Below are 144,179 nucleotides of genomic sequence, written 5' to 3'. Positions count from 1 at the left end.
TATCACTAAAATCTGTAAGTTTACATACATAACCAAAATCTATCAGTCTACGTATCATCAAAATCTGTAAGTCTACGTATACAACCAAAATCTATAAATTTACATATATAACCAGAATCTGTAAGTCTACGTATCTCCTTTCATAGAAAACAAATTTCATCTTTCACCTTTTAGAGAAAGCAGAAGATCATATTTTTCATTGTTCTGTATAGAATCTTTTTATCATTTATTGTTTGAATATTCACAATAATAAGTCTAGGAAGGTAAAGAGAGATGTTTGGGTCAGGCCCAACGATAGACTGGAGATGCAGGGGATACTTCCCTAGGGCTACGAGGACGGCGAACACAAAATTTGTGCGGAATGTATCACATCACTAACGAACGTGTGAGCAAGTATTAACAGTACCTTCAATTAATTATGCATGTGCACGAAATCATTCCGAAAACCATTCAGGTGAGTGCACATATCAGTTCTTCCCCAGGGCTGAAATATTTCTCAGCAGCCCTGTCTGTGTACCCTCAAAGCAGTTCAATCCCACCATTGATCTATGTGAGGGCATCTTCACGTAAAATGGTGATACTCGTGTTATCAGTTGTTTTGCACTCGATTATTGAGGTTTCGATTTTCTTTTTTAAAAGTGTTCACCATTTCATAGAAAACAAAACACCACAGATATTCTTGTCATAATACATTAGTATTAGGTCTACTACATTTTTAAACCCTAAATTCTTGACCCACTATCTTAAGAACTTTTAGAAGAATCTATCTATCTATATATAAGAGGCTAATGCCCGTCTGTCCACAAAACTTCTGCTGCAGTGTTGCACGAGTTTACACACGATTTTTCAATGCCATAAAGGGAAGTTCCTAACAAAATTTCATTACAATTGAGTATTTCATAAAAAGTTTATTGAATGAATGTGTCAATTCGTTAAAGAAATAAGTAAATAACAGCTTCATATTGCACCGAAATGAAATATTTCATAAAATAGACTCTCGCTAAAATAAAAATAAAACTATATTTCACTTCCTTAATGGAGAAATGGTGCTTCTTTCTTTTTAAATAGGCCTGGCATGGCCTAGCGCGTTAAGGCGTGCATTTCGTAATCTGAGGGTCGCAGGTTCGCGCCCGAGTCGCGCCAAACATGCTCGCCCTCCCAGCCGTGGGGGCGTTATAATGTGACGGTCAATCCCACTATTCGTTGGTAAAAGAGTAGCCCAAGAGTTGCTGGTGGGTGGTGATGACTATCTGCCTTCCCTCTTGTTTTACACTGCTATATTAGGGACGGCTAGCACAGATAGCCCTCGAGTAGCTTTGTGCGAAATTACAAAACAAACAAACAAATTCTTTTTAAATAATGTACATTAATTTTGTACATTTATTATTACCAACGAAATTAACTTCTTTAATAAAACTACTAAAATTGTGGTGAAGTGAATGTTATGCAGTATTTGAAAGTGAGTTCTGTTAGTGGAGAATTATTGTGATACTTCTGAAGAAATTAATTGTTCTGTGACCGAAGGAATCGCAAGTCCTTCGTACAGAGTTCGTTTCGTACCACTTTTCAGGAACTTTGTAGTAACTCCACCTTCGTAAGTTGCACAAGTTTTTTCTTCTTCTCCATCATAAGTATAAATTGATAAAAATATCGAAAATCACGATACCAGATACTGCCAAACAAAAGAGTGACTTATCAGCAAGAAATTGAAACGTAAGGGTGTAAGTTACAGAAAGAGATAGGTTTCTCACGTAGTTATGAGGTAAGATCCAATGAGAAGAAAACAGAAATAAACCCGACATACAGAAGTACATCAAACTGTTCGTCAAGAGAAGCAGACTGTTTAATAAATAAAGATCCTGTACAAACAACCGCAAGCAGACTGTTTAATAAATAAAAATCCTGTACAAACAACCACAAGTAGACTGTTTAATAAATAAAGATCCTGTACAAACAACCGCAAGCAGACTGTTTAATAAATAAAGATCCTGTACAAACAACCACAAGTAGACTGTTTAATAAATAAAGATCCTGTACAAACAACCGCAAGCAGACTGTTTAATAAATAAATATTATTTACAAACGACTGCAAGCAGACTATTTGATAAATAAATATTCTTTAGAAACAACCGCAAACAGACTGTTTGATAAATAAATATTATTTACAAACAACCACAAGCAGACTGTTTAATAAATAAATATCCTGTACAAAGAACCACAAACAGACTGTTTGATAAGTAAATATTATTTACAAACAACCACAAGCAGACTGTTTGATAAGTAAATATTCTTTACAAACAACAGCCAGCAGACTGTTTAATAAATAAAGATCCTGTACAAACAACCACAAGCAGACTGTTTAATAAATAAAGATCCTGTACAAAGAACCACAAGCAGACTGTTTAATAAATAAAGATCCTGTACAAACAACAGCCCACAAGCAGACTGTTTAATAAATAAAGATCCTGTACAAACAACCACAAGCAGACTGTTTAATAAATAAAGATCCTGTACAAACAACAGCCCACAAGATAGTGTTTCTATTTGTATTCCATCCACACTATATTTTTCATACTCGTTTCTTTGAAACTAAAACTCTTCAGCCTGGTTGAGATACGGCAAACTCAAGTCATCTTTTACCTATATTTAATGATACAATGTAAAGCTTTGTTCTTTATCATTTCATTAAAAGAAACGTTTCACACTGTGGTAAATAAATTATGAAACTATCGACTGAAAGAAATACTGTTTATAATAAATAGAAATTATCTTTCATATCAAGCTTACAACCGTCTTTTGAATTTAACGGCTTAAAAAACGGTAGTTGAGAATGTGTTTGATTTACGACAGCAAAGTCGTTGATATGGGTTTGGTTTGTTTTTAAATTTCGCGCAAAGTTACACGAGGGCTATCTGCGCTAGCCGTCCCTAATTTAGTAGTATAAGACTAGAGGGAAGGCAGCTAGTCATTACCACCCACCGCCAACTCTTGGGCTAATTTTGTACCAACGAATAGTGGGATTGACCGTCACTTTATAACGCCCCCACGCCTGAAAGAGCGAGCATGTTTGTTGTGACGGGGATTCGAACCGCGACCGATGGATTACGAGTTGAGTGCCGTAGCCACCTGGCCATATCAGGACTGGAACCAAGGCACATTCTGTTTAATTTATGCCAGTTATACTCGGTTTACTATCAATACTTCAACTTTGATGATAAGACTTTATTTCGTCACTGGTTTTCATAGGGCTCACTTTTAGACATTTTAAGTACATAGCTAAAAAGAGACAAAATGTATTTGATACGATTCTTTTAAAAGTGTTTTGCCAAAATATGTTACAACAAAGAGATAAAAAGAGTCACTAAGGCAAAAAAGAAGAAAAGGGAGAAGTTGGGGGTAAAGGTATATATGAAAGAAAGAGAGAAGTCTGGGGGTAAAGGAACACATGGAAGGAAGAAAGAAGTCTGGGGGTAAAGGAACACATGGAAGGAAGAAAGAAGCCTGAGGGTAAAGGAACATATGGAAGAAAGGAAGAAGTCTGGGGGTAAAGGAACATATAGAAGAAAGAGAGAAGTCTGGGGGTAAAGGAACATATGGAAGGAAGAAAGAAGTCTGGGGGTAAAGGAACATATGGAAGGAAGAAAGAAGTCTGGGGATAAAGGAACATATGGAAGAAAGAGAAAAGTTTGGGGGTAAAGGAACATATGGAAGGAAGAAAGAAGTCTGGGGGTAAAGGAACACATGGAAGGAAGAGAGAAGTCTGGGGGTAAAGGAACATATGGAAGGAAGAAAGAAGTCTGGGGGTAAAGGAACACATGGAAGGAAGAAAGAAGCCTGAGGGTAAAGGAACATATGGAAGAAAGGAAGAAGTCTGGGGGTAAAGGAACATATAGAAGAAAGAGAGAAGTCTGGGGGTAAAGGAACATATGGAAGGAAGAAAGAAGTCTGGGGGTAAAGGAACATATGGAAGGAAGAAAGAAGTCTGGGGATAAAGGAACATATGGAAGAAAGAGAAAAGTTTGGGGGTAAAGGAACATATGGAAGGAAGAAAGAGAAATACCAAATTTTTCTGTAAGCAAAATTTTTTTACTTTATGTATACATAATAATTCTTCAATGGAACAGAGGTAAGTTTACGGGTTAACAACTCTAAAATACAGGGTTTGAAACCCCGAGGTGGACACAGTAAGTATCCTCATGAGGCTTTGCTCTAAACAAATGAACTGTAGGTAGTTTTATTAAATATGAAAGGCCACTAAGGATATTATTCTAATCGCCTAGTTTTATTGACAGATCAAATTAATAACATTTTATTTAAATACTCCCCGTGTTTTTCAAAACATATTTTCTCTGGAATCTCAATCACTTGTTTAGTGACGTTATTGCGCAAAATGTTAACCTTCTTCGCTTCTTTAATTATATTCTAAATTTGTGTTAGACCAAAAAATATTCAGGGTGGCCCGTAAGTCCCTACCCATCCATATGTTGTGTATCCAGTGTATATGTATGCTGTTCCTCATATTATGCGACGCCATGTTCTGGAAGACATTTTCCTCAACATAGCAGAGGTTATTGTTCCAAATACCGCTGTAACAGCTGCCTTCAACTCATCATTAGTATTATAACGTTGTTTATAATAACATATGGATGGGTAGAGACTTACGGACCACCCTGTATATATTTGTGACTACTTTTACCAGACGGTCCCTATTTATTGTCTTAAGCATTTTTCTTTATGATTTACATATTGTTTTGTTTGCAGGATCCATTATATTAATATTATATTATATTAATATCTTAAATTTTAGCACGATACAGTTGCAATGCAGAGAAACTATCTGTATTTTAGTCAAAGTCAAAGAAATGATAATTATAGAATAACGAAAATAATAATGTTTAGGATAAAAGTATAATTGTAATTAACAAACGAGAGCGAGCAGAGAGATAACACTTCTCGTCACGCTGCTCCTATTCGAGATTGTGTGTGTTCATATTGATATTTCACCTTCGAAAACTCAGAAAATACTTCTCGTATCTAGAATGATCAGCGATCCGGGTCACTGTTTTGTAGTGTGATTAGAAATCTGAACCTCAATGCGCCCAGTAAATTTGGTACAGGTCCGATTAATTTTTACAGAGTTATTAACTCAAAATCGCGAAATGCCCATTATAGATCCACACCAAATTTGGAGAGGACTGTCCCACCCTGACTTTCCATATTATGTACAATTTTCGTGTACATTGTTGTATCCTTTCTCGAGATACGCACGAGGTAGAGAACCCGACTGTAATGCCCTCTTCCTGAGGTGACAGTAATGATATTTAAATCATGAAGAATAAAACAAATTATAAACATAAAACTCATAATCATTCATTCTTCACAATTCACCACTGAGAAAGAAATATTTTAATTTTGGAAAACACTCTTGGAATTGTGATTCTGGCTTGAAGTAAAATATAACACTTATTCAAGAATTGGATCTTTTTTTAATACGAAGGAAGCGAGCTATCCCTAAAATAAAACTCAATGTATTGAGTTTGACGATCTTTTTAATACGAAGGGAGCGAGCTATCCCTAAAATAAAACTCAATGTATTGAGTTTGATACGAGATGTCCCTGAGATAGAGCTCAGGATTTTGAATTTGACGATCTGGTTACGAATCCGTACGATAATATAAAATAATCTTTGCTTTTCGAGCTGTGAGTGCTTTATAGAAAGGACAGTGGACTATGGATAGTACAGTACTGGTAACTGACTGCCCTCCCCCTGGTTAGTAATTCAAAATTAGGGACAGTGGCATAGAGTCTTAGTAGCTTCGCCATAGATAAAAATACAAGGTACGTTTTAATAACTGTTTAAGCTTATTTCGAAAAAAATTACATACCAATTTTTCTTGTGTAACATCTTATGATAAATAAAGAGAAAGTCATACTTCTTGACATTAAATTAATTAATTAATTAATTAATTAATTACAGCCAATTCACCTTTCTGTATTATATTACAAATTCGCTAAAGTGTAGGATGAAATACATCAAAGCAGTCAATTAAAGTGGACTGTTATGGAAACTTTATCGGTTTTCATCGCTGATTGAGCAAAAAACTTAATCGCCAAGTATATTGTCAAGTACCTCTTAACATAACTACAGAAGAATTGTTCGTTTACAGATACATTTATATCTAGTAAATATAATATTTAGAATATGAAATATCTAATCAAGGAACAATATAATAGGCTCACTTGCTACTGTTTTGTAATATAAGAAACACTAAAGTACATAGTAGGAATAATTCAGGCACGGCATGGCCAGGTGAGTTATGGCGTTCGACCCGTAACCTGACGGTTGCGGGTTCGAATCCCCGTTGCACCAAACATGATCGTCCTTTCAGCCGTAGGAGCGTTATAATGTAATGGTCAATCTCGCTATTCGTTGGTAAAAGATTAGTCCAAGGGCTGCCTGGTGGTGATGACTAGCTGCCTTCCCTCTAGTCTTACACTGCAAAGTTAGGGACGGCTAGCGCAGATAGCCCTCGTGTAGCTTTGCACGAAATTCAAAACAAACAAACAAACAATAGGAACAATTTCTAATAAATGAAACATTATGTGAGCACGTACGAGCACTTTTAAACGTATGATATTCTAATCAACTTAATACTGACATCATTTAGCAGTGTACAATATTAGAAACATTTAACAACGACACACTAAACAATGGGCGCCCTGCTAGTACAGCAGTATGCCTACCGACTTACAATGCCAAAATCAGGGGTTCGATTCCCCTCGGAGGGCTCAACAGATAGCCCGATGTGGCTTTGCTATTAGAAAACACACTAAACATTGGTTTGTAATCTTAATTTGACACCTTAAAGTGTTTAAAATTCAGATCATTGTAATCGTTATTTGATAAAAATACTTAAAGTACTGAACATTGTAATCGTTATTTGATAAAAATACTTAAAGTGCTGAACATTATAATTTTTATTTGATTAAAATACTTAAACTACTGAACATTGTAATCTTTATTTGATTAAAATGTTTAAAATTCAGAACATTGTAATCGTTATTTGATTAAAATACTGAACATTGTAATCTTTATTTTCCACTATAAAACGTTGAAAACGTTGTGGATGCGTTATAAGATTGACAATCCTGTAGCGTGACTGATATGTTACTGCTAACTGCCTGTCATCTCTTTGGCTAGATGAAAATTAGAAATCGATGTATATAACCTTAGTCGTCTTGCTATAATTACAAAATAGAAATCATCATATTATAAACTCTATTTTAACACCATATAATGTTTGAAATTTAGACAACGTATTATGATCTTTATTTAATAGTGTATAATGTTTTAAACGCTGAATGAATTATACAATGTATTTAATACTGTATAAAATTCGAACTTTTATATATATATGTTATGTGTGCAATGTTTAAATACGAAAACACTTGGTGATAACATTGGAGTAATCGACAGATAATGTTAAACTACACATAGTATTCGACACACAAAAACACTTGTTGGTAACACTTGAACTTTCGACGACAAAAGGTAAAATCATACATATTAATTAGACACAAAATTATGGATGTTAGCATTGAATTTATCGTTTTAATTTCATATGCCTAAAACACTATGATGAAAACGATATTACTTAACGATAAACATACTCGTACAAAATCAAACGATCATCAGAATTAGGTTATCGATTAGGTAGGGTAATCTTTTTTTATATATGAATTATACTCATGAACAAATATAGCAAACATGAAACCGTGATAACTTCGAAGGTTCGACGAATTCTGGTATCCTTTTTCACTCAACACTTGTATACAAAATAAAAGATAAAAACGTACGACTATTATTAAAAATCCACAATTTTTTACCCGAATTTTATCTTGTGTTACAGAATTATCACGAAATAAAACGTAACGATAATAAAAAGAGGGTAACTCATAAACTTGTCAGTCATCTAATGGTAACGTTACTGGATGTGTGGTTCGTGCAACAAACAAGAGATACTTCCCTCACTGTTGCCTGTTGAGGGATATGCCACGACTAGGTGGTAGCCGTGGGAGAGACCTCTAGATCCCTGGACCGACATAACAATTGATTAAATCAGCATGTCGAGGAATTCCGCTAGTAAAATATCTTTATCCATAGGCTCTACGTCGGCTAAAATCAGGTAGAGAGGTTCCCTCAAAGGTTTCTACTTTGTCACTGAGTAACTCTGAACCTTTCATAATACAATACGGTCACGTAGAAGAATTAAACTTGTGGTAATTGTAGTCAAAGATAAGACAACATAGACAAAGAGGTCAAGAATTTGATTTTAAGTAACAACCAGAGATTGAAAAATAATGTGTATATGGATTCTGATCGTTCAGAACTCCAGCCATACGAGTAAGACCTGCCACAGTTACTATTGCTTTGGCAAAGTGTCATTTCTAAAGGCTTATGTGTGTTCACGTGTATATCACTTACAGATGACGAATCACTTGTCTCTGGACGATGGTTTAACTAACGTCTTTCAAGCCCCAAAAGAACCTCTGGGGTCTGGAAGACGACTTGCGATGCTGACCTGCCCCTGAGACGACCTGATCCGCTAGGGCTTTATGAGGGCCACACACTTGAACAGCTCGTGCCTTTTTTTTTTACTGTCTTTTATTCTCACGAAGTCCAACTTTACATCCAAATCATGAGTGGATGGGATAGAACTTTGTTTCTGAACGTCCCCGATGACATTTACCCTAAGCTTCGGTTTAGATCATATTTTTTTACTCGAAATACCTACTAAGGATTTTGCTTTGCAGCTCGCGCCTTGTGTCCACCATGTCATGCCCATGACAACAACTAATACAACTATTCATAATACACCGCGTTCTTTCCACCACTGCGGGAAAAAAAGGAAAACAAAACTGTACGCACATTCCTATCAAACACTTGAAACAGACTAATCTATCAACACGTTTTCTCTTACACAAGGCTTCTTTTAAATATACGTTTATCACAGGCCGGGCTGACCTCAGATGTACAAGTGTTACTAACTGCCTCAGGTCTTACACTCGTAGTCTGTATTACCACAGCTTCCATCTGCACCTTGTATTAAAGCAATAATCAGTAAATATGCACGATTAAAGTATGACTTAATTAAACAAATAGAGGGTATACCGAGTTCATACTTGGTATAACACACAAGCTGCTGTCTGAAGTCCTCTTATTACAGACAATTGTACTAGCACGTGAATACTTCAGTTCAATCGAACCAAAAATATTTCTCATTGTACTGTTATAAAAAATATCACGTAAGATCATGTTTTCCTTTAAAGGTACTGTGAGGTAAGTCATAACTCTTATCATTACAACAAAAATTCCCTACTTGTCGAAACGCAAAACATTTCCTCACTAGCATTAAGAAAAGTAATGGATGTAATTCTAAAATACAATGCAACAACTGTCATGACTTCTATATCGGAGAAACAAGCAGAAAAACGGAAACTAGATTCAAAGAACAAAAAAAAACACTTTCACACGTTTTTGAACACTACAAATAAAATAAACACAACATAACCATAGAAAACACCCAGATATTAAGTAGGAAGTAAATACAAACAAACACAAAATCAAAGAGGCCGTACGTATACAGCAATTAAAACCAAAAATTAAACCAGTATAAAGGAACACCTTTATACCTACACTAATTAATAACCTAACATCCACCTACAACGCCCCCTACAATCCCGTACCCCTTTATACTCTCGGCCCTAAGACATGTGTTCGGCAACGGTCAGTTGCAAACTCTCTCGTTGTTAAACTGAAGATGGTCTAGGAAGGTCAAAACGTTGTTCTCTGCTTATCAGTAAAAGTGTTAATACCCATACCAGCCGTTCTGAGATAATGTGTGTTTGTGTTTTTCTTATAGCAAAGCCACATCGGGCTATCTTCTCAGCTCACCGAGGGAAATCGAACCCCTGATTTTAGCGTTGTAAATCCGGAGACATACTGCTATACTAGCGGAGGGCATTCCTAGATACAAAAGTAATGGATGCATCGACCTTTGATGCATCAGGCGTCTATAATTACATTAATTTCACATCATTAATTCATAGAAATTTTTTTTGTTTTCATTCATATGTTGTGTGACTGTTGTGTTTCCTGGATAATTTATTCATTTCTCTCATATAACACTTATGAACAAAGTTGTGTAACGTACACTTATGTGTGCCAACACATACATATATTGCTATATGCATATATTTAAATTTTACGCACTGTCATGTATATCTGCCATGACCATGGTAACCAAAAACCTCCTCTTGCTATGTCTATATGGGAAATATTATAATGCGCTGCCAGCCACTTATAGAAACCAGTAAACTCAAGTTACATTCTGGGTTCTGCTAGCAGAATTCTACCAATCCAAGAGGTTTTATTCAAAAGACGTTCAAACGCTCAACATTGTATACAACTTAGGAAATAGCTGGCATTTAAAATTATCTCCACTGCTCATGTGGATTTCTTCACTTGAACTAAATTGTGGCATTCATTGCTCAGTTATAGACTGTGCTAATATATCTACCAAATAATAGAATTCGGGCACCCTTAGCGAAGTAATTGGTACAGAAAAGCACATATTAATTACGTAATTTAATCTCTGGGACTATTCTTTGTGATGACGAACCAACAACTCTCTACCAGAGTTTTTCTTGTCTTGTTCATTTTTTCTTTTGGAAACAACGTGGAAACTGCACAACGTTTTACACCATTGCTCGATATATATATATAGCCAATAGAATCAGGATCACACATGAATAGAGATATTTATAACACATTGATGGCCTCTGGTGCCTGCATTATGGAAGATCTTAAGTGTTCCATACTCATACGTTCTGCAGGTCACTAGCTGCGATTAATATAGAATACGAGACCTCGATTGTTTAACACAATGATATAAAACACCTTTCAGTACTTCCAGTTTCTCAAGTGAGTACCACAAATTATCTACACTAAGTTCTGCTATGTGCATTAGCCATGTTTCACCTAGCTGCATGGCAAAGAATGCCCATACTAGATCTTTCCAGAGCTTTCAAAGTGTTAATACTTGTATCCAGCTACTAGTGGAATCTTATCATTTTAACTGTCGCATGGTATACAAGATAAGGACATTCAATAAACAGTTAATCTCTTACTATTTGGTGAGACAATCTGGTAGTATTTCTTGCTGCAAGAACAAGGACTGATATATGTAAAAAATCATATTATTGTATGATTACAATAACCTCAACAACGCATGCACCACTTATATAAAAATATTCGTTATTCTAATGGAAATATTTAATTAACACTATAACTGCAAGCAGTTTGTTCTTCATTGTTCAGTATTTGCATCTATAAGTCGTCATTATATGATTAAATATTGCAATCCATCCTGCATCTGCGACAGTATCTTTTCAATTCCACTTTCACTGGAATCTAACAGACATTTACAATATCTCCATGAATATAGAAACACCAGAGCTTCATCTAAAGTATATTTTAGTGACTGAAATACTTAGCACAAGTTTTAAGTCTGTCTAACATATGAATAAACTTCAGTTATAGAAGACGGCAATCTTGAGGAAGTTGGACACAAAACATCAACAATACACACATTTAGTCCAGTCTCATATCGCTGGGATCTTTTCAAGGCTCATAGTAATTCCGTTTATGCGCAAGGAGCTACGTCTACTCTTCCCAAGCTTCAACCTGTGGTACAGCATTGGGATATATTGGTGGCTGAACAGGAGTGTGGTCTGACTTTACGTGTTTCTTTCTGGCTCACAACCTGTTAAAGGTTGTAACCTTTAAGCCAGTTACCACGGACACTGACTCTATCAGGGTGATAATGCCTCTCACTCCAAGTGGTGTCTCCTCCACATGAGCAGTAGTCCCTCAACAACTTTGTCAATGGCGTTATTCTTGTGATTTGGAAATGTCATAGTGGGATTTGACTTCTTATGTAAGTATTACTGGTCATCCATGTAAGTAATCAATTTCACTGTGAGACCAATCCTTTGATCCTTGAACTTGCCCTGATGGATAGCTCAGCCCTCTACTGGATCAAAATCTTGGCACAACTCAGACGTTGTTTATTAACTTGTTTCTCACTTCCTTACTCATGTGCTAAATTTATTTAAGAATGTGACTCTGAAAATTGTGCATCACATATTGTGTTGTGTGGCCTTGATTCCAGCAGTTTCATCAGATATTGTGTTGTGTGGCCTTTATTCCAGCAATTCCATCAGATATTGTGTTGTGTGGCCTTGATTCCAGCAGTTCCATCAGATATTGTGTTGTGTGGCCTTGATTCCAGCAGTTCCATCAGATATTGTGTTGTGTGGCTTTGATTTCAGCAGTTCCATCAGATATTGTGTTGTGCGGCCTTGATTCCAGCAGTTCCATCAGATATTGTGTTGTGTGGCCTTGATTCCAGCAGTTCCATCAGATATTGTGTTGTGTGGCTTTGATTTCAGCAGTTCCATCAGATATTGTGTTGTGCGGCCTTGATTCCAGCAGTTCCAATATATATTGTGTTGTATAGCCTTGATTCCAGCAGTTCCATCAGATATTGTGTTGTGTGGCCTTGATTCCAGCAGTTCCATCAGATATTGTGTTGTGTGGCCTTGATTTCAGCAGTTCCATCAGATATTGTGTTGTGTGCCCTTGATTCCAGCAGTTCCATCAGATATTGTGTTGTGTGGCCTTGATTCCAGCAGTTCCATCAGATATTGTGTTGTGTGGCCTTGATTTCAGCAGTTCCATCAGATATTGTGTTGTGCGGCCTTGATTCCAGCAGTTCCATCAGATATTGTGTTGTGCGGTATTGATTCCAGCAGTTCCATCAGATATTGTGTTGTGTGGCCTTGATTCCAGCAGTTCCATCAGATATTGTGTTGTGCGGCCTTGATTCAAGCAGTTCCATCAGATATTGTGTTGTGCGGCCTTGATTCAAGCAGTTCCATCAGATATTGTGTTATGTGCCCTTGATTCCAGCAGTTCCTTCAGATATTGTGTTGTGTGGCCTTGATTCCAGCAGTTCTATCAGATATTGTGTTGTGTGGCCTTGATTCCAGCAGTTCCAATATATATTCTGTTGTACAGCCTTGATTCCAGCAATTCCATCAGATATTGTGTTGTGTGGCCTTGATTCCAGCAGTTCTATCAGATATTGTGTTGTGTGGCCTTGATTCCAGCAGTTCCATCAGATATTGTGTTGTGTGGCCTTTATTCCAGCAATTCCATGAGATATTGTGTTGTGTAGCCTTGATTCCAGCAGTTCCATCAGATATTGTGTTGTGTGGCCTTTATTCCAGCAGTTCCATCAGATATTGTGTTGTGTGGCCTTGATTCCAGCAGTTCCATCAGATATTGTGTTGTGCGGCCTTGATTCCAGCAGTTCCAATATATATTGTGTTGTATGGCCTTGATTCCAGCAGTTCCATCAGATATTGTGTTGTGTGGCCTTGATTCCAGCAGTTCCATCAGATATTGTGTTGTGTGGCCTTGATTCCAGCAGTTCCATCAGATATTGTGTTGTGCGGCCTTGATTCCAGCAGTTCCATCAGATATTGTGTTGTGTGGCCTTGATTTCAGCAGTTCCATCAGATATTGTGTTGTGTGACCTTGATTCCAGCAGTTCCATCAGATATTGCGTTGTGTGACCTAGATTCCAGCAGTTCCATCAGATATTGTGTTGTGTGGCCTTGATTCCAGCAGTTCCATCAGATATTGTGTTGTGTGGCCTTGATTCCAGCAGTTCCATCAGATATTGTGTTGTGCGGCCTTGATTCCAGCAGTTCCATCAGATATTGTGTTGTGTAGCCTTGATTCCAGCAGTTCCATCAGATATTGTGTTGTATGGCCTTGATTCCAGCAATTCCATCAGATATTGTGTTGTGTGGCCTTGATTCCAGCAGTTCCATCAGATATTGTGTTGTGTGGCCTTGATTTCAGCAGTTCCATCAGATATTGTGTTGTGTGGCCTTGATTCCAGCAGTTCCATCAGATATTGCGTTGTGCGGCCTTGATTCCAGCAGTTCCATCAGATATTGTGTTGTGTGGCCTGGATTCCAGCAGTTCCATCAGATATTGTGTTGTGCGGTTTTGATTCCAGCAGTTCCATCAGATATTTTGTTGTGTGGCCTTGATTTCAGCAGTTCCATCAGATATTGTGTTGTGTGGCCTTGATTCCAGCAGTTCCATCAGATATTGCGTTGTGTGACCTTGATTCCAGCAGTTCCATCAGATATTGTGTTGTGTGGCCTGGATTCCAGCAGTTCCATCAGATATTGTGTTGTACGGTTTTGATTCCAGCAGTTCCATCAGATATTTTGTTGTGTGGCCTTGATTTCAGCAGTTCCATCAGATATTGTGTTGTGTGGCCTTGATTCCAGCAGTTCCATCAGATATTGCGTTGTGTGACCTAAATTCCTGCAGTTCCATCAGATATTGTGTTGTGTGACCTTGATTCCAGCAGTTCCATCAGATATTGCGTTGTGTGACCAAGATTCCAGCAGTTCCATCAGATATTGTGTTGTGTGGCCTTGATTCCAGCAGTTCCATCAGATATTGTGTTGTGTGTCCTTGATTTCAGCAGTTCCATCAGATATTGTGTTGTGTGGCCTTGATTTCAGCAGTTCCATCAGATATTGTGTTGTGTGGCCTTGATTACAGCAATTCCATCAGATATTGTGTTGTGTGGCCTTGATTCCAGCAGTTCCATCAGATATTGTGTTGTGTGGCCTGGATTCCAGCAGTTCCATCAGATATTGTGTTGTGTGGCCTTGATTCAGGCAGTTCCATCATATATTGTGTTGTGTGGCCTTGATTCCAGCAGTTCCATCAGATATTGTGTTGTGCGGCCTTGATTCCAGCAGTTCCATCAGATATTGTGTTGTGTAGCCTTGATTCCAGCAGTTCCATCAGATATTGTGTTGTGTGGCCTGGATTCCAGCAGTTCCATCAGATATTGTGTTGTGTGGCCTTGATTCCAGCAGTTCCATCAGATATTGTGTTGTGTGGCCTTGATTCCAGCAGTTCCTTCAGATATTGTGTTGTGTGGCCTTGATTCCAGCAGTTCCATCAGATATTGTGTTGTGTAGCCTTGATTCCAGCAGTTCCATCAGATATTGTGTTGTATGGCCTTGATTCCAGCAATTCCATCAGATATTGTGTTGTGTGGCCTTGATTCCAGCAGTTCCATCAGATATTGTGTTGTGTGGCCTTGATTTCAGCAGTTCCATCAGATATTGTGTTGTGTGGCCTTGATTCCAGCAGTTCCATCAGATATTGCGTTGTGCGGCCTTGATTCCAGCAGTTCCATCAGATATTGTGTTGTGTGGCCTTGATTGCAGCAGTTCCTTCAGATATTGTGTTGTGTGGCCTTGATTTCAGCAGTTCCAATATATATTGTGTTGTATAGCCTTGATTCCAGCAGTTCCATCAGATATTGTGTTGTGTGACGTTGATTCCAGCAGTTTCATCAGATATTGTGTTGTGTGGCCTTGATTTCAGCAGTTCCATCAGATATTGTGTTGTGCGGCCTTGATTCTAGCAGTTCCATCAGATATTGTGTTGTGTGACCGTGATTCCAGCAGTTCCATCAGATATTGTGTTGTGTGGCCTTGATTCCAGCAGTTCCATCAGATATTGTGTTGTGCGGCCTTGATTCCAGCAGTTCCATCAGATATTGTGTTGTGTGGCCTTGATTTCAGCAGTTCCATCAGATATTGTGTTGCGTGGCCTTGATTCCAGCAATTCCATCAGATATTGTGTTGTGTGGCCTTGATTCCAGCAGTTCCATCAGATATTGTGTAGTGTGGCCTGGATTCCAGCAGTTCCATCAGATATTGTGTTGTGCGGTTTTGATTCCAGCAGTTCCATCAGATATTTTGTTGTGTGGCCTTGATTTCAGCAGTTCCATCAGATATTGTGTTGTGTGGCCTTGATTCCAGCAGTTCCATCAGATATTGCGTTGTGTGACCTTGATTCCAGCAGTTCCATCAGATATTGTGTTGTGTGGCCTGGATTCCAGCAGTTCCATCAGATATTGTGTTGTACGGTTTTGATTCCAGCAGTTCCATCAGATATTTTGTTGTGTGGCCTTGATTTCAGCAGTTCCATCAGATATTGTGTTGTGTGGCCTTGATTCCAGCAGTTCCATCAGATATTGCGTTGTGTGACCTAAATTCCTGCAGTTCCATCAGATATTGTGTTGTGTGACCTTGATTCCAGCAGTTCCATCAGATATTGCGTTGTGTGACCAAGATTCCAGCAGTTCCATCAGATATTGTGTTGTGTGACCTTGATTCCAGCAGTTCCATCAGATATTGCGTTGTGTGACCAAGATTCCAGCAGTTCCATCAGATATTGTGTTGTGTGGCCTTGATTCCAGCAGTTCCATCAGATATTGTGTTGTGTGTCCTTGATTTCAGCAGTTCCATCAGATATTGTGTTGTGTGGCCTTGATTTCAGCAGTTCCATCAGATATTGTGTTGTGTGGCCTTGATTACAGCAATTCCATCAGATATTGTGTTGTGTGGCCTTGATTCCAGCAGTTCCATCAGATATTGTGTTGTGTGGCCTGGATTCCAGCAGTTCCATCAGATATTGTGTTGTGTGGCCTTGATTCAGGCAGTTCCATCATATATTGTGTTGTGTGGCCTTGATTCCAGCAGTTCCATCAGATATTGTGTTGTGCGGCCTTGATTCCAGCAGTTCCATCAGATATTGTGTTGTGTAGCCTTGATTCCAGCAGTTCCATCAGATATTGTGTTGTGTGGCCTCGATTCCAGCAGTTCCATCAGATATTGTGTTGTGTGGCCTTGATTCCAGCAGTTCCATCAGATATTGTGTTGTGTGGCCTTGATTCCAGCAGTTCCTTCAGATATTGTGTTGTGTGGCCTTGATTCCAGCAGTTCCATCAGATATTGTGTTGTGCGGCCTTGATTCCAGCAGTTCCATCAGATATTGTGTTGTGCGGCCTTGATTTCAGCAGTTCCATCAGATATTGTGTTGTGTGGCCTTTATTCCAGCAATTCCATCAGATATTGTGTTCTGTGGCCTTGATTCCAGCAGTTCCAAGAGCAAAACACCTCAAAAAGTGGTAAACAATCGTTTAAATTTAAAACATACAAGAACCAAGAAATGTTCCCGTAAGTTCAGAAAATATAAAACACAATCACAGCACAAAATTTTCTGCTTACCGTGTTACTCTGTGGTATTCTCAGTTGCATGGCTAACCTTAGAGTTGAAAATAGTACCACAATAGTTTGAGGAATGCCAGGAAATGACTGCTTCATCGAATTTATAAACTCGAATCTTGACTAAGTTTCAAGAAAAAGACCAAACCAAAAGAAAACCTAAAAACAACAACAGTCAAAGACAAATGAGTGCAACTGAAGATAGCGAGCATGTTTTTTTTTGTTTAGAAACCAAGATTGACTGGTTTAATTTTTAATAAACTGGTTTCATATTAAGAAGCCACAGAATTATATATGCATCTATATAACGCCAATCTTTTCATTGCACGTGTGCTATCCACACCATTTTTAATCATCGCATTTAAAAAAAAAAACGAATAATATATTTTCGAGGTAGCGTATGATATGTTAGTGAACCATTATCCTTCTTTGCACAGTACGTTTCACCATAACGAGGTAAACCTAACACCACAAGAATGGTTAATAATAGTCTGACTCCATGTTGAAAGGATTTAAGCCACATTCTACTGATCAATGTTAATTACCTATCAAACGATACACGCAGTTAGGAACGTGATGTGCGAAGAGTTCTGAAATTCTTGGTGAACACGAAACTTTTACCTAACTAACTGAAGCACATGTAAAACACGAAATACGCTCTGAATATTACACACCGTTTCTCCTTTCTTTATCTTAAGGTCGTCCCTAACTACTAGTTATATATTCCAATGAAATAGGAGCTATACTAGTGAAACTTGGTTCAGTTGCTCTCGTCACTGTGAAACATTCTTTGACAAATACTACACATACAGCTAACACTTCTACTCGAAATATGTTTAATATACCACACGTGTTATATTACTTACCTAACATGTATACTATATCAGGTTTAAAACGTTTAATAATATATCATAATCTTTATCTAACACAGTATTAGATTTGAAACACTTAATAATGTATTACAATCTTTATTTAGTATTGTTTAAAGTTTGAAGTACACTAAACACTGTAGTACAATATTTATCTTTCTCTGTATGCGGTTGGAAACGCTGAAGGATGTTAAATGAAGGCTAACTTTGTATAAGGTTTAAAATGCTAAAACACTTCACTTGAATGCCTTTGTTAGAATATATAAATCTCAGTGAACATGACAGTAACTGAGGCACCATTAGTGCAGTTTTATCAAGAGTCTGGCTGATTGGAAAAGCGCTTGTGGTTTTTCCATGTCATTGGCAATTACAACAAATTGACCCACAACTTGCCAGAGCCAATCAAATGGAGTTATTTCTCTGCGTTACAGAAATAGAGGAAAGGGATTTACTAAGCGAGAAAAATCTTCTTATAAATTGGAAGAGACGGCTTTGTTTCTTAGTAATGAATTATGATATACAAGCCTTGAGGCACGCAGTAAAGGGTAATATGTAACATATATTATTCTAGATTCTGTCTGTACTTCTATATATTAAACTTTATCCAGTTTTCATCTGACATCTAAGTTATGTGTGTATTTATGGTTTATCACAGTGTACAAACAGAGTTTATATATTTAATTTCAATATAAAATGTCAAATAAATAAACAAATGTGCTATTTTAATAAAAGAATATAATAGAATGGAGCTTACAGATAACGCACTCAATCCAAACGCCAGCAAATAAAATTATTCTTTTAACTTTCTCTCTTTGTTATTTAAAATCAAAAATAAGAACATCGCTTTTCTGGTGTATAGTAATTCCTATCTAACAGGGAAAAGAAACCAAAGCAAATTTAACTACCTGGACGTGAAATTAACTGTGGATACCTTCACTATAGATAGCTTACCTTCTTCACTTCTTCTTCCTCTAATGGTTCAGAGAAAAGCTTACGAACTTATACTGCTAAAAATCGAAGTTTAATACCTGCGGTTATAAAGCGCAGATAGCCATTTGTGCAGCTCTGCGCTTTGAAAACATACAAAAATACATACCATACAGTCAATGGAAATAGTTTAAATATACTCCAAGTGTTTTTCCAGTTGAACGTAATTATTTTACATACAAATGTTTCTCGGTTACTCTTACTGGTAATCAAGTATGCCCAGGTTATTTTCGTGTTTAAGAGTTGATATCAAACCTTTTCGTCGGTACTTGTAGATATTACTACACTTGAAGTCAACGTTGAAACGTAGCGCCTTAATATGACATAACTAGAGATGATGAATTGTATACCACCGCTTATGGAATATTAATACACGAGAGAACAGTTTTAAATCTCCCAGGTACAATTAATATTAACTTCGGACACGAGCAAGCTACCTACCTAGAACGAAACGAAATACCAAATTGGTGATGAGTGTAGATAATTAGATACACTTTTCTTGTTGTCTTGCTTTTAAATATTAGAAGGCTGGACCTTAGTAAAATTAATGTTGAGTCTCTTATCTATGATACCACATACTTTAGACTTATTTTTTTTCGTCCATCAACATAATGTTCTAAGTATGTGTCTTTGCTCTTCAGATAGATACAATGTGTCCAGAAAACTAAGATACGATTAGTAATACTAATTTGTTGTACATCATTAGCATATCCTGGAGCCTGGTTATGTTACTTTTCTTTCCAGTTGATTCTGTTTGTTATTGCTTATAAGTCGTTGGTGAGTAAAACGCGAAAATATCTTTGTTTAGTCTAAAGACATTTCTTCTAGATTCCATTTTGAAAAGCCAGTGAAAGTTTCGTGTTTTTTTCTCATATTAAGCATTTGGATATGTTTACAATGGTGCTGATAATACCTCATCGGAACTTGACAGTTGTTTTGATAATAAAATTGAACGAATAAATATTTTCACTTCTCGTCTCTCCCTAAGAGATAGGCCTGGCATGATCAGATGCTTAGGGGGCGCTTGATTCATAATCTGAAGGTCGCGGGTTCGAATCCCCGTCACATCAAACATGCTCCCCTTTCAGCCGTAAAAGCGTTATATGTTACGATCAATCCTACTATTCATTGGTAAAAGAGTAGTCCAAAAAATGGCGATGGGTGGTGATGACCAGTTGCCTTCCCTTTAGTCTTACACTGCTAAATTGTTGGAAGGCTAGCACAGATAATCCTCATGTACATTTGCGCGAAATTCAATAAACAAACAAACCATAAGAAATAATAGATAAACTTCTACGTCTCTTTATATTTTCCTTTTATAAACTTTAAGAGTTACGGGGTATATAAGGAAAGACAGAAAGTGCTTTCGTACATGTGAAAGTTGGCGCCATCTATATGTTATCTTTTACGGTATGATTCAATCAGTAATTAAACCTAATAACTCTCTGACATATGTTTGTTTGTTATTTTTAATTTATTTATATACGAACGTCATTCTGGTGTTTTAAATTATATTTTGGGGAGTAGTAAGCCTGACATGTATTATTAACCTCCTTTTTACCTCACTATTGAGATAATCAGCTTAACATGCTATATTAAAAACAAGAAGAAAGTTAGGAACACAATTTCAACGTATCACATTCTGACACGTATACGTTAACTAAGTTTTAATTGGTCACTAAGAATTCTGATTTCATTGCAATCTGTTCTTTACCAACATTCATACTGATAACATACGATACGATATAATATGATTATGCCTGATACTTATGTTAGGTTGTTCAGCTCTGTGTTCTGTGATATCAGTGGTCTGGTCTCTGACTGATGCTGACTTATTCATCACTGTGTTCTGTGATATCACATAATTTTGTATATATACATAACTTATACTACTTTTTTAGCCCTGTATTCTGTGACATCACATAGTTTCGTATTTATACATAACTTATACTACTTTTTTAGTCCTGTGTTATGTGATATCACATAGTTTCGTATATATACATAACTTATGCTACTTTTCTTAGCCCTGTGTTATGTGATATCACATAGTTTTGTACATATACATAACTCATACAACTTTTTTGTAGCCCTGTGTTATGTGATATCACATAGTTTTGTATATATACATAACTTATACTATTTTTTGTAGCCCTGTGTTATGTGACATCACATAGTTTCGTATTTATACATAACTTATACTACTTTTTAGCCCTGTATTCTGTGACATCACATAGTTTCGTATATATACATAACTTATGCTACTTTTCTTAGCCCTGTATTCTGTGACATTACATAGTTTCGTATATATACATTTTTTATACTACTTTCTTTTAGCCCTGTGTTCTGTGACATCACATAGTGTCGTATATATACATAACTTATACTACTTTTTTAGCCCTGTGTTATGTGATATCACATAGTTTTGTACATATACATAACTTATACTACTTTTTAGCCCTGTGTTATGTGATATCACATAGTTTTGTATTTATACATAACTTATACTACTTTTCTTAGCCCTGTATTCTGTGACATCACATAGTTTCGTATATATACGTTTCTTATACTACTTTGTTTTAGCCCTGTGTTCTGTGACATCACATAGTGTCGTATATATACATAACTTATACTACTTTTCTTAGCCCTGTATTCTGTGACATCACATAGTTTCGTATATATACATTTCTTACACTACTTTTTTTTAGCCCTGTGTTCTGTGACATCACATAGTTTCGTATTTATACATAACTTATACTACTTTTCTTAGCCCTGTATTCTGTGATATCACATGATTTAGTTTCTGACTATTGCCAGGTTGATCAGTGCTGGGTCCTGTGGTATTGCATTGTCTTGTCTCTGACTGCTGTTAGGTTGTTCAGTACTGTGTTATGTCAGATCACACAGTTTTGTATATATACATAACTGATGCCACGTTATTCAGTTCTGTGTTCTGAAATATCACGTGGTTTGGTTGCTGTTAGGTTGTTCAGCGCTTTGTTCTATGGTATCACATGGTTTTGTCGTTCATGTTAAAAACGTAAACTGTTTTCTATAAAACTGATAAAACGCTATACTGTCGTGCCATTGTCTGTATACTAAACGATTGGTATTAACTGTACTCATTACCACACTGATTTTTAGTTTCGCAATAAGTAGGGAACTTGCCCTGATTGGAAGTTGTCATTAATTAATAAGACAGAGACACCAAAAAAAAGATACCAAAAGAACACATTTATAAGAAGCGCCCCTGCTTAACATGACAGAAGCGTTATTAATTGACAAACTTGTATAAATACCAAAAACTACAGAACATAATATATAAAAAACCACTAACTGATAGTAATTTGTGTTTTTTAAATTTAACATATAAATAAGCAAACTGTAAATTTAACAACTAATTTTCTAATTTAATTTTTAATGTGTTAAAAATATTACTCCCTGAGTAAACTATTGCGTCGTGACTATATACATATATATAAGTCCTCTTTATATCTAAGGAGTCACGAAGACTAAGAACATTAATCAAGAATGTTTGCCATCATAAATACGAAACTGCCCACTGAATATTAAGTTATATAATAAACTTTCACCACCTTGCTTTTTAATACAGCTGACGCACACAGTCTCGATACTTTAAACCCAAAATTAATCAATTAACCCTTTTTGTTAAAGTAACAAGAAATTCGTGTAATGTTATGTTAACCCTACACGACAACCGTTGAAATGTTTTTAAAACTGGATAAATAAAACTGCAACATATTAAAACTGTTAAACAGGGGTTTGTTTGTTTTATGGCCCGGTATGTCCAGGTGGGTTAAAGCGTTCGACTCGTAATTCGAGGGTCGCGGGTTCGAATCCCGGTCGCACCAAACATGCTCGTCTTTTACACCTTAGGGGCGTTATAATGTGACGGTCAATCCCACTATTCGTTGGTAAAAGAATAGCTCAAGAGTTGGCGGTGGGTGGTGATGACTAGCTGCCTTCCTTCTAGTCTTACACTGCTAAATTAGGGACGGCTAGCACAGATAGCCCTCGAGTAGCTTTGTGCGAAATTCCAAAACAAACAAACAAACAAAGACTAAATAATTCTTGTTAACTATACCTAAACAATTTGTGTAATAGTTCTTTAAAAAAAAATGATTGAGCTATCTTGTTACCTCAGGAAGTTGTTAGCCAGTAATCACACGAGCAAAAAACGCATATCACAAAATAGCTTTTTCAGAAGTTTATTAATTTGTGCGATAAGTCACTAATAACAGATAACTTTATCCAAAGCTTTTGTAAATAGCATTTGTTCAATTTGTTTGTAAAATAATTTGATTAAGAACTAGTTGTTGTTATGCTTTGTGAAAAGTTCGCCTGAAGCTGTCCCTAATTTAGCAGTGATCGACTGAAGAGAAAACGTCTAAGTTAACATGATCCACCATCGACAGATGGGCTACTCTAATTTTATATTTAGATTTGACTTTCACTCTTATAATGCACCCAAGGCCCTAAATTATGGAACGTATTGTTTTATAGGTAAAAACGCGGTATAAACCATGGACCCTCAAAACTACTGGTTGTGCTCGTCCTTAAAGCAATAACAGATCGTAACATTTAGTCAATCTTTTGGAAAATTAGTACGATAAAACACTGTGATAATGGTAACATAATCTCATTGTTTCTTAAAAATAGTGTGATAGAACACTAAAAGAACGTAACATATTCAAAGGTTTCTTAAAGTATTGCTATGATAAAACACTAAAGGAACGTAAAATTTGCTCTTATTTGTAAAATTTGTGTGATAAAACATTAAAACAACGTAACATTAGCTCCTTGTCTTATAAAAGTAGTATTACAAAGTACTAAAACAACGTAACATTAGCTCCTTGTCTTATAAAAGTAGTATTACAAAGTACTAAAACAACGTAACGTTAGCTCCTTCTCTTGTAAAAGTGGTATTACAAAATACTAAAACAACGTATCGTTAGCTCCTTCTCTTGTAAAAGTGGTATTACAAAATACTAAAACAACGTATCGTTAGCTCCTTCTCTTGTAAAAGTGGTATTACAAAATACTAAAACAACGTATCGTTAGCTCCTTCTCTTGTAAAAGTGGTATTACAAAATACTAAAACAACGTATCGTTAGCTCCTTCTCTTGTAAAAGTGGTATTACAAAATACTAAAACAACGTATCGTTATCTCCTTCTCTTGTAAAGGTGGTATTGCAAAATACTAAAAAACATAACATTAGCTCCTTATCTTGTAAAAGTAGTGTTACAAAATACTAAAACAATGTAACATTAGCTCCTTGTCTTCTAAAAGTGGTATTACAAAATACTAAAACAACGTAACGTTAGCTCCTTGTCTTATAAAAGTAGTATTACAAAGTACTAAAACAACGTAACATTAGCTCCTTGTCTTATAAAAGTAGTATTACAAAATACTAAAACAATGTAACATTAGCTCCTTGTCTTCTAAAAGTAGTATTACAAAATACTAAAACAACGTAACGTTAGCTCCTTGTCTTATAAAAGTAGTATTACAAAGTACTAAAACAACGTAACGTTAGCTCCTTGTCTTATAAAAGTAGTATTACAAAGTACTAAAACAACGTAACATTAGCTCCTTGTCTTATAAAAGTAGTATTACAAAATACTAAAACAATGTAACATTAGCTCCTTGTCTTCTAAAAGTGGTATTACAAAATACTAAAACAACGTAACGTTAGCTCCTACTCTTGTAAAAGTGGTATTACAAAATACTAAAACAGCGTAGCATTAGCTCCTTGTCTTCTAAAAGTGGTATTGCAAAATACTAAAACAACGTAACGTTAGCTCCTACTCTTGTAAAAGTGGTATTACAAAATACTAAAACAGCGTAGCATTAGCTCCTTGTCTTCTAAAGTAGTATTACAAAATACTAAAACAACGTAACGTTAGCTCCTTGTCTTCTAAAAGTGGTATTGCAAAATACTAAAACAACGTAACGTTAGCTCCTACTCTTGTAAAAGTGGTATTACAAAATACTAAAACAGCGTAGCATTAGCTCCTTGTCTTCTAAAAGTAGTATTACAAAATACTAAAACAACGTAACGTTAGCTCCTTGTCTTCTAAAAGTGGTATTGCAAAATACTAAAACAACGTAACGTTAGCTCCTACTCTTGTAAAAGTGGTATTACAAAATACTAAAACAGCGTAGCATTAGCTCCTTGTCTTGTAAAAGTATAATAAAACATTCAAAGAACTTCATAAAGTTAAAGTTTTGTTAAAGTGGTGGTAATATGATAAAGCACTCAGAGAGAATAATATTCACTTAAATATTCGTATATTATAATAACGTTAAGTTCCCAGTACAATCCATAATATATTTCTAAAATGAAGTATTTAATTAAAAAGGAAAACACTCGAAATACAAAGTGTTTATTACAATGTTCCACTGTATTTAATTCGGTAAAACTTTTTCTTAAGATAAGAAGTAACGAGGGTTTCCATCAGATGTATTTTTCGAAAATTCCTGTGAAACAGGCGCAAGCGTTGAATCAACTGTAATGTGAAATGTTAGAAACCGTTGCCAAGAGCTCATCGTTCTGACTTCTGTAATGTCTGTGCTCTCAAATCGGTTCTCTCTTCTTATGTATGATTTGTCTTAATTATTTAAGTTTAGCTGCAACGGCCCCATATGATTCAGTGGATGGCGGGTTTGAATGAAAATGTGGATGATTTTCTGATGTGTAACAGACCTTTGTTGTTGTGACTTCTTGCTGTATATCTCTGTCTCTTTCCAGAAATACATCTAGGAGGTTCACCAGTGTGATTATTAATTGCTTTTAAAATACGGCGAAGAAGTTCAAGACTGTCGATGCTGTTAAAACACGCCCAGGAGATACAACAGAGTAACTATTGCTGCTGTTAAAACACGCCCAGGAGATACAACAGAGTAACTATTGCTGCTGTTAAAATACGCCCAGGAGATACAACAGAGTAACTATTGCTGCTGTTAAAATACGCCCAGGAGATACAACAGAGTAACTATTGCTGCTGTTAAAATACACACAGGAGGCTCAAAAGCGTGATTTTTCATTGCTCTTAAAATACACACAAGATGTCCAATACTGTCATTGTCATTGCTGTTACAACAGATATTTTCTGTAATTAGATATCTTTCAAAATAGTTTATATAAACAAAGTTTCAGCTAAAAAATTCTATCTTGTAAACAAGCCGATTTAAAATGTTTCTGTGACCACAAGGAGTAGAAATTCTTCATATATCTTACAGAATTCTCACAGTAAACCTGCAGTGGGCCAGTTTAGATTAAAGTGTTAAAAATAAAATGACACTTAACGCTTACTAAGAAACAATGCGTGAGAAGCAGCTATTTGCCATGACTTAATGTTAAATAAGTCAAAGCGACTTAATAATGTCAATAATTATTTATAAAGTCTGGTTGAGTCAGGGTTTCTTATGGATTTTTTTAGTTCGCTTGTTGTCTACATGTCATGACGTCATGAAACTAAATAAACTCTTGCCTCCTATCAAAGAGTTCATTCTCAGAACTTAGAAAGTAAAGATTAATTTATGACAATATATCCGCCACATTATATGTCATATCCGATGAAGTCTTTCGCATAATAACAGACAAACTGGAATAAGACAAACATAGACATAATGGTTGTGATGTAATTCATATGGTCAGGCTGAGAGTTTGTTTGTTTTGAATTTCGCGCACAGCTACTAGAGGGCTATCTGCGCTAGCCGTCCCTAATTTAGCAGTGTAAGACTAGAGGGAAGGCAGCTAGTCATCACCACCCACCGCCAACTCTTGGGCTACACTTTTACCAACGAATAGTGGGGTTGACCGTTACATTATAAAGTTCCCACGGCTAAAAGGGCGAGCATGTTTTGTGCGACCGGGATTCGAACCCGCGACCCTCGGGTAGAACGAGTCGAACGCCTTAACACGCTTGGCCGTGCCGGGCCCCGGGCTGAGAGAATAACAACTGTTATATGAGGTGTTTACAAACCAATATAAGGATTAACAACACAATAACATTTATTTATTTTAATACTAGTTGTTTGTTACTGTTATCATTGTTTATTTTAACCTCAATTAACTTTACTCACCCTTTAGAAAAAGCGAAGAACAAGCAAGCTAAACGTGCTCTTAAAAAGATTGCATGTTTAGCGAAGGCATATACTTCAAAATTTACAGTTTTCAAACTTTGAATGAAATATATCCCATTGCTAGGACTGGAGTGTATTATGAGTCAATTCTTGCATAGAAATGACGTTCGTTCACATATAATTACAAAATAGAGTGGTTTATTATATCTACGTAGTTAATTACTGATAAGGTATTTCATGAAAAGTTATCTAAACTTCAATAATTACTTCTGCCACCTCTTCCATCCAGTGGCACAGCGGCACGTCTTCAGACTTACAACGCTAAAACCCAGGCTTCGATACTACTGGTGAGCAGAACACATTTTGCTCATTGTGTAACTTTATGCTTAGCCTCAAACAAAACTGTTTTTTCATACTAACAAGGTAAGACATTTGGTGTAGAGAACTCTTCAAGTGGTTTTTATACTAACAAGGTAAGACATTTGGTGTAGAGAACTCTTCAAGTGGTTTTCATACTAACAAGGTAAGACATTTGGTGTAGAGAACGCTTCAAGTGGTTTTCATACTAACAAGGTAAGACATTTGGTGTAGAGAACTCTTCAAGTGGTTTTCATACTAACAAGGTAAGACATTTGGTGTAGAGAACTCTTCAAGTGGTTTTCATACTAACAAGGTAAGACATTTCTTGTGAATAACGTTTCAAGCGGTTTTATAATAACATAGTAAGACATTTGGTGTAGAGAACGCTTCAAGTGGTTTTCATACTAACAAGGTAAGACATTTGGTGTAGAGAACTCTTCAAGTGGTTTTCATACTAACAAGGTAAGACATTTGGTGTAAAGAACGCTTCAAGTGGTTTTCATACTAACAAGGTAAGACATTTGGTGTAGAGAACGCTTCAAGTGGTTTTCATACTAACAAGGTAAGACATTTCTTGTGAAGAACGTTTCAAGCGGTTTTATAATAACATAGTAAGAGATTTAGTGTAGAGAACGCTTCAAGCGGTTTTATAATAGCATAGTAAGAGATTCAGTGAAGAAAACACTTCAAGCGGTTTTATAATAGCATAGTAAGAGATTTAGTGTAGCGGACGCTTCAAGTGGTTTTATAATAACAAAACAAAATTTTAATTTTCAGCTGGTTTCGAGTTGTGTCACTCATTCCATCAGCACTTAAACTAGCTAATTTTAGAAAAATCTCGCAAAGTTATTTTAGACGTCCATGTTTGAACGTGATGGACTAGAGAGAAGGAAGCTATAATGAACAGCACCTACCGCCACCTTGTGAGCTATTCTTGTTTGAAAAATCAGTTATGATTACCCCATGACGATTCTTACAGTTCATTCAGCAATGGGACGCGAACCGTAAACCCTTGGTGTACAGCAAATGCGCTTACTGACTGTCACAAGTTTTTTAGCGTTTGTACACACTAAAACATTTTGTTTTGTTTTGTTCATGTTTCACCAGGGGTAAATCAACTGATGATCGTAGTTAAACCAGGTGCATAAGTTTTGTTATGTACAAACGACACAAAGACTTGTGCCAACAAAAATGGCTTTCTAATGCTCTGTTTTAATGGCGTAAATATGCGTTTTTCAGCTAGTCTTAACTTCGTAACCACAAGTATACGCTGCGTCTTGCCACCAAAGCATTGTCTGTATCCATGGTTGAGCTGTTCTAACTTCTCACATTTGTTGAAGTGAATTTTTAATTCTTTTTAGGAATTTACATATTGTAAAGCTTTTACATGATTGGTTGGACCACTACCTATTAACCAGATCATAACATTCATAGTAGTTTGACCATTTGTTTATCGTACAACTTATGTGAGTTTTTTTCCTAGATAATCGGTTTCTGTTGCCTTCACTCCAGCCAGAGTACACCGCGTTCTTTAAGACGCTTAATGTTTTTGATAGCTACTTTGCCTATTATCATTTTTTTTCTAACAGGAATGTACATTTTTATCATTAGTTACACTCTTGTGGGGCTCAATAAAAAGTCGTTTAGTCTGAAGATAATTCAGGGCTGTTTGCGACTCGTGGAGAGGAGACTTTTTAGGCGTATTAATGATTTGTAGATTGACTGTAGGAGGCTTTTTAGACATTAACGTATTTAGACAATAAGAGATTTTTAGACATTAGCGTATTTAGACAGTAGGATTTTTTTTAGACATTAACGCATTTAGACTGTACATTTCATGAGACGGACAGCTTTTCGGTCATTATATAGCGTGTGGCTACTAAAGGTTACATGAATTGTAGATTAAAACCAAACTTTGGCGGATTATCACATTCGCTATTAGACTGGACTGTTGATTTACAATACATCATTGATCAATATATTTTTACATGTAAACTGGACATGACCTGATCGATGTTCAGTTAAAACAGGTACAACGTAAAGGTTAAATACAATTATATTACACTAAAAAATTAAACAGTATGTTGTTACGAAATACTGTTTTATAACACAGCACGTATACACTCTTTTTTTTAAACCTAACATGCTCTATATGATTGGGAAACAAAACTCATCGAAGTTCAACAAGAGATTGTAGAAGGAAGAACTGTCTCGCTTGCACGGTACAAGATCTTAGCTCGATTATAAGGCTGCGATTTCTGAAAAGTTTGTTTTTGTTTTCAGAATTTCGCTCAAAGCTACACAAGGGTTATCTGCGCTAGCCGTCTCTAATTTAGTAGTGTAAGACTAGAGAGAAGGTAGATAGTCATCACAATCCCACCGCCGACTCTTGGGCTACTCTTTTACCGACGAATAGTGGGATTGACTGTGACATTATCACGCCCCCACGGCTGAAAGGGCGATCATGTTTGGTGCGACGGAGATTCGAACCCGCGACCCTCAGATTACGAGTCGAACGTCTTAACCCACCTGGACATGCCGGGCCTTTCTGAAAAGAATAAGCCGAAATCGTCTACGGCATGCACCGCGAATCCCCGCTCGAAAGTAACGGCTTGACGTGGCGTGGTCACGTTCTGATACTCGGCGTGAAACCGTGCCGATGGAACACGCAAGTCATCAGCAAGAGCGATCCCTCAAGAAACGCCTGGATGAACCCGGTTTGTAGTCCTAATCAGACTGATTTCAGAGAGAATAATACATGTTTGATCTAATAAACCGACGTGGTACACATTTACCTGTTAATAAATAACAACACAAAACGTAAAATATTTTATTGTTTTCAAACGATAATTCAAAAATATTTTTAAGTGTCCTCACCAATATAAAACGTTTCCAATCCCGTGCGGTAGATGCCACCAAACCGCTTTAAGATTAATTTTGAGTATTTTACTACAAGCTGATATTATAATAAAGCAGTATTTAGAGTGACATGGATACATTGAGTAAAAATGTAAGTCAAAGTAACAAAGTTTGTACACAAAATTATAATTCTCTCTATCTCTCCCCTGCTAGCCTAACAAAAGTACGTGAATATGGAGCGTGATGGCACCGAACCGCTAGTATTTTTTTAGAATTTTGGTTTAATTTTTCTAATCAATACCTTTAGACTGCTGCAAAGATGTGTTATAAAAATAAGATGTCAGTTTTTGGCTTTTTATTTTCGGAACTATGCCCGGCATGTTCAGGCGGTTAGGACGCTAGACTCTTAATCTGCGGATTACGGATTCGGATCCCCGTCGTACCAAACATGCTCGCTCTTTGAGCTGTAAGGACGCTATAAAGTGACTGTCAATCCTTCTATTCGTTGATAAAAAAGTAGCCCAAGAGTTGGCGGTGAATAGTGACAACTAGCTGCTTTTCCTCTAGTCTTGCACTGCTAAATTAGGGACGGCTAGCGCGAAAATTCGAAAACAAACAAACAAAAGTATGCCCAATGTCGCCTAGTAGATAGATTGCCGAATTTTGAATCTGAGTTCCATTGTTTGCTTTCCATTGTCGTAACAAAAAAAAAAAATCCAACTTCGCAGAGCGTCCAGTTTCGCACTTCTACACCAGAGAGCGTTATTTGAGTAATGTTCAAACTATACTCGTCAATTTTATTACCCACAAGGTGCCGGTGGGAGCTATTAACAAGGTACTTTCTCTCAGCACATCAGTTCAAAATTAGGTCCGGCTAGCGCAAATAGTTCGTGAGTGGTTTTGCACGAATATCTGAAATAAGCCAAAAAATAGTTCCGAAAGAAGTAGGAGTTACCCGAGCTATTTGGGGTCAGAGTATCGACTTAGTCGAACAAGAGACTCGTGATATACCATGGACACTTAGATGTTCAGATATTCCACATATTGGTTTCACCCATCTTACTTGTTTGTTTGTTGAAATTCGCGCAAAGCTACTAGAGGGCTATCTGCACTAGCGTCCCTAATTTTGAAATAATAGACTAAAGGCAAAACAGCTAGTTTATCACTACCCGTAGCCAACTCTTGGCTCTCTCTTCTATCAACAAACAGTGAACCTGACTGTGTGATTATAACACACCACAGCTGATAGGGCAAGCATATTCGGTGACAGGATTCGAGCCCGCGATCCGTAACTTGTGGGTTGGATGCCCTAACCACCAGCAGAATTGTTCTATATTCGACATTTACTTTAAAACCTCAAAGTAAATCATCAAAACTCTTGCACCAAGTGGCAAAGCTGGTTCAAGATAGGTTCGAAGAGCTCAAAGAATCTCCCGAAATATTTTCGTTGTGACAAAAAAATTGCAAAACATCTAGAACAAATACAAGCAAAGAGGGAAGTGATATTTGTGGTGACAGGTTGTCTCTAGAATACGGAGAAATTCGAATCCAGATAAAATATTATCTTCATATATATATATATACGTGATAGAACAGCCTGCTGTCTGGTGTATGTAAATGCAACTACTTCGCAGGGTGTGGATGGACATTTAATCTTCACCAAAACTAATATGGAGGTTTATTAATTGTATGCGAAGGTGCATTCAGATTTTCTGTTTTGCGTTTTGTGGTTTTTATGGCGTTTTTGAATTTCCTATCGCTATTTCACTCCCCCTTTAATGGACATTTTACCACCTTTGACACGAAGGTTCGCTGTGTCCATGGAGAGATACATTCAAATTTTCAGTTTTTCACTTTTTCTGTCGTGGTTTTTATGGGCGTTGTTATTACTACTTCGCCCCCTTTTGATGGACCATTACCAAATTTGACAAAGGTTTACTGAGTACGTGCAAAAGAACACGCAAATTTGCAGTTTCACACTTTGTGTTTCGCATTTTTTTTATGAGCATTTTTACGTTTTTTAATTATTACATATGATAGAAGCCAACATTTCATGTTCTTAGATAACATTTCATTAATCGTGAATTCACATAACTTTTGTCCAGGGCACGGGTATTCTAGCTAGTTTTGTATATGTGAAAACCAAATGAAGGAAAAATTCCCAAATATATTTCTTTCTTTCATAATTTGATTAATTTTATTCGTTAATGTTGCAAGTGGGAAAACCATTTTCGAGGCTGAAGCTGATTGTTTTTACGTTCTAAAGTGGGACAAGAAAGGTTAAATTTTCTAGTAATAATTTCTATAAAAAATGAATCGATTGTTTGTTTTGTTTTTTTGAATTTCGCACAAAGCTACTCGAGGGCTATCTGTGCTAGCCGTCCCTAATTTAGCAATGTAAGACTAGAGGGAAGGCAGCTAGTCATCACCACCCACCGCCAACTCTTGGGCTACTCTTTTACCAACGAATAGTGGGATTGACCGTCACATAATAACGCCCCCACGGCTGAAAGGGCGAGCATGTTTGGAGCGACGGGGATGCGAACCCGCGACCCTCAGATTACGAAAATGAATCCATCAGAGAATTTAAAATAGACAAATTAAGGAAAAGCTTTGTCATATTAAAAGCTTCTAAAGTTATATTTTTCAAAAGACGAATCTTTATTTTCTTTGTGTATTTTTATGTGCAATTTTTGTACTCTGTATTCTGAATTTAATATATATATATATATATATTTAAAACCGTGTAAAGTAAAAGAAAATAAATAATAAATATAAAAATTTGAAAAAGGGCCTACTTTTGTATTATTTTCGCACCCTTCAGTATTTGAATTTGAGCCAGCACTGATAAGAAGTTGTACAATGCTGTTACGTCAGTAATTTGAAGAAAGCCAAGAAGAATGTTCGAAGCCACTGCAGCATTTTACCAAAGTGGTATAAAGAATAGTTAAGCGTTAAATATAAATTCCCATGGTTCATCCATTTTTTTCTCCCGTTTTGTTAAGTGCATATTCATACAGAATAATACAAATTGTAAGCAACACAACAATACACAGTTACAAGGTCATAGATTGTTGTTGTTGTTTTGAATTAAGCACAAAGCTACACAATGGGCTATCTGTGCTCTGCCCACCACGGGTATCGAAACCCGGTTTTTAGCGTTGTAAGTCCGCAGACATATCGCTGAGCCACTGGGGGGCAAAGGTCATAGAATACTCCATTAAAAACTTCTTTAACTCTTGGTAACACTTTGCGCATGAGCACGATTAACCCTAAACACATAGTTTACTTTACAGTTGCTGTAAATTACATGTTTTTATCGATGTTCTGTTGACACAGATCTTCACTCTGAGTCCTTAGTTAAACGTGACGGAGACGAAAAGAGTTTTTGATTCACTATATAAACGTTTACAACAAACAACAAGAAATTTGGAATTTTTGAGCGGCGAATCGTCACTAAGCGCCTTAAAAAACCACTTTAATTTTAGTAATTTTTTGAGCTTTTGTGTTCTATATACTTAGCCACTTTTATTTTATTTATTTATATTTCTTTTGGAAGAATAAAGAATTACAAATGAATTAATTTAATTAATTAGTTTCTTGTTATCATTATACAGCCGAACGCAGCCAGTGGTAAGCGTGCTAAGCTGTGGACCCGAGGTTCATACCCTGTTACTGTCCCTCCACCAACATATTGGGTCTTTGAGAGCGTTATAAGAGTGAAGGTCAAATCAAATTATGGTAGTCCACAATTTGGCGCTGAATGGCGTTGACTAGCTGTATTCGCTCTAACTCATCACCTCAAAATTAGGGACAACTAGTCCCATATAACCCTCGTATAGCTAAACGCGATATTGAACAAAACAATCAACTATCACACAATATGTATTGTTCACACTACTCCATTTCGTCTAAACAACAATACCGCTAAACAAGTCGATCGTATACTTGTTTGCCCTTACAATCGATGTGTGCTGTTACACATCATTTCTGTAAACGCACACAAAGATTTGAATGTAATCATGCAGTGTATATAATGTTGCAGAAAATCTGCATAACAAGACACAAACGTGCATCAGGTTTTCCCATGCCGCAAAGGGAGTGAAGATTGTAATTTACAAACTCTAATTAACATAAACATATCCGTTAAAGCCCGAATGTATTAAAAGTCTAGTAACGTTCTGTTGGAAAATATGTTTTGGAACATGCACCTGAAACCTCTTCACAGTGAAAGATTGTCTTAAATTTGCAGTGCTAAAGAACAATGAACACCCTTACTTGTTTTAAAATCTCACTTATTAAAGTTTGAAAATGTTACATGTTTCTGTAAGATTAACTTCTTATCATTTCTTCTTAGATCGTTCGTAGATATATATAGGTTAGGCTTCGGACACAACTTCAAGATCACAAACGTAATTATGAGACAAAAAATTTTGCTTCACATTTGATCATTCGACTGACCTGTCACCTATTTTGTTTCAGATTTTGTCGGTTTTTTATAACAGAGGTCCAAATTCTTATTATATGAACAAATTTATGAATAATTACTTTTCTATAAGTACTTCATTGGCTTATAACAGTAAAAGTATTCGCTCTTTTTCTTGAAATGAACGCAGTGCAGAAAGACGATTGCATAGTTTCCAGCTAAAACAAACGAGGAAATAACGTTCTATAGATTAGAATCTGTATCGGATTTGTTCTCGATGCTATGTATTTCTAGTTATTTATTACTTTATGGTATACTTTATTTTCCATTATCTAAGAGATCAGTTTGTTGTGTTATCAAAAATACTAGTAAATAAGAAACAATCTGTTCATCAAACTGCTAACATTGATTTGTTGACTTGCCTCAAACAGATGAACAATAGGTGTTTTAAAAATTATGTATTCATTAAATATAATTAATGAAACAGTTTTGTTAATAATAACTGAATATTTACGTAAACGACTAAAATCGAAACTTTCAAAATTAGGGTCAAACTGAATCAAACTGCCTGGAAATAAACATCACAAAATTGAGCAAAAGAAATAATTAGATGAATAATATGCCATCACTATCCACCAACATTGATAAAGTCTGTATGTCATGGAGTATACTATTGATCAGTAGGTGTACAAGGTTAGGATGACCCTGAACATTTCTCAGTCATTACATATGGTCAATCTCATTTTTTACATTACATGGTAGCTTAAGACGTCCAGGAATATTTCATGGAATTTATATCAGGATTTCTTCCTCGTCAGAGTGTAATATATATTTAATTTTTGTTTAAAGAAGCCCGAGACAAGCCTGAAAATATGACGCTGATAAAATCCAATTATATGTGGAAATGGTTGTGCAACAGGATCAAGGCTGCGTAACACCTTTCAACTATGCTATTCAGTTAAAATTATATTTAAACTACACATGTATATTTATCACTTTTATCTGGTGTAAAACTGCAACCTACACGTCTTGTTTAATTCTTGTTTGTTTGGTGTGTGTATGTTTTCTTGTAGCAAGGCCTGGCATGGCCACGTGGTTAAGGCACTCGTCTCGTAATCCGAGGATCGCGGGCTCAAATCCCCGTCACATCAAACATGCTTGCCCTTTCAACTGTGGGGGCGTTATAATGTTACTGTCAATCCTACTATTCGTTGGTAAAAGAGTAGCCCAAAAGTTGACGGTGAGTGGTGATGACTAGCTGCCTTCCTTCTGGTCTTACACTGCTAAATTAGGGACGGCTCGCGCAAATAGCCGTCATGTAGCCTTGCACGAAATTCAAAACAAACGAAGCCAAATCTTTTAGCAAAGCCACATCGAGCTACCTGCTGAGCCCACCGAGAGGAATCGAACCTCTGACTTTAGCGTTGTAAATCCTTGGACTTATCGCTGTACTAGCGGGGGGCATTTGATTGGTTGGTGCGTTGATTTTTTGTTAAGCATTAGGGTTACAAGCACGCAGATTTAGCGTGGATCGTTTAATGTTTAAAATAAAATGTTTAGCATAAAAATACTTAAGAAAGGGAAACAAATATCCTTCAGCTCTCTGCTAACACATACCCTTTTAATGGACTTTGCTACCACGCTTGCTCAGGCCGGCATTGAATATACAAACCTTTCTTACATCGTGTCCACAGCCAGAACACATCAAAGTGAAGTTCTGTTTGTCTCTACGTTTCCAAAAGTTCGGTTTGGTTCGACTTTGTGTATTTTAAATTAATGGAAGTTTTTGTTGTTTATTTTATGCTACTCCATTTTATCAGACATTGTGACATTAATTTTACCTAACTTAAACACACAACACATTTCAGCTTGTATATCACTTATATAGTTTTGAACAACTATAAAGTAATATCATTCAACGGATGTATTTGTAGTGTTTATCTGTCATCCGGGTAAGTTAAAGGTTTCATTGCATTACCTCACATATAGGGTTAGCTTTTGTATATTTTATTGTGCAATCTTGACACATTACATTCGATACTTAGAATTATTTCAGAACATTTAAATAGACATTTTCTCACGTCGAGGTAACGTATGGTAAATGTAAGACTTACGACCTTAAAGAACTAAATAGTAAAAGTTAGCTCTAAAGTCAACGTGATTCTTGGGTCGACGCATAAGTGAAATTTAAATATGTTTTTGCGAGTTACATTGACAAAGAAGTTCGGAACCGTAGTTTAATAGGAAACAAAGGAAAAATGTACACGTTATTTAAAGTATGTGAAGCACAGCGCTTTAAGTCTCTAACACCTGTCTATTCTAATTAATTTCCTGTAGTTGGGAGATTACATCGGTAACCATAGAAGTTTCGAATTATCTCCCCAGTTTCGTAATTTTGGTTCTCAGCCAATTGTAATTTCAGGACATAAGTTTGGTTCTTGTTTTATTTGTTTCGTCCTTAAAGGATGTATTTAATTTAAAAGAAATTAAGTAAGAAACACGCAGCATATGAGAAATTCTGTATATCTAGGCAGGTTGTCAGCGTTAAAAATGTTTCTACTCATATTTGTTGTTTTTGGAAATATTCTTGAACCTTTGGTCTTATATGTCGTGTCACATCAATATATCACCTTATTTAGATATTATTACTGAACTGAAACTACTGATGTGACATTCAGTATAGAACAATTGCTTCTTTATTTCACCAGTGTCAAACTATTGCTTTGCTAAAGACAATACTTATATATATATATACACATACATTAGCATTCCTTGAGGGATAGGCGTGGCCTATACAGTGGTTGAGCTGCGAATCGCAATGTCCATGCTCTAAGACATAATGTCACTTAACACGTACTTACAGCTGAGAACATGTTCTGATGGTGCACATGACAGTTAATCCTTTTTGACGGCTTGTGTGGCTGACTGGATGCCTTCCTTTTGACCAGTAATTTAAAATTAGGGATTGCTGTACGTTAATCCTAGAATATCTAATCTGGCCGTTTAGCATGCGCATAAGATTCCGTTCAGGTTAGAAATACTTATACCACTTTCTTTCGAAAGTCGCTGTATTTTTAAAACCTGACTCATGATAACAGCGATACTTGCTCTTCAATTCCCAGTATTCATAGAGATGAATTGATCAGGTGGTCAATATATCATTAGAAATGATTTGATCAAAACGGGGATATAATTACGTACAGTGTAACCATTCTAATCGGATCTCTTGGAATATGTTGTGGTTTATACAACAGGGTTTACAATTAAATGAAAACTCTGGTGTAATATTTCATTCGGGTAAGTTTAAATACGCTGTATTTGATATCACCAGATTACGACTAAAAACAATAATAAACGTTGGTGTAATATTATAACCGAGTAATTTGAAATTTGCTGTGTTTGATACAACCGCAGGATTACGACTGGTGTAGGTGTTGCAACCAGATAATGTGTAATCCACTGCAATTGTGATACAACCAGATTACGACTAGAAGAAAACATTGATGTAGGTATTGCAACCAGATAATGTGTAATCTACCGCGATTGTGATACAACCAGATTACGACTAGAAGAAAACATTGATGTAGGTATTGCAACCAGATAATGTGTAATCCACTGCGATTGTGATACAACCAGATTACGACTAGAAGAAAACATTGATGTAGGTATTGCAACCAGATAATGTGTAATCTACCGCGATTGTGATACAACCAGATTACGACTAGAAGAAAACATTGATGTAGGTATTGCAACCAGATTACGACTAGAAGAAAACATTGGTGTAGGTATTGCAACCAGATAATGTGTAATCCACTACGTTTGTGATACAACCAGATTACGACTAGAAGAAAACATTGATGTAGGTATTGCAACCAGATAATGTGTAATCCACTGCGATTGTGATACAACCAGATTACGACTAGAAGGAAACATTAGTGTACGTATTGCAACCAGATAATGTGTAATTCACTGCGATTGTGACACAACCAGATTACGACTAGAAGAAAACATTGGTGTAATATTCCAACTGGATAATTTGGAATACACCATCATGAATAAACTGAATTTGTGAATGGAATAAGACACATATAAAAATGTTCCCACGGTATAATTTGGAGTAACTTTATGACACAACATACTTTGTGACTGGAGAAAAAATTGTGGAAATAATCCAGTTGTAAAGGATATTGTTCCAGTTGACTGGATGCTCCGCAGCTATACGAAACTTTATCGATAATAGCCACTAACTAAAACTTCAGCAAATGAAATACATGCGTTTGAAAAACCAAATAATTTAGCCGAAGAGTATTGAATATTTCTTCAAAGATCATTATCCACGTGACACTAAATGGGAGTGGCCACGATAATAATAAACACAGCCAGTTGTTCTGTTGTAGAATATTATTATAATATGTACATAGTTTAAAAATACGTATACATAATATATATGTATCTACATTAACGCATTTTATAAAGGAAACAGTAATTACTTCTCATATATATATAATTCTTCCTATATTAATGGATCCATAGAAATGTTTACAAAGTTTATTAAGATAAGACGCAGCATACAATGAAAGTAAATAAATATCGTTACTAAACAAACTACATTGCTTTGAAACGGTACTTAGAATAACACAATTACGGGATTTTGAGAGAAAGGCTGATTATATATATATCACTGTAGCTAAAGAAATATTCAAAACTTTATAAACTGCGAATAATGCCTGATTTTCGTTTTTGTTTTACTTCAGCCATGTATACCATGCTATGTTGTATTAAAATAAATATGGTTCTCCAGACGTACACATGTTACAAAACATTTCACTTTCTGAAGGAGTGGTTCCGTTTTCTACACTTAATGGAAGAAAACCAAATAAACCTATAAAACATGGGTTTTACAGTGTGCTTTGATATATCTTACCTTCGTAACTGAATTTAATGTTTGCATTATTTAGGAATAACCAAGTTTATTATATACGTATAGTTACGACTTGAAATCTAGTGTTTTAAGTATAGAAACTAAATGAAAAGATCAACTGTTTCCTGTAAAGTCACACCAATGTCAGACTACAGTTAAGTAGAAAGATATTATTGTAACAAACATGTGTTTGTTAAACCTCCAATATTCGTAACTCATTAGGTTGTCAAACAGCTTTATGCTCAGAAGAGCTAAAGTTACTAATGTAAAAAAACATAAAGTTTGTCATACCTGTTTCCTAGAAATATTCTGTTTTACCTAATTTAGTTTCATTTAGGACAAATAACGAATTATCTCAAATACATTATCTGAACTTTGCACTCGAACACGAACTGGATGAACTGTATTAGGACCAGGAAGCATTGTTTATTCTACATTTCCTGGAAACAATCGAAACGAAAGTAGTTGGTATTACTGTTATTACTTACCGAAAGGATGTTCTTGGAAATTAATTCTAATAGCAGTTTCTTATTTAACTTAATAATAGTTTTTAATTAGGATTGTATGCTAGATCTGTTGTTCGTAACGCATGGAAGTATCGTGATAAAATTTTGTTTGTTGTGCTCGGGAAAATGAACTTGATACAATGAAATCCAAAAATCAAGTATATACCGAAATTAGTTTTAACGTACAACACTTCGAGGTTTTCATCGAGAAGACAGTCAGGTTTAACTAGTTTAGAAAACGCAATTTCTTTTTCCTATTCTCAAAGACAAATGTTTCACAGACCAGATCTGAAAGTGAAAAGTTAAAGCCATTCCAAGTTGTTTTATTAACCTGTCGTGTAATAACAACAGTCGGGATTTATATAATTCATTGGAACATAAATCAAATGTCATGTTTTATATTTCTAATCATGAAAACTTATAATATCGATATAAACTGGTTATTCCAATATGTCTGCCACCCACAGTGACTCAGCCGTAGGTCTGAAGGTTTATAACTCTATGAACCTAGTTTCAATTCACGTGGTGGACACATTTTAGATATCCCATTGTGTAGCTTTGTATTTAACACCAAATAGACAAACATAAAGAACTAATGCGTCTTCATGGAACTTGATGCAAGCAAAAAAATAAACAGACAACTATGTGTTCTAAATATGACTGGTATGGGTATTAAAAATTTTAATTACAATAAAGTGCAAAACGACGTTTCGACCTTCTTAGGTCATCTTCAAGATAACAAAGAGTTTACAATAGATAGACAAATACCTACTTAGACTAGATATAAGAAGATAGACAAGTACTTACTCAGACTTAATATAACTAGACAAATACTTACTCAGACTTGATATAAACAGAAAAACAAATACTTACTCAGACTTGATATAAACAGAAAAACAAATACTTACTCAGACTAGATATAAACAGACAAATACTTACTCAGACTCGATACAAACAGACAAATACTTACTCAGACTTGATATAAACAGACAAATACTTACTCAGACTTGATACAAACAGATAGATAACAATAAAACTATGGATAACTGGTGAACGAGAAACGAATAAACAAGCAAAAGGTAGATAATAAATAACCAGAATACTATTAAACAAAGACAAACAAACACTTCGTTCTACATGTAACACAGACATACAGACACGTCAATGGTAAAATACACAAAAACAATAAGGAGATTGATAGTGTGACATATTTTTATATGGATAGCTAAATATCTCGTGGGTTTTGGCAACTAATTAAATTACATAGTTATAGTACAGACGTACGTTAGAAGAAACACATGAATAATTATGAAGATTACAATAAAAAACGTTAGTGAAATTTCTGTTATACATAAACATGCTTATATATTCGTTAAAGCAACTTTCTAGATAGATAAGAAATAGCTTAATCACCAAGGTTGGAAAACCAGGTAGATTGTTGGGAGTTTTTGTAAGTCTATATTTTAACTCTTTTGATTATTTGACACAATTACCTTCGGTTACTTAAAAACATAAAGCAATATGTTACATGTTTTTGTGGCTTTATTTGACAAGTTTCCATAAATGTTGATTATAACTGTCAGACAATGAATTAAACAACAAATGAATGATGCTATTGGATTTAGGTGAATAAAGTGTATGGATAAATACATCCAACATATGGTTGGATAGATGGATGATTGAGTGAATGACGGAATAATCGATAAAATACACAACAAACATACAAACAGATTATCAGACGTTATACGATGCAAAACAATACTGAAATTTAGACGTTTGTCAGAAAAGAACAAATAAAAATTTATTTATAGTTATACATTTTGGTGAATCAAAACTCGTTTTCTGAAAACAGTGATTTAAAAAGAGATAACAGCACGTGACAATGGTGTAAATTGTTGTTCATTTATAACGTTCTGCTGATTATACTTTGACCAAATTAATACGTTTGAAGATTGAAAATAATGTCCCTTTTCACAGATTAGTAGTGGAAGAAATTGAGAAACTCGTTTCTTTGAATAACTTTAGAACCAAAGTGTTTTTTTTTATACATATAACGATATGCATTAAGTTTCAGAAGCTAACCTTAACGTGTATCAAACTTCTTAAAATATGTGTACAGATAATGAAAAACGCATATACGTAGGTATAAAAAAACATGTAAGCGACAAGAAAAGTATAATATTTACCTTAATATAATTACATTTAGAGCACAATCTAATATTCTGATCTTTCACAGCAGTGAGCTTGAAGACTAGTATGTCATTGTTCTTCTAAACGATTGACAAAGATAATTAAAAAAACATATTTTATAACAGTTTTAAATGTGATATTTTAAAAACTATAAACCAATGAAAGTTCTTTTCGTAGTTTTAAAACAACACATTCAATACAATGTCCTTCTAACAATTTTTAAAACAACCAATCTAACACGATGTTTTTATATTTGTAATTTTGAAACAACAAAGCATAATGTTCTGACAGTTTTAAAACCACAAACCGAGCGCAATGTCCTTCTTAAAGCTTGAGAATAGCAAACAGAACAGTGTTATGCTAAAACATTTTCAACAACAAATCGAAACAGTGTTTTTCTGACAGTTTTAAAAATGAATATTGTACCCTACTAACAGTTTTTAAAACAACAAACTTAAATCGTTCTTCAAACTTACTTTAAACAACAAACTAAACACAATATCATTGTAACGGTTTTAAAATCACAAATTCAAACAATATCATTCTGACGGTTTTAAAGTAACATATTGAAACAATGTTATTGTGACGGTTTTAAAATAACAAATTGAAACAATGTCATTCTGACGGTTTTTAAAACAATGAACTACTTACTATTTCCTTCGCTTCACCTTTCTAACTATACATTTATAAAAAAGAGACAATAGCGGAAAATAGCGAGCATGTTCGGTGCGAGCGGGATACGAACCCAAACCCTGAAGAAAGGGAAAAACATTTTAACTGTTTATGTTCATTGGTACATTATATTCTTAACGGAAGATACAGTGTAATTAAAAATACGAAACTTGATTCGAAAATGAGTTGAGTAAAACTACGACAAGTAAAACTACGCCTACTTTATGATGGATGTCTTTTACCATGAAGAAAACACTGTCCTCCAAAATATTGGGTAAATCACCGAAAAACGAAATGGTGGAATATATTTGTATGTAAACATACAGAATGTACTAACAGAGTTAAGTGTACCCCAGTGATAAGCGTGCTGAACTGTGGACCTGTGAGTCCAATGTTCGAGACTCGTTTCACATTTTGTGTCCTTGAGTGCGTTTAAAAGGTGCCAGTCAAAAGTAGGTACGGCTAGAGTAGGTATACTTTGAGTAACTTTGCCCCAGTGTGAGATTACGAACGGACTGTGGACCTGTGGGTTTAACGTTCGATTCCCGTTACATATTTTGTGTCTTTGGGTGCATTTAAAAAGTGCCAGTCAAAATTGGATACGACTAACTTTGTCCCAGTGTGAGAAGCGAACAAGCAATCAAAAATTAATTTTGTTAAGATAAAATATATTTTTTGAAGTGTGTGTGAGAAAACAACAGCACACACAAGAAACAAGAAATTGCAAACTATATTAATGTTTTTGCAATTAGTGAAGAACTCAAACTCGATGGCCTATTGGTTGAAATGTTAATATCTATAAGGCTATAAGTTGTATAATTATTGGATAAAGATGCCGATCATGCTAGGAATTTGTTGATTTTCGACGTATTTGAAGTTGAACTATAATATGACTGTTTATCCTAGAAATATATTAGTAATGTAATAATAATTACCAAGACGTTTTCTATGTACTTACTATACAGGGTAAGGGTTATTACGTATTATAATTTATCTAGGACGAGTCTTTGAATAATTATATTACGCATATTACGTATTACGATTTCAAATAGCTAGAAATATTAATTTTAATTTAAAAGTTAATTGAATTTCAGAATGTATAAAGCTTATGACATTTGTCAATAAGAGTAATGCACACGATTTTATTTCTTAACATATATATATTTTCAATACAGTTTATATTAACTGTTACTACAAGTTAATAGAAACAATTATTTACATATATATATGAATATTTTACAAACTTTCAAACAATATTTAGTCTTCCATCTGGACTGGAACTGAATATTTTATCAACGATTCAGTTTCACAAGGCCCAAATTACTTTTATATTAATATACGGATACACTTCTCTTGACGGCAATGCCAGCCAGTTCCCATCTTGTTTGGCCTGATGTCGTTTACAAGCTTATTTTTTCAGAAGAACACATCTAATGTCCTCGTAGAAAGAAATACTAATGTCCAAAGTTAATCAGTTAATTATCTGAAGTTGAAGGGTTTTTAATTCGAAATCTATTATTGTTTCTGATCAAATAACTGTAATTTTTCTAATTAATAAGCGTTAATCACAATTATCGCTGTCTGTAGCTGACCAATAACATTCTATTCTGTCTCTTGGCATGTCGGTTCATATAGGTTAAAGCGAGATTCTCGAATGTTCAAAAATGTACTAAGACACGCTAACATTTTCGTAAAATAAATGTAGTTGATTCTTACTCTCGAGAATCTTCTACAAATTTAGAGAACAACACACGTCACATGCGTAAAAAGCTATACTGAAATAATCGTAGATATTAAAATAAATGTATAACAGTAAATCTATTACATGGTAAGTTAATAATTAACATTATCAATGACATGGTGAACAATAAGTTGGACTTCAAACAATCGATAAAGTTTTAATTTTTCATAACTAGATACAGAAATTTGAAAACAATAACAGTTCACAATGTTCCTTGTGAATATCTTCTTATTACTAAACGGTTGATGGCTTATGTTATAAAACTGTAGATATAGTTCGACAATATGTTTTCCAACATAACATTTGGGAAAAACAACTGAAACAGTGATCTAATTCTCTAGTGGAAATATTATTCAAAAAATGTTTAAATGAATACGAACAGATTAAAAGTGGAAGTATTTTGATGAAGAAAAAGAAGAGATATTAAAATAGTACAAACTTATGCATATAAAAATGTCAGTAAGTGACCATTAAATCAGCTGATACCAGACAATTTATAAACTGATCGCTTGTAGATGGGTATACAATGTAAACCATAGAATACTTGTATTAATTGTTAAAAATTCCCAACTTCAAATTGATCAATATGTGCTGTGATTGGTTGAAAGACTGAATGTTCTAGATATGAATGGAAAAGACGTTTCCACGTTTGGCTCGAGATAAGTAATTAAAAATGTGATAAACAGAGCTGTTTCGAATTTGTTCTCCCAAAGATAATAACACTATAAGAAAGACATGAAGAATGGCTGTTTATTCTCGGTTTTTATAAATATTTATCGCGTATTATCCCTAAACGTAAAGAGCCGCTTTAGCAAACTGTAGAACTGGCGATTGTCTATATTGTGTGATAAGAAACTCGGTGGCGTTAATAGGGTTAGACAACCAAATGACATCGTTTCGTTAATAGTAGGTTGTCTGATCCACTGACATAGTGGTACGTCTGCAGACGTACAACACTAAAAACCTGAATTCGATACCTGTGGTGAGCAGAGCACATGTGGCTTATTGTGTACTTTTGTGCTTAACTTCAAACAAACAAAATGGTATGCTTGGTGGATGCTATAAATCTTATCAAATAGACATTTCTGATTGAATTATATTCACTCTTAAAGACAATCTGGAAGTCACAAACTTGAACTTGATATTTATAATAAGTGTATAAAGTAATTACAAAGCTACACAAAAGACTATCTGTGCTCTTTCCACCACGGGTATCTAAACCCAGTTTCTAGTGTTGTAAGTCTGCAGACATACTGATGTGTCGAAAAGTGTTTTGAAACAAACAATTGTATTTCAGTTTTGGTTTTATTAAATAACAGATATTGAAACCAGCCATTCAAAATAAGTTAGATGTTCATTTGTCTTACCGCTTTACCGCTTCTGTTCGGATGACCAAAGTGTAGTTTATTTGTTGAGAGTGCACACATTTCCAAAGTTTAAAACCCGGAATATAATAAACCAACATAAACAAATTATCTACATAATACCTATGAGTTTTTGAGTACATTGAAATCACCATATAAATTAATTTAGATGTATGAATAACGGTAGAACGTTGCACCTAATTCGTGATTCGGTATTAAACTGTGACGTAGAGGTCTAGTGCACTCCTTGACAGGCCGTATCCTCTGCCCTTGGACTGCAGTTTCACTTTTTCAAGGCTCATCAGCACAGGTCAGGCCAGTAAATCAAAGAAATACAGATAGGCCTCTGACAATGGTGATGTATACATAATAGATGACATTGATGTAAAATAAATATGATATAAGTGAAAGCAATACAAGAAGCCAGATACTCAATATATATCTGAAATATTGGGTGATTGTGATAATAAATGCAAAATAACACTGGAAGAAAAGCAAAACGTCTGACACCCAATGAGAAGTATTAGTTATGTTGTAATAAATTATATCGAAGAAACTCAATTAGTTTGATTCAAAGATAATTAAAACGTTGTATGTGTTTCATTTATACAGAGAGTAATTCGTTTCGTTGAAAACATTAATAAACTAAGCTTTACTATTGGATGATTTCTGTGTTAGAGCGGTCATGAAGGTAAGGGGTCTACAGTTTCACAAACTCTGATGAGATGAATTCGACAGCACTATTAGAACGAATCATTTCCCGTCGTTGTCAATCACGTGTTTATAAACGTATGCATTAAAGTTATGTAAAAATTGAACGCGTGAGGATGTGATGATAATTTAGGTTACCATAGTGTCACATGTTGTGAAAATGAACTGATATTGAAATATGAACAAAGAAACCAAAATCATCACCTCTCACTGATTAGTAAGCTTATAAAAGATACAAAAATTAATTGTCCTTTACATAAGGTTTGATAAAAACGACTTGTTTGCATGAGGTAATGCCTGTCAATTACAACTACACCTTATTCAAGTTATCAAATGTAACTACTGGTTGTTTCAAGTTGTCCATCTATTTACATACTTTTCCCAAAACTAACTGTGACCACAACCAATTCTTATAGAATAAAACAATACCAGGGTAAGAATGTACAAAAACTATGTTGACACTTAAACACATTAAAACTGCAGCACACGTTTTATTTTATAACGTTTCAAATGTTTTTTTTTTTTTATAACTCATTAAGTAATATGTAAACTAATATTACACACGGACTTTACAGTAATTAGTTCTTCTGTACTTGTAAGCCTTCGGTCCTTCATCTGGCAGCAGTGTTCTGTATAACATAAATCTTATGTGTGAATGGTTAACAACTTTAATACTAGATGGCAGCTATTGTTAGGATTTTGTCTAAGACACCTGTCTTCAAATTAAGAGTTCAACAGAGAAACAAATTTACGTAATTCAATATACTGTTCACTGGGAGTATTTAACGTAAGGAAAAGTCCGTGTGTATTTCTTGCGTAGATTAGAGACGTTGTTGACGATACTGCTAGCAAAATTTATATAAAGTAAATTGTTTTTAACTGAAAAGTATTTATAGCTTTTCTACATTTAACTTTGACCTATTCCAAATGCTGTGCATGATACTTATTTTCGATAGACTATGTTGTTCTATTGATTCCTTTAACCCCAACCTGAGATGTTGTTAAATATAGTTTTATAATTATTATGTCATGTATGAGAAGCCTAAACTTCTCTGTCTCAGGTTATTCGTGTAAACTAACCAAGAACATAGCCGTACCGAGTTTCAATTGACAGACAACAGAAAAACCTTAGTTAGTTAACAGCATCCGCCCCAGCCATTAGGCTACTCTTGTCTATACAAAAAAGAAGAGAAAATAGAGCATCCACAGCCCCAAAGTGTAGAAAGCGTTTTGGGGCCAACGGACGGCGGACACTGAATCCTTGGTTTCACAGTTTAGGTGCAAGAGTAAGGATACATATAACACTAATATAAAAATAACTTAGTAAACAACGGACATATAAGCATAACGAAGAGATTTATTTTTTTTGCAGACATACTACATCTTTGGATAGAACTTTGGTCTGTTTCCTTTCTTCGTAAGTTATGCATGAGTTTTATGTGTTTACCACACATTTTATGTGTGAATGATCCGAGTTTTACCGCGTGTGTTATGTGTAAATTACCAGAGATTACTGCGTATGTTATGTGTAAATTACCAGAGATTACTGCGTATGTTATGTGTAAATTACCAGAGATTACTGCGTATGTTATGTGTAAATTACCAGAGATTACTGCGTGTGTTATGTGCTTACTGCACATTTTATATGTGAATGAATTGAGTTTTACCGTGTGTGTTATGTATGAATAACATCATTTTTACTGAGCGTGTTATGTGTGAATAACCTCATTTTTACCGAGCGTGTTATGTGTGAATGGTTTGAGATTTTCTTGTCTACCTATCAACAAGCCGACAAATCCAGACAAACATTTGCTTGTCTACAGATTAATCAATAAGTTAATTAGTCCCTTTACTTTCCTACACATGTGAACATACAATACATTGATATTATTACCATTAATAAAAATAACTGTCTTTCATATCACGTTGATTATGTGAATAAAGCACAACAAAAATATTACAAGCTGATAATGCTGATAACCCTTTGTATCTTGGAATTATGGAAAAGCTCCCAACGCTTAAAAAAAGTCTGTAATCTGAAATTACTGATTAGAAAGAAGGCAGCGACTCATCATCACATCACGCTCAGGTATTGACTGTCACACTTTTAAAGCTTTCACAACTTAAAGTGCAGGAAATGTTTTGTGGTATCGAACGGATTCTAGCCTGGATCCCTAGATCTGAAACCCAAAGTTCTATCACATCGTACGTTCATATATTTCGTAACTACTTACTCTGTGCCCCACATATCTGTATCTTCCTTTCAGGAGGTTCAGCTTGGGTGACTTTTTTTACCTGCCGAAGATAAACGTTTTGTAACCTAGTCAAGTCTGAAATCTATACACAAACCTGCGAATGTCTGTCCATATGTATAACTTTATACTACAAGAACTGAGATAATGATAAAAACCAACTTGTAGACGTGAGTTCTTATAGCGTTGCAATGAAAAAACAAACAAACAAACCAGGAAAACTGTGAAAAAAATAAAATAATAAAACCTATTATTGTGTATTTGGTGAAATTTTCCCTTTTTTTACAAAAGATGAAAATATTTTATTTTAGACGGACGAAGTGAAATTCAATGTTAGTAAGATTAGTAATGTATATATGAATATATTAACATTATGTATGCTCCACTGGAATTATACAGAGCGTCAGGTTAAAGAAACGTTTTTTTCTTTGGTCCTATGAGGTACTACTTGTCTCTATTATAATTAATCTGTCAAACTCATCACAAGAGGAAGATATTGTAATATAAAGATACGTAATTCGCTACCTGTGAGACAGCAACAGCCAATCACTTACCTGCTTACGAGCCAATCGATTTCTCAGCAGGCGGCACGAGCTCGAAAGGCTGTAACTTAGTTTAGAGTCCCCATAGCAGCGGAAGCCATGATTCCCTTGAGCGCTTACGAAGATGAAATACAGCCTAAAACCTAAATCTATTTATAAGTTTTATCTATTAGTTTTCATAGAAGAAAATAATATTTGGTAAACACAATTCTCAATAAATTTTCACATGTAAGTTCTGAGTTAGAAATACACACAGTTGCTTACTGTTGTTTGGCAAACTCTGTTGATGTAATGCACAGTATGAGGAGGCTAGAAAAAAGTGAATTCCAAAGTCATTGGACCGCCCATTTCTAGCGCTTGCGTACCAGCACGTCAAGTTCAAGCAAACACACTAAGCTTTACGTCACATATGGGAGGAGTTAAATCTTCGGGCTCTGCCTCTAGGCAAACGTTAAAGGACTAAGATGTGAGACAGACGCACATTTCAAATCGTCCCTCACTTGGTTTAACTCTCTTCGTAATGAACAAATTGGCCTCGTTGTTTGGTAAAGTTTAGCAGTTCCGCTAAGCATAATTTCCAATATGCACGTATCACCTAGCCATTCGTCAATGGATTAGACTTATTGAAGGCTAGCCTACGACGCAATTCTTATTCAAAATCCTTCCGTTAAATAAGAGTTTTTGTAAGAAATATAAAGGTTCTGTGGACTTTTTATTAGACAATATTTTATTTGAGGAGACAAAAAAATGGTTTCTGTTATGAATCTATTACACGGAGATAGACGCACGATTCACGTCTCTGCACCTAACACTTTGAATCCCTATCCCACTCCACTCACGTCAGTAACCCAACATGTTGGTCCAGGCCTTGGAAGTCCCACCGTACAACGGACACCGTTTGCCATTCAAGAGTTACTGGGCCTCGACAACCAAAGAGAAAACTCCCCCTCTTCTCACCGATCTACATCGGCAAGGTTAACAGCACCTACGCCAGTAGCTGGACCTACATGCCCCACGTTTCAACCAAGAGGCCTTGGCACTCAGCCCGGTCCACCCCACTGTTTCCCAGATCCCAGCCGCATGTACTTCGGTCCTGCTGCTTTCATGCCGAGTATGTCCGTCCCGTCTGGAATGACTGGGGTTACGGGTCTTCACGGGGTTACGGGAGTGCCCAGAGTGGCACCAATTTCAAGTTGTATGCCCATGTTGACTCTTGATCAACCGACGACAGGTAATCGTCAACACAGTTCGACAGGTAAGGACGAACCAGTTGTCTTTTTCTATTTTTTCGAAACATCACGTGGTCTTCTATAAATTGTTTTACCCAGCTGTACAGTATATCTCTCATTAAATATGTGCCTATAACAAATCCGTCATGCGAAATAAATTCTTGTTAAAGTTCGATATTTTTTAAGCTTACGAAAACGTGGTATCACTAAACCAGGTAATCATAGTGTTGTTGTTCTACACTTGTGTCTTAGAGAAACAAAAACTAAACACTGAACAGTTTTAAGAAGTTCCACATTTACTGCCTGTTGTAGACGTTGACGCAAGAAATGTCTTATAGACTATTCAGTTAAAACTGTCTTAACATATCACTCACGAATTTGAGGAACACGAGCTCAGAGTTAAGAACGTTAAAAACTTTCAAATTTGTAATACTTACAACTACGTAATAGTATATTATTCGCTCTAATACTATTTTGTGAGGCTTGAAAATATACAATTTTGGCTTCAACGGCTTAGAAGGGCTAGCGTGCGGTTTTAACAACTGGCACGTCGTAGGCTAAGGAGTATATGCTGAAGATAAGAATTGACACGTTTTAGATCAGAACTAAGGAGTGTTTGCTGAAGGTAAAAACTGGTGCACTGTAGGTCTTACGATATGAGAGTACATGTTCAAGATAAGAACTGGTATGTTGTGTTTCCCACTACGGATCATTTTCTAAAACTAGAAATTATTACGTTTCATGTTTGGCGAGAGAGCACGTGAAGTTAGGAGCTGATACGTTGTAGGTCTGACAGGAGGACACATGATGATATTAAGAACAGATTCGTTGTTGGTCTGATTATAGAATAAATTCTGAAGCTGGGAATTGATACGTTGTAGGATTAAGGGAGCACCTGCAGAAACATACCAGATATGTCTTTCATCTAAGAGAAACAATATAGTGGTTAAGAACTGAGATTATCTAACTAGTTAACAGTAAATAGTCAACAGTTTCGTTATAATTTCTTTGAATATGATTCTTATGAAATTAGCTCGTTTTTTAAATTAAAATATACTTTAAAATGTGTATATATTAAGACAAAACGATAATGTAGCGTTCATGATGTTATGTGTTAAATATTAACATAGTAGAAGTATCGTTTTTATTTTTGTTCAACACTCAGGACTTTCTATGATTACTTCTTGTAATTTACATTTATATGTTAATAGTTTGATATTGAGATGCAAGCACAGGTTTCTATTAGTACGTGATTTAAAACTGATTCGATGCAAATATTTACACCCATTTTTTGAAAGCGTTAGAATAGGATATCGAATACAAGATTCTCTGTGTTAAATGATTTATCAACATGATACATAAAACTTATTCTAATAAACTAGGATTCTCTTTTAAGTTTCAACTTGCACACATCGCATCTGTTCGTTGTATGAATTTTCAGTGATTTTTATCCCTCATTTTAGTCTGATAGTAATTGCTATCCTTTGGTTCTAAATTAATTCCATCATTGCTTAGTAATAACAAATTTTGTTAGGTGAAAACTTAGCCTCCCGATAGTATAGCGGTAAGTCTCCGGATTTACAACGCTAAAATCAGAGGTTCGATTCCCCTCGGTGATCTCAGTAGATAGCCCGATGTGGCTTTGCTATAAGAAAACACACACACACACCTGAAAACTTAAAATTCTAGCAAAAAGAATCACATTTAACTGTGTAGAAAATCGTTTTGTGAAAATATTTGGATAAAACCCGAAGATTAAAAGTGACAAAACGTATATTACCAAGTGTATAACTGTTTTGGTTACTTCACCATCGTTTATTGTAGGGCTCAAAATTATCAGATTCGTACAGTATATTTTAAACGTATTTGCTAAGACTTTTTCTTTTATATCATCAAATTTTCGCTTCTGACAACAAAACCTCACATCAATTCTCGCATAATAAAGCCCCCCCGGAGGCATAACGGCATATTTACGGACTTACGACGCTAGAAACCAGATTTTGATACCTGTGGTGGACAGATCAGAGATAGCTTATTTTGTAGCTTTGAATTTAATTACAAATAAACGCATAAACTAATATGAGTAAAGTATTTATGTTCTGTTATGTACAATAATCTTTATTGTTTAATGTGTAGCAGTGTAAGTACTGTAGATTAATTGAACTAACCAGTTTCTGTTATGTTTTAAAGAGAAAGATAACTTCTTTGAATTCGTTTAATATTCAGCTATTTGGGTTGGAATATTGGTTTCTTTCTGTCTTCGAATTACTTTAAGTTGAATATTTCTAGGTATTAGGTTCACCCTTAGAGAAACTTATCCATGAAAGAAGTAAAATGTTATAAAACATATTTAAGACTAATATACTTGCGTGACTCTGTTTGTTATAGAAAAGTGAACAATGCATTCAAGACACTTCTTAGGTCACTTGATATGTTTCAATGTTATGAAAATATTAAACAACACATATATACATGCAAACTTACAATACATGTTCGTAGATGCTGTTTAAATAAAGATATTGTTACGTCTGGCATTTCACAAAGTGTTTGACAGCATCACAAGACAATAGATGGTTACATTTTACAACAACATCACAAGATAATAGTTGGTTACATTTCATAACGTGCTTCTCAACATCATGAGAAAATAGTTGGTTACATACCACAAAATGTGACAGCACCATCAGACAATTATTAGTTACCATAAAGTGTTTGACAGCATCGTGACAAGATGACGTCATAAAGTGTGTTATTAAACTTCCTGGCGTGGCATGGTGGTTAGGGCACTCGACTCGCAACCTGCGTGTCACAGAATCGAAATCCGGCACCAAACATGCTTGTTTGTTGAGACGTTGGGGCGATATAATATGATGGCCAACCCTAATATCAGTTAGTAAAAGCGTAGCCCAAGAGTTGGAGGTTGGTGCTGGCTGTCGGTCAATGTTAGGTCGGCACTTCAAAATTAGAGACGACAGCAAGTAGCCTTAGTAGATTTATCATAGCAAAACACAACTAAACTGACGCAAAATTTCGTGCTTACAATACTTTAATATCAAAATAAAATATAATTATTTACATATGTCTTTTTAATATTATATTAAATCTCTTGTCAACTGTTAAGTCATATTTAGTGAAATGAAGTAAGACTTTTTATAGTGTATGGTGGCATACGATTGGTTAAACGCCTGATAAGTTACTTGACCTAAAAGGTTCTCCCACAATATCAACGTATAGTTTGTAAACATTAATAAAATTAGAGCGACACAAAGTAATCAAAAGATAAGATATATAAAGCCTATTGACACCTGCATAGCATTACATAAACATACACTAATCACTGTCTTTTTCGAACGTTTTCAGCTGATGATTTTGAACTGATAGACTAGAGGTAAGGCATCTCGTCAGCAGCATCCATCGCCAACTCTTGGAGTACTAAAGTAGAATAATAGAATTTTACTGCTACTGTTATAACGCATTCACAGTTCCAGAGTGCTGAGTGCGATTATCATTATTATTTTAACAGTAACGGGACGCAAACCATGAACTATCAGACTCGTAGTCTGGTAAGCTATTTAGTAGGCCACGACCAGCCCGCTGTTATTACTGAAACTCTAACACAATTTTGAAAGTAAATCTCAATGTTTTCAGTAATAAAATGCAAATGAAATCCAAAAGAATTAAGCATATCAGCCTCTTATAGCATATTAAATTACTGTGTCGTGCCTGAAATTTACCTACGGAAATAGGTTTGTGTGGAGCGCCCTCTAGTGATAGGGTTAAAAGAAGTTTCAAACTAAATCTAAACGTTATTAAAAAAAGCAAAATGTCTTCTTTCATTTTTAGTTGCTCTAATACAAAATGGTCCAAATTAACTCGAGGAACTGTGACGTGATTTTGGGTAACTACATCGGTTTATACAGCTGCAGAAACGAAACATAGAATTATTTTCCAAATTTCAGTTCGTGCCCGATGTTTCTTCTCGTGCGCATCGTTAAACTATTTATCTGTGTTGGTGAAACATAGTTCAAAAAGTTTCTAGAGACTTAATTAATAACACTAAATGATGTACGATTATACTGGCTAATAGCTAATGGATGCAACCAAAGTAATAAACAATAGCAAGTATATCAACTATTCGTTGCTTAAAGCCACCTTGTGTATTATTAACTCGTTGTGTGAATTGGATGTTTAACTACCTCTGGTGTTCGATCACAGAACTACTGAAATACAATGAAAGGTAATGCTGTTAAACTTATCACGTTAATACTTACAGGTGTCAGTGCAAATCTGTGACATAATAATATTACAAGTGAATGAACAGTCATGAAAATCAGGTAAAAATTGAATATTGCAGTAATCCAATGAAATATACGGATGCTGCTACATATTTGCCTAATATGGATCGTTTAAACCAGTGGTTCTTAACCTTTTTCAGTGTTTGCACCCCTTTCAAATCAGTAATCATTTCTCGCACCCCCTGGAAACTTAAATATAAAAATATAAAGCATACTCTTATGTAAAAATATAGATTTGCTTTAATTATTCATGTGCATCCTCGCACCCCTTGGGAATCATCTTCGCACCCCTGGTTAAGAACCCCTGGTTTAAACTATGACGTTATCAGGCATGTGCTCAAATGTTAGTTTTCAAGTACAGTATGAACCTTGTAAATATGAAATATTGTGCAAATTCCATTTGTTCATTGAAATTGTTATATTAAAAATATATATTAACATTTTCTCTGATTGCGTTGCCATTATAAGTTAAACTATTTTACACTTGACAACGTATGGTATTAACTTTCTATTTACAGATTATACAGGTCTGCAATGGTTTTACTGTCTCGAACTTTTCACAGTAATTCCTCTAACCTTAATCCGAAAAAGATATCCATTTTTCTTCATCAATTTTTTTACGAAATGTCATATATATACTTTTACATAACTGAATTATTTCCATTAAATCGGGTCACATTTTTTTTTATGCTTCAAATGTTGACAGCCAGTAGCTGTAGATTTCTTTAGACCAATAGCGACGTGATAATTTTATCTATCGTTTTAGAACGAAAACATAACAAATGTAATAATAAAAAGTGTTCATTATAGTAAAAGAAATGATAATTTGATCTAAATGAGAGTTTTTTACCTCCTCGAAAAAAATCCTTACGTCGCAAAATTAAGAAAAATCCGTTATTAAAACTGAAACAACATTTATAAAGTTAAAATTCGCAGTCCTGTGTTATTAATGTTTTTGTTAGTTCTTAATATTCTTTGGTAACAAAACGTGAACTTGAAGCCACATTTTTGTTCTATCGAATGCTCAAAAGTTTATTCAGTCTTAGTGTAGAATTATTCTTATATTACATAAAGAACTACCTACGTGGTAAGTTTTAAACTGTAATCCCACATTATAACAATGTAATCTGAGTTTTAAACTTAAGAAAATATTAAATATTATTATAAAACTGTGGTTCATGTGTAAATACGTATAACTGGGGATAACACTATGTAACAAAATTTTAACTTTTTCTTGTTCCTGGGCAGAAAGTGTTATTTATCAATTGCTTATGCCTAAAGTAAATGGAAAAGACCTATTTTTGTCTTCAAACTTTGCTTTTGTGACCTGGGAGCGTATAACGAAAACATGATGGGAGACTATATTTTAGGGCTGATACGTGAAAATGATTTACATTACAGTCGTAAATCTCGAAAAAACTATTCATTTCTAAACATTTGTGTATAACTTTAGTATAAATACATGTAAATCTTGATTCATATGTTGTTTTATTCAGATCTTATGTAAATGAATTTGTGAAAAATTGCCTGTTTTTACATATAAAATAGGTTAATTTCTAAATTTCATTATCCAGGTCACAAAAGCAAAGTTTGAAGGGAATAATGGCCATTTTCTCTACTTTTACAACATAAACAATTAAGAAATACACATCCTATCCAGGAACAAAATTTGAGTTACATAGTGAAATAGTTACAATAGTGAAATTATTGGCATAATTTCGATGATATATGGAATAGTTTGATTACAGACAAGTTGGCTAAGTGTAAGCCACTCCTTGATAGTTTTAATCAGTGTCAAATACAGCCTATCTGTGGTATATAGGCTCTTGTCTTTCTGGCATAAGGAAAATGAAGTACATAAAAATAATGAAGAGATATTCATGTTTTTAAGGAAGACAGATCTAGTAACTTAGTGTAGGCCAGTAACCGTGTTCCAGCGCGGTACTCTGGGAGCTTCCGCCCATTTCTTTGGCGTAGATTTAATCGACAAGCGAGCACGTGACAAAAGCAGCCGTTCGGTTAATATTATTTTGATATTAAACTTGGTGTAATATAAAACGTATGAACTGACGGAAGTTTTCTGAAGTCTTGAAAACACAGAATATTTGTAGTTGCATGGAATACAGTGCGATAACTGAGGAGCGAAATTTATAAATGATCAACTGGATAAAAACTCCGCTATAACTAGAACGATAAGCTTTACGGCTTACAATACTAGAAATCTAGGTTCGATCCCTACGGTTAGCATATCATTGTGCAGTTTTTCGCTTAACAGAAAAGCAAACTAACTACATATTGGAAGATAAATCTAAGATCACAGTGTAGTTGTATCTTTGCTGTTATATGATAGTACATATTAACCAAAATCTAACCTATGTGTATAAAGCTTTTATGGAAAATTACAATGTTATTGTAGGCTTCCGTTAACGAAGGAGATTTTTGAATATCCTGTAGAAGACATTAATTCAGAGACAATTTGGCTTTCAAAGCACCAATCTGTATTTTATACCAACGAGTTTATAGCAGATGCCATTTTAATTTTTTAAAAAATAACTTTTTAAAAATATGCAATAAAACCTTTTATGTAAGACGTATGAGTGGCCGGCAAACCAACTATGTACTATTACAAATTTGGCTGTGGGTGTTGTCAACTGGCTGCCTTTCTCCTAGTCTATCAGTTCCAAATTAGCGACAGCTAGCGCAGTGAGCCCTTCTGCAGCTTTGGGCATATATCTAAAATTAAAATGAACTAATTTTAGCAATCTATGATTTCATTTGCCTTTAACTTATCATAACCAAAAGTTAAAATGAGATATTATTCTTTTAGGACTTAAAAGTTTGAATTGGTTTTTACACAAACATTTTATCTATCGAAACACACGAGGTAAGTTATTGTAATCTATAAATTATATGATTTTTTTATCATTTTCTAAGCCTAAGCACGGCGTGTTAATTGGGGCTCAGATACAAAACTGTTTTGCAACTAAAGTAACGACATGTCAAACCGTAGTAACGCTGTTAGAAATAATTTGGATTTCAAAACTAGAATAAGTAAATCCGTTTATTGTAAGAAGTCACAGATTACAGTTTCCTGAAATTCTTTTTTGTGTTTGATTAGCATCTTCAGCTTGGTTTATTACGTACAAATGCGGCCGCGTTGTTAATTTGGCTCGAGGAGATTGCACGAGCAACAGTTATGGAGTAAAAAAGTATCCGTCCCAAGACACTTTAAAACGTAATTAAAACCGATTCTTTCTTTTTTTGTTAAAAAATAATACATTTGTTCAATTTTGTCCTCAATGGATTTCGAAACTTAGTTATTTTATTCTGCCCAAATTAAAAGCTTAAATCTGATTTTCTTTTCAGCAGAAAAATATATATTCTCTGTGAAGTAAATAGTGATTTTACGCAACGTTCGAATGCGAGAACAGAAAGAGTTCCTACACCAATTAAACACAACAGAACTGAGTTTGATTTCGTTTCTGCATGTTCGGAATTTCTTTTTGTTATAGCTGTGAAAACTTTAGAAGGAAATTTTCACTGGAACACATAAATAACGTATTAATACACCTGAAAAAAACAGCTTGATACAAAACTATACGAATCTGTCGACGACAATACAGAAATAATCATAATCGTGGTTGACTGTCAGATTAAACTTCTTTTTTAAGTTCATTTTTGCTGAATTTTGTGAATATGCATCAAAAGGTTGACGAATTTTCAGCTTATTGGTTGATCCAACAAGGCGTGCGCTTTAAACAAATGATTTATGGAGTCTTGAATGTCATCACGATGAATTTGTATAGCATACACAAAAAAGCTAGATTTTTTTTACGTTACACAATAAAAATTAACTCTAACGTAATACCGTTTTTAAGTTTGGATCCATTACTTCGATGTGCTTTTCTTTTTTTACGAAACTGTCATTTTTATACGGATGATAACCGACACGAGTTTTGTTTAAACCTGATGTTGCTACTTGCTATCAGTTAAGTCTTTAATACATTGTAACTCATTCTTTTGTTGTTTTCATTGTACTACAATGATCGAAGCTTGTAAAATCAGCTTGTTTTATTTAATTCTGTTATAGTATCTGATTGGTTCTTTTTATTGGTTTTTCTGCGATTCTTTTCTGCTCTTTCCATTATAGATTCGTTTTGGCAGTACGAGTTTTCCACCCCATCTAGTATTTGTCACGAAACGGAAGAACAGAAGTATGGTAAGTATTTGATTGGTCTCATTGTTGAAGCAAGTTTAAGGGATCTTCAACAAATCTCAATGAATCATCCTTATTTTATTTGAAAATAATTAATCGAAATACGTGTGTAAGGAGGTTGATTGAAATTAGAAACTCTCATTTATATGGCTGTTATCCTATTAAACTTACTTGTAAAACTCTGATTTGTAGAAATTATTCAAATGTCGAACGACAGTTCATGTAGTCTAAAGGTCTGCTTGACGTACCGTTGCTTTAATTATGTATGTATGAGAGTACTTAGTGCAAACTTTAAAAATGAACAACTGGTCAAATTTTTTTATAAGACATTATAATTTACACAGACAGCAAGGTATAATACTGGTCTTTATTTTTAGCATTTTCGTGTAAAACCAATTTTACAGCTTATCATATGTTACCGCATAGCTTATTACATGACACTACACAACTTATGAAATGTCACTGTATAACGTATTAATATCACAAGACATTACATAGTTTACTAAATATCACTTTTTAATTTATTAGTATCACTGTATAGATTATCATCCATTACTAAACAATTAATGCAATGACGTTATACAGTTTAGTAAATATATCATTGTATGGTTTATTAAATGTCACTAGACAGTATATTACAGGACATTACACAGCTTATTACTACGTCCAACTTATGAGACGTCTTTAGAAAAGAATGTTTCTACGCTTCATATAGTATTTAAAAGCAAAACTAATACCTTAACCAAATGAAAAATTACGAACTTTTTATGTGAGAAACAAAAAAAATCGTTTCTTTGGTCAGAGTTTAATTTAGTTTTAACCAAACAGCGATTCAGAACGAAAATTACAAAAATGAACCAGCCAGAGCTGAACTACACTCTTCGTCGCTACATTGTCGTTACATATTATTACGCAGCTTTTTACATATTATTATTACACAGTTTGTCACATGTCATCTTAGGCTTATTATACATTATTACAAAGTTTGCTACATGTCACTACATTGTAACAGATTTCTTAGAAAGTGGCCAGCTAATATGTATATACATATAAATATGTAAGAACCATGTATAGTGAACTTAATTTTTGTAAAAACATTCACCTTCTGAGAATTTTAGGAAAGTATGGGAAGTTGTGTTATTTTTTATATCAAATTAAACAAATTACTACTGCGTTAATGAAAACCGAAATTAAAAACAAGGATGCGCATAGGAATAACTTATAAATAAATACGAATCTTTTTTTTTTTTTTGTTGTTATTGCGATCCGTGCAGGAAATGACCTTATGAACGTGTCTGTTCACGTGGCTGTCCAGGATTTGTTTATCAAAATGTCTTTTAAAATTTTACGAAAATTAAATACTTGACTAAATTTTGATTAATATTTAATTATGGATACCGTCTTGTTGCATGCTTAACAAACTGATTGAAGTATATTACCCTGAGATCTAAATATTTGATGAGTACAACATTGTTGAACAAGAGAACCCCCCCCTCGTGACGACTCCTCGTCAACTTGATAAAAGTCACGTTTCTTGACTACTATAATAAAGATATAAAGATTATGTTATGTCTGGTTACTGAACTGTGACTAAACCATGTTTTATAGCTTCATATTGATACTTATGAAATTCTTGAACCGTTTCTGCCCTAGAAGCTCACTAGCGATGCCGGTTCTCCAAAGAAAGAAAGCCCATAACCCACCAGAATAAAATTCACCCTGCTTATCTCTCTGGTTGGCTTTTAGTTTCCAACTCGCAACATCGATATATTATTTAATATTGTCCTATTATTATGTGAAATACTGGAAAGTAACGCCAGTATGAAAAACGTCCAACTTAAATTTAACGTTCAGTTTCTATATACATAAATATATACATACACATAAAATGTTTTGGCTAATCTCTAACGTTTGACTAAAAGAAAAACAATGGGTAGGTTGAAGTGTTTAACCTGTATCAATAACCAGGCAAGAGTTAAAGTTGAAACTTGGGCTACGGTCACTAAATATTTGATTTTTCCGATTTTTGTTCGATTATCTCTTTGTCTGCTAACAAAGAAAACGTTTCAGTTTCTGGATTTTCTGGCTAAACTTCCCGGGTTTCCCGGGTTTCTTGTTCGAGTGATATTCTAAAACTTTTTATTTCACTCATTTTCACTCGTTATTCATATCAATTTTCTCACTCAATAGCAGCTTCACGAATTCTAATTGGAATGAAATTTTTAGGCAGCTTGGTTCACGTAACACCAGCTTGGTCCACGTAACACTTCAGTCTTTTGGTTTTACTTTTGTTATTGTTTTAGTGTCTATTTCTTGAAATCGCCATTTTTTTGAAGGGCTGAAATAGAATGTATTTCAAAGTAGAATAGCTATCAGGAACATTTTTTTTCAGTCAAGAGTTCAAAGCTAAAGAGAAAAATTCCTGGTGGTACATCATTAATTTATTCTAAAAACTGATTCGGTGAATCAGCGATAAGTTTACAGACTTTCAATACAGTGATGCAGGGTTCGATTACTTGTGGTGGAGAGGGTGAGGGTACATCATCGTGTAGCTTTCTACTAAGAAAACAACAACTAATACTCTTTATATTAGCTTCTAGTGGCTCAGTTGTATGGCTACAGACTTACAACGCTAAAATCCGGGTTTCGATACCCGTGGTGGGCAGAGCACAGATAGCGCATTGTGTAGCTTTGTGCTTAATTCAAAACAACAACAATCTTTATAATAATCATTTTAATTTACTTAAGAATCCCAGAAAAAAGTAATAATTTTTTTTTATTGTATTAGTACTTTAAGGTTTGAGTGTGATGACATCAGAGTTAAACAGTTATTTACAAAATCTGTGACACTGAAACATGGATGGCTGTAAACAAACACATTGTCTATACATAATATGAGCGACTGTAATACATTTTGCTGAGTTTATCGATAGTTGTTGTTTTGTTTTGTGGTTTCTTTAAACGTTTTAAGTTTTGCTTTTCGGTAGAAAAGTGTGTGACATTTGACCCATAACAATGTGAAATTACTTTTGAGGATTGTTGTCGTTATTTTGAATTGAACACAAAGCTACACAAAGGGCCATCTGTGCTCTACCCATCACAGGTATCGAAACCCGGTTTTTAGAGTTGTAACTCCGCAGATATACCGCTGAGCCACTGGAGGGCTACTTTTAAGGAAAACAGCAGTTAATGTTTTGCGGTGCGATTTTAAAATGATCAGAGAACTAAATATATCAACCGACCAACTTACGTTTCTTCTCTGTCAAACTCACAGTACCACTGTACACCACCAACTTATATACATATTCTGCACCTTTGGTACGTTTCTTCTCTGTCAAACTCACAGTACCACTGTACACCACCAACTTATATACATATTCTGCACCTTTGGTACGTTTCTTCTCTGTCAAACTCACAGTACCACTGTACACCACCAACTTATATACATATTCTGCACCTTTGGTACGTTTCTTCTCTGTCAAACTCACAGTACCACTGTACACCACCAACTTATATACATATTCTGCACCTTTGGTACGTTTCTTCTCTGTCAAACTCACAGTACCACTGTACACCACCAACTTATATACATATTCTGCACCTTTGGTACGTTTCTTCTCTGTCAAACTCACAGTACCACTGTACACCACCAACTTATATACATATTCTGCACCTTTGGTACGTTTCTTCTCTGTCAAACTCACGGTGCCACTGTACACCACCAACTTAGATACATATTCTGCACCTTTGGTTGCGTTTCTTCTCTGCCAAACTCACAGTACCACTGTACACCACCAACTTATATACATATTTTGCACCTTTGGTTTGTTTTCTTCTCTGTCAAACTCACAGTACCACTGTACACCACCAACTTATATACATATTCTGCACCTTTGGTACGTTTCTTCTCTGTCAAACTCACAGTACCATTGTACACCACCAACTTATATACATATTCTGCACCTTTGGATCAGTTTACTTCCATTACAGTCATATAGCTTATCTTATAACTAGATTTCGCGATACCTGCTCCGAATTAGGCTTTGACGTTAAAAATTCGCCACTGAACTAAGTACTCATGAAATGTAATTTAATAGTTTCAAACTCTAACAATAATAACACTACAGGGTGAAAGCAGTGTTTCTTTGTTTTTCCTAATTCCCTGCCACAACTAAACCAATACAAGTAAAGATTTTGTTGCCAAAATCAAACTTACAAAACAAGAAATTCATTCAATCCATCAATTTTCGATCGTGTTTCTTTGTTTAACCGACAAGAACAAGGACACGTTTTCTAATGTAATTTCTGTTATCTTGAAAGTGCTCCTTCGGATCTTAAAAAAGCTTTCCAGATTTTTCTCAATAAAGATTGAAAAAAAACTAGACACTCACGACTGTTTTAATGTGGCAATGATAACGCCGAGTCGTACGTTGTCTATCGCGTTAGGATTCGCTAAGCCAAGTGAAGACTGCGGTTAATATTGCACGGGACGTTTGGGGTCGTAAAATTTTCAGTTCTGGAACTACCAAGTTGTATCAGAGAAAAAGAATCAACGTCGATAACTTCACAAAGTGCAGAATGATTCACTGATGTTTCAAGAGCTTTTACTTTAATTTCCAGAGGATTGAGGGAGATCGTGAGGGGTGGGGGTGGGTTAGATTCTGTGCAAACTACAGCGAGTTTCAATCACTAGGGACCAGACTTTGATTGACGGAAGCTTCGCGTTAACTCGTTGTATGATCAATGAGTATCCTTGTTGTTCCCGACACAGAAAATACTCACTTTTCCAACTAGATTATGAACAGAACTAAGAAAAATACACTTTGATTATTCAAAAGAATCAAACATTCTAAAACACATATACATTTATTTATTTTAAAACTCGCCGCCGTAAAGTCACATTTCAACCTCATTTGTTCCAAGAAATATCTATTATTTACATATTTTACCCAACATTGCAAATAATTTTGATAAACGAATCTTCTGCGTCTGGGACCCCCGGTGGGAGGCCCGGCATGGCCAAGTGGTTAAGGCACTCGACTCGCAATCCGAGGATAACGGATTCGAATCCCCTTCACACCAAACATGCTCGTCCTTTCAGCCGTGAGGGCGTTATTATGTGACGGTCAATCCCACTATTCGTTGGTAAAAGAGTAGCCCAAGAGTTGGCGGTGGGTGGTGATGACTATCTGCCTTCCCTCTTGTTTTACACTGCTAAATTAGGGACGGCTAGCACAGATAGCCCTCGAGTAACTTTGTGCGAAATTCCAAAACAAACAATTATCTATTACCCCCTGAAGGATATAGAAAATAAAATGGAACAAATAAAACTCTGACTAAACATATTCCACTACATTATTTTATCTCTGAGAGGTAAAATATTTATTCAAGTTTAGTTGTATCAATCTTGATCGGTTTATAAGTTTTCATATGTTTATAATTTTATTTAGTTTTATCTTCTGGCGATACTATGGAGTATTTTTACCAAATTTTAACTATTATCAAGGGTTTGCTCCTTTAAGACAAACCTAAGGTTATAATTATTATATGACAGAAATACTGATTTCGGGGAAACTACGTTAAACTATATAGAAAATGATAACTATACCTGATACCAATCTTATGTTCCACACTACCATCCTTGTATTCCACTTCTATTACAATAATCCACACTGCAACCTTTGTATTCCATTTATATCATAATTACCCACGCTGCCACCTTTGTATTCCATTTCTCTCATAACTACCCACGTTGCAACCTTTGTATTCCATTTCTATCATAACTACCCACACTGCAACCTTTGTATTCCATTTCTATCATAACTACCCACACTGCCATATTTGTATTCTACTTCTTTTACTGTAACTTATACCATCAACTGCGTATTCTACTTTTATTGTAATTACTCATAACTACGTATTCCATTTCTGTGACAGTTACTTATGCCATCATCCACGTATTTCTCTTCTGTCAGTTATTCATACAATTAACTTCGTATTTCTTTTCTGTCATAGTTATTCGTACAATCAACTGTGTTTCCTACCAATTCATATCAAATACAATATTTTCCTTTATTTTCAATATTTTTAAAGGTATTTGACATCTCTTATGTCACGTTAATGTTATTTCACCTAACTCGTTTATTCTTTTCTCAGGTATATTTTTTCTTCAATCCCACCTTGTATTTCCACTTGTCAAAATAGTTATTCGAAATTAACGCGAAACGTATATATATATATACATACACACATAGTTCACGATGACGAGAAACCCACTTGAAGTCAACATCAATCCTATATTCTTTTTACTAAGAGATATTTCTACCACCCTCTATAATCCAACAACCACAAAACTCCTACCTGACATCTATCCTGTATTTTTCTTTTGTAAGAGGTATTCCGAACTGACATCAGCTATAGACACTTCTTTAGCTAGAGGTATTTTTACTTGACATCAAAGATATCCCTACCTTACATCATACAACCTGGGGTAATTCTATAGTCAGAGGCATTCTCACCAAACATCATACTTACGTACATCAGAGGCATTCTCACCAAACATCATACTTACGTACATCAGAGGCATTCTCACCAAACATCATACTTACGTACATCAGAGGCATTCTCACCAAACATCATACTTACGTACATCAGAGGCATTCTCACCAAACATCATACTTACGTACATCAGAGGCATTCTCACCAAGCATCATACTTACGTACATCAGAGGCATTCTCACCAAACATCATACTTACGTACATCAGAGGCATTCTCACCAAACATCATACTTACGTACATCAGAGGCATTCTCACCAAACATCATACTTACGTACATCAGAGGCATTCTCACCAAACATCATACTTACGTACATCAGAGGCATTCTCACCAAACATCATACTTACGTACATCAGAGGCATTCTCACCAAACATCATACTTACGTACATCAGAGGCATTCTCACCAAACATCATACTTACGTACATCAGAGGCATTCTCACCAAGCATCATACTTTACGTACATCAGAGGCATTCTCACCAAACATCATACTTACGTACATCAGAGGCATTCTCACCAAACATCATACTTACGTACATCAGAGGCATTCTCACCAAACATCATACTTACGTACATCAGAGGCATTCTCACCAAACATCATACTTACGTACATCAGAGGCATTCTCACCAAACATCATACTTACGTACATCAGAGGCATTCTCACCAAACATCATACTTACGTACATCAGAGGCATTCTCACCAAACATCATACTTACGTACATCAGAGGCATTCTCACCAAGCATCATACTTACGTACATCAGAGGCATTCTCACCAAACATCATACTTACGTACATCAGAGGCATTCTCACCAAACATCATACTTACGTACATCAGAGGCATTCTCACCAAACATCATACTTACGTACATCAGAGGCATTCTCACCAAACATCATACTTACGTACATCAGAGGCATTCTCACCAAACATCATACTTACGTACATCAGAGGCATTCTCACCAAACATCATACTTACGTACATTTTTACCAGAACTACCCTCTCCTAACACTAAACGTATGTACTTATTTTTTTCAGATGAATTCCGTCCTAACACTAAACGTATGTACTTATTTTTTAATCAGAACTATCCCCTCCTAACACCAAACTTATGCACCTTTTCTCAGAAGTATTCCAACCAAAAACCAAAATGCATTTCAAATGTTCGAAACATATTCAACAAACCCTATATTGTATCTTATTCAGAAGTGGTCCTACCTGGTACCAATCATGAATTTCTCTTGTGTACTTTCAGAACTCGTCTTACTCCGTATTCAGATTTTATGTCAGTTCCTCCTTCAGAATAGCATTAACTATGGACAGACTTAATTTTAACATACTAACTTAAGGGCTATATTCATATAAAAATATAGAGCGAAGAACGTATATATAAGTTTCGTCTTCTTCAGGATTGCACGTTGTTAGTAAGTGTAAAAGCTGTCTTAAATATTTCACTTTGTTATCACGTGAAGAGATTTAACTGACGCTAAAAGTCATGGTTATTTTAACTTTACTTACTGAAAATTATCATAGCGAAATAAAAATTTAATAAAAAAAAGTTTATTTGGTAAACAAAATTGTTATTTCAATTCCTTTACGCATTTTACGTTTATCAAACCTGCTGCTCTTTTGTTATCTATAATTGTAAGTCATCGAGAAGATGACTGGCGTTGTGTTTGAATATGAAATCTATACCGTGTAGGTGTTTCAATAAACATTTTCTCCAGAATTTCAACACGTGACACTGTGGAGATACAATAATTCTAGTGGGGTGTATTTTATTTATACACGAAAGAGTGTTTTCATTGCCATTGAACTTTCCACCTACTTTAATTGCTTTCGGAATTTCTTTGCAGTGTGTTGTTGATACAGATTTATGTGTTCATATCGCAGGACAAATTTTACACAATGACAAATGAGTGTAGATTTAGCTGGTATTAATCTTATCAGCCAAAACGAGCCATTATTTATAGGCCCACCATGGCTAGGCGGTTGGGGAGCTCTACTCGTAATGTTAGGGGCGCGGATTCAAATCAACCTCACACCACCTATTCTTTCTCTTCTATCGGTAGGGACGTTATAACGTGACGATCAGTTTTATTATTGGTTGTTATAAGAGTAGCCCAAAAGTTGGTGTTGGATGGTGATTACTAGCTTCCTTTCCTCTAGTCTTGGGGCCCGGCATGGCCAAGCGTGTTAAGGCGTGCGACTCGTAATCTGAGGTTCGCGGGTTCGCATCCCCTTCACACCAAACATGCTCGCCCTTTCAGCTGTGGGGGCGTTATAATGTGACGGTCAATCCCACTATTTGTTGGTAAAAGAGTAGCCCTAGAGTTGGCGGTGATGACCAGCTGCCTTCCCTCTAGTCTTACACTGCTAAATTAGGGACGGTTAGCACAGATAGCCCTTGAGTAGCTTTGTGCGAAATTCAAAAACAAACAAACAAATCCTCTAGTCTTACACTGCTAAATTAGGGATAGCTAGCGCAGATAACCCTGGTGTATCTTTGCGCGAAATCCGAAAACAACCGAATCTTGGGCCCTCTTGCGGAACTATCAAAATACACGAAACAAGCTTCTTCTTACATTTTACTAGACGTTTTAGTTATGCAATTATATTTCCCAATCTTTATATTCTTCATGACTTAGAGCGCATGATTGTCTATCCAAATAAATTCTCGTCTAGAAAACCCTTAGCACTCTTCAACTTATCGTATAATGATGTACCATTAGTATTAATCAGTGCACACAGGTCCACAGTAATGATTTTCGCTCGTGAAATAAGCTGGTTAAAGGGGTAATTTAATTCTCTCTGTTAGCGTCACCTTTAATTTACTTGATAAACGTTAGATTGCTTGTTTGATTTTTCCTGGTTCCGTCCGGTTTAATTAAAAGTTCTTTATGTACTACTTTCTTACAGCCAGGAGCTAATACAGAATGTCTCAGTCACTTACCGTCTACGAGAAAGTTTATATGTAACATTTGAATTAATAAGTTTTAGTGTGTTTTCTTCTAATATCGTTAAGACGTTGCAATTTCTCCGCCCACTGTATATCAAATTCTTTGCTTCTGACATAATGATTGGTTGAAAGCACAAACTGCCGAAGCATTAAGTACAAGATTTTCGAAATACCCCCCCCAAAAAAAAAAACAAACCCTAAAAAACAAAGACAAGTCCAGTTAAACAAACTTCTAAACTTTTGCCCCTAAGCTTATATAGATAGTTTGCAATGTATGAAACAGAGTTGTTCAAAAATACACGTGTTCATGGGTATGTATTTATATATAGAGGTTTGTTTAAAATTATATATACAGACTTATTCGATGAAGCGAATGATAGAATGTGACTTTTAAAGGGCAATGTACTTGGTTCGATTTGTTTTGAATTTAGCGCAAAGCTACACGAGGGCTATCTGCGCCAGCTGTCTCTTATTTAGCAGCGTAACACTAGAGGGAAGGCAGCTAGTCATCAACGTCTATCGCCAACTCTTAGGCTACTATTTTACCAACGAATAGTGGGGTTGACCGTTACATTATAAAGTTCCCACGGCTAAAAGGGCAAGCGTGTTTGATATGACAGGCATTCGAACCCTCGACTCGTAATCTCGGCTTGTACATTGCAAGCTTAAAACATAAACATCCAGAACAGCAAGTACTTTTGTTTTTGTTGAATTTCTTTCAAATTTGATTTTTTATTTATTTAAACATGGCAAGAATTTAGTTTTAAAGGAAATAAATAAACACTTTCCTCAGCTGAGGTGTTCAGGAACATTGACACCACCCTTTTTTCCTGCTCCTGCTCGTAAGATATTACATTCGGTGACAGTGTTCTTTCATTTCAGGTAAGCTGTAAAAGGATTTTTTAAAAAATAATTTTGAATTTCTGGGATAGAATTGAAGAAGCAGAAAAAAAAACAAAGCACAAAGTCCAGGCTTCCTGAAATCGACAACTTTCGACAAACCATTTAACAACCCTTTCCTAGGGCCATAAAGGTATTAACGGGGATCTGTAAGTTCAATACCTCGAAATTTGCTGCGCGTGGACGGGAGCGATGGCACCCCGAGAAAAACTCACTTTCACAAGGCAGGCGCCGAATAGTCCACGCAAAGCTGTAAGAGTGCCGTCAGCACTAGCCGTCTCTAGTTCAACAGAAATAGACAAGAGAAAATGCAGTTAGTGAACACTACATAAAACTAAACGTGGACTAGTCTTCTTAAACCTGGTAGTTGGATTTCACCGTTACTCTTATAACGCACTCAGGTCTCTAAATACGGATTTTTAAAATCTGTTTTTCTCAGTAACAGAACGCGAACTATAAAGCCTGACATGCAAGGATACGCACGCTCAGCCGGGTTCAGGGCCTGAGAATGATCAACTTCTTCAGTTATATAGTAAGCTTACAATGAAATGATATATACAGTATCTTATCTGGTTACTAGGTTGTGAGAAGTATTATATATGTATAGGTCATATAAAATGAAAAGTGTAATATCATATTACAACCAGAATATTCAAGCTGTAAATACATTTTGCTCGAAGAAACCAGATGTAAAAGGTTCAATTAATTCAGAAAATTGCCGAAAATAGTCTTATTGGAATATGCTCTGGGATTAATTAAGAGTTTTTGATAAATTAGATAATATGAGACGAAATCATCATGACAAATTGCAATAATGAAAACAGTTATGAAATGTTCTTTCATTTACAGAGACTAGAGACCTCACATTTATAAATCTAATTTGCTCTGTAAAAGTACAGAGAGTAAAAAAATAATTCTTTCTATTTTATAAAAAAATCACACATTATAAAAGTTAAACCTAAAGGACAACATGAAGTGATCGATATTCTAAAGTTTACTTTCATAAAGTTACAGACGAGGTACTCGTATTAAAAACGATGGTTGTACTTGAGAACGTGAAATGTGTGTTTCTGTGGTTACAGTTTAATAACAAAGAAAAAGAAAGACGTTACTGGAATGTTATCCCAAAATACGTGTTATCCCAAAATATGTGATCCGTAATTGTTTTTGTTGACAAACAGATAATTCACGCGCTACGTCCTTCAAGGTCTGAAGTTAGAGCATATACATTTTTACATTCCTGTTACATATGAAAAATTGTGAGTTTATAAACAGAAACAGAAAGTCGTGTAACTGGTAAGTAGAAATTAAATACAGACGAAACCATGAGCAAAATAGCTGAAATGAAGGTAGTTTTTGACTACTATAACTTATTTACAGTATATAGCATTAAAGAATATTAAATTATATTAATATCAGTGTTAAACAATCTAAAGTATTATTTGATATTTGAGTTTATTTACAAGTAATCATCTAATTTACCGGTTTTTTCTTTTCTTACCTAGTAAATATGTGGTCTAGTTAGCTCAAATATTTCTATAATTTCAAAACGTGAACTCTAGCGGTCATTATTATAACCTCTTATATCGACGTTCACTTAATAGAATTATATTAAAATAAAACGAAAATGTATGCATGTTTTCGTTTCTTATATCTCGTAGGATGTACCTAACTTACACAGTTTGTTTAATTTCATAGCAATTAGAAAAACACTTTTCTTCTATTGATTTATATATTTTTAAATAACATTACAAATATCCTTCACATTTTTCTTAAGGATTCGAATGAGGTAAAAGAGTACCAAATAAACACAGGATCTTTTCAAATAAAACCAGTTTAACTATATGAAAATACAACCACAAAATCTAAACCTGAGAAGCGCATGCGCATCTGAAAGTAATGGAATACAGTAAAAGACATATAAAGCTTTCACGAAAAGCTATAAATTGATAAAGTTTTGATACTGTATGACTTTTTTATTTGTAATTATTCTTTACGGTAATTTAATTGGTTGAATAATATATTAAGCGTTGCCTAAGTCAAATTAACGCCGTTATTCAGAGCAAGTTAATCTCGACTTACTTTGCAACCAAAAATAGTTTGAATAGGACGCATACATTCATAAATGAACAATTCTGTTTTTAATGTTGTCCTTATTACTGTCATCGGAATTGTTACTCCATAGTAAAATAAGTAATGACCTGTAAAGCGCCCTCCTAAGGAACTTATGGTAAGCGACTAATGATCGTTAAATATTTTTTTATGAATTTGTACTCACCAGACCGCTCGTTGACAACATTACACGTAGGGAGATTTTAATTAACGATAATTTCACACATTTATGGTTAATGTTTTTCTCATATAATCAGACTGGTGAGTGATTTTTATTTTCCTAGCAAATGTGCTAATACAAAAATCGAATTTTTTTTTCATTTCCCACACATCGATGAACTTGACTCCTAGTGATAATACAGACGTGTTACAGAAAACGAAGTTTTCTTGTCAAGAGAAAGATTCAACTGATCTGAATGAGGTACTTAATAGTGTTTAAAGATACGATAGTCAGAAATGTAAAAAGAAAGAAGAATACCCTAATTCGAATATTGTCATTAATAGATTGAGAGCTTCGAATACGAAACAGCTGTTAAGTAATGTTGTTTCTTAAGACTTATTTCTTAATAAGCTTAACGTCACAAAATGGGCTGTCTATGCTATGCTTATCAGGAGCATCGAAACCTGATTTGCAGCCTTTAAGTCCTCGAACTTCTGAGCAATCGGGGAAACCGTTTCGTAATTCCGTTGCTAGATTAAACACAGAAAGAAGTCGCGAATATGTTCATAATACAAGCTAGGCCACTTCCATTTCCTTTAGATATGGCGACTAAGGATAAAAAAGACTTACTTTTGTAACGTTTTCCACGGCTTATGTAACACTTTTTGTATGTATATTTGAAAATCTAATTGGAACTGTATGTAAAATTTGAGCAGACAATACTGCCTGGTTTTCTTTCTCTATTTTGTGTCCGCTAAACATCCGCCCCTAACTACAGTCTATCAGAATAGGCCTAATGCACGCAAACATCCGCCAGAGGGCATATTCGTGATCCACTCTCACCTCTTAGCTGTCACGTGAAGTAGTTATTTGGCTTAAAATGTGTTGACATAAGGTGGGGTTCTGTGACCACATTAATGTAGCTATTTCAACGCAACTGCTTTTTCAACTTTTTATATAGCATGTGTGTGGCCAGCAACTAGGTACAACAAATATAGCATTTTTCTAAGGGGATATCCTCAAATATAACCGGTTAATTATAGATTTATTAATAAATATAGCCGTTTACTTTGACACAGAACTTTAACGCTAATATACCGCGCTTTGCTTGATCTCAATTTTCGCGCAAGACCACTCGAGGAATAATTTACGCTAGCCGTTCTTAATTTAGCAATGTAAGACTGGAGGGAAGGCAGCTAGTCATCACCGCCCACCGCCAACTCTTGGGCTACTCTTTCATCAACAAATAGTGGGATTGACCGTAACTTTACAACGCCATTAAGAGTCAAAGAGCGAACATGTTTGGTGCAAAAGGGATTCGAACCCGCAACCCTCATATTACGAGTAAAGCGCTCTAATCACCTGGCCATGTCAATCTTAAATATTACAATTGTTACAAAATCACTGTCACAAGTATTATTATGTTGACGAAATATTGTCGTTTGGCTCACTGGATTCCGCTGTTTGCAATGTTTTACTTTTAATAATATAAAGCAAGAATGGATCTTCCAAAAAGTTTCCTATTTATGTGTAATGAGCAGATAATATTTTCGATTTATTCGAAGTATATACTTCGTTTATTCAACTACTATTGTTTTGTTAATGATATGTGAAACCTACGAGGTCAACTAACAAAAAATTACAAAAAAATTCATCATAAGCTTATTATTGAAAAAATCAAAACAAAAACAATTACATCATTATTGCGGTTATCGTCTTTCCAACGTTTCATTAACTAAGTGTTATTATACAATTATGTGACATCATTTTTTTTAAATTTAGAAACGTCGAACAGCACAATAAGGACGTTATAAGCAACGCCCAGTGGAAGTATTTTTTTCATTTAATTTCACGATTTTTGCTAAAGAAGGAGGTCTTTCTGAAATACAAAGTTCACGTATTTAACGCCACTCGTTCTTACGTTAATTTATTACTAAACAAGAACAGAAAACACTTTTCAACTTGGTTAAAATCGAATCTTAAGATAGTCCCTTAAAATTCAAGTGGCTAGAGGGGTTCGTTCGTTTCTACGGGTTTTCGACGCGCAGGATTAACCTTTTGACTTTTTACTGACTTAGTTGAATCCTTGTTTGCATTTGACAGTTGCAGTAAAAAAAAGGCGTGTTTAAAAAACAATGAAGATGTGACAGTTGGTATCGTTTCTACTGACAGTTCTGTTTAATTCTTTTTCCCATAAACAATCAGAGATTTGAGAGAGAGACACCTGGGTATTTTTAACGTTCACGGGGCATATTTAAGAAAAAAATTATAATGCGTGAACACATAGATTAATACTTTTCTCAGGAAACTTCTAAGTAAAGCAACTTCGGTAAAGATAATAAAATGCTGTCCAAAATGTTTTGTCCATCAGAAGCGCTGTTCATTTGTTTTTCGGCAAAATTATTTTTCATGGAATAATACATAAAATCGTCAACGCTATAATTGTTATATTGCAATAATGTTTTTAAGTTAAAAGTTAAGCTGGTTTAGATAAAAGACTTTTTGTTTAATTCCGTATACGTTGTTTTGTACGAAATTCGGTTGTTGTTGTTGTTAATAAAATCCAATAGTTTACTTAAGCAAATAAAACAGTTGTTTTTAAGGACATGTTTTATTTTCGTTATTGTATCTCAGTAATTAGATTTAGTGTTTGTTTTTACTTTTTTCTTTAAAGATAAAAAGATGGAATATTTAAATATATGGTTTGACTGATGGATCAGTTTACAGTCTTATGACTTAATGACATAATTTGTCGCTAGGGAAATCCTCAGTTTAAGAATATTACAATATGATACCTTTCTAATTGATAATTCATTGTTAGAATGATGTATGTCTTTTATAAGCAAACACTAATAATGCTTATGTGTCTATTCTCACAATAATTTAAACCTCACTGATGAAATACGAGACAACCCTCTACTCAAAAATGGTTGCTTACTTATACATTTTTGTACTTGTTGTTTGTTAGAAATGACTAAACAGTGTACTTAATTACTATTACAAAAGCTCTTTATTTCTCGTGTTGTTAAAACTACCTTGCTAAATCTGGTCATAATGTAACAATGTATTTAGTTACTGCAGTTACTTGGGTTTTTAAAACTATTAGGTTGAGGAATAATTCGTGAGCGTTTTTAAATAATTTCATTCAAGCATTACATGCAAGACTATACAATACTTCAATGCATGAACACATTACACCCAAAACATTTATTATGATACTTTATTTCATGTAATACCTAGGTATATGGTATGCATTGTTTTAAACGAAATTACAAGAAATTAAATGCGAAAAGCAGATGGTGTCGAAAATGCTCGATTTTGTCCACTTGACATTCCATTTAATGAGCTGAAAATGAAAGCAAAAATTAAAGACATATGAAAATCAAACACACCATCTATTAGAACAAAAAATTATCTACCAAATGACATGAAACATTTTGCGAAAGCGTTTCATTTATGAATATATTTTGTTAACTTGAAAGAACGCTCACGAATTATTCCTCAACCCAATACATTGACAAGTCTGGCAGCAATGGAATAATGTATTTTGTTATAGGAATCGTAGTTCTATTTCTTGTGTTTTAGAACTACGTCAACAAGTCTAACAACAATGGAACAGTGTACTTTGTTACTGTTATAGTACTTCTATTTCTTGTGTTATTAGAACTATATTGACGAGTCTGACAACAATGGAACAGTGTACTTAGTTACTGTTATAGTAGTTCTATTTTTTGTGTTCTTAGAACTGCATTGACGAGTCTGGCAACAATGAAACAGTGTACTTTGTTATAAGTGTCGTAGTTCTATTTCTTGTGTTCTTAGAACTATATTTATAAGTCTGGTAACAATGAAACAATGTACTTAGCTACTGTTATAGTAGTTCTATTTCTTGTGTTCTTAGAACCATATTGATAAGTCTGGTAACAATGGAACAGTGTACTTAGTTACTGTTATAGTAGTTCTATTTCTTGTGTTCTTAGAACTGCATTGACAAGTCTGACAACAATGAAACAGTGCACTTTGTTATTAGTATCGTAGTTCTATTTCTTGTGTTCTTAGAACTATATTGATAAGTCTGACAACAATGGAACAGTGTACTTTGTTACTGTTATAGTAGTTCTATTTCTTGTGTTCTTAGAACTACATTGACGAGTCTGACAACAATGGAACAGTGTACTTAGTTACTGTTATAGTAGTTCTATTTCTTGTGTTCTTAGAACTGCATTGACGAGTCTGACAACAATGGAACAGTGTACTTTGTTATTAGTGTCGTAGTTCTATTTCTTGTGTTCTTAGAACTATATTGATAAGTCTGGTAACTATGGAACAGTGTACTTAGTTACTGTTATAGTAGTTCTATTTCTTGTGTTCTTAGAACTACATTGATGAGTCTGGCAACAATGGAACATTGTACTTAGTTACTGGCACTGCAGGTTTACTCCCTGTGTAATCAAAATTACATTCACAAGTCACAATGGGAGAGTGTACTTAGTTACTGGTATCGTAGCGCAGTTTTTTAGGTTGTCAGAATGGTGTTAATAGTTGTGTTAACAATGGAATCGTGTAGTTATCTACTGGTACTGTGGCTATATTTGTGTTGTAAGAGCTTCATTGAAAAGATTTGTAACAATAGGACAGTGCACTTTGTTACTTGTGTTACTTCTTCTTGTGTTATTAAAACACCAGAGATACATTAGAATATGATTGAAGGGTGTACTTAGTTAAAGATTCAGTATTGTAATTTTATTTGCATCACTAGAAATCTGGCATCACACATAAATGATGAACTGATATAAAAGGTTTACTTGTGTTACAAGGAATACAGTGGCACGTGTTATAATAATGGAAGAGTTCACACTGTAACTGTCACAATCACACGAATTCCTATGATGCAAAACAAAAACCAATACCAATACACTCACTCTATCCTTTTGCGCTATCGGAAACTAACACCGTGTTTGTTAATTATAAAACAAAATTCGTAAAAGCAGGTACCCGCTAGTCCAGCGGTATGTCTACAGGTTTACAACACTAAAATCAGCCGTTCGATTCTCCTCAGTGGGTTTAGCAGGTGGCTCGATGTGGCTTTATTATAAGAAAAAAACACACACATATAAAAGTAGAAAACATTTGAAACTGGGAACGTTAGAGTTCGCCAAAGACACGGTTTTGAGTAATATACAATAAAGAAGAAAAATACCTATATATAAGTTAGTAATATTTAATAACCACGCTTTATGTTGTGTGAAAACTAGCAACATTGCTAATCAGACTGGAAGAGTCTATTTAATTGCGTATAGTATATCGCTACCTTACGTGTTACACACTGTGATTAACTTCATTCTCTGAGTGACATGGTTTCGTGAAAGTTGCGTGCCAATTTCATTTCCCATTTGTAATTCACCGAAACTGTTGCTTTTCACTTTCCAAATACCGGTGTTTATGTGATATTTCTCTACTACTACTGACGTCTTCAGACAGAAGCAAAAGCATTTAGGTGAATGCAATCTTAAAAAGCGGTCATAAAAATAATTAATGTTTCATATTAGTCATGTCTGTTAGTTTCAATTAAATCACGTTTATATAAATTAAATTGTGTACATCTGTAGCTGTCACATAAAGCATTCACAACGAACCAATGCTACTTTCTAAGTGTAAGCAATAATCAGTTTCGACAGCGGAAACCTTTGAAAAAGATTATAATTTTCAAACCAGCATTATTAAACAATAAAGTGAACTAAACATTTGTACATTTTCAACTTTTTAGAAACTTCCATGAAATGCAATAAAAATAAGTTCATTCCAAGAGCTGTTGATGGAGTTCATTACGAACTGTAGCTTAATTGTTTGTTTTTTTTTTTACTAATTAAAAGATGGAATTGTTGAGATGCTAAACGTTTTCTGCTGAACTATTCTTCAGGGTCCGTCATGGTCAGGGCGCTCGACTCATAATCTAAGTGTCGCGGGTTCGAATCCTCGTCGCACCAAACATGTCCGCCCTTTAAGTCGTGTGGAGTTATAATGTGATGGTCAATCCCACTATTCGTTGGTAAAAGCCCAAGAGTTGGCAGTAGGTAGTGATGACTAGCTGCCTTTCCTCTAGTCTTATACTGGAAAATCAGGGACGGCTAGCGCAGATATCCCTGGCGTAGCTTTGCGCGAAATTCAAAAACAAACAAACACTCTATCCTTGAATGTGACAAATTATTTCAAAATAGCAAACATATTCATATGTTTAATCTGGGAAATGGGCCTGGCTTAAGGCGTACTCGTCATCCGAGGGTCGTTAATTTAATTTAATGCCCAAGAGTCAACAACACTGCTAAATTAGGGACGGCTACACAATAACATCCAAAACAAACAAACAAAATAATCTGGGAACTCTTTACGTTAATTTAATTTAATGCAAGTCAACAACAAGAGGACCAATAACATCCAGCCCAACTGCGATTGGTTAAATGTATTCACTTATTTGTTTTCCTTGTGTGTTTGTGCCGAGAAGTGTAATAAGGCGGAATTTTCTTCTCTTTTCTGACATTGTGTAACACAGTGTTCTGTTGTCACTGCGCTCTGTTATTAATTTTCCAAGTCGTGGCTATCGTTACCCGATTCTAACGAGTATGCCTGTAATAAACACTCTTTGTTTTCCAATTTCTAATGACCAAATCTTAAAAACTCACTTTGTTTCTGAACTTCAGCGAACATAACTGTAGTAGTAGCTCACTTAACAACTTCTAATGACCATATATCAAATAGTAGGTGTTGTTCTTGAGTTTTAGTGATCATAACTGTTATAGTAGCTCTTCTTATCAACTTCTAATGATCATATCTGAATCTTTGGTGTTGTTGTTGAGTTTTAGTGGTCATATCTGTTATAGTAGCTCTTCTTATCTAACGAGTATGCCTGTAATAAACACTCTTTGTTTTCCAATTTCTAATGACCAAATCTTAAAAACTCGCTTTGTTTCTGAACTTCAGCGAACATAACTGTAGTAGTAGCTCACTTAACAACTTCTAATGACCATATATCAAATAGTAGGTGTTGTTCTTGAGTTTTAGTGGTCATATCTGTTATAGTAGCTCTTCTTATCAACTTCTAATGATCATATCTGAATCGTTGGGTGTTGTTGTTGAGTTTTAGTGGTCATATCTGTTATAGTAGCTCTTCTTATCTAACGAGTATGCCTGTAATAAACACTCTTTGTTTTCCAATTTCTAATGACCAAATCTTAAAACTCGCTTTGTTTCTGAACTTCAGCGAACATAACTGTAGTAGTAGCTCATTAACAACTTCTAATGACCATATATCAAATAGTAGGTGTTGTTGTTGAGTTTTAGTGGTCATATCTGTTATAGTAGCTCTTCTTATCAACTTCTAATGATCATATCTGAATCGTTGGGTGTTGTTGAGTTTTAGTGGTCATATCTGTTATAGTAGCTCTTCTTATCAACTTCTAATGATCATATCAGAAATAATGGCTGTTGCTGAATTACAATGATCATATCAGAAATAATGGCTGTTGCTGAATTACAATGATCATATCAGAAATAATGGCTGTTGTTGAATTACAATGATCATATCTGTACTAGTTGCTCTTTTTTTCTCTGAATTATAATTATAATGCTAGAAACAGATACTGCTGGTTGTATCTGTTAATGATAATTAACATATCTGTTGTCGAGCCTCCTTCTTTCAATGACTTCTAATGACCATAATTAAATTAATGTACCTTGTTACTTAATTATAAGATTAATTTTTAAACCAGTGGTGGTATTATTGGATTTTATTGGCTGCTATGTCTGGATCTTAAGGATCATATTTGAAAAAAAAAAAAAGTGTTTCTTTGTTTTTGAATTCCGCGCAAAACTGCTCAAGTGCTATCTGCACTAGCCGTCCCTAATTTAGCAATGTAAGACTAAAGGGTAGGGAGCTAGTCATCACTACCCACCCCAACTCTTGGGCTTCTCTTTTACCAACGAATAGTGGAATTGACTGTAACATTATAACGCCCCCACGGCTGAAAGGGCGAGCATGTTTGATGTGACGGAGATTCGAACCTGCGACCCTCAAATTGCGAGTCGAACGCCTTAACCCACCTGGCCAAGTGTTTCTTTACTATAATGTTAATTACTGAAACAGTGGATATTACTAGATGTTAAAGATAATAACTTGTAGAGTGACTGCTGTGATAGATTTTAATGGTAATATCTGAAGTACTTGCCAGGTTCTGTTGATTATATCTGAAATTAATATAAACAATATATCTATATAATTTTGATATTCTCGGACTTAAAACTGAAACTGACACTGTTTGTAACAAAGTAGTTGGATATGGATGTTTAAAGCTATTTACAAGAACAAATATTCGTAATACTTCGTTGATTACATAATATGATCCATATCCATAAAATAACTTAACAATACATAGTAAGAAATACACGGAAAAATGAATTTCTATGTATCTATATTAAAGTTCTATAGAGTATGTGTGTGGCCCGGCATGGCCAGATGGGTTAAGGCGTTCAACTCTCCGTTACACCAAACATACTCGCCTTTTTAGCCGTGGGAGCGTTATAATGTTACGGTCAATCTCACTATTCGTTGGTAAAAGAGTAACCAAAGAGTTGGCGATGGGTGGTGATGACTAATTGCCTTCCCTCTAGTCTTACACTGCTAAATTAGAGACAGCTAGCGCAGATAGCTATCGAGTAGCTTTGCGCGAAATTAAAAAAATAGAGTACGTGTGTGTTAATTATCAATAGATCCATTAAATGAACTGAAAATGGCGCCATATTTAAATATTTGAAAAAAGCGGATGGTTTATGATGTCATACAGGAAACCAACTATACGGACAAGGTGAATTGCAAGCTCGCGTGTCAACCAGCATCGTGTAAAACTATAGAAAAAGGTGTTGGTTATTATCAGCATTTATTCTTCATCTAATGTACTTTATCAATTGAAGTTACCACATTGTATTCGAACGTGGATCCCAAGTTTTGTCTGTTGTGCCCATTATTTGAAGTATGTGCTTCACGCAATAACGACATCGGTGGAAAGGGCTCATTTTCAAATTTTATTTATGGATAATTAATTGCTAAGGTTATTATACTAACACTGTTCATATAGTTACTCAGGTGATTTTGAAAGCTATTTCAATCTAAGTGAAACCTAACATTTTGTACGTCTATTAGAATGTGTTTACATTTGGAGGTATACTTCATATTCTGATTGTAACCAAGTTAAAAATAAGCTTACGTTTTAAAACGGAAAGCCTAATACCTTAATAACAGTCATGGACATAAAGTATTGTTATGCAAGTTACGAGTTAAGTACACTTTGTTTACATAGCCGTACTAAGCCCAAACTAGATTTTAAAGCCTTACTGTCTACAGCTTGTAGTTTTCAACAAACTACAGTTTAAAATCTGTCGTATTGTAAAGCAAGCTAAACTGGATGTTCAGTAGTACAAATAGTGCGTCAAAACTAAATTCATTGGCTTTATGCTATTATATTATAGAATTTTTTTTGTACTCAATACATGTCACTTCGTTTGGTAAACAGTGTGTGAAACAAAGTTCTATTGGCAAATGAAACGAATTGAATCCACCAGAGGAGGTGCTCTCTGTTCGTTTAGTTAAAGAATTGAGTTTGTTTCGCTTGAAAATCTTTAATGTCAACATTGCAAGATCTCGGTTGGTGTTGAAAAAAACACTGAGGTGAACCATGAACACGAATTTTGGTTTATTTCCAAATTAATTCGGCACAAGGCAAGTTTGAACAACAAGCACACTTGTCAAAGAAAACGAACTGAAATTGAGGCCTTTTGAAACGAACCTAGTGTGGTTACTCTCTACAGCTGTAAGACATAAGATGAATTATACTATGGAGTTTTAATACAACTTTCTGTCCTCGTTAAGAATAAGTTTATCATTCATGCTGCTCTATCATAACGTCTAAGTCAGTTACAAAATGTAGCATTTTCGCAAGTGTTTGAATTCGAAATCTTAATAATAAACACTCAAACTTATAAAAGACAAACTTTAAGATGAGGAACGATTATGTCATGTGTTTTTAGGACTAATAACTAAACTGAAAATAAAAAATAATTCTTATTCTGACTCGAAACTTAAATAAACGTATTTACCATAGCAAATTATTTTTTAGCTACTTGTAACTAATAAAAGAGTAAAGTGTTTATGGAATATTCCTGTTTACTGGATATACGTCGCTGTCCAACTCTACAATGTTCGTTCCAATCCCATCTTTAAACCTAAAATTGAAAAGTAGTTGAAATGATACAATATACTAAATATCAGTCTGTAGAAACGCTGGAACTGGAGGGATATCACTTCGCGGTAAAACGCGAAGTCGTTATTTTTAGTTGAAAGTACCACGCTGTTGTTTCAAATACATCCATTGATTTGATCGAGACTTTATGGCTCTATCTATTCCTTTATACCGTTTAATTATTTTACTTTACATGTTTTACCGTAAATGTCATGCTCGTAATCTCATTAAATGTTCCCAAACTGGATAAAATTGTGATAACATTTTTCAAGGGCTTATTTTGTACACATTGAGACAATTTGTTTTCAGTGCATTTAAAAAAAAAAGATCACATTGTAAAGATAAAAAGACAGGTATGTAAATATGGTTCCTAAAATTAAAAAAAATGAAATTTTCTATTGTTAGTATAAATATTTTCTGAATATAATAATTAAAAACACTAGAAATAATATCATTATTTTTTATCAGAAAACCAACCAACATGCAGACAGTTATGTAGTACATTGTAGAGCACATGTGGGCTAATTACGTTTCTCGATATTGTTGTTTTAAGTCTAGGTAATTGAATGAACTATAAGATTCATGGTGTCACGGGAAATTAAATTTCTGTGATGGTCCCTAAGGTTTGAAGATTAGCGATTCCTTATTTTCAGACAGCTCAGGTTTTGAAGGTTCGTGACTGATGGAGAACCGATTTTCTCATAACCAGTGCGATGAAATTATATGGAACCTTTCTTGTATTCTCACCAAATTAATCATTATCCAGTCAACGCCCGTTCCCTTTGGATTTAAATGGTAATTTACCACATTCCTGGCGTCTTTAGTGGCTAAATTAAAGCGTTCGAAGGTGCTAACACGCTGCCGGAGACTTAGGCATATATTGAGGCATATATATATATATATATACACACACACACACACATATTCGAGATCCTGGTATGAGCTGTAATGACGAGATAGTGAAGGTGCCTTAGTCTTTGTCCAAGGTTTGCATGCACGTATCTTGTTTGTTTCGTGCATCTCCCACTTCCACTATCTAGCGTGTCTCGCTCCACGAATTCCACTTCTTGTGAGTGGATCCATTATGAATGGATTGACGTTCAAAACCATAGACCACCTCAAATTAATTAACCACCTTGCAGGAAAGCACGCTCCATCTATGACACTACATAAGGCTTAGTGTGAATGTTTTATGAGTCTTTACTTATAAGGGAACTTTGTACGAACCGATCCCCAAAACCCCTACATTTTTTGGCCGGTAACTAGTCTTTATAATAATCGTTTTTCTTTGTTCAAGCCCGCTCAAGTTTTACTGACATTATCTATGATAGTAAGCACTGTTTTAAACATCGTTATTTATTATCTCATTTGATAAAGTACTTATGCAATACAAATTACTTCGTAATCATATTATGAAATAAGTATAGCATAGTTCGAATGAAGTGTGGCTTAAATATCTCCGTGTCAACTCTGTAGATAAAATATGTAGGGAAGTAAGACATCCTTGGAAAAATAAATTGTGAATCTGTAGAGCGAAGAAATAGAAGGTTATGTTAGACTAAAGGCTATGTTGGACTACAGGTTATGCCAGACTACAAACTATATTGGATTACAGGTTATGTTAGGCAACAGGTTATATTATACTACAGGTTATGTTAGACTACAGGTTAAGTTGGACTACAGGCTATGTTGGACTACAGGTTACGTTAGACTACAGGTTATGTTATACTACAGGTTACGTTAGACTGCAGGTTACGTTAAACTACAGGTTACGCTAGTCTACAGGTTATGTTATACTACAGGTTATGTTAGACTACAGGCTATGTTAGACTGCAGGTTACGTTAGACTACAGGTTATGTTAGACTGCAGGTTATGTTAGACTGCAGGTTACTTTAGACTGCAGGTTATGTTAGACTACAGGTTACGTTAGTCTACAGGTTATGTTATACTACAGGTTACGGTAGACTGCAGGTTACGTTAAACTACAGGTTACGCTAGTCTACAGGTTATGTTAGGCTACAGGTTATGTTAGACTACAGGCTATGTTAGACTGCAGGTTACGTTAGACTACAGGTTACGTTAGTCTACAGGTTATGTTAGGCTACAGGTTACGTTAGACTACAGGTTACGTTAGACTACAGGTTACGTTAGACTACAGGTTACGTTAGACTACAGGTTACGTTAGACTACACTGCATGATTGAAAAAGGAACCAATAAATTATTTCACGACAATGAGGTATGTTTAATTCTTATGGACAAACATGCGAAAAATGTTATTTTAAGCTACAGTAAGGAAGATTTATAACAGGTGTGTTTATTATCATGTACACAAGTGTAAAACGGTAAAAAAACACATTATTATTTAAATCAACAACTGGTGAGCTTTTTTAACACATCGCTCAGAAGAATAAAGTTTGAAATAATCAGTAGAAAATACATAAAGCTACACATTATTCGCAGACATGTGTGCATAGAGAATCATTAGTAGCAAGTACAATAAAGGCAGAACATAAGTTAACATGGAAATAATTAGGATGCGGAATCATTTATAGACTCAGAGTAAATTAATAATTTGATGAACTACAGTAAACTCATACCTTGATGTTCGATGCGCTTTTTAAAGACGTGCAGAAGCTGAACCAATACTGTCAAGATCGGGCTATGATTTTTCAAACCTAAATATTAGTCGCGAACAGATGAAACAAACACAACAAGTAAGGGTAACTAGTAAAGAGTTTGCCAACAAACGTTGTTCGTAAATTCTAAACAAACCTTGTCTGGTTTTGGTTAACAAATCTTCCTGAAAAATAAGTTTCTAACAATAACAAACAAACGTGATTTTAGATTAAAACCTTAAATGACAAGTAAATAAAATATTAACATTACTAGTAAGGAAAAAGGGAACTTTTGTGCCCTGAATCCAATGATAGTTAATGATCTATAATTTGATTACATAGTAAACAATAAGGAGTAGTTATTCGTTCTGAAATCCTACACAAGTTAAAATTAAACATTAGCGTTTCTTTTAAAAGGTTTGTTTGTTTGTTTTGAATTTCGCGCAAAGCTATACGAGGGCTATCTGCGCTAGCCGCCCCTAATTGAGCAGCGTAAGACTAGAGAGAAGGTAGCTAGTCATCACCACCCATCTCCAACTCTTGGGCTACTCTTTTACCAACGAATAGTGGGATTGACCGTCACACTATAACGCCCTCACGGCTGAAAGGGCGAGGATGTTTGGTGCGACAGGGATTCAAACCCGCGACCCTTGGATTATGAGTCGAACGCCTTAACACGCTTGGCCATGCCGGGCCCCTTTAAAAGGAAAACCTTTTTAAGTCACTTCTTTAAAAATGCAACTGTGCGCGCTCACGTTTGTGAATTTACTAACAAATGGTATAATATGAGAAAAGATACAAGTTTACATAAAAGCCTAGTAATTAAGGTAGGTGACTGGAAGATAATTGTCTGTATTGATCAGGAAGACAAATTTTATTTCTCTCACGAAACAGCATTAATAACAAGTAGGAAAGGAACACTCAGGTGGTAAGTGTATGACAAAAGTTATTCGGTTTTGATTCACAAGTCTTCCTAAAAAATAAGTTTCTTAATGTATAAGGGTGCAGCTTTAAGATGAGAAATAATCCTACGAATTTACAATAATTTAAGGCATGTCACTTTTGTAATACATTTTTTCATAAATTGACGAGATTGGAACATGATTTTTTTTTTCTGTTGTGAACAAATTCCGAACTTTAATTTTCCTAAAACGATTCAACATAAGGTAATTACGCATTCGTCATCAGCCAGTGGCTTATCTTTTCTTTTCAGATGCCATTCAGTAGACTTAGATACAGTCGAGTTACAGATATGTTATACAGAAAAACTTCTGAATCGAACATGTTTCACTTCATCTTGTTTATTTTGAAATGGATCAAAGTATAGTCAATGTTTTTTTTTCTTCTAAATTCGAATTAAATGTGAAGATGAAAACGAAAAGTCCGTTACTCACGTGTTTTATTGCTAGTGCAACGTTCTTTGAAACATTTTCCGGGTTTTGTTGCAGTTTTAGTTTGACTTTTAAGTAACAGGTTCTAGTACCTTATAATGTACTGCTCTCCTGGTCTTCTTATAACGGCTTCTCTGTAACTGGAGATTGTAGACTAACAGGCAATCAGAGAATGGCTGAACGAACAGTTTATAGGATATTGAGCCCACATAATCCTCCCTATTCAGCTTCCAGCTGAGAAGCGATTCATACAACTGATTTTACTAGAACTCAATTCAGTGGCTTTATGTTACAAATTAATTTGCTTGAAAAGGAAAGGTTATTTTCGAATTCGCCGAAGAGTTTCCACGATTTCACTGAATCATTCAAGTAAATTGTTGTAATCTATCTGCCTATTATATTAAATTAATATAATTGCTGTTGATTGCTTTCTTTACTTATCATCATTTTTATTTCCTTGTATAAATACCACATTAACAAACTTATGATAATACTGGAAAAGGTTTTTTTTTACGCAAAATTTTTTGCATGGATATTGAAGTGTCAGTTTAAGTAATTTGAAGGTTATAGTATTAGGAATTGTTGTTACTGTAGGCAGAAATACCAAATAGGCTTAACTGACCACAGGTGGAAAATTAGATCTTCGTAGCAAAAACACTATTTTTCCATGCTTTAGTTGAACTATAAATTATTCACCCAGTAAGATATATCTTATTGTTATAAATGTGCAAGAAACAAACGTACAAATGAAATAAATTTAATTTAGAGTTTAATGGCCCATAATATTGAGAAGTTTTATTTGTATGCATTCTTTTATGAGTTTCAATTTGTATTAGTTACAAAACTTGAGTATCAAAACTAAAACTAAAAGGCCTACAATTATAAATATAAGTTTGCGAGTCTATTTACCTTTCAGTTTGTCTGTGTCATTTTTTCACTGTTTATGTGTTTATTTATATGTGAGTGTGTGTGGTATGTTTATTAATACAAATATGAAAATTTTTGTCTGCCCTTTATTTGTTGACTGGCATATCATTAACTGTCTGGTTGTATTTCATTTTCTAGTCATCCATATCTTTGTTGGTTTGTTTAAACATATTTATATAAATGAGTTATTGGAAATCAAAATTATGAAAAGAGTTAATAAAGTGAGTAGAAGTGTTGACACAATGGGATAGCTCCCCTCTCATTGTTGTATTTTAATATAAAAATGATAGTTTACACTGTGATTGATTGGTTTTCATCCAGCCAATCCGAAAGTGACACACCAGCAAAATATCCATAAAAGTATAGGAAGTCAAATTATTTCCAGCATTAGTGTGTTGAATACAACCAGGACAGAAACGTCACGTGACAAATGTGTAGGAACCGATGTTTTGACAGAGAAAGGCTACTCGATTGAAAAACACAGGTGAATGTTTATGTTTCAGTAGGAAATGTATAGAAACTGAAGACTGGCACGTGAAACTAACTGAAGACTGGCACATGAAACTAACTGAAGACTGGCACGTGAAACTGATAATCGTGGCAGAAACGGACGGGTAGAAAACTCAACATTTTAAAAAGCTTTGTTAGATAGCTGGAAATACGCAAAAGTTGTCTGTACGTGTGATTATGTATATTATCTATTTATCTTCTTTTCCGTATGACTATTAAGTCTCACGAAGAGGTTTATATGACGGTATAATATATATACATATATTCGTTTTCAAAGAAGTTTTTGTCCTCTCACATTTAAAATTCCACAGATGATGTATATTACAAAGCAACAACAATGCTGAGTATTGTAATTTTGTGATGGATTGATAAAATAATTTAGAATTACAATAGCTTTTCTATTTCCTGTTTAAATTCTAAATATCTGTTTTAAATAAAGGATTAAGCCCACCTAAGTCTTATATCAACAAGTTCGAATGAACTATCTCTTAAACCAAAACTCAAAGCGTAGCCTTTTAAAATAAAGCCCAATTTGTACAAGGGTTAAATTTTAATCTTTCATATATGTATGTTACAAATCTGTAATGAAAACCTCCTTGTTGCCATGCATAACAGTGTATAACCTCACCCAGTAAAAGCCATCATTATGATCATGTTTTGTTGAGTCAAAACAACAAGTTAACTCACGAACATAAAAAATACATTAATCAAATTTTATAAACGACCACTATTAACATTAACTTTCTATTAACTAATTAAAAATACGCCTATTTTTCCGAGTTCGTTCGTTTATCTGTGCACCTGTCCTTTTTGTTGTTGTTGTTGTTATGTTTCTCTCTCACTTTTCGAAATTGTTTATGCGTAATATTTTAAGCAATTTAAAACTAGGATAAAAATATTTTTTTGTGTTTAAATAGCAATACAGAGAAAGTGTACGCGTGTTCAAGAATATTCGATAAGCTTTAGGGAAAGGAACGAGAAGGCGCGTTTACGAAACGTTATGATTTAACTGAATACCATTTACACTTCCAAAGATAAGTTCCTGTTTTTCGTGTAGTATTAAATCTAGTTTTCGGCTGTGGCCGGTTGTAGCCTTTAATGACTTAAAGCAAAGCTCTAAATTCGAGAGTCCCTGATTCGCGTCTCGATGCTGAAAAATTGCGCCCTGTACTTTGGGGGCGTTGTTGTGTTATAAAAGTGACGGGCAAATTCAACAATTTGATTCGAATTGCTCGATGGTTGTCAATTTGTGCTGTTGGCTAGATGCTTTCCATCCACTTTGTCAGTTCAAAATTAGAGGTAGCTGACGTAGTTAGTTTTGTTAAACTATCGGAAAGAAACGAGTATTCGATAACAATTAAATTTTATGATAGAGTTACCTCTCGTCAAAAAGTTGCAAGTAAATTTATGAAAGTCTGTTTTTTTTGGTTTTTTTTTACGTTCGAAGGAAAGAGGGCAGCACTATCTTAGGCTTTATAAGCGTGCAAACAATACGACAACGCGCGACTATTAGCCTCGCTTGCACGCGTTGCCTCCAGTGCTGAAAGCTGCTATAATTAAATTATGAATCCATTAGTAAGTCATAAAGTCAAAAAAAAAGAAAGAAAAAAAGAGAACGTTGCTAACTGACGTAGTAAGATAGACTGAAGGTAAAATATAATTCTGTGCATAAACAAAGTCAGATACTAGCAAATATCATGATGAGAAGAAAAAAAACACACCGTTGCTTGAAGTTTTTGTTAGTTTCGTTTTTGTACTTGCGCAAAATGAACTCAACTTGTACAAAGGCAAAATAATTAAATTAGCACAAGGCCAGAAATGACATTGAATTTTGCTCATTAAGGTTTTTGTCTGGAAACCGAGAACAGAGTGGAACAAATTAAATCACACATTCATTTAGGTTATTGAAAGTGCAAACTTTCTTCATTTTGCTAACATTGCAAACAATGACTTAGTGTACAAAAAAAGAAAGTTAAATATTAGTTATAGCGTGCGACTATATTTTAATCTGGCCTATCTCAGCATTTAATTTGTCTAATGGGAAATCTTTTTGTGTCCAATGTGTTCTTTTCTATTGTCACGCTTTTCGTTTTGTGAACTTGATATAACCTAACGTTGTCAGGGAAAATGTCTTCTAAAGTTTAGTAAATAGAAATCTTGCTTATAAATATATATATACTCCAGATTTTACTTGAAACCTCAGAGGAAGTAATTCACAATCCAGAAACATTAATCGTATATTACAGGGTTTTTTTCTTTTCAATAAGCAAATATATATTATATTTTGTTTTTATGGTAAAGCTATTTATTACCTGCTGTTTTCTCTGATTTCTGATTTTGAACTACTGACCACAGAGAAGACAGCAACTCGCGAGTACCCCAACACACACCATCCACGCTAAGAGATTGACAGTCTCTCTAAAAATGTTATGTACCCACAGTTTAAAGTTTAGTATATATTTTACAATTGCGCACAAGTTATTAATCCGTCTAGCCAACTCCAAAATACAGTACTCATTCAGAGGGACGAACCCGCGCCCAGAAGTTTGTTTTTATCTTACAAAAGAATATCTCACACTAAAACTAATATAGACGAATTTATGTAATTTTTATCGTTTTCGTGATACTTTCCCAAATACAAAAAAAATAAAATTTTAACACATGTTACTTTCTGTTCCAGGGTTTTCTTCTGATCTTGGTAGTTATGGTAACAATAATGAAGCCCTTATTGGAGTAAAGAAGAAAAAGAAGAAGCGAAGGCACAGGTATGTATATACTCCTGAACAAAGAGGAACATTGTATGTATATACTCCTGAACAAAGAGGAACATTGTATGTATATACTCCTGAACAAAGAGGAACATTGTATGTATATACTTCTGAACAAAGAGGAACATTGTATGTATATACTCCTGAACAAAGAGGAACATTGTATGTATATACTGCTGGACAAAGAGGAACATTATATGTATATACTCCTGAACAAAGAGGAACATTGTATGTATATACTTCTGAACAAAGAGGAACATTGTATGTATATACTGCTGAACAAAGAGGAACATTGTATGTATATACTCCTGAACAAAGAGGAACATTGTATGTATATACTGCTGGACAAAGAGGAACATTATATGTATATACTCCTGAACAAAGAGGAACATTGTATGTATATACTCCTGAACAAAGAGGAACATTGTATGTATATACTCCTGAACAAAGAGGAACATTGTATGTATATACTGCTGGACAAAGAGGAACATTATATGTATATACTCCTGAACAAAGAGGAACATTGTATGTATATACTCCTGAACAAAGAGGAACATTGTATGTATATACTCCTGAACAAAGAGGCACATTGTATGTATATACTCCTGAACAAAGAGGAACATTGTATGTATATACTCCTGAACAAAGAGGAACATTGTATGTATATACTTCTGAACAAAGAGGAACATTGTATGTATATACTGCTGGACAAAGAGGAACATTGTATGTATATACTCCTGAACAAAGAGGAACATTGTATGTATATACTCCTGAACAAAGAGGAACATTATATGTATATACTCCTGAACAAAGAGGAACATTGTATGTATATACTCCTGAACAAAGAGGAACATTGTATGTATATACTCCTGAACAAAGAGGAACATTGTATGTATATACTCCTGAACAAAGAGGAACATTGTATGTATATACTCCTGAACAAAGAGGAACATTGTATGTATATACTGCTGGACAAAGAGGAACATTGTATGTATATACTCCTGAACAAAGAGGAACATTGTATGTATATACTCCTGAACAAAGAGGAACATTGTATGTATATACTCCTGAACAAAGAGGAACATTGTATGTATATACTCCTGAACAAAGAGGAACATTGTATGTATATACTGCTGGACAAAGAGGAACATTGTATGTATATACTGCTGGACAAAGAGGAACATTGTATGTATATACTGCTGGACAAAGAGGAACATTGTATGTATATACTCCTGAACAAAGAGGAACATTGTATGTATATACTGCTGGACAAAGAGGAACATTGTATGTATATACTGCTGGACAAAGAGGAACATTGTATGTATATACTTCTGAACAAAGAGGAACATTGTATGTATATACTCCTGAACAAAGAGGAACATTGCATGTATATACTCCTGAACAAAGAGGAACATTGTATGTATATACTCCTGAACAAAGAGGAACATTATATGTATATACTCCTGAACAAAGAGGAACATTGTATGTATATACTGCTGGACAAAGAGGAACATTGTATGTATATACTCCTGAACAAAGAGGAACATTATATGTATATACTCCTGAACAAAGAGGAACATTGTATGTATATACTGCTGGACAAAGAGGAACATTGTATGTATATACTGCTGAACAAAGAGGAACATTGTATGTATATACTCCTGAACAAAGAGGAACATTGTATGTATATACTGCTGGACAAAGAGGAACATTGTATGTATATACTGCTGAACAAAGAGGAACATTGTATGTATATACTCCTGAACAAAGAGGAACATTGTATGTATATACTCCTGAACAAAGAGGAACATTGTATGTATATACTCCTGAACAAAGAGGAAGGTTCATACGTACATTTAACAAAGACGAATGTCCAAGTATGTATTTACAACTAAATAACGGAGAAAACACGATAGATACGTGTTGTTGAATAGTGGAGATTATGGTTTTTATTTTCACGTATATTCTCATCACGTGAAATTAACTTATGTATTAGACGTGACCCATGACTGTATCACCAAAAGGAAATTGAGTCACTGTTTAGGTATTTTGTTAAATAGTACTCGATTAGATGAAATATATTACTAATCATATATAGACATTTACATCTCTACCAAAATATCCTACTCTTCCTCTTTAGATAAATAATGGCACATAGCATGTTTTATTAAATATTTTTAACAAGTCATGTGGTTGACAAGTTTTTTAAACAGCAAATTTAAAATAGAAACATGTCAGGGACACTTTACGAGGTAACTTTACTTTCTCCACAAACTGGTGGATTGCAAGCTTCATTTCAGACCATAAAATAACTCAGTGTAAAGTAATAAATATGAGTGAAACTTAAAAGGTGGGCAGATATATTCTAAACATTCAACATTGTATTCCAACACCATACCCGTCTCGTCAATTGCATCCGAAATTACATTGTGGTTTTTTAGTGGAAAGATACGGCCCGGCATAGCCAGGTGGATTAAGGCGTTCGACTCGTAATCCGAGGGTCGCGGGTTCGAATCTCCGTTACACTAAACATGCTCGCCCTTTCAGTCGTGGGAGCGTTATAATGTGACGGTCAATCCCACTATTCGTTGGTAAAAGAGTAACCCAAGAGTTGGCGGGGGGTGGTGATCACTAGCTGCCTTTCCTCTAGTCTTGCACTGCTAAATTAGGGACGTCAACCGCAGATAGCCCATGAGTAGCTTTGCGCGAAATAAAAAAAACCCAAGAACAATAAGGGAAAGATAATATATATAAAAACGAGTTTAGGTAGTAAATTAATATATATAGAAATAATTTATTTTAGTGGAAAGGTGTTATACATAAAAATATGTGTTTGTGGAAAGATAACACAAAATACATAAATCGATGTTTTAATCGAAAGATAATATACATAAAAAATATGTTTCTAGCGGGAACGTTATACACTTAGAAAGAAAGTTATTTAGATGGAAAGTAAGTAAACATTGAAAAAGTTTCTTTCAAATTTTTCTTTCTGAATCACGATATTTTTTAATGTTGTGTATATCATTCCTCCTTCAAGAATCACGATATTTTTAATGTTGTGTATATCATTCCTCCTTCAAGAATCACGATATTTTTAATGTTGTGTATATCATTCCTCCTTCAATAATCACGATATTTTTTATGGTGTGTATATCATTCCTCCTTCAAGAATCACGATATTTTTTATGGTGTGTATATCATTCCTCCTTCAAGAATCACGATATTTTTAATGTTGTGTATATCATTCCTCCTTCAAGAATCACGATATTTTTAATGTTGTGTATATCATTCCTCCTTCAAGAATCACGATATTTTTTATGGTGTGTATATCATTCCTCCTTCAAGAATCACGATATTTTTAATGTTGTGTATATCATTCCTCCTTCAAGAATCACGATATTTTTAATGTTGTGTATATCATTCCTCCTTCAAGAATCACGATATTTTTTATGGTGTGTATATCATTCCTCCTTCAAGAATCACGATATTTTTAATGTTGTGTATATCATTCCTCCTTCAAGAATCACGATATTTTTTAATGTTGTGTATATCATTCCTCCTTCAAGAATCACGATATTTTTTTATGGTGTGTATATCATTCCTCCTTCAAGAATCACGATATTTTTTTATGGTGTGTATATCATTCCTCCTTCAAGAATCACGATATTTTTAATGTTGTGTATATCATTCCTCCTTCAAGAATCACGATATTTTTAATGTTGTGTATATCATTCCTCCTTCAAGAATCACGATATTTTTTATGGTGTGTATATCATTCCTCCTTCAAGAATCACGATATTTTTAATGTTGTGTATATCATTCCTCCTTCAAGAATCACGATATTTTTAATGTTGTGTATATCATTCCTCCTTCAAGAGTCACGATATTTTTTATGGTGTGTATATCATTTCTGCTTTCAGGTTTAACTATTTTTGCATGATGCTAATTATTAATGTCCAAGCATTTCCATCTTGGCGAGATCTTATTTTAGCTTTTGTATTCTATTAGATAGATTGTGTGACAACCTTATGTAGGGTTGAACCTTGTTCTAAGTTTTATAGCCCGTTAATTTATCTGTATGATAATGTTTTCACTCTTTTGTGGCTGTTTTAACTTACGTCTCATGTTATTTGGCTGTTTCAAAAATATTTCGCCCCTCGTGTATTTTATGTAATTATGATACTGTGTTAAATATTGTTATTTTTCTTCTTCGTAAAAAAAAAAAAAAACCCAACAGCTACAGAATTAACTGTTCCACTCTTTTCATCACGGGAAATCGAACCCTGGACTTTAGTGTCGTAAGTCAGTAAACTACAGCTTACTACGTAACCAGAGAAACGTTAAATGACAATGTTCTACTACAGCTGTTTCATCAGAGAAACGTTAAATGACAATGTTCTACTACAGCTGTTTCATCAGAGAAACGTTAAATGACAATGTTCTACTACAGCTGTTTCATCAGAGAAACGTTAAATGACAATGTTCTACTACAGCTGTTTCATCAGAGAAACGTTAAATGACAATGTTATACTACAGCTGTTTCATCAGAGAAACGTTAAATGACAATGTTCTACTACAGCTGTTTCATCAGAGAAACGTTAAATGACAATGTTATACTACAGCTGTTTCATCAGAGAAACGTTAAATGACAATGTTCTACTACAGCTGTTTCATCAGAGAAACGTTAAATGACAATGTTCTACTACAGCTGTTTCATCAGAGAAACGTTAAATGACAATGTTCTACTACAGCTGTTTCATCAGAGAAACGTTAAATGACAATGTTCTACTACAGTTGTCTCACCAAAAAAAATTAAATGACAATATTCCAGGGCCCGGCATGGCCAAGCGTGTTAAGGCGTTCGACTCGTAATCGCGGGTTCGAATCCCGGTCGCACCAAACATTCTCTCCCTTTCAGCCGTGGGGGTGTTATAATGTGACGGTCAATTTCGCTATTCGTTGGTAAAAGAGTAGCCCAAGAGTTGGCGGTGGGTGGTGATGACTGGCTGCCTTCCCTTTAGTCTTACACTGCTAAATTAGGGACGGCTAGCGCAGATAGCCCTCGAGTTGCTTTGCGCGAAATTCAAAAATAAACAATAGACAGTATTCTACAAGTTTTCGATTACTGTAGCTTTAAGTCGTACTTTTCAGTACGTTAATTTATTTCAATTTCTAGCTCGTTTCATTTAAGTCGGTGTTAATGTTATCTGTTTCCTATCAACTATTGACGTCACTCATTATGCGACTCACATTCTCAAAACAAATTTGTTGCGCATATATTTCGTTCTAACAGCAAGAATGCCGAATGCATTGCATTTTTTAATTCTTAACTTGATCTCAAGAGAAGTCCAAGTTGAGAGTAACAGGTCCAAATCAACAACTTCTATAGTTGGAACATTCAAGTTGTGTGTATAATATATTGCATTTCACAATAAGTACTAGCGATTTGTTGCGGAGATCATTACTGTCCCCAAAACTTTGCTATACAAGTTTTTTCTATTTGATAGTTAGTATAGAATGCTGTGTATTTTGGTTCTATGCTATTTGAAAGCCTGACTACGAATATACTTCATTTGGAAAAGCTCTTATATTTTGTTGCTTGTTGAATTTCGGTCAAATCCAATTGCTATGTGTCCCTAATTTTGAACTGATAGACCAGAAGAAATACATCTGTTCAACACTATCCACTACCAACTCGTACTATTATCAAATAGTATTATTTGACTGCCACTCTTGTAACTCTCCTTCCTGAAGCGCAAACCACGGGACTTCGGGTCCAGAGTCAGGACCGTTAACAGCTGAGCCGCTCTTGGCCTATGAGAAATTGCTGTGACGTCGACATGGTACCAAAGTTTGCACCTACGTCACTAGAGTATGCAAATAGTTGAATTTAAGTGTGATTACCCTCTATCCAACACATTTATAACAATAATTACTTGCACTTTATGTCATGAAACGATAGGTTTTGACGTAATGTATTCTGGAGATTAGTACATTTTCAATTAGTTCATAATAATTCGCAGTTCACTTCAAGAAAAGATAGGTTCATATATGACATTATCACTAGGTTTTGCTATTGAAACGTTGTAACTTTCTATCAGCAATCAGTAAGCCCATTGCTATGTCTACATTTAAATAAAGTGAAAGGCAAACCCAGGTTCTTACTGGAACATATTTTACCACTGTTCAAATGAATTAAAAGCGAAGCGAAAGTGATACATTTTTGAGACAGTAAATCAAATTTACTGAAATCGCATTTAGAAATCGTATATATTGATACTAATTAAAGGTAAATATAAGAAAGTATCCAAAGAAATTATTATCAGTTTGGAGTTTCAAAGCCTGTTTATACGTCATGTAAGTTAAAACTATAAACTATATATATATGTATTATTTATTTTAGATAAATGTTACTAATAATATTGAAAAATCTAGAAGTGAACAATAAAGATCTGTATATAATTAAAAAACAACAAAATCTTTAAACAAAAGTATATTGTTGTATTAAATTTGTGATGTATTGACAGAAGAATATGAAATTATTTATTGCTAACACAAAGCTCCACAATTTTGTTCTCACCATGGGAATCGAAAACTGGACTTTAGCGTTATAAGCCTTAAGACTTGCCGCTGAGCCACTGGAAGTAGAAAAGTGAGAAATTCTCTATTAAAGCATAATCTCTTAACGTTTCAAAAGTTAGAACTAATTTAATAAAAGTTTAATGTTTTTGTATAAATATTTAGCTACACAACAGAGTATAATAACCACAATTTGTTCATTGGCAATTGTGTAAAATTATGATTTATAAGTTATAGCATAAAGCATTGTCCCTTGTCGTGCTGAACGTTTTCACGCGACATCCGCGTGCAAGCCTTGAGGACAAAACATTGAATTCATTATCGATTACTGGTGGACAGACAAATTTTTCCATTATCGAGCACATCGAGCAAGTTGAATCAGAACTCGACAAATATTTGCCGAGTTTCACTTTGTTCTCCTTCGTGACAAAAATTACCCCTCTTACAAAGACCCACCTGAATGACGTCATGCTCACGAGCCTCGAGAACGAAGGCCGACTTCACTGGTGTGAACGGTAACGAACTCTTAACAATCGAAATACTATTGTGAATTTTGTAGTATACAAAGACAAAATTATTCTACACTTAGTAGAATACTTGTTGGAATTATTAATCCTGTATTTTCACGATGTATTTAGAAATGGCCGTTCTAAGAATTTTTATACGAACAGTAATTCCAAAATAAATTTATGAAAATTCAATCTACCTACAGCAAATAGTGATATGATGAGTTTCACGTTCGAATCTTAATTGATGAGATGTTGAAGCTGCTATTACTATACGCACCTAAGGCAGTTATTCAGCTATATTACATTATCAGCTTTGTTTACGCAATAACGCACGGGCGTAGTCTTTCTTCTCTGCTCGCTGACGGTTTTTCCAATTACCTTGAAAGCTCTTAGCATATGAGTTTATTTCTCGAAAAATGGACTGCTTAAACATTTTTTTTTTACATATTAAATCTCATTAGAAGGTAACGAGGGTAAATCCAAGGCCAGGGATAAATCATTATGTTGTGTTCATTCATTTATTTATTTTAATAGTATATAATAATGGTGGCGCCACTTTCCAAGTAACAAAAATAACTATTCCAGGATATATTCTGTTTCATGAAAAATAAAACAATGTATAAAGTGATTATTATTCTCAGATAAGGTAATTTGTAAAACACATACACGTGTTTTTTGTATCTCTCTGTGTGTGCATACACACATACACAGATACTAACATGCATATAATATTTTTCAATTAATCCTGAGCGGCTGACACGAGAAGATAAAATTGTGAAAGAAACTAAATAAAGACGAGTCAGTTTTTGATAGAATACTTAATGAAATAAGTATCGATAACTGGTGTAAAAGACAAAATCTTTTTCTGTATCAACATGGGCTCTGCGTGGCCCGGTGATTAGGGCGCTCAACTTCGTAAGCTGAGGCTTGAATCTAATCGACGACACACCAAACATGCTTGCCCTTTCAGCAGTGGGGGTGTTATAGTGTGACGATCAATCCCACTATTCGTTGGTAAAAGAGTAGCCCAAGAGTTGGCGGTGGGTGGTGATGACTAGCTGCCTTCCCTCTAGCCTTACACTGCTAAATTAGGGACGGCTAGCGCAGATAGCCCTCGTGTAGCTTTGTGTGAAATTCACAAAACGAAAACAAAGAAGCTGTACCAAACACATGCGTTTGTATGTATTTACGCATCATTAGAACTGAGAGAAACGCAGGATGGCGTTTTAAACTTCTCAGTTGGTTCTCTTTATTACTGTGCCGATTTTAACCTTGGCTCTTTTTATTACTGTGCCGATTTTAACCTTGGGTCTTTTTATTACTGTGCCGATTTTTTACCATGTGTTAAACAATAGTTACCAGATGCTTCACAAAGAAGTGAGGGCCTAAATGTTATTATTTGCTTTGAATCTTTGTCCACTTCCGGGTAATTTTATAAGTAACATATACACCTTTATCACGGAAATGTTGGCACCTTTCCACAGTGCCATACTGAAGTATCTTCAACCCTCTCCATTTAATGTACTATTTTCCCGTGCAGGACTATCTTTACAAGCTACCAATTGGAGGAGCTGGAAAAGGCTTTCAAAGAGGCTCATTATCCGGACGTTTACGCTAGAGAAATGTTATCTTTGAAAACTGACCTACCAGAGGATCGAATACAGGTAAAGTCCTAAATTAACTATGTATTTTACAAACTACAACAGAGAGTGTTGAAGTAAGGTTTTTCTGTGTGGGGACTATGAGTTTCAAACAGTAGAGTCGGGGAGTGGAATTTGAGGGTAAGTGTTTGCTTCCAGTGATACATAACTTCGATGTGACATGGGTGGATCGCCAATTAACTTAATAGATTTTGTAAACTGCAACAAGTGACGTATGATAGAAAAATAGGGACCGTTGATTTATCACGCTATTTTGCAGAAGATGTTAGTGATACACAATTTAAATGTATCGTGAAGGGTGTACCATTGCAGTTTATTCTTTTTGAAAGTTAAATACGAATGGTAATAACATAAATAAGAAAATGAACTTGTAAAATTTATAAACCACCCCTGAATCGAACAGTTGGGTTTGAAAATACATAATATCTTCAGTAGTTCACATGTATATATATGGTAGTATCTTATTTTCCTTATTTTTTATTTTATTTATCTATTTTCATATTTTAATGTTTATCCTTTTCTTATTCTTGTTTCAACTTGGGAGAACAGTCAACTTCTCACAACTGTCTGCAAGCAGTGAAGGATGATATAGATGTGGGACGTTGTGGGCTCGAGCACCCACATCTCGCTCTCCTAATTTTTAAATTTCTAATCTTCTTATGTGAGACTAGCGAAATGGAGTTTAAGACTGATAGACGGTGTATCCCCACCGCAATGTGGGTTCTATTTCATCAGTCACCTCCAAAACTTAGGATACATTTTATAATCCCACGTCGTAGCTTGTACTCTAGGATTTTTTTTTTTAAAAATGCAGCGTATTTTGTTTAATTTCAATGTGTTTTGTTTATGGCTTAAAATTTATGGTTATAATGTATATATTTATAAGTGTGAAACCGCAAACAAAACAACAACAAAACACAACAACTCTCAGGTTGTTGGATGTTTATCAGATGATAAACGGTTTAGTAAGTTTATGTACAAAAAAGAGAAAGAACACTGAAAGACGTGTATCAGTTAACCAGACTCAAACACAGTCATAAAATGAGTGTTATTACCAGTAGTGTCCACAATCAGTCGCAAGTATTACTGCAGGAAGTAAACGAATTTTTTAGTTAAAGTTTCGCACATGAAACTGCTGATCAAGTTTCATTAATGACTGATGTACAGCATGTTTTTATTTCTTTATTTGTTTGCATTATCATAGTGTGAGTACACATGTGATTTTATTCTTACGTATTGTATAACTGAGAATATAAATTTGAGGATCTAAACTTCATTGTTAGAGGGTTAAGCTTTAGTGACATAGTTACGTGTAAAAGGTGTCGTAAAGCAATATAAGTAGTAACTGACAACGCATTCTCTTGATGGAAAAATAACACTAACTATTTAATATATTAACATAACTGATAAAAATTACAATTAATTAATTTCGAGGAGAAAAACAAAAAATAAATATAAAGAGACTAAACTTGATTAGGTAAGTACATTGTAATAAAAAGTGGAAAATATTATATACATCTAATTGTATTGTATGCGATATGTATATATTTTCAAATAACATTTAATTTACTTATCAGTATTATGCTACGTGCCGTTTGCACAAGGCAAGCCTTTGATGGTTTTACTGCCGTGCTTTTCTCTCTTTCATGCCCTGTGCTTTTCTCTCTTTCATGCCTTTGACGGCTCTAGACAGGACTTCAAAAGACTCAGAAGGCTGTTCGAGCAAATATTCTAGTTTTATTGGACTTCCCAGGGCACTCATTTACTAACCACAGAAAGATGAATTGTTATGTTGACCAGGAAAATCCCTAACGGGAATCGAACGATCGAGAAGACGGCCATGTTATATGTTCTGGATAAGATTAAATCCTCAGAAAATGTCTTAATAATATGTTTCCCTGTCATCGTGGTATCAACATCTGTAAAGGCAAACTATCTTATCCGTCTATTTGACTACAAAGTAAATTAGAAATACCTAAAAGGAAGAATTTTAAATGATTGGGCCCGGCATGGCCAGGTGGTTAAAGTACTCGACTCGTAATCCGAGGGTGGCGGGTTCGAATCCCCGTCATACCAAACATGCTCGCCCTTTCAGCCGTGGGGGCGTTATAATGTGATGGTCAATCCCTACTATTCGTTGGTAAAAGAGTAGCCCAAGAGTTGGCGGTGGGTGGTGATGACTAGCTGCCTTCCCTCTAGTCTTACACTGCTAAATTAGGGACGGCTTATGCAGATAGCCCTCGTGTAGCTTTGTGCAAAATTCAAAAATAGACCAAGCCAAATGAGTCACAAGCACTCTTTTACAGGGAAATGTTTTGAGGTTTGAATGGATCAGTTTTGTTCTTGTTACTGACGAATGTGTTTCGTTCAGTATGGACACTAATTACACCAGTCTACTTGGGTTTCTTCAGATCATTCTTTGGAAGGTAAGGCAAAATTTGAAACAGAATTAGTTCTTAAAGTATTGTGTGAATGTGTGTTTCACAGGCGAAACTCTGATTTTATTTTCTGATAGGAACTTGCTTACTGAATATAATTGAACTTGTTATGATTAAACACAGTTATCTCGTTCTTATTTTTAATAAATGTTATTCTGGGATTTTCCTTAATTTCTTTAACACGAATTGTTTAATTCCGGAATGACGCATGGTTTTACTTTTCCTAGTTAAATGTATAATCCCTGTACTGAACCATTATGTTGTCTATCTTTACGTTTATTGAGCTATTTTTTATTTCTGTCTGTCAGGGTTTCTGTTACGTGTGTATATTCAATTATAAATAAAGGAAAGACATGAATTACACGCCTCAGCTCTATATGGAACATTCTGGAATAGGTCAAACACGCTGGCGAGGTGACCCATTTGCTAAGCCAGATTTGTTTAGATTTGGATGGGAAAATGCAATGATTAACGTTTATTAAATATAAAAGCGTTAAATAAAGAGCCTGTTATTCGACATGTTATACATAGAATCAATGTTGCTGTGTTAGGGTCAGGTTTCTTTGTTGTTAAGAGGTGTCCATGCATACTAGAAGGATGTCCTTGCTCGTGCTCGGTGAGCCGATTCTGTTAACAAATATATATATATATATTGATTCTAGTGTGGATCTGAGCAGACTACGACGGCTGGAACGATATAATTTGATTTAAAATGATGAATTCTCATTGCCCGAGGCTACCTCACTGCAAGTGGTTGTTCAGTCATGACAGCTAGCGACGGGTATAGCGATTAGCCGTGTTTAAGCGGTTTCAGTACGTCACATTAGAGAGACGGGAGCGATTTCAAACAAAGTGCACTTCTCCATCACTTTTCAGTAATGAAGTCAGTGGAGAAATCCGCTGAAATGTAGCAAAAGTAAAATGTCATTTCGTTATGAATGAAAAACCATTTCTGTCTGTTACACACGCAGGTGAATTATGTATTGATTTTTGGATAGGTGTGACAAAGAAAATACAACACACAATGTCTGGCGAAGGAAACTCAAAATCTTCTTAAATTGTAACTGGTAGCACACTGGTATAAGCTTGATTATCTATTAAACTAGAATCGGAAAAAAAGTGAAATTATTCTAAGTCTTAGCTGTTAGCCACACTTCACCGCCTGAAAGACAGATACAGACGGGAGTGTTACTAGTGATTGTGCAGTGTTATTGGTGGCTCTGTGGATCACCTCGATGTTAGTTATAAATATTCGTGTGGTATGATTTAAATGCAGCTATTTCTTTTAAGTTTTACTCATTCGTACAGTCAGCCATCATAAAATGAATAATTCTTCCCTGGTAGGAGCCATCTAAATCACAACAAAGGATTTAATGTATAATTGGTTGGTTGGCTTAACCGCAAGCTGCATGATGAACTAGCTCTACTATGTTCATCGCGATAAATCGAACCTTGAAATTTCGAGTTGTAAACCCTCAAGTTTGCCGCTAACACACCGGGCGATCTTTGTAGTTGGAAGTCAATCATTTCTTTTAAAGAAATAACTAAACTTTAAAGACGTGGTAGGTAATATTATCAAGCAATAATTAACAGTGACAAAGATTAAATAACACAGAACAGTATGCAATACCAGAGGGATTAAGAACGACCTAGTTGTTAGATGAGGTTTCCTGGCCATCATCCTGTTATAGCCCTCTTTCTCTGATAAAATCTCGCAATCCTTACTTTGAGTCTGTACGTGCGTTATAAGTGTGGTTGTTAAATCTCACTATTCGGTCTGATAATACTAGTGTGAGAGTTTACAATGGGTGGTTTTGGTTATTACAGTCTTGGCTAAAACGTTTGCGTACTGTTTTATATTGATGTTATTGTGTACGTGCAAGGTAGTGTATAAGTTATAAGTAGACAAACGTGTGCGATCTATATGTGTTGTTCTGATCTATATGTGTTGTTTTGATCGTTTGTTTATCAAAACACACATACACATCTGTTATGTTTAAAAGCTTGTGCCTTTGGTATAACCTATTTCGGAAGAAATCAATGCTTTGCTCAAACAGTTTTTCTGTACTTGATGCAGAGTTATACTTCGTCTCGTGCAAGAAATTACAGGGTGTTAATTTGTCCGACTGTTTAGAAATGGTAAGAAGCAAAAGGATATTGCTAAAATAGTAAGGTAACCCTAATGTACTGTATCCAGAGTTTAGAAACGTTGTTCCAGGAAAGCCTACTGGTAGACGCCGAAAACTCTTGTCCGATATGACAGTATTTTGATCAGGTTAACATGATAGGGTCGACAGAAGTCTGGTAACATCTTACAACACGAATGGCATGAACACATTCATTACAGGATATTCATATTAACAGTGAATAGGAAACTGATAAAACAAATCTGATATTTTATCAGATGGACTACCTACAAATTGATATCAACCACAATCTACCACCTTCACCCTGTTACTTGGGCAACACAGCATGCCAACTTACAGTTAGAATACTGATGGCATGCCATCTTTCCAGATGAGTGCTGCTTCTGGCATCTTAAAGCTGATGGTAGAATTCATGTTTTTCGTTTGCCTGGAGAATAGATGAGATAAGACTGTCTTTTCCCCAGGGAATACAGAGTAGGTAGTGCAATACATGTATGGAAATATATTCATTATGGTGGAAACATGCTCTTCATATCTTCCAGGAATACATCAATGGCGCCTTCTACCGGCACCACAAGAAAATATTTTTCTGCCATATATTATGTCAAGGTTTGGAAATAACTTTGTGTTCCAAGATGAGAATGCCACTGCTCACAATGCGTGTATTGTAGAGGGTTATCCCGACCCGGAGGACATTACAAGATTTCCATTTGTCACCAAAGTCATCATATTGTAATCCCATTGAGAACTGTTTGGCAGAACAGAGATGGAAAATGGCTAAAAACGACCCTAAACCAGCTACTGTATCTGAGTTGCAGCGCCTTCTAGTGACAAGTTGGGATGAAGTCACTGTGAGTTACATGAATATCCCTATCAACAGTATGTCAAGTTTCCCTTCGGAGATTATTAGAGTACTAGAGGGCCAGACAAGTATTAAATGTTTAATATGAACTTACAGATGATATTTGATGTCATACTTTGTTGTGTTGGGATATGGGAAATACTGAATTACACATCCTTTTACAGATGTCTCATAAAATTGTTTACTGTTTTAGTAAATCGTCATGATGTCTCTAGAACTTGTACGAATTACATAAGTAGATGTTTAATATAATATATATTTCTCAGCTCAGCAGTGCTAAGTGTATTTTCATAATAATAAGGATTTTATTTGTTACAAATTGTGTAAACATTTTGACCAAGGCTGTATAGTATGTTCAGTCTATCTGGTAATAAAATTACGAAAGGCAGATACGTCTCGAACAGCTTTGTGTGAAATTCAACAAACCAACTAACAAACTTAAAAGAAAATCTAGTCAGTTCCTTGCCTGGTATCAACTTTAATAAGAAGAAAGTAAATGAACAGTATATTAACGGCTGACTTTAATAAGCTAAACAAACCTTGTATATCTAAAATAATCACTCTTCTGCAAAAAAAATTTATTCTTCATTCACTCACTAATTGGCCAGCGTTGCGGATTCGGATCCCCGTAGTACCAAACATGCTCGCCCCTTTTAGCCGTGGGAGCGTTATGATGTGACAGTCAATCCCCACTATTCGTTAATAAAATAGTACCACAAGAGCTGGCAGTGGGTGGTGATGACTAGCTGCCTTTTCCTTTAGTCTTACACTGCGAAATTAGGGACGGCTAGCGCAGATAGCCCCTCGTGTTGCTTGGCGCGAAATTCGAGCACTAACTAATTTTTGCAACCAATTCGTTGCTATATTTGTAAGTAACTCATATCATAAAACGGGTTATTTTTTTTTAAATTTCCAAATAACTAACTTGCTGCGTCTCAAAATGATTTAAATTTTACCACAAATAGCCAAATATTCAAAAACCATAGCTCAAAACCTAACTTTCAAAAATCTAATATAAGAACAACAACAACAAAAAATCATTTCGCTTTAACAACTGAATACAGCACGAACCTATGTACCAAACTTCACAATAACATATTTACATGTTTCTACTTTAGCCTACTAAACCTACTTGTTGTCTAATAATACGACAGAAATCTGAGATCTGAATTTAATCTATCTCGTCTCAGTCAACTGTAATACTTTTATCGATTCGGTTTGTGAGATTATTTAAAACATCCTTTTCAACTCACTAAATGAGACTCTATTCCTCAACATGATTGGGTTTATTATACTATAACAAGTATGTTTAAGCACAATGAACGCTGGGATGCATCAGTTAATTTGCTAGTCTCTCTTCTCCAGCACGTTTGATTCCCATTATAACTGTAGATACCCATTCGAAGTATCTTTTTTTTTCAGTATTATTCCTTGTCATCTCTCCTTTTTTTGTTATTTAATTATTACAAAACTAGCGTGCTTAATACGTGGTAGAGATGGTGTCTCAAATTACCACTGTACCGCTTTAATTAAACTGCTATGACAGTAATTCAGCCTGACTGAAGTTTGACTGGTTTTATTAAAGAGTGAACTCGGGCATGTTTACACGAGAGGCCACGTGCTCCCTCGACAGATACTTTATCCTTATTATTTTGATGGTTCAGTTCGTAACAACTAAGAAACAGAAAACTGTTTATGCGCAGTTTTATGCTTTGAAAACCTTAATGGGCTCAGACTGGTATGAAATTGTTATTTGATTCTTGTAATACCCACAGAGCTCCCCTTTGGTGAACGATTGCTAGTTCACATTGCAGAATTAAATAGGTTTCTTCATAACAGTTAAAGTAAGGCTTCTGTAAAACGATGTTGAATAGTAAAGTTTAGAGATGTGTGTGAAACATAAACAAGTTATGTGTATGCAATGAAGTAATAATCACTTTTGTACGAGGTACACTTATTGAACTTGTTTTTTGTTTTTGTTGTTGTTTTGAATTTCGCGCAAGGCAACTCGAGGGTCATCTGTGCTAGCCGTCTCTAATTTATTAGTGCAAGACCAGAGGGAAGGCAGCTAGTCACCACCACCCACCGCCAGCTCTTGGCCTACTCTTTTACCAACGAATAGTGGGATTGACCGTCACATTATAACGCCCCCACGGCTGAAAGGGCGAGCATGTTTGGTGCAATCGGGATTCGAACCCGCGACCCTCCTATTACGAGTCGCACACCTTAACCCACCTGGTCATTGAATAAAATAGCACACTGCTTTCAAATAACCTTTATTGTGGTTTGTTATTGTTATTCCGTTAGCTAATCTTCTGAAATGGCCACATTTAGCGGAAGAGTTAATTTTCTTCCAAACTAGTCTGAGTCATTGGTAGGGAAAAAATGTTCCTAGACTAATGGAACTCCAAATGGGATACACACTTCACCCAAAAGGTTTGTGTAAGTAATAAATATTAAATGCATCCGTACTAATTAGATTAAATAAGAAGAACAAACTGGTTGATATCAGTGGTTGGATTCATGTGAGAAATGTTCTAATTCAGAGGAAAGTTAATGTCATCTTAAGATAAACGAGTTGGAGTGCTCATAACTTCTAAAACTGATCAGAAACAGTTGGAGATTTTCAACACCTCCCTCAATCAAAATCAGTGAGAACTTGATTCGAAATGGTCTTTAAGATAACTTTTATCTTTCCAAATTTAGTGTGCTATAAAGAGAACACTGTTATTAAAACTGAATGAACCCAGATGAAGTCTACATTCATTTAAATTAATGTGACTTAATAGAAGGATTATTATTTGATATAATCAAAGTCATTTAGAAGTTCGATATTTCTCTAAACTAATATATTTCAAGGAATTAATTATTTTATTGTTTGATCTGGGTGAACACACTGAAGGAGTTATATCATTGTAAACTACTGCAAATCAGTGAAAGGATTATTATTTGATCTGATCAAACGCAGCTAGAAGTTTTATATCTCTCAAAAGTAATGTAGCTAGCGAAATAGCTACATTATCGTTTGATCTGGTTAAACTCATCAGAAATGCATATCCTTCCCAAATAATTTCAATCAATTAAAGGATTATTGTTTGATCTGGTTAAACTTACTAGAAATTCATATTCTTCCAAAATAATTTCAATCAATTAAAGGATTATCGTTTGATCTGGTTGAACTTACTAGAAATTTATATCCTTCCAAAATAATGTCAATCATTTAAAGGATTATCGTTTGATTTGGTTAAACTTACTAGACATTCATATTCTTCCAAAATAATTTCAATCATTTAAAGGATTATCGTTTGATTTGGTTAAACTTACTAGACATTCATATCCTTCCAAAATAATGTCAATCAATCAAAGGATTATCGTTTGATCTAATTAAACTTACTAAAAATTCATATCCTTCCCAAATAATGTCAATCAATTAAAGGATTATCGTTTGGTCCGCTTGAACAAAGCTATAAGATTTAAATCATTCTAAAGCAGAATGATTTATCAGACGAATTATCGTTTGATCTAGTTTAACACAACTGGAAACTCGATATCCTTCTGAACCAGAGTGACTTAGCGGAAGGATTATCACTTGATTCGTTTTAACAGGACTAGAAGACGAGTATCCTTTCAAACTAGAGTGAGTTATCTCTTTATCTGTTCTAAGCCGTGCAGAAGGTTTATATCCTACCGATTTTATCGAATGTATTAATGTCATATAGAATAAAGAATAGAATAATATTCTGCAACAAACTGACTAAAAGAACAAATCAAATAGTGCAAGAAGTGTCTTTTGTAAACATATTTATCATTTTACTTTCATGTTTTATAAATAAGTGATCTAAAGTATCATTTTACAGTGGCAATATGATGGGGGCTCAATCTGTATTTATCTCACTGGATTATGTTTTTTTGACAAAACACAATACGATCATAATGTAACAAAACTCCTCATTTCCTTTCCTTCCTTGTCCCTTCCCTCAGGAACATGTTTTCCATTAGTTCGGACCATAACGATAACCAGTAAGCAGATGCAAATCTTTCCGTAAAATCGCCAAGACGATTTGCTACTCTAAAGCGCTGCTTCTTCTGTGACTAACAAAATGGTCGAAACCGCAGCCGCTTGTTACCCGTTTCCGTGGAAACGACGCGTGTCTCGAGGCAGAATAGAAATATACTGCGCATTTTATAATGATTTTGTTGAACGGTGCACGATTGCAATATGATGGTCCGATCATTTTTCAGTTCTGAGGTTTCATTTTTCATCATGTTAAAGGCCTAACTGAACACTTACTGAAATCACATCGTTATTCTAGAGATATTTACAATGTAATGTGTTTTTTGAGGGTTTATTTTAAGTCGATAAATGCTAAAATCCAATGAACGAATATTGCACTGTCAGAATATCAAAGTATTCAGTATCATTGTATCAGGCTTGTAATTTGCTTCTAATTGATCTTACGTTATTGCTAAATCTATAATTTCAAAGAAAGAGACACCAGTTTAAAAGGATACACACAGTGCACAAATCGGAGACTATTCAAATATTAACATGTATTTTAAATATAGAACGTGCTAATTTCATTTTGGTTCACATGTTTCAACTTCATGATCTCTGAAGGTAAGCAAACTTTTCGGGTTTATTCTTTTTCATATTCTGTGTGACCACCCTTAACTAAGATCACTGCCTGAAGCTTACAAAGATTGCTTTATTTTCTTCAAGCTTTTCGAAATGTTCAGTGGGAATTGAAGTCCAGGCGTGTTGAAGATAGTCTCACGCAGACTCAACAGTTAGAAATACAATAAACATGAAAAATTCCATTTTTATCCGATGTAATAGGATATTGTTGTACTGCGTTTACTGTATGCTTGGGATCGTTGTATTGTTGGATTTTTTTTTCTACTGAACAATGTTTCCATGGTGAATGGGTATTTACTTATATCGGTAGAATCCAGGACTACATCAATACTATACAGAAATCCAGGACTACATCAATACTATACAGAAATCCAGGACTACATCAATACAATACAGAAATCCAGGACTACATCAATACTATACAGAAATCCAGGACTACATCAATACAATACAGAAATCCAGGACTACATCAATACTATACAGAAATCCAGGACTACATCAATACTATACAGAAATCCAGGACTACATCAATACAATACAGAAATCCAGGACTACATCAATACTATACAGAAATCCAGGACGACATCAATACTATACAGAAATCCAGGACTACATCAATACTATACAGAAATCCAGGACTACATCAATACGATACAGAACACTGTTTGAGTCGTTGTTAAACGACATGTGTATCGGTAGAATCCAGAACTACATCAATACGACACAGAACACTGCTTCAGTCGTGGTTAAACAACATGTGTATCGGTCGAGTACTAAACTGTATCAATACGATACAGAACACTGTTTCAGTCGTGGTTAAACAACTCCATAATTGGACGCTAGCTCCACCATCTCGAGTAAAAGCCCTACACATTTTTTTCTTTAATTTTCCACAACATCTGCGACGAACAAAATGGTGTTTGTTCTAAAAATCTCAAACATTTGCTTCAAGTACCATTCTCCACATGGTACTGTTTTTCAAACAGGTTCTTCTTCTGTTTTCTGCTTTTGCAGAACAAAGGTTTTCCAGCTACATTGGACCCTTTCAGCTCTTCTTGACGCAATTTGTGTAGAAATATGGAAACTTCAACTTCTTTAACACCAATGGTGTTTTTGAAACTGCATCAACAAGACAGCTGCTACACTCTCAGCAAATAGAGTAAGCCTAAAGTACTTATCATATGATCTGGAAAGATTAAGTGGTCTTCCATCCAAACCTTCTCTTGATATGTGTGATATCAGTTTTACTGTATCATTTTACTATGGTTTGAACTCCAGCTTTTGATAATTTCGTTTTTTCAAATGTTTCTCGATAACTGTAACCCTGTTTTTATAATGTTTATTGTGCTTTGTCTTACTTCGTCAAAAACTGTATGACTCGGATCACAGTTTGTGGTTGAAAGTAGAACACACGTTAGAGACTAAGACTAAAAACAAATTGTCTCTACTTTTATCAAAACTGCAGCAAAGTTTGTTTTTATACCTTTACAACAGAAATTTAATAAACGTGTGGAATACCAACAGACGTATATCACTAAAATAGCCACAGCATCACAACATCTAAAAGATACATTTCACAGCATTCAGAAACACTATTGTTAGCTCTAACATTCTCACATCCCATTATATAGAATTAATTTAGGCCAAATATGACAATAAGGAGACATTGACATAAATAATATATTGACATTATTACTTGTTTTCGTCTTCGATTTTTGTTGTTGTTGTTTTGAATTAAGCACAAAGATACACAATGGGCTATCTGTGCTCTGCCCACCACGGTTATTGTCTTAGATACCTTTGCACAGGAGATTCACTAGCTGTCTCTAATTTATCCAACAAAAATGTATACATTTAATACCTTTAACTGAATGTAAAGGGGCGACATGGCCAGATGTTTAAGGTGCTAAACGCATAATTTGAGGAGCGCGGGTTCGAATCCCCATGACACCAAACACGTTAGCCCTTTTAGCAGTGGGGGAGTTATAAAGTAACGGTCAATCCCACTATTCTTTAGTAAAAGAGTAGTCCAAGAGTTGGCGTTGGGTGGTGATGACTAGCTGTCTTCCCTCTAGTCTTACACTAATAAATTAAGGACGGCTAGCGCAGATAGCCCTCGTGTAACTTTGCGCGAAATTCAGAAAAAAAAACAAACTAAACGTAAAGCTGTATAGTTTAAGGCGCTCGTCTGTGCCCAGGAAACTAAGATACGATTAATAAAACTAATTTATTATATATTATTAACATATCCTGGGCCCTGAATATGTTACTCCTCTTTCCAGTTGATTCTGTTTGTTACTATTTATAAGTTGTGGTGAGTAACTCTTGAAAATTTCTTTCTTTATTCTAAAGACATTTCTTCTGGATTCCATTTTGTATAGCCAATGAAAGATTCGCGTGTCTTCTCTTATTAAGCATTTAGATATGTTTACAGTGGTGTTGATAATGCCTCATCGGAACTTAACAGTTATTTTGAAAATCAATTTAAGCGAATAAATAATTTTACTTCTCCTCCCACCCTAAGAGATAGGCCAAGTTGTTAGGTGGCGCTGGATTCATAATCTGAGGGTCGCGGATTCGAATCCCCGTCACACCAAACATGCTTGCCCTTGGAGGCGTGGGAGCGTTATATGTTACGATCAATCATACTATTCATTGGTATTTTTGGTTTGTTTTAAATTTCGCACAAAGCTACACGAGGGCTATCTTCGCTAGCTATCCTTAATTTCGCAGTGTAAAACTAGAGGGAAGGCAGCTAGTCATCATCACCCTCCGTCAACTCTTGTGCTACTCTTTTACCAATGAATAGTGAGATTGACCGTCACATTATAAAGCCCTCACGGCTGAAAGGGCGAGCATGTTTGGTGTGACGGGGACTCGAACCTGCGTCCCTCGGATTACGAGTCGAGTGCCTTAACCACCTAGCCATGCCGGACCGTTTGTTGGTAAAAGAGTAGTCCAAAAGTTGGCAATGGGTGGTGATGACAAGCTGCCTTTCCTCTGGTCTTACACTGCTTAAGTAGGAACGGCTAGCGCAGATAGCTCTCGTGTAGCTTTGCTCGAAATTCAAAACAAACAGAAAGTACGGACCATAGCGAGAAATAAACACTTTTATCACAAAATGTCGATGTTACATTATCTCGAGAGACAGTTTTAAAATAAGTGGTATAGCTTGATAACTATTGGTATAACAATATAAAATTAGTACTTTTAAACGCGTGACAAACAAGAACTTTGAACATAGCTTAGTGAACACGCTGCCGTCACTGTAACGTAAAAGGTTGTATGGTCCAGCTCTGTTTTGGAGAGAGTGCGTGTGTGTGTGTTTTTTATAGCAAAGTCGCATTGGGCTATCTGCTGAGACCTCAGAGCAGAATCGAATCCGTTAGCGTTATAAGTCCGAAGACTTACGGTTATACCAGCGGGGGACGTATTGGAGAGCTTCACATTCGGAGAATGTTTTCTTTTACATTACTCGTATCTTTTATTCGTCATAACTAACACAAAAGTATAAAGTAATATAAACTGGTTTTTAGACGTTAAATTCTCAATACCAAGCGTTTTTGGAATCTTAATATTTGAACATTATAACTTAAAAAAACTCTCTATTGTTAACATATGAAACTTATATAGACTGAATATTAGTCAGTATGCAGTTTCTCTTGACTGTGTGTTAGAACTAAAGATTTAAATAGGACGAAATGTGGTTAATGTTAATTTGTAGCTTAAAACATGTGTGGCTTGAATACCATCGAGTTCCCAGATTCTCTTGATGCCTAACGAACCTATCTCATTAATACAAATTATACACATAGTTGTTTAATATACCAAAAAAGTTCTTGTTTTGACAGCACTAAGTGTATTTGTGTTCCGTTTTATTAATAATTATATTATTAGTTACAAGGTATGCAAATATTTTGGCCTAGATTGGAAATATATGTACCAGATACTCTGGTAAGCAGAGAAATAACTGAAGGGATAACCGATAAATTGACCATTCGTCAGTTAGTTTAGTCATCAACTGGAGGCCAGTCTATTATGATGTGACTTTCAAAATATCAAAACTTTTACAGGTTTCGGAGTTCTATATAAACAAAAATACAACTCAAAACTCTCCTAAAAATTGATCTGTAAGACATTTCAAACACGTATTACATCGTTTCTACATATATAAAAATACAAAGGTGTATTTAACTGAGGGTTTGGGTTTTCTTTTCGTACAGGAGGGAATTAGACGAAACGTCGTTTTTTTTGGACATTTTCAACACGACATAGAATTAAGCACTGTGTGCCAATGTAATTGAAACCCGATTTGTGCTTATTTCTACCTGAATGTTAATGACGAAAATTAATACTATTGTAACCCTTTGCCTTCTTTGTTTTATCTTCATTAAAGATTAAAGGAGGTGCTGTGTTGAAATCAGTGTGATGTGACTTAGTGAAACAACTCTATTTATTAGTTTGTGTTTTGTTTTTAGTTTTCAGAAGGTATACCTGTATTAGTGAAATAGTGTTTTGTTTAACAGAGTGGCCTCATGGTATTAATCACAATACGTTAGATAGAAAATATTAGACAAACATAAAGTCTTCAGTGATGGATCATCGAACGATTTTACTCGAATGAGGGAGAAAATATAATATTTTATCAAGGTTAAAATACCCGTTTTTTGTTGTTTTTTTTACCTGCAGGTTTGGTTTCAGAACCGCCGAGCGAAGTGGCGAAAAACGGAGAAATGCTGGGGTAAAAGTACCATTATGGCTGAATATGGACTTTACGGGGCAATGGTCAGACACTCGCTTCCTCTTCCAGAGAGTATTCTGAAGAGCACTAAGGAAGGAGAAATTTCATGCGCTCCTTGGTTGCTTGGTGAGTACAGCCGTTGTCTTGGAGACATGCGAATTTTCTTATATTTGAAGTATGTGTTTTAACAACAGTAGTTGTTGTCTTGGAGACACGTGAGATTTCTTATATTGAAGTCTATATTTTAAAAACTATAGTGCTATATACATGCTAGATATATATTATTTTTATATTAGAATTCTTTAATCTGTACTCTAGCAAAGTTTGTAGTTTTCATTTACTGATTTGTTTCTCTACTAAAAAAAATTCTATAGTTTTGCATATTATAAAGTAACATTTGTCATATAAATATATACATATGCACTTTTATTAATGTTTCTTTATTTTTCTACATAAGAAAACATCAATCGTTGCTTTTAATACTATGAGACATTTGTGTTCGTTTATATCAACAAGTAATTAATTAATTAATTTAATTATTTAAATAACGTTCTTCCTTTATTTATAACCTTTTTGTGGCCTTTTCAGAAGCTTTAAGAATAGACTTTTGTACTGTAAAACTATGTTTTAATATTGTGTGTATTTTAATACGTACTCTGTTGAAAGGGGTACTTTCGAACAGCAGTTATTAGTAGAAATGGATTTTATGTCACTAGAATGTCAACAAATACAGCCCACGTTTCAGAAAACAATCAAACAAGAGACAACTTAAGATATTAAATAGTTTGCAGGAACACTACACCAAATTTAAGTTGCTCGGAACTATTTCCTTTGGATTAAAATGTAAAAAAAAAAACATGGCATATTTCTTATATTCCCTCTAATCGTCAGTACCTAATAAAAATTACAAACAAGTTATATAACCTAAATAGGGGGATGGTGAGAAAATGGCTTAATAATTTGTGTTGTAAAGAAACACGAGAATGCTAGTAAAAAGGTATATTTTCTGAATTTATTTTTGGTGGGGGTACTGCTAATGCCCAGTAGGTACCTCTGGCAACTTAGCTGAAGAAGGGATGCATAGTGAACAAACTATTTATCTCATATCGTAATAAAGGGAATTATCCTAATAGCTCATTAATTTGATTTGGGAACTAGCAAGGATACGATGCATATGGAAAGCAGTAAGACCGGAAGAGAGACACACCCAAACGTATCGTTTTGTTATAGACATTAGCCCTTACCATTAGTTCACGTTGTAGCTTAGTTTCACCTATTTCTGGGTAAAGCTTTCCATGATCTATCAAAAGTTAACTTTAATCGCTAAAACAGCTCATCATCTGGCCTGAGGTTAATCGTTTAACCTTCATGATTCACGCAAAACACGTATGCAACTGACTCCACCCGAACTCCCAGAAAATGTGATTCAGAATTTAACGAAACGCAGTAGGCTCTAAGTAACTCTACATATTTGATCAAAGAAAAATTATACCTAAAAAAAATTAATTATGATTCCGATGATAGTTTCATGAAACACGTTTTTCTTAGGTAATATAGAGTACAGTGTTCACAAAATTAACCTTCTGGTTAATTGTTTGTTTCACATTACTTCCTAAGCTCATGAGAATTTTTATGTACGTTCATGACGTCAATTTTCAAGTCATACCAGAAACAAAAATTAACCATTCTAACTGAACACCAATGAATTTTAATTAAGGCCACCTAATTTAGTAAGTGAATTCTTTATCTCAGTATTGATACTGCCCAGGAAATTAATGATTAGATACATTACGAAAATGTTTATTATACTGGTGGTTTTAAAAGCTTTACCTATAAAATTAGAGAGACTTTTTGTTTATTAATACATCTGTTATTGTTTTTATTATTATAAACTTGTTACCCTTTCAACCTCCATTGTTCTGTCGCACACTCTTTTCGATTGTACTAGCTTAGATGTCTTTACATACAACATGTATACTCGTTCATGTACGAATTACATTACAAAGGAATCATTTTTGTGTCCTGTAATTACACCTTTGTTTATTAACTTGGATGCATTTGTTAATCATTTAATGTGTTCCGACTGCGGTAGGTGATTCAAGGAGCTTTTATCGTTAATGTTAACTTAATTGTAACAGTTAAAAATAAACTCTTTACGATTATTACGTTTCAAACAATAATAAATCTATTTCCATTTACCATATCTTTAGTGTTAGTGCATTGATTCAAGATTCCAGCCTTAACTAAAGTACATGATGTGAAAAACTAGGCGTAATTTATTCAAGTTTCACTCACACAAATTCCGATAAATAACACAGTTTGATATTTTACTCTATAACTAGAAGCATTACTACTGGTGATTTCGTTTCACTGTGATCTTTATGATGTGTATACAAGAACACAGATGAATAGTCTAAAATTCTTTTAAAACGGGATTAGATGTTGAAACTTCGAAAAAAATCCGGGCAAGAAATTCAACTTCCATTTAAACTACTCAAAACGTTTGAAAACTTATATATTATAATATTATACATTTTTCGTGTTTGCAATAGATTTATTGGGCACGTGTAATGACGTAACGAACTATACAAAAGCACGTAACATCTTGAAACACTTCCAGCTACATTATGTTATGCTACATTTAACATCATATTATACATTTAGACACAGGGACATAAAAATAAATAATATTAGTTGATATTTGTTTCCAGTAGTTTTATTCATGTTAACCAACTTGATACAGAGTAGTCGGTCTTCTCCTACAATAGGTTATTATTGTGTTGCGCTAAAGTCCAATCATTGTGTTATTACATTCAGCTGAAGCTTTTCTTAAGAAACCGTTGCAGCCACACCTACAAACACACCAGTTTAACAGGAGAAAAAGAACTGAATGCCTATAAGATATAAAAACACAACTTACAAACTGGAAACAGTGTAAAAAGATATTGCTTAGTAATATATTTTAAAGTAATAAATACTAATTTACATTAAACGTAATACTGCACTACTCCTTGCTGTACAGTAAAATCGATACTGTCACACTGTTATTAAATTCTGGTTAGGTTTATCTTCACCATTGATATCATGTATATTGAAATAAAATGAATATTCTCAAAGCATTACTTTAAAACACTTAAACTGGCAAGGCATTGAGGCTTTTAAAGCTTAATAGAATAACAAAATAAAGCTCGATTCCACATTCTTCTGATTAAACTTCTTAAAACTTTCTGATCAGGGGTGCGTGTAAGAAATCTATCACTTTTCTGAAATACGTCATTTTCCAAGAAGCTTTTGATTTAATATCAGACCTCATGAGAAGAGATGGGTTATGATAGCCAAAAAAAACTGTGTTTCAAAAGCTATTTGTACACAGTGTAAAAAGCGATGTAAAAACCAGTGGTTTAATACCAGCCCAGAATTCATTCTGTGAAGGTATACTATTAAAATTCATCAGCAGTTGAACATAGTTTTAAAAGTTTTTGCTAGGCCTGAAACATTCTACATTATTGATATGACATTTTACTTAACTTAAACTTTTTCACCTCAAAATGTATAAGACAAAACATTAGCCTTACAACAGAAAATTTTATCAGTCTTATCGCTAAAAGGTTTAAACACGGACTTTATCATGTTAAAGCACGCGCAATTACACATACATAAACACACATACACATTAATATAAATGAACGGTGACAGATTCCAGGCCACTCTCTTTACTTTTATTCTATCATGTGTCACAAATCCCACCCCTATCACCCATCTTAGTGGTCAACCATCATGAAGACCGGAACTTAGGCCTAACACTGACGGCTTCTGGTCATCTGTCGCAAACAGGCATGCACCGGAAGTCCCAGGAAGCAGCCGACAAACTGAAGGAATCAAACAGAGGTTCGGACAAAGACGAAGAGGAGGAGAAGAGTCAGGAAGCAGAAGCTGGACCAGAACGAACACAGCAGAATGTAGTGACCTCTAGCGGCGACTCCTCACCTCTAGGAAGCATGCCGATAAAGGACAACAACCTTTCTAATCCACTATCAAATAGAGAGGAGCAGAGGTGTAACAGCATAGCTACTCTCCGGGCTAAGGCTTTAGAGTACAGTTCCAAGATTTTTGATGATGGAGATATTAAGCAGAAGGAGTTTGACCAACAAAGGGACTCTAACCGACCTGCTCGACATGACTTGGCGTATCATAAACCTAAGCCTTCTGTTTCAAATGCTACCTCGAAACCGTCACTTCATTCTATAACATCTCTATTTTGATGAGATAATTATTTGCCAGTAAGTTTTGCTTTTCGCTAAAATCGAAAAGTTATACTGCTATTTCCTATTGTACATAATCTATCTGACGTTATGTATATGATAAACAACTGTATACAAAAGTATTATACTTAACGATTGTGTTTAATCTCTATGATTTCCACAGAATACTGGCTGTGGCAACAAGAACGTAACATGTTTGATCCGTAAAAGAAAAAAAAAAGTCAAATCCATAAAACGTTAAAAAAACGTAGTAGTTTCGAGTAATTTAAAGTTATTTCGTTATTGTAGAAAAATGTTGAGATGTGAACTGTCTTTAAGAATTTTATGTATAAATATAACAGTAAGATATTGTGAATGTAATAAAAAAATGAGTGTATTTGGAGGTTATATGAATTTGTAGGAGTGTATCTTCCGATTCTCTCATGGATTATGTTCATAATAGGTATTAGTTAGTTAAACGTAGAAAGCATTTATGCAGGTATTTCAGTTGAGAGGGAAGAGCTTAAATCAGTTTTCATAAATAATGACAAATACAATCGTGTTAATTAACGTCTTAAGAATCTGAAAAAAAAGATGATTTCTTGCTTTCCTACATTATAAAAATTACTTATCACTCTTTGACATTTCGGATTATATTGTTTCACGACATCTGGTGGCCAGAAAATGTAGTTAATTAATATATAATTTAATTTATTTAAAAACATTAAGTGCAGAGTTCTAATTTGCTGTGTATTTCAGATAAAGTTGCAAATATTCGTGACAATAATAACAACAATAGTAGAAAAGTAAGTGTTCTCATAAATATACATTATTATTTTCTCTGGTTTATACGCGTGTAGTTAAATAAAAGCTATGTTATAGAACCACCAAGTTACCAAACAATTAACTATCTTTTAGAGCTTTAATTTTATCTTCTCATTTACTCTAGTTCATTTTACCTTTTGAAATCAATACATCAATTAATTTGATAAACTAACTGGTATTTTTTAACACAAAAGTACCTCCGAGTCATGCCTATGTGGAAAGACATGAGATTTTTACAATGCGTTATGCTGTTGTTCCAGGTGTCTGTTAATTCGTGGATATTTATTAAAAGTAACTGCTTTAGAAAATTTTGCATACTAGAAAGCCGATTCGTTATTCAAATATTACTTAAATGAACAATATTATTGCAACAGTAATATATTTGTTCAAAATGATATACGTATTTGTTATTGGTGCTTTTATGTTTTCTTTAACACTTCTTATAAGAATGCGTTAGAAATAAAAATTCCATACTTTCTCATAAACAGGATTTTTAATGTATGTTTATTCGGTACGAAGCTTACATCACGTGCCAGACGAAACAATGTCTTGAAAAACTGTTCCAATGTTTGGAGCAATTTTACAATACGAATACGCATGTTTTATAGCTATATGAAAATATTCATTGATTATATATATAGATATTTGTTTACTATAGGTATGTAGCAATAAAAATTAACCATTTATGTTATATGATAATCAGAATCAAGTTGTATTTTAGATTTTTTTTTAACTTTAAAATTACCGAACAAATTCCTTTACGTTTTCACACACAATTATGTTTGTCAAGTCAACTATTTTTATTCAAGTGTTTTCGTAACGCAGTTCCAGCATTAGTAATATAAAACCAATCACTATTTCAGATGTTGTTAATGAATTATCACGATCTATGGACTGAGTCTCATATGAAATAATGTGTTGTTTTTATTTGTCCACAGTTAAAATCAGGGCTAGGTCAAAGTTCAGTAAGGCGTTGTTTAAAGTATAATTAGGAACATCTAATTAAACGTCAGCAAAGTATGTATATAACAACTAAAATAATAATCTAAAGCTAGAGATGCATAATACTGTAAATCAATATATGCATAAGAAAACTGAAACCTGTCGTAGTTCGAAGGCTTTGATTCTTTAACTGGGTAATCTCGCTGTAAGAAAAACTAATAATGTGCCCAAATATGGTCTCGTTAAGACCTTTCTCTGCACTTCTTAGTGTATTTTAAATGTTATTATCATATATATTTGTTTTGGTTTTTAATGGTTTAGTAGCACGTGTTTCTTAGCTCTCTTTTGTTTTTAATTTCAGTACTGGTATACACGTCTTGATGATGTCACAACAACTTGTAAATATCTTTATACATCAAACATTGTGGTATTTGTTTGTTTCGGATACTCGGGCAAAGCTGCACAAAGACCTGTGCACCATGTACAAATATAGTGCATACTACGTATCCCTAATTTTAAAGTAAAAGACTAGTAGAAAAGCAGCTAGTTCATAACAATCACTACCAGTGTTTAATTCAGGAAAAACATTAAAAAATGGATCCCTGTTTAATGGAAATGATTTTCAGCTTTAGAACCAAATGTTATTGATCCAACTACTTGGAGTGAGGCTAAAGAGATTAATGGAATTAATTACATCAAACACATTTAAATTCGCGATGCAACTGAGGCATTCTTAAAACTAATTGGAGGGTTTAAGCCTTTAGATTAAAATAAGAAAGAAAACAAAAACATGCTACCAATTTTAGTTCCTGAGATATATGACAGACACTAAGCATTACCCACAACCAACTATATGGCTTCTGTAATCAAATAGGGATCTGACCGTTATTCTTATAACGCATCCATGACCCCAAAATGCATTGTGTGATCTTGCGGTAACGGTACGTGAATAAGGAGCGTCGTATTCAAGTGTCTGGCACGTGTACCACTAAGCCACGCCTTGCCCACACGTTTGTGAACCACCATAAAAAACAACAAGGTATAATTAATGTTACTGTTCTTGAGTCAGTTGTTTCCGTGTTTAAATTTTTTTCCTTATTGTTTGGCAATAAGAAATATCAGACTGATAAATTAGATTACTTCGAATTCTGTTTAAAAGAAGTTTATTGACTACTAAGATTGAATAAGCAACAGAAAAATTAATGCGGGTCAAATGAATACGAAATAGGGTGTTTATGGTATCAAGTTTGCATGAACTAGAATAATGTGTAAGCTGCTGAACAAAACTTGTATATAGAATGTCATGTGTTTAGATTAGAGGGCCCGGAATGGCCAGGTGGGTTAAGGCGTTCGACTCGTAATCTGAAGATCGAGGCCTTCGGATCCCCGTCGCACCAAACATGCTCGCCGTTTCAGCCGTGGAGGCGTTATAATGTGACGGTAAATCTAACTTTTATTGGTAAAAGAGTACCCCAAGAGTTGGCGGTGGGTGGTGATGAGTAGCTGCCTTCCCTCTAGTCTTACACTGCTAAATTAGAGACGGCTAGCACAGATAGCCCTCGAATAGCTTTGTACAAAAAACAAACAAACAAACAAATCAGAGACTTTTAGCAATCTTCTCGACTTCTAAACTTTTCCACTGTAAACAGACTGTCACAGAATCTTACTTATTTTGAGTTAGATGTCGTACATGTTTTTGGCTATTGTTGACTGCTGTAATACTTATTGGTATTGGTATGCCTTCTGTACGTATTCTAGAAAACATTATGTTGTAATTTTTAAACAAAGGTAGCGACAATCGGAAGATACAGTAACAAGAAAATACACACTTTTTTTTTAAAGATGAAAGACAGTTTTGACTGATACTAAAACCTTTCAGACAAAATCAATTAGTTTTATGTTAGCACTTTAAAACAATAATTTTTAGTCACGTGACAAGTAATGTGAAATGATTAGTTTACAACTCCTTAGGATGTTTACGTTTAAGTTCCGTCATGTGAACTTCGTAAATTTCAAATTTCCCATCCCAGTTTAAAAGAGGTACATGCGCGTTTAGCGCATGCTAATCAGTATTTTCGAATATGAGACACGTCGAGTAAGTATATATTGAAGTAATTATTTCTCACAAAATACTTCCCTTGTTCATTATTATACATAAGTTTTCTTCAAACATAAATATACAATTCAAAGTACAGATAGTGATGGCTCCCTCTTGTGTCCAGGTGCTTTCTAAATGTAGTTTATGTGGCATTCTTATAATATTCTGCTTTTACTTTAGAATTTAGTATTGGTGATCGTGAATGATATAGAAATTGTATCTTGGATGTATTTTGTATATTTGTACAGTATCGACCAGTTGTATTAACTTCTGTATATGTTTAGCTTGGAATGCACTGTAGTGCCAATAAAGACAAGTAGGCATTGAGTTGAAACTTGTAATGATATCATACACATTTCAAACAATTAACTAACAAACATATTCCGATTTTTCAATAGATCTATAGTACTACCACAAGGGGGGTGAATGCATTTTACGGCCACACTAACCCTTAAATTGCAACGAAATCGAACACTTTTTTACTTCCGTTTTTTAAATCTAAATCCAGTATAAAAGTGAAGTTGTACATAGAATTCAATTCTACATACGAGGACAAGGGAAAGAACAGCAGACAATTCAACAATAAAAATTTCATTAAACAGGTCTTTATATCTAATATTTATCGTCCTTGTTAGCTTGCAAACAATCTACGTCTCGACTAGTAACAGTAAATTATATTGACATTTATTTTGAATCAAACAAATTAATTATAAAGTTTTAGTGACCACTAAAGGCAGTAACGATGTATCTAATTCTTCGTTAGTTTAAACAAAGAGTCTGATAAAGTAAAACACACTACTTCTTGAAGACTATAAACAGTTCAACACAGAAGTATCACTTGTGGTCGGTCATCCTGTCCTTCAACACCTTTGCCAGCTTCGTCTGTACTCGAATATTCGACGACAGCACAGACCTCCTGTACAGAATGTGTATGTTCCAATGACCAAGACAGTATATTGTAGAGTGAAGAGATGACTTTAACATTGATGTAGAGAGCCAGGCTCAGTTCCTTAGAAAAAAAAAAGTTCATTTTCAACCTATTATCATCTCTTACCTATTGTTTAAAAACCTTGTGGTGCACATTATACGACTATAAAAATAAAGTTTAAATTTCACGGAACTTTTCTTATGGTAAAAATAGATGATAAATACAAGCTTACTTTGGTAAAGATAAAAATAGAGTATCCCTGATCCAATAAGGCATCTTTATACGAGAAGGAATTGGACGCTTTGCGTTCTTTTAAAAACAATTTACGTTTTATTAGCATCCCTACATAAAACAATACGTGCAATAACATTAAAAAAGACAAGATATGAACTAAGAATAATATAACCATCAACGCATAAAGTCAGTTGGAGGAAGAAACCACAAAAAACAACAAAGTAATTAAGAGTTCAGATAGGAGTCACGTTTAGATCAAGTAAAATAAGTCAGTATTAAATGCCTGAATTTCTCACTAATAATAATTAAATATCAAATAAATAAGAGAATATTTACTGAGATTTACTAAATAATAACTTATATAAAAATAAAAATAAAAAGGACCAAAGAACCTTTCTTTGGAATGTTTTAGATTTAACAAATATGTTCAATTCAGTTAGCAAACTAGAAATTTCAGATTTTAGACTACGAACCTAAGTTGTGTGGAGTGTCAAACATAAATAATCAGAAGAAAGTATACAGTTTCTTTTAGTTAGTTTAGTTGGTTTTTGTTTTGTTTTTTCAGAATTTTGGTGCGAAACTATTAGGGCTATCTGCTGATGGCTGTCCTTAATTCTGAAATGAAAAATTAGAGAAAATGCAGTTAATTAAACAGCCAACTCTGACCAAAATGATGGAGTTGCGACTTGAGGTAACGGAACGCTAACCGTGGACCCATGAATCCACAGCTCGGCGTGCTAACTGCTAATCCAAACTAGGCTTCTAATCTATCGAGTAGGTCGTGAATGACGTGTATGTTTATTGAAGCAACTTGTACACAGAAGACAAAGTAGAGAAATGTGACTCCTAATTCAGTCAGCTTAACTCTCAGTATAATTACGAACTAACCATATTTAGCTCTTTCATCATATCTCTAAACAGTTTAACACTCACTACGTAGCTCGTTCATCATATCTCTAAACAGTTTAACACTCACTTCGTCTCTAGCTCGTCATTTATATTTCGAAAATAATTAAGTTCCATTATGCTCCTCAACCTGTCAAAACGTCTGTCTGTGAATACGTCTTATCTATGACTACCATATTAAGAATTTAAAATGTTATAACAATTATAATTTTAAGTTCTTTGTTTTCACGAAAACCTGTATTATGTTTATTTCAGTGAACGATGCTGCGAAAATAGCGTAAAAACAAAACGTCTTTACTATTTTACAATTTTTAAGACGTGTTTTACGTAAAATACGTTGAAGGAAAAACATTGCACGTGTGCGTCAATCTTGTCCTTTGTCTTAATGCATAGACGACCAGATCTGTGCCAAATGCAGGAATATAATCCCGAATTTTAGTTTCACAAAGTCCTCAAGCTTTCTGCTGATCCTACGGAGGTGAGGGAGGGGACAAAAACATCAGATTAATAACATTATTTTGTGTAGAGGACAAAATATACATCCGTAAGAATATCTGCGAATTCTGTACCAAACTGCATTAGGAACGAAGTTTATATAAGATGTATATGTATAAGAATATATGTATATTGCCCGTTTGTTCAAAGTTAAATACAATAAAACTGTCAAACTGTTATACAATTTCTTTCAAAATATAACGTTATATAAGGAATTCTTTAACATTTCTCTCAGTTTTTTTTTTTCAAAACAAGTATTTATTCACACTTAGTCACGACAAAAATATCATAAAACCATTTGATTTATCGCATGATAGCTAAACTTCTACTCACTTATAAGTGAGATATTTTTCGGTTTTGTTTTCCTAATTTTCGCGCAATGCTGCAGAAGGACTGTTTGTGCAAAGCCGTTATTTACAAGTTTTAAACCGGCAGACTCGACCGAAAGAAGCTAGACTCAATAGTAACCGCTGCTAACCCATACGCTTCTTTTGGTTTGATTGAATAATATGGTTTGACTGTCAGTCACTCTTACAGCACACTCACGGCCCTTAACTGTAAAAATGTGAACATTCTTTCCATATAATATATATAAGTCAAGTTTTTGGTTCATATATTTCGAGTTTTTAAGTTTCACAACTTGTGTAAGTCTTCAGCTGTGTCCTTAATTGTATTCTGTCCTGACAGAGACTAACATTTAATCCTTGAATGTTAACCGCAGTTGAACACAAATACCAGCCCAGTTTTCAATCTTTTAACTAGAAGCTCTTCTGCAAACTGTATCAGAATCGTCTCCCATTTCTTATTTGTAACTTCATTTTACATACATATGTAAAACGAATCTTCAGTTTTCCTTCGAATGTACCTCAGATGTCGCTAGTACTTTTTTCTTTGTAGTACATGTCACACGATGTTATATTTTCTGGACTTTCAGTGCACTTCAGCACTCATCAACCTGCCTTTGTCCTACTAAATCCTTTAAAAGTATGCAGAAAGTTTGTTTCGTTTTGACTCAAAAGTACGTAACGTGCAGAGAGAATCAAACAAAGAAATTTAGTATTACAAGTCCTGAAGCATACCGTCAAGGCATAAAAACAAAAACAGAAGGATCGACATGACTAAGTGGTGAGGGCACGTGACTCGTAATCTGAGGGTCGCGGATCCAAACCCCGTCGCACCAAACATGCTCGCCCTTTCAGCCGTGGGGGGCGTTATAATGTGACGGTCAATCCCACTATTCGTTGGTAAAAGAGTATCCCAAGAGTTGGCGGTGGGTGGTGATGACTAACTGCCTTCCCTCTAGTCTTACACTGCTAAATTAGGGACGGCTATCTCAAATAGCTCTCGTGTACCTTTGTGCAAAATTCAAAAACAAACAAGCTTAGTGCGAAATTTAAAAACAAACATATTTGATTAACAACGTCAACTTATAAACTATGTAATTGAATAGGATGGTTATCTATTCATGAACTAAGAGGAATTTTAATATTATTTTTGTATATACATTGTAAGGCTAGTGAGGTTATTTGATGTCACTCCTAATTCTGGACAATCAGGATAACTATAATAACTCTCACCTGTGGTGAGGGATTAACAGGCGCTTTCGTAGCGCACCTTGAGGAAATATTTTGTAGCCTCGTACTGATTCAAACCCGGTTCGCCATCGCTACTCAAGGGCTATCTGCACTAACCATTCGTAATTTTGAATTGATAAACAAGAAAATAGCTAGTCAATAACACCAACAACTGTTGGGCTACTTCTTATCAATAAATAATCAGATTAAACGTTACATTATAACGTCCCCACAGCTGAAGGGGCGAGCATATTCGGCGAGGGATTCGAACCCGCTATCCGTGCAGAATCTGCGTAAAGGCATCGAGATCATTTTATTTACAATACTTTTATCTTTATTTTTTATTTAAAACTAAAATATGAAAGAAATGATGTTTTTTTTTTGGAATTTCGCACAAAGTTACTCGAGGGCTATCTGTGCTAGCCGTCCTTAATCTAGCAGTGTAAGACTAGAGGGAAGGCAGCTAGTCATCACCACCCACCGCCAACTCTTGGGCTACTCTTTTACCAACGAATAGTGGGATTGACCGTGACATTATAACGCCTCCACGGCTGAAAGGGCGAGCATGTTTAGCACGACGCGGGCGCGAACCCGCGACCCTCGGATTACGAGTCGCACGCCTTACGCGCTCGGCCATGCCGGGCCAAGAAATGATGAAGTTATTTGATACTTTTCTTATGGACTTATCCTTTATTATAATTGATAAACACATGGTCTTTAACTGGGAGACTTTTTTTTTCCGGTTCTGTTTTGTTAATTTCTAGGTATTATAAACATTGCAATATTAAGCACATACAAATAAATTTGGTGTTTGGAATTTCATATTCACGTAATTTCTTCTGACCCAGGCTTGTTATCAAAGAAGATTAAACACATTTTGCTAATGTAAAAAAAAAAATTAAAACTCTTAGCTATATTGTTTATGGTTCAGTTCAACGTATTTCACAATAGAGTTGACCAACTTAACACTATTCCTGACTATGAATTCTTTAATTTTAGCTTATTTTTCATCACCTAGTTGGACAGAAACTAAAGCAAGCGCAGATGCAAGAAGTTTCGAGTTGTGGGAATATAGTGAGTCCGTAGCCAATCAAATCAATCTATTCCCAAGAGGGTTTCGCGTGAGCCACGCGCTATATTCCTCTTAGCAAATTACATTTACTTTTCGGTGCTCCTTTGAATGAACGAAACGCACTCGTTACGGATCATTTCTCTTAAAAACACATCACTTGTTAATCACTTTGCAAGTAAATCGAAATATTCTATGATATTGGAATGATATTTCTACAACATTAATTGAAAATAACGAATTATAGAAAAACGTTTTCTGTTTTCATTTGTTGTTTTTTATCGTTTGCTTTCCGCAACTCATAGTGACCTCGCTTTATTCTTAGCCTAAAACTTTCGATCGAGTTCCATTACAAATTGTTTATTTTAACTTCTTGGTTGCATGCGTAGCTTTAAGGGAATCGAAATAAAATATTTTTATTTAATAATATTATTTACAACTAACGTTTTAATTCTGTTCAAGTACTAAATGATAGAATATTTTTAAAAAGGAAAATTGAAACAATAACTGGAATTGCCTTGATTTATTCTAGCTGAACGATGTATAATTTATCAAAGAATTTTTTTTTTAAGTCTAGTGCCGAAAATGTCGCACACAGAATATGAGTTGAAAATTTAATAGTGTGACTTTAGAGTAAATCATCCAATACATAGTGGAGACATATATATTATTAACTTTATATGTTGCACTGTTACTTCTGTGATCACGGTGTTAAACGTACCGCTGCTAATATTAACATCATTTGTTATAACGTTACAACTTTGACCTAATTGTTAAAGGCACCTGTTTTTATATATTAACATCTTTAATTATAATATTAGATCTAATGCCTTACTGGGACTCTAAACACAGAGAAATGCTGATATTTACTTCCAGCTCCTTTGTTCTGTAGATGACGACATTGTAATCTTACATTGCACTCCTATAAACGTAAGAAAAAAAAATGTATAAGTCAGTATAGACGACTTTCGTTGTAAAGCTAAAATTTCAAAAACGGTGTAAACTTATATAAGCCGACAGATGGTTGTTAATAGCAACATTTATTTATTTTAATGGAAAGTTTAACGTCATATAGTCTTGATCTACGCATGCGCATATATATCCAATATTGATTCATAAAGCACACCCTATACACAGTACTGACCAACTTTTAACCGAAAACAGGTAATGTCATGTATTATATAGGATATTTAAGTAAAAGAAAGGTACGGATGCAGCGTGAGGCATGGCCAAGCGTATTAAGACGTGCGACTCGTAATTTGAGGGTCGCGGGTCCTAATCCTAGTCGCACCAAACATGTTCGCCCTTTCAGCCGTGGGGGCGTTATAATGTTACGGTCAATGTCACTAGCCATTAGTAACAAGAGTAGCCCAAGAGTTGGCGGTGGGTGGTGATGACTATCTGCCTTCCCTCTAGTCTTACACTGCTAAATTAGGGACGGCTAGTACAGACAGCCCTCGAGTAGCTTTGTGCAAAATTCAAAAACTAAAAAAAAACCCTTTAACATTGTCATTAAATGCACGTTAACGTGCTGGTCGTGAAGTAGCCTTATTTTCGAGTTCGTATCCTTTCTTTACTAGTAAAAAAAATATGTGTATACATATATATATTTCGTTCCTTTTTTGCCTTTAGAATCGTGATATTATAAGTGTTGCGTCCGAAAGTCCAGTAAGTAATTTTGCCGGAAGAGTTAAATTTTAGGCGCCATTTGCATTTGAAAACTATCACACCACGAGTTATTACTTTTAATTCGTATAACCGTAGGCCACGTCAACAGAAAGAGACAAGGTGATTGGATATGTATGTTGTTGTCATAGTTTGTGAAGTCTTTAGTCTATATAGTCTTTCTAAATTACCAACTTATCAGATATTATATGCTTTTAATCAGGTTCCGTTTAACCCTTTCACGACGGGTCACTGATCAAAGGTAATGTCATCACATTTGTTGACTCGTATTAAAACTTTTATTGAACTACTTTGTTATAAATTTATGCCAGTAAGTTTGGTATTAAGTTGTGGATTATAATTCAAACTATAGTATTATGTATTAGTTAATTTCTTAATTTAAAAGTAAATATTAGAAACGCATCTAAATAATCGATTTTATTAAGTCACATGATATGGTAAATGCAACACTGGTTCAGATTTGATGTTTGTGATGTCAAAATATTAAGTCTGTAGTTTCATACAAATTAGGAACTACAATTACCGATATTGATAAGATAGAATACAAAACAAGAAATTCATATATTTCCTATTTGTTGAGGTATTGCTCATGTACTGAATAAAACATTTTTCGAAACGGTCCCTTATATGTCATGTGAATAACCAATCGGAAGGTCGGAACTTTCCCCAGTCGCTTTCTTAAGCTATTAAAGTGTTATTATGTCTCAGGTTAAGTTATTTACGTTATTGAGTTGTTGTTTAAAATTGATTTATATTATAATCATACTTTGGTGATCTGATGCAAATATAATGTTTATAACTAATAACTGACTGTAGCAACTTACATGGAAATATTCCACTTATAAACTGACGCAAAACAAGTGGTTATTTGAATGGATCGAAATAATTTTCTCAAGATTCATAGAAATGTAAGTTATGTTATTTTACCTAACACTGATCTCCATTCCGTTCATCGGTTTTTAACCTGCGAGTTTCATAATCCTTAAACTGTAATAAAATTTCATTTCAATAAACTTACGAAAGAGATATATTCTCATTAACTACCACAGATACATCCGTTGCTAGGACTATATCGTAGTAAGAGGTGCTCCCAGTGGCACAGCGGTATGTCTGCGGAATAACAACGATAAAAATCACGTTTCGATACCAGTGGTGGGCAGAGCTTTATCCTGAACTGCAAACAACAACAATAAACAACATCGCACTAAGAAGGTGTGATGTAGTTGTGTGACTCTCTAAACAACATCGCACTAAGAAGGTGTGATGTAGTTGTGTGACTCTCTAAACAACATCTCACTAAGTTGTGTGACTCTCTAAACAACATCGCACTAAGAAGGTGTGATGTAGTTGTGTGACTCTCTAAACAACATCGCACTAAGAAGGTGTGATGTAGTTGTGTGACTCTCTAAACAACATCGCACTAAGAAGGTGTGATGTAGTTGTGTGACTCTCTAAACAACATCGCACTAAGATGGTGTGATGTAGTTGTGTGACTCTCTAAACAACATCGCACTAAGATGGTGTGATGTAGTTGTGTGACTCTCTAAACAACATCGCACTAAGAAGGTGTGATGTAGTTGTGTGACTCTCTAAACAACATCGCACTAAGAAGGTGTGATGTAGTTGTGTGACTCTCTAAACAACATCGCACTAAGAAGGTGTGATGTAGTTGTGTGACTCTCTAAACAACATCGCACTAAGATGGTGTGATGTAGTTGTGTGACTCTCTAAACAACATCGCACTAAGAAGGTGTGATGTAGTTGTGTGACTCTCTAAACAACATCGCACTAAGATGGTGTGATGTAGTTGTGTGACTCTCTAAACAACATCGCACTAAGATGGTGTGATGTAGTTGTGTGACTCTCTAAACAACATCGCACTAAGAAGGTGTGATGTAGTTGTGTGACTCTCTAAACAACATCGCACTAAGAAGGTGTGATGTAGTTGTGTGACTCTCTAAACAACATCGCACTAAGAAGGTGTGATGTAGTTGTGTGACTCTCTAAACAACATCGCACTAAGAAGGTGTGATGTAGTTGTGTGACTCTCTAAACAACATCGCACTAAGAGTAGTGTGATGTAGTTGTGTGACTCTCTAAACAACATCGCACTAAGAAGGTGTGATGTAGTTGTGTGACTCTCTAAACAACATCGTACTAAGAAGGTGTGATGTAGTTGTGTGACTCTCTAAACAACATCGTACTAAGAAGGTGTGATGTAGTTGTGTGACTCTCTAAACAACATCGCACTAAGAAGGTGTGATGTAGTTGTGTGACTCTCTAAACAACATCGCACTAAGATAGTGTGATGTAGTTGTGTGACTCTCTAAACAACATCGCACTAAGATAGTGTGATGTAGTTGTGTGACTCTCTAAACAACATCGCACTAAGATAGTGTGATGTAGTTGTGTGACTCTCTAAACAACATCGCACTAAGAAGGTGTGATGTAGTTGTGTGACTCTCTAAACAACATCGTACTAAGATGGTGTGATGTAGTTGTGTGACTCTCTAAACAACATCGCACTAAGAAGGTGTGATGTAGTTGTGTGACTCTCTAAACAACATCGTACTAAGAAGGTGTGATGTAGTTGTGTGACTCTCAACACAACATCAACATCGTACTAAGAAGGTGTGATATAGTTGTGTAACTCTCTAAACAACATCGTACTAAGATGGTGTGATGTAGTTGTGTGACTCTCTAAACAACATCGCACTAAGATGGTGTGATGTAGTTGTGTGACTCTCTAAACAACATCGCACTAAGAAGGTGTGATGTAGTTGTGTGACTCTCTAAACAACATCGCACTAAGATGGTGTGATGTAGTTGTGTGACTCTCTAAACAACATCGCACTAAGATGGTGTGATGTAGTTGTGTGACTCTCTAAACAACATCGCACTAAGATGGTGTGATGTAGTTGTGTGACTCTCAGTTTCGAAAAATGATATTTTTAACATAACAGTTTGCTTTACTACATAGATAGATACAAGCCCTTGAAGAATTTATCATTACAAATTCCCCCAAAAACTCTATTTATAATTTGAATGATAAAATAAATGATATATGGAGTTTACAGTAAAAACAATGAACGTAATGTATCTTGAAAGTTATTCTAAATATTATAACTTTGAGTATTAGAGACAATGCATCAAAATTATTTTTGATAATACAACTTCATTGTTGCCGTTTTACAAAAGTAAATAAAACAATACACCTCACAGAAGTGGGCTACCGTATATATGTCTACTGAAGTTAAAAAGTAATATTTTTACGGTTAATTTTTTTATATATTATTCCAGGATGTAATAAAATTAGAGACATCTGATAATCATTTTGAAATCACGTGATTTATGAAGCTTCAGAGCAATGTCGACGTGTTAAATATTAAACTTACTTTTGTATGCGGTTAGATACTATCTGTATATCTTTCCGTTCGTCCGACTGTCTGTCTATCTACTATTTATAAGAAATGTGTTCATATTTCTTCTGTTCAGTATTCCGCAAGTAACTAAGATGCCTGATATACCATAATCGTCCCTGTGGCAACGAATCTGCTGATATAATATGTTGTTATAGGGGCGAGAGGCGAAGGCGGACTGAAATGTCCATTTTTCCTTAATTTATTGGCCCACTCGGGCGAATTGGTCGTTGCGCCCGTCTCGTGCTCGGACCGCCTATTGTTATGGCGGGAGTCTGAGCGTACATTGACAGCGAGACTCACGAGGCTCGAACGTCAGAAGTCGGCCAAGCGCGCGGACAGCGCTGACTTCTAAGCTGCTCATCTATCATTGTTACCATAATATAATTTCCCGTTAGCAAACGGGTACTTGCTTTCATAACTCTGCTAATCCAATTTGCTACCGATTTAGATCTAATTTACTTCCCGTTGGAGATTGTGCATTTCATTAGGCGAGATTTTACGTTTCCCTTCGGGTCGGTAGGGTCAAGAACGCGATTACTGGGCATGCGCAGAATAAGGCCATTCATTTGGAAACAAAATTTCCAGCCAGAGCTAAATGGTTTTTACCTTCATAAAGCTGTCCGCCGTCCATAAAGGCTCCATGAGCTCAGCGAAGCGAAAATAACGTTTTATGTCTTATCCAGTTGATGCACCAATCAGCTCTTTCTAAATTCTTCCTTTCTATTCCGATCAGTTTAGCTCAAGAGATTTATTTTTCTAGTTAAAATAAAAACAAATTGAGCCTGGTATATGAATATAAAGTGTAACTGGAGTGTTTTTCTTGAGTTCTCGGTACTGCGAAGCCTAAATTTGTACACGTATCTTTTATGATACCATTTTCTTTTTACTTCTCAGAATATTTTGTTCAGAATTATTTACATTTGTTCGTCAATGCAATTGTCTTGTTCATAGGTCTGTTTAACATATTTTCTTTCGCGTTATTTTCAATTAACTTTTGAATTGTGTCTGCATTTACGCGCTTATTTTTCTTAGTAATAAGTTCTGAGGATTACGAGTTGTAAATATTACCTCTAAGTTGAACGAACAAAACTACTAAACGTTTGTTGAAAATACTCTCGCTCTACCGACAAAACGCATCGAGATAAACTTCTTTCTGATTATTAGTTATTACTTTCGATAATAACGAAAATATTTTAGTTTGATGTTTACATTTTGACTTGAAAGCAAAAATAGTTTTACATTAAGACTGTTTTATAGACAAGAGATGTAGTTAAAGAAACAAAGAGATGAAAATCACGAAGTAATTTTAATGTGTTATTAATATATTTGATTAAAATAAAATTACATTTTACATTAGAAGAGCAGCTAAAAAGTAAAATTATCTCCTGTATAAATACACAACCAACTTTATTATGTTTTTTTGAGGTACGTTTATAAATGCGATCGTGTTTTAGTTCATTAAACTGTTATCAAAGAATGTATATGCTATATATGTACGAACAATACATGGACGAAATGCACCGTGAAAACCGAGTTTTAACAAAATCGTTTTCCTTCAAATAAATAATAACGCGACAGTTACGGAAGGTGACGTATTCAGGTCATATTTGTACGGTGCGATCTAACCAACTGATATATTTTAACACGAGTATCCTGTGCAGTGTGCACTTTAAACTGGGCCTACTCTTGCATCTCATTTACAGCCTACGCTTACTAAGTAGATTATCTACACTTAAACAATACAAATCAAACAAACATAAAATGGTACTTTAACACGTCTCAATCACACTGTGAATTCAAAGAAATCCATGGGGAAAATAAAAATATTTGTAGAGATTATACTTTATAAACAGAGACTTTTAGGCAGTGACATACTGATACACACAGCAGAGAGATTACTGTAATCGGTGAGTTAGAATAAACCACACACGTGCGGTATAAATAAGATCATTCCTTCATCATGTCGTGGGCTTTTTATTACTTAGAACTGTTCTTGGCTTAGCTGGAACTGATAAATAAAGATCCTTCTAAATCTGTATTTATTTATTGTTCGTCCTGCAATCATTTGAATGACGTAGATAACGTATTGAATTATATATATATATATATATATATATACATATAAACGGATCTTCCTTGATTTCGTCTCAAAGAAGCAGTTAACATACCGAGCTATATACGTGTATATATAGGACAAATCTACTTTTGCGTCTCATATTGCATGGTGGATTCAACGATAAAATTAGCTTTTATCGACAATATCAAACCGTTATTATGCAATGTTGTAAGGTATTATATTTCTTTAAGAAGTGGCAAAATCCACTTGATACGTCGGAGAAGTGGGTTCATTATGAGTAGACCTGCAACGGTTCAACTAATCTTTTGCCGTTTCTCTGCTGCCACACAACTGTAACACTAGTTTAATTAATTATTTAATTTTTTTTAAAATTGTTTTATATTTTCCATTCTTGTACCTTTTTGAAGATCGTTGTAATAGATTCTGCAAGAGAAATCGGAGAAGACAGTTCTTAGAGAGGAATATAAATACATCAGGCAGATGGTAGCACTGTCGATGTAGAGATGGCTTGAATTAGTAATCGAAATGCTTCCTCAATAGGTTATCAAAACTCTACAATACTATAACAATGTCTATGTAATGACTGAGTCACAAGTTCTTGGAATATCTGTAAATATTATGACAAAAAATTAAATTTCTTGTTTTCCTTTCTTCTATTCATTTTTTACTACGTGTCATCTAAAACTCGAAATAATAACGTTAATCAGTTTCAGAGAGATGACATATTTACAAACGGATGTCCACTTTTATAAGTATTATAATTAACAAGTGGTAATTTAAAAAAAAAAGTCATAATTCTAATGCGAACAGTGCTATCAATATCAGTTGAAATTAGCTTTCTTACAGAAATTTTGTGTTTCTTTAAAATTTTATGTACAGTGTGAAACAGGAATTGTCAGCCAATAACAGATAAACAATAAATAATACAGTTCGAACCTCGTGGTATTTAGAACTTAATTATAAGTACAACCGTTCGAAATCTGTTGAAACACTGCTATAAAATACAAGTAAAGAGAAACTTTACAAAAAGGAAGTAAATGTAAGGATGGCTAGTATCAATCCTTCAAAAACGATACAAACCAGACAGTTTGGTTTGTTCTGAATTTCGCGCAAAGCTACTCGAGGGCGACCTGCGCTAGCTGTCCCTAATTTTGTAGTGTAAGACTAGAGCTAAAACAGGTAGTTATCACCACCCACAGCCAACTCTTGGGCTATTCTTTTACCAACGAATAGTAGGACTGACCGTCACATTATAACGCCCCCACGGTTGAAAGGGCGAGCATGTTTGGTATGACTGGAATTCGAGCCCCAGACCTTCAAATTACAAGTCGAGTGCCTTAACCATGTGGCCATGCCGGGAACAAGGTAAGGATGACATTTATATTATCCTTACATAAGAGCACAGGCACACACTGTATTATAATAATGCCTATATTGGCTTCCTATTTTAAAATATATACACGTAAACTAACTTGTCAGTGTAAAGCTGTAATCAAAATATTTTTTTATTTCTAATTTATTTTTGTTAAATGAACAACACTTCAGACACACATAAGGATCGGGTCTTTCAGACTTCCTTAGCTACATCGTTTAGCTCTAGTATAATAGAAGTTGAATGTAACAGAAGATACGTGGTCATTATTGTAACACAGTATCCGGTAAACAACTTTTATAAACACATTGAAACAGTTCTTGTGGGCCATGCATGTTTTTTTTTTTTTGTTTGTTTTTGTCGGCTACCTGTGGCAATCGTGAAGGATATACCACTAATTGAAAAATTAGCTAACTATATCTTCCGGAATTAAAACTAACAAATCAATTAGTAGATAAGCTCACAGCATTGACGAAAACCACAGTAGAAGAAAGATCATTCGTCATGGCGGAATTGACGCGAAACGGCTCGTGCTTAATGCTCCTCTAGAGGCGAGGACGACTCATAATGAACTAATTACAAAGACGGCATGAGCTGCGCCTTTTTGGCGCGTGCACTGCATGGTATGTGGAAGGAACGGGCACGAGATGATTCGAGCCGTTTCATCATTTCATAACTTAACGCCTGCGCTTGCATGTCCGTATGCAATATACCAGTATGTATACGCTTATATCCCAAAGGTCGAGTACGCCACGTAATAGCGTTGGGCTTTTGGGAAGATAATAGGAATTGAAACACTCTTTACAGAATTGGAACTCAGTTTCATTAGGTATATTACATCGAACATTACCATAAATAACCCTTTTGACAGTCGTGGAAACAATTTAAAATATTAGAAAGTCAGTGGGGCGGAGTTTTGATATGGACTGTGGAAAGCTAAAAGACAAACAATAAAAGAACTAAAAACTGTGCCAAACTAATCCATCTTACTTGCACCATTTTTTTATAGAATATTCTTAAGTTACAGGTGACTCCCTTCAAATGTGCTCTGATTTTTAGCATTGAAATTTCTATCTAACAGACTTATGACGTGTAAATTGTTTGTACAAGGGAAACCTTGGCAACTTCGATTTCTATCAGAAAAGAAACGTTAGCTGAAACGTGAATTATACATAAAAATAGGACCATTGGGTTATTAGTGTGTTTATTTAAATAAAAAAAAGAAGGCTTAATTTCGCTTTCTAAATATTATTACTGGGTTTGTTCTCGTAAATCAGGTACGTTTATCTGTCCTTCGAAAACAGGGCATATTTAACTAAATCATTCCGGGACAAATTATCATATATAAGTACAACTGTACAGAATGCTTCACGTGTTTTATGTCATTGTTGACTCTCTTAGGAATATAAAAACATTTTGTGAATCAGGATGCTTACTTGTCAAGCGAGGTTGGATTTTCAAAATCCTTTTCATACTGTCCAACCAACGAGCTTAAACGGCATTGAGGCAATGGCAGCTTGTAATACACGTACTTAACTCGTAATTATGGTATTACCACTTACATCCTTCCCTAATCTCAGTCCTATATTTTAAAAATAGACTGTACATGTATTTTTTAAAACCACAAAGAAGTTTGTTTTAAAGCGCAAAAGGTAGACTATGCGCTAACTGTGCTCTGGTCACCGCGATTAACGAAACCTGATTTTTAGTGTTGTAAGTCCAGTAACTTATCGTTAAGCCACATTGGGACACTATAAATGGAAATAAAGTTAAATGGTAAATAACCTGCTTTTGTTTAACTTGGATAAAAATATACCTCAAAGAAGTATGTTGTAACGTGTTTATTAATGAAATGATAAGACATGTGGATGACGCAAAGTAAATAGTTATTGGACGACGTAAACTTAATGTGTATTTTGTTATAGCAAAGCCACTCTGAGCTATCTGCTGAGTCTAACAAGGGGAATCAAACCTCTGATTTTAGCGTTGTAAATCCTTAGACTTACAGTTGTACCAGCAGAGGACACGTGAACTTAATAGGCCTGTATTGAAACAACATATTGTGAGACTTTCAATCTATAAAGAAGAAAATATAAGTCAGAAATATTCATCAAAGAAATACGAGGTGATCTATGAACGAATATTTGATGTGTTATTCATGATAATAGAAACTGAAACTTGTTCTGCATTGAGCAAGCGCAGAGATTTGCATTTTTTTTCACAATGTCTTCAGTGTGTGTGTTGTGTTTTCTTATAGTAAAGCCACATCGGGCTATCTGCTCAGCCCACCGAGGGGAATCGAACCCCTGATTTTAGCGTTGTAATTCGGAGACATACCGCTGTACTAGCGGGGGGCCACAATGTCTTCAGAACAAAATAAGGTATACCAAACTAAAATAACATAAATTTTTTTTTTGGTTGTAGAATTTTCGAAGAGAGATATACAGATATCTGCTGTTTCTAATTTTGAAGTGATAAACTGGAGTGAAGATAGTTGATCAACAACACTCGCCGCCAACTTTTGAGTCACACTTGTCTGATGGAATAATAGGATTTGATCACTTTTTGGTGTAACATTATACAAATCATAAATATTCGGATGCAAAGTCAGAGAATGCGAATAACTACGTCAAGCCTATCCCTAAATATACAGAAACACCTGTTAGTCTGCGATATATAAATTTATTTACTACAATCTTAATTACATAAAATCCCCTAAAATCGAGTTTTAGTGTTATCAAAAATCAACCACAAAAAGTCTTATGTTGTGCAAAATGTATTATATTATTGCAATTCAGAAAGAATGAAAAATCCAAACACTCGATAGACAGATACATTACTGTTTGATTATAGATAAAGAAATAGGAGTCCTGTAAAGTATCTTTTATAAGTTAAAACAAAATTGAAATGACAAGCAACTTCTGATGTGTTTGTTTGAGTGATTTTTAATACCAAAGCAAGCCACATCGGGCTATCTGCTTGGCCCAGCGAGAGAAATCGAACATCCTTATTTTAGCATTGTAAATCTCCAGACTTACCGCTGTACCAGCGGGTGTCGACTAGTGATGTAGAGTTGAAAGTTAAATACGATGCCATTTTAAAATAATATAAAAGAAAAAGTATTCTTGTCCTCTATTGTTTGAAACTATTCTCCATTGTAATCCTCTTTAACTGGAAGTTTAAAATATAACTTCATCTAATTATCTACGTAACCAAAATTAGGTATTGTACAACCATAGAGAAACGTGTTCGTTTTTGAATTTCGCGCAAAGTTATACGAGAGTTATCTGCGCTAGTCTTCGCTAATTTAGCAGTGTAAGACTAGAAGGAAGGCAGCTAGTCATCACCACTCACCGCCAACTTCTGGAACACTCTTTTACCACTAATAGTGGGATTGACCGTAACATTCGAACATGAGGGTATCATTTTCTGGAATAACCAAATAAGAAAGCACCGTTTCTCGGAGAAATGGGACAAAAGGAAGTAATTACTTCGAATAATTTAAAATAATTTGTTTTTTTGTTGTTGTTTTTTTAAAAATGGAACAAAGAGACATGATTTCCTCGGATATTTGAAAAATAGATAGTTCAAAGAATCGCTGGTTTCTGCGATAAATCAAATGTGAAGATATTTTCTCGTTAGATAATCGGAGAAACATGCATCATTTATTAGTGCAATCGCACAAAAGATAATTCGATAATTTTTTGGAACACTCGAATAATAAAATACTATATTTCTTAAACATCTGAAACAATTACAGCATTTTTGAAACAGCCAAATTAGGATCATTTTTGTCTTTAACAATTAGTAATGGATTATTTGTTTTCTAGGAAAAAGAACGCAAAAACATTCTATACAGGAGCAATCGCACAAGAGGACGCCACTATCTGTCAGAGAGTCAATTTCCTGGAACAATCGAATAAAATGAACTCGTTACCCGAGATAATCAAACAAAAATGTACAACAATCCAAAATATACGTGGCGCTCTCTTTGTATTTCTGTAGGCTATTGTAGCTTCTCTCTTCCTTTATGTCAAAGTAACGTACTTGTAGTTTTCAGGTTAACTAATGATAAATAGATAAGTTTCGAGATGTATAATAAAAGGAGATTCGAAAACGATTTGCAAAAAAAAAAAAAAACACCAAAAAACAACAACAAAGAATCAGACATCAAAGGGAAATGTTAAAAACATGCGTAAATATGAAAATATTTATTTACACAGACGATGAAAGCACTAAGATATTTCTTATACCAACTGGCTTCTCAATTTGTAGTATAACTGCTCTTAATGTTGGAGCTCGAGAGAAAATAAACCATTGAACTTTGCAAATGACGACAAAATTATGTCTATGCTACATCGTTAAGTCAGACAAGAGTTTAGTGCAGTGTCCTACAATTCTAAGTCACCTACATGAGCGACAATTTTCATCAAATATTTAAAGAATTAGAATTTAGAGTTTGTACAAACTTGCATAACTTTTCCATTTGGGTATGACCAAACAGTTCAGGGGAATAGCGACAAACAAGCATAGCCATAAAAATATAACTCTGTGAAATGGTTGTGTGTGGTCCTAGCTCTCAGTAAATAACAGTAAGTATATAACAAAACCCTGTTTACAAAAATATCAGCAGAATTCAACACACATGCATGAATTTTCCTAAATGTTTTATTGAATATACCTGGAAGATAATATGTTTTTTTGCTAAGTTACAACCTGGAAGATAATATGGTTTTTGCTAAGTTACAACCTGGAAGATAATATGTTTTTTGCTAAGTTACAACCTGGAAGATAATATGTTTTTTGCTAAGTTACAAGCTGGAAGATAATATGTTTTTTTGCTAAGTTACAACCTGGAAGATAATATGTTTTTTGCTAAGTTACAACCTGGAAGATAATATGTTTTTTGCTAAGTTACAATCTGGAAGATAATATGTTTTTTGCTAAGTTACAACCTGGAAGATAATATGTTTTTTGCTAAGTTACAAGCTGGAAGATAATATGTTTTTTGCTAAGTTACAACCTGGAAGATAATATGTTTTTTGCTAAGTTACAATCTGGAAGATAATATGTTTTTTGCTAAGTTACAACCTGGAAGATAATATGTTTTTTTGCTAAGTTACAACCTGGAGGATAATATGTTTTTTGCTAAGTTACAAAAGAGCAAAATATTGAAAATTTTCAACTAATACACCCATCCTTACTTATCTCAGAGCCTTCTTAGGTCCAAAATGTGTAAAATAAATGTTTAAATCTGTACTAAGAATTTAACATTGTCATAATTTTCATTAATCGCTTTTATATTTTTGCTAAGCACGAGATTCCGTGACAGGAAGTTTTTAAAAAGTAAGAAATCGGTTTTAATATCCAGACAAAATAAAACATTACATGAAATGACTAAAATTACTAAATAACCGAATACAGTGGTAACAAACAGGGTAGAATAGACGTGAAATAAAAATACGTATGGTACAAAATAATGTAAATAAAATACATGATAACTGAAGGAAATTAACTGTGATACAGGTGTAAGTGGCAAGAATTGAATTCATTGTGGGATAGACGAGTGAAACATAAACACGAAAATAAAACTCGTTAGAAACTTATGGTGAATAATAATACTTTAATTACAATATACAGGCTTCAAAAACAAAGCAACATTAAACAGAGTTTAAGAAAAACTCGAAATGTACTCACAACAATCGTTGAATATTTCAAATACCACAATTACAAAACCTTCCTTTATCAACCCCATTAGAAACACATTTCTCACTCGGTGTGGTGTGGATTATTCTTGTAACTTTAACGTTTCTCTTTCCTTCATTGAAAAAACACATACTTATAAATATTTGACTTAATATACGTGTGTTTTTTAAAATGTAATCTGTGATAATTATTGTACTTTTTACCACACATATATAAGTTTTACTAGTCAAGCCAAATGATTTATTTGATAGTCACAATAACTAAAAACAACAATGGAATACACGTACGTCTTTCAGCCACCAGTTATAGAGTCATAACAATTACACCCCGAAGGGTCACGAAAACATCAATATTTGCAGTTAACAAACAGTATAAATAGCTGTTTTTGCCATAATTCACCATCCAGTTCACCTTCTGGATTGCTAATCACAAAAATATATGAAAGCATGTAAATCATAACCAGTTCAAGTTTTTATGCTTTACATTACATGCTAGCAATGTCAAATATGAGTAACATGACTCGTTACATCATTTAGTCAAGTAAAATGTCTCAACTTATATCTGAAACAAAATGGATGACGATATACGTTTTTATGATATCTAGTCCTTCGTCAGCTTCTCATGCTGTGTTAAACAGCTACCTTATTGTACTTAATTAAAAAAGACTGGTAAAGGCTTACCATTCCAATATATTATTATTATGTAACACGTATCAGCTGACATACAAGATTATTCATGACATTTGCCACAACAATTTAGCGTTTAGAAGTCAAAGACTGTGAAGCATTATCTGCCTTGTGGTATGTCAAAGGTTTCAGTGATCGTGCACAACCGAAGCAAACTGTTATTATACCTGATGATTTAAGTTGTTGTAGCTCTGTTGATCTGCAGATTATTCCATCCTGCTACACACAAACATCCTTACAACTCACGAGATAAATCAAGCAGCTATTACTGTTTCAAATCTCGTTCTCAATATATATTCACTTCAAGTGGATTCCTCGTCGTCACGAATAACAGTTACATCTCATTTACCAACAGTACTTGATAGCTCAGAAAGTAAGAAACACTAGTTTATTTTAGTTGTTGACCCGTCACTCAACTGATCGTCTTAACTGCTACATGATAATCAGTTATCACATAATGTTTTCTAGATACCCCTCGTGAACCGCTGTTAAATAACTTGAAAAAAAAAAAAAATATGACTTCCTTCTTGTCATTGATATTTCAATCAAAGAACATCCTAAATACCCTTCAAGCAGTTACTCTTGGATATAACGATTAGGAAACCAATTTCAGTATCTTAACTGACCAGTAAAGAAGTGAAATTACTTCTCTACTGGTGTTTTGTTAACCGAAATCTGATTGATTGTCAGAAATATACTTTCAGTATCTTCCTATTCATCAACTGAATCGCAACTGTCTAACACTGTTTTTATCTTTGGCTCAACCTGCTTCTGATCTCTAGAGTAACCAGATGAAGAGAAACAGTTATTTAGAGTTACATCTTTTCAACGTGTTAAACTTGCTTGCTTTTGTCATATAAATGCTGCATTTCATAATTCACCCTATATACTTTTTGACATACGAGAAGCGACCAATACAGACAAAATCAAGTTGCTTGTGCACTGAAGTAATGCACCATAAATGTCCAATACTTTACCAAACTCAATATTTTATTCTGTTACTGTTTGCTGTAACATCTCTACTGATATAGAGCCACATTATAAAAGTTTTGTTCTGTTACTGTTTTGTTGTAACATCTCAACTGATATACAGCAACGTTATAAAAGTTTTGTTCTGTTACTGTTTTGTTGCAACATCTCAACTGATATACAGCAACGTTATAAAAGTTTTGTTCTGTTACTGTTTTGTTGCAACATCTCTACTGATATACAGTTACTTCATAAAAGTTTTGTTCTCTTACTGTTTTGTTGTAACATCTCTACTGATATACAGCAACGTTATAAAAGTTTTGTTCTCTTACTGTTTTGTTGTAACATCTCTACTAATATACAGTTACTTCATAAAAGTTTTGTTCTCTTACTGTTTTGTTGTAACATCTCTACTGATATACAGCAACGTTATAAAAGTTTTGTTCTCTTACTGTTTTGTTGTAACATCTCTACTAATATACAGTTACTTCATAAAAGTTTTGTTCTCTTACTGTTTTGTTGTAACATCTCTACTGATATACAGTTACTTCATAAAAGTTTTGTTCTCTTACTGTTTTGTTGTAACATCTCTACTGATATACAGCTACTTCATAAAAGTTTTGTTGTAACATCTCTACTGATATACAGCCACGTTATAATTTTGTTCTGTTACTGTTTTGTTGTAACATCTCAACT

The 144,179-nt window shown here is 34.6% G+C and overlaps 1 protein-coding gene across 3 annotated transcripts; it reads left to right on the top strand.

Annotated features, from left to right (window-relative positions):
* Positions 1-50,172: 50,172 nt before the first annotated feature.
* On the top strand, positions 50,173-122,674 carry LOC143228130 (visual system homeobox 2-like). Of its 3 annotated transcripts, none has more exons than XM_076459457.1 (6): positions 50,173-51,003; positions 59,423-59,491; positions 90,590-90,674; positions 99,309-99,432; positions 114,202-114,379; positions 118,088-122,674. In XM_076459457.1, the coding sequence occupies exons 1-6, from the start codon at positions 50,496-50,498 to the stop codon at positions 118,513-118,515; spliced, it is 1,392 nt and encodes a 463-aa protein (XP_076315572.1). In that variant the 5' UTR covers positions 50,173-50,495; the 3' UTR covers positions 118,516-122,674. The 3 variants fall into 3 exon arrangements, with proteins under 3 accessions (XP_076315572.1, XP_076315563.1, XP_076315576.1); XM_076459448.1 differs by having other exon boundaries at positions 118,019-122,674; XM_076459461.1 differs by lacking the exon at positions 59,423-59,491 and having other exon boundaries at positions 118,019-122,674.
* The last annotated feature ends 21,505 nt before the right edge of the window (positions 122,675-144,179 follow it).

Source organism: Tachypleus tridentatus, chromosome 1 (assembly GCF_004210375.1).
Source record: "Tachypleus tridentatus isolate NWPU-2018 chromosome 1, ASM421037v1, whole genome shotgun sequence".
Lineage (NCBI taxonomy): Eukaryota > Metazoa > Arthropoda > Merostomata > Xiphosura > Limulidae > Tachypleus > Tachypleus tridentatus.
Note: the sequence above shows the minus strand (reverse complement) of the source record. Positions and strands in the feature narration are given on the sequence as shown.

What these genes read in the sequence shown, in the direction of transcription:
- LOC143228130 (XM_076459448.1), top strand. Translation starts at nt 50,496, where the DNA reads ATGGTTTCTGTTATGAATCTATTACACGGAGATAGACGCACGATTCAC. An exon ending in TACCAGAGGATCGAATACAG is followed by an intron (nt 99,433 to 114,201) that starts GTAAAGTCCTAA and finishes TTTTACCTGCAG; the next exon opens with GTTTGGTTTCAGAACCGCCG. An exon ending in ATGCGCTCCTTGGTTGCTTG is followed by an intron (nt 114,380 to 118,018) that starts GTGAGTACAGCC and finishes CACCCATCTTAG; the next exon opens with TGGTCAACCATCATGAAGAC.